Source organism: Ovis canadensis, chromosome 12 (assembly GCF_042477335.2).
Source record: "Ovis canadensis isolate MfBH-ARS-UI-01 breed Bighorn chromosome 12, ARS-UI_OviCan_v2, whole genome shotgun sequence".
NCBI classification, from domain to species: Eukaryota; Metazoa; Chordata; class Mammalia; order Artiodactyla; family Bovidae; genus Ovis; species Ovis canadensis.
The window spans coordinates 60,942,579-61,064,175 of record NC_091256.1 but is presented as its reverse complement, the minus strand read 5'-3'; the positions used below and the strand labels follow the sequence as shown (position 1 = coordinate 61,064,175).

Genomic DNA, 121,597 nt, shown 5'->3' with positions numbered 1-121,597 from the left:
ATAGGTCACCTGGAGGAACAGACCCCAGCCTAGGAGACCCCTGGGCCCCTACCTCCTCCCACATCCTTAGTAAGCCCCCCAGAGCTGGGCCCAGTGGTGTTCCCCTGGAGCCCCTGGAGGGAGGCAGGATAGGCTGTGGTGTGGACAAGGAAGCAGGCTCCACTCCACCCAGGCCAGGTGGGGGGCGGCGGGGCCAGGGTCGCCAGGTGTCGCCTTGGGTCTGAAAGGTCAGGCTGCAGACGGGACGGAAGCAGGGGCCCCGAGGTGTGGGTGACAGACCCCCCTCATGGGGCATGACCGAGGCCCCCACACCCTCTGCCCCGTAGATGCAAATGTCACCTGGGTCTGACTCCCAGAGGTCCCCCTTCCCCCAGCAGGGCTGGACCTTTAGGCACTGCCCTACATGAGGTGAGGTGAGCATGGCCCCTGGGCACTCCTGGCCCCGTGTGCCCAGGGTGGGAGGGGAGGGCAGAAAGGTCAGTGACCAGACACTGCATGTGCCTGTTGCTGGGCTGGGCAGCCCTTCTGTCCTGACCACTGCCTCATGCCCGGACATCCAGTGTGCCACCCAGTACTGTCTTCTCAGGTTTCCTGAGTGGACAGCCACCCACTGTGGCCTGTTGAGGGTCCCAGGGGCGCCCCTGCAAGTGTGGACGCGAGTCAAGAGCAGCCGAAACCTTGTTCACTTGTGATGCCAGATACGCACGCCTTCCTCAAGACCTGCACAGAGCCCAGCAGGGTGGGCAGTGTAATGGGGGTGGCAACTGTCCGTGTCCAGACCACCCCCATCCCCGAAGGGCCTCATCCCCGTGTGGACACCATGCGCTTCGCATCCTGAGCTTGTCCCGAGATGGGTGCGAGGGCCTCTCCTCATCTGTGCCCAGCACCCGGGGCCTCCTGGCTTCACCTGTCCGTGTCCAGACTCCCCCATCCCCGCAGGGCCTCATCCCCACTGTGGACACCGTGCCCTCCGCAGCCTGAACTTGTCCCGAGACGGGTGCGAGGGCCTCTCCTCATCTGCACCCAGCACCTGGGGCCTCCTGGCTCACCGCTCTGATGGTCCACATCTCACCTGAAGTCTCGGCCACAAGGAGGTGTGGGTGGGGTGGAGGTATCCCCAAGGGAGGCTGGGGAGCCCGCTGGAGGGCCGTGTGTGTGTGTGTCTATGTGTGTGTGCATGGGCACATGTGTGCAGTCAGGGTCCTCACACCCAGCGCACTGCTCAGCCTGTCATGAGGGGCCTTGGAGGTGGGCTGAGCACAGCCCCTGGGGCTCCAGGCTCATCACCTTCCGGCACCGCTCTGGCCTTCATCTCTGGATGTGACCTGCCAGCATAAAGGGCCCTGAGCACCCCAGCCCAGAGAAGACAGGGTGGGGACCATCTGACCTCAGAACTCCCCAAGCCCTCGTTGAAGGTCAGAGAGCCTCAGGGAGAGAAGGGCCCCTCTTTGGGGATTCCTGGCAGCCCCCCACCCCTACTTCTGGTCCCCAGGCTCGGGACTGCCACACCAGCCAGGGCCTCTGTAGGGACCCCCTAGGCCCGTCCCCTAGACTGGCCTGTGTGTCCCTGCCCACATTGGTGCTGGTTCCCAGGCCCCTCCCCTGAGGCTTAGGGTGAAGTGAGCCTGGGGCAGGGGTGCTCCTGGGAACCTACTCAGCTCCCCAGCTTCTGTCCCTGCCCTGTGGCCCCCACCCCCAGCTTTCACTTCTCCTCGGTCACAGGCAGCCGGGGCCCCACCCCAGCCCCCTGGGCTCTCAGCTGTGCCTGCCTGTCTCTGACCTGGGGTCCCCACCCCTCCCCTAGGCTGCCAGCCCCAGAGCCTCAGTTTGGCCCGCCCACCCCCGCCCAGCGCCCTGTGGTCAAGGGGCCTGACCGCAGGCTGAGAGCTGGGCCCTTGTCTGTGGAGGCGGGTGCCAGGCGCGCCGTGTGGAAAGAGGAAGCCGCCTGCCCTTTATAGGAACAGCTGGCACAGCCTGTCCTCCCTCCTCTGACCCCTGGCCCTCAGTGTGGCCCCCGGCTTCCACCCCACCCACCCTCCAGCACAGCCCAGCTCTGGCCAGCAGCTCCTCCCTGGCCCACCTGGCCCCAGAACCCAGCCTACCCTTAACCCCCACTATCCGCTCCCTGGTTTCTGGTTGTCTTGTCCCAGGGTCACTCCTTGTTGGCCAGGAAGAGAACGGCTGGAACATGCTACAAGCGGGTCCAGGTCAGATCAGGCTGCTTCACGACGTCCCAAGGCCTCTCTCCATACCATGCTCACCAGGGAGGGGGTGACCCGCTGCAGGGAAGTAGAATCCCGCAGGGAAAAAGCCAGGCTGGTCTGTGCTCTGGCCTGGCCCCCAGGCCAGTCTGGACCCTCAGGAAACGGTGTGGCTGTCAGCGGGATGTGAAACCAGGGCATGGAGGGGATCCTGTGTCCTCCCCACAGAAACCCTTGTGCTCAGGGGACAGCAGCCCTGCACCCTCCTGTGTCTGTCCTGCCCGCTGACGGGCAACCCTGGGAGGGGCGGGGGCAGAACTTTGGGGACCTGGGTGTCTGCTGTTCCCTGCCCCCAAGGGTTGGAGACGTGGGCACTGCAGGCAGCCCCCCACATGGGGCCATCTGTGCCCAGGCCTGTGCCAGGTCTGGGGCCACTGGGCGGGACTCCCAGCTCTGGAGCAGGTGGCCCCACGGCAGGGGGTGGGCAGGCAGGTGGACCTGGCTTATCTTGGAGCATCCTGTGCCAGTCAGGTGTCTGGCTGGGCTGGGGTCGGATCTTCCTGCTCTGCACCCGGCCTGGCAGGCGCCCTGCTGGCAGGAAGCTTGGACCAGGCTCTCGCGTGGGTCACTCCTGCTGCCATGGAGGCCTGTTCCGGAACCCTCCAAGGATAAGGCATCCTGTGCTGGAAGGACTTTGAGGTCACCTTCTCTGTAAGGCCCCATCGAGCATGTGTGTCCAGGGCCACTTGGGTCCAGCAGAGAGGGCAACCAGGTACATGGCTGAGCCCCCGTCATGGTGTGGCTCTGCAGCCCCAGGGAGGCGGGTGGTGTCAGGTCCCCCCACCCTTCACCAGGCACCCAGGCAGGCTGTGGGTGTGGCCGTGGGGCCCACACCCTGGCAGCTGAGTGTCGGGGTGCCTGCCCTTCCCCTCCTTGTCCCCACATCTGCTCCTCAGGTTTCCTCCCCCGATCTTCCTCTCTCACACCAAGTCAGAAGGTGCCAGGTGCCGTGCCAGCTGGAAATCAAGTGTGCATGGACTCAGGGCAGGGCCCACCCCACAAGCCCTCCTAGGCTCCACCCTCTGTCACCCTGGGGCCCCCAGGTCCACAGTGAGGGCTGGGGTGGGGGCCTGCCTGAAAGCCTCCAAAACAAACCTCCCTGTTCTGGCTAGAAGGGTGGGGGTGGGCAGCTGCTGACCCTGGCTGGGCCTGGAGCATGTCTAGGCCAGGTGGGCAGATGTGGCTAGGAGGGCTGGGCTGGGCATCCAGGGCAGTGTCCATAGTATCCCTCCACGGGGCGCCCACCACAGTGGCTGGCAGGGGAACTGCCAGGACAGGTGCCCTGGGAACACAAGGTGTCAGACAAGGGCAGACCCCTACCCTGTCCAGTGAAACCTCTGGGGCTCCCCTGGAGGAGAGGCAGGGCTGGGCCCCCAGAGGCTGGATGGGAGACCCAGGTCCTCAGGCCCAGGACGGGCGCCGCCCCTTGTCTGGAGTTGGTGGTCTCCTGGCCTTGCGGGTAGGCTCTGCTCCAGTGAGTATGCACACTTGCTCACGTTTAAGAACAGGCCTGGTGGCAGGGCCGGGGCTGGAAGGAGAGCACCAGTACCCCTGCTCCATACGCCTGGGGCTGCCCTCGTGGAGGTGGCACCGACAGGCTGAGTGACCCAGAGGTGGGGCTACAGCCCCGTGGGCAGCAGAACCGGGCGGCCAAGCCCTGCTTCTCCTGTTCCCCTCCCCTCTTCTCCCACCGTCCACCCTTGGGCTTCCATCGGGCGCCGAGACTTGCAGGAGTTAGGCAGGGTGGCGCATTCCCATGGGTCCAAACCTCCACCAAGCTCTGCCGACGGCGGGGCCTTGACCTGCGGGACGTGTGGCCCACACCCCAACTTCCTGTTTCTAAGAAAAAACAGTCCCAGAAAAGGCTCTGGTGGTGTGTGGAGGAGGCTCCCTGCCAAGGTCGGGCCGGCGGGGAGGGGAGTTGCTGCGCGCAGAGGGCAGTAGCCGGCGCGCCAGGCAGGTGTCACCGGCCCGTCACCGGGCGCGTCTGCCTGCCCCACGGCCGCTTCCCCGGCGGGAAAACAGCGGCCGCTTGGACACGCCCAGCGCCGGGAGGCCCAGCTGGTCCGGGCTCCTCCGCCCAGTGCGGCCTCCCTGTCAAGACGCGGGGCGCACCCCTACCCTGCTGTGCCCTCGGGCCTGAGGGAGGCGGTGGGCCGGGAGCCCGGGACGGAAGGCAGCGCCGTGGGGCGCCCGGGTCTCCCTCGACCTGGGTTTACCCCAGAACCCGTGAGATCGCGACCCGGCCAGACGCCAGGGTTGCCCCCAGCCCTGGAGTACCACCCCCTCCTCGGAGGCAGACTAGGCCCCGCCCCTGCCCCGCCCCCTCTGGGGGGAGGCGGGAGGGGGCGGAGAAGCCTCGGGAGAGTTATAACTCCGGTTCCAAACATTCCAAATTCCTGCTTCTTCCGGCCTGGCCGGAAGCCGGGCTGGGGAGGGTGCGCAGGCCCGGGTTGGGGGGGCATGGTTGCAGGCCGTTTTGGGGTGAATCTGAGCGCCTTTGCCACCTCCCTTGCGCACGGCTCCAGGTTCCCGGTGCCGAGTCTAGGGCGGCGGGTACAGAGGCCACGCCCTACTGGGCAGAGGCTGGACACACCCCAAGGCTGCAAGGCACCCCAGAAGGCCCCTCCCAAGTCACGCGGGTCTTAAGATGCCCCACAAACGCACCGATGGGGGTGCATAACGTGAACCCGAGATGCACGTATGGGGCACGGCGCCCAGTGAGTCAGGCAGAGTGGGTGTCACCGCCGGAGTGAGTCACCAAGAGGTTGTGCGCCCCCCGTGGGAGGTGCCAGGAGCCTGGGGGGCGGGCTGCGCCCGCCCCAGGAAGGCCACGCCCCAGTTGGGGACTAGGCAGATTCCCCCCACTTCCTTCCGCGAAGCTTCCTTCTGCGATCCAGAGAGGCTGTTGCGGGCCGGGGAGGGGCGCGTGATGCGCCCAAGTCCGCAGCCGAGGGGCTTCCCGGGAAGGGCGGGGGCACCGGGAACGCTGGCGGCCGGGTCCGGAAGGGCCGCGCGGCTGCCGCGCCCCCGCCCCGCGGCCTCAGTTTCCGATGACGCGCCTGCAGAAACCCCGACGCGTCCCCCAGGCTCCGCTGCCCGGTTTCACTTCCCCTCCCCCTGCCCGGCGTGGGGCGCGGGGCTCAGTCCGCCTCGGATTCCAACGGGGGTGGGCACGGGGGCGCTTCCGGCCGTGGGGCGGGGTGGGCGAAGGGGTTACGACGGGGCGGCCCGCCCCCGCCCAGCCCCCGCCCAGCCCCCGCCCAGCCCCCGCCCAGCCCCCGCCCAGCCCCCCGCCCAGCCCCCGCCCAGCCCCCGCCCAGCCCCCGCCCAGCCCCCGCCCAGCCCCCGCCCAGCCCCCGCCCAGCCCCCTCCTCTCCACGCCTGCGCCAGCATCGGGGGTGGGGCCGCGCGGTACCCGGCCGCCCCGAGATCGACCCCCTCCCCCGCGAGGGGCGGGATCAGGTTCGGCCCGGGGTTGGGGCCGCGCTGGCCGCGACAACCCCCACTCCGCAGCCTGGGCGTGCCGTCCGGGGGCCCGGAGGCGGCGCTAGCTGGGGAAGGAGAGGGGCGGGCGGCAGGAAGTGTGCTCTCCCACCGCGTCCTGAGCACAGTGACCCCCTCCCGTCCGAGGCGCGGGGGAGAATTGGGATGGCGAGAGAGAGAGGGGTACCCTGGGGAGGAGGCGCCTCGCAGGCATGTTGCGCTGGAGCGAGCCCTCGTTCAGGGGTAGGGTGGGGGCTCCCCGTTCTCTGAGCGTCTTCCTTGCGGGGGCGGACGGGCGCTGACGTGTCCACGCGTCTGAGTGCAGCTAGGTTTGGTGGGTCCGGCGTGGGGGGGGGTCAGCGCGACCTCCAGCGGCGGAGGTGGGAACTGCAGCTCCCCATCTAGCGCGGGGAGGGGTCCGCATTCGAATCGAGGTTTCAGCTGTTTCGGTGCTGTTTTTCTATGGGGGGGTCGCTTGCCTAGTATGCCAGATTCGAAGGAAAACCCGACCCTTTTAAATCCCTTGAATTCTGGGAGCGCGATCCCACTGGTGTGGAAAAGTGTCCCTGTGCCAACAACCGAGCCCCACTCAGTACAGGCCCTGGGCCCCATTTCTCTGCAGTGTTCCCCATCCTGGTCCCTCATCCAGGCCGGACTTTATCCTAGTCACTGCCAGGCGGCTAAGCCCTTCTTCTGGAGGGGCAACCCCAGCCGCCAGCGTGGGTGGGAGGTGGAATAGGCCTTGAAGGACGCGAAGAAAGAAGGCCACAGTGACCTGTTCCCCCTGCGTTACACTCCCTCCCTGTTTTCTCTAGGCCATTCTCTGTCCCCAAGCTTCTCGGTCATCAGGATGGTAACCCCCTAGTCCACACGGCTTACCTCTCTCTGGCACTGTCCAATGCATGGACCCCTCACCCCACTGGCTTCCTGCCCTTCACCAGCTCACTGCAGCCGGCCAGCTCTCCCCAGCCCTCCAGTGCGCCAGTGGCCAGCAGGTTCTTGCCTAATCAGCATCTGTGTTGGTGCCCAGATGCACCCCAGCCCTGACCCTGGCATCTGCCTGATGGTTGCCCTTCGTGTCTGCACCGTCTTTTCTAGCGCGGTCCTCAAGAGGAGCTCACCAAGGATGAGCCCACAGGATGAGAAACTCCTGGAGGGCCAGGGAGCACTGAGGGGTTGGGGGCTGGGTAGCGCTCCTCCAGGCTGACCCTGGAGGCAGGACTCCCATCCGGTCCACCCTGCTGGGCTCTGCAGCCCCATCCGTGGGAGGGCTTCTCCTGGTGTCGGGGTAGGGGGGAGCAGGAAGAAGGGGATGACACCCCTGCGGGCAGTGACCAGGAGGACGGTGGGAGGACTGGCCTGCTTGCTCAGTCCTGTACATCTGGCGCGCGGTCAGGCTGCCTCCGACTGATGACAGTCCTATTTATAGCCTCCACCAGAGAACGTCCCTGGCTGTGGCAGTGGGCACCCGCCTGCGCCTCGAGACCTCGGGCCTCCCGCCAAGAGGAGCCTGGGCGGGGGCTGCTGTGGCCAGTGCGGGTCACCGCCTGGCTCGCTGCCTGCCCCGGCTGCTCCGCAGGCCTGCTGAGGGGCAGAGGCAGTTTCCAGTCTGAGGAGAGGGCCTGCTGGAGCCACGACCCACCCACCTCCCGAGGTCTCCTGTGCCCGACCCATCCTGGCTCTTCCATCGGAGAGGCCCCAGGCTGTCCTCAGTGGCTGGCTGTGCCCTGTAGGGATGGGACAGGAAGGAAGACGCCTTGGGCAGCTGGCGTGTGCCCCAGTGATCTGGCTGAGATAGGCCCAGAGACCCCTGCTGATGCCCCGAGGACCGAGGTTCCCAGGGTGCCTCGAGTCTGCAGTGAGCTGGCCACACTGCACAGGAGCCAGACTTGGGGGCTGGTCCTCCTGCACTCTCCAGGAAGACATGCTTGGGGTGGCGGGAGGTTGTTGTGGACAGCTGGCCTCGCCACCTGCCTGGCACCAAGACTAGGAAGCCTGTCCAGGATGCAGAGACGGGAGGCCTCCCCCGGCAGCATCCCGGGTGACCCACAGACCAGTAGGAGGGGAGGCCAGGAGGCGCTGCCTGTGCCAGGCTCTGTCCTGTGCTGACTGCTAGGCTGCTGCTGATGGTCTGAGGGGCCGTGCCTGCCAAGGCTCTGCAGGGAAGTGGGCTGGACACAGGGCAGGTGCCCCCACCTTTCTCATCTCTTTGTCTGTGCGTCTCTTATCTGTGGCTCTAGACTTCAGTCGAGGAAGGAAGGTGTTTTCTGTTTCTGGTGGTTCCTGACTCAGGGCTCAGGCTCATGCTTGTCACTCAGTAAATGTCCATTACATGAGTGGACCATCTGGAGCTGATGTTGCCACCCTTTTAGAAGTCAGAGGGCAGGAGGAGGGCCCAGGGGGGACACTGAGGCCCCAGGGGGAAAGGTGCCCTCCTTGGGGTGTGGGGCACGTGGGGACAGCCTCTTGGTACCTCTACACCCACCTCTGTCTGCCTGCACCCCACCCTGGTATGGAGGTGGGTGGGTTGGGGGCCCACCTGGCCTGTGGTAGACCCCAGGAGGCCTGATTCCTCTGAGAAGGTGGCCCTGGGGTCTTCAGGCCAGGGGCAGAAGCAGAGCCATCCAAGGGAGGCAGGCCTGATGGAGTCCAGCCGTCTTGATGCTCTGGCCGTTCATGGTCCAAGCTGGACGCCACCCTCTCAGGACCATCCCTCTCCCTACCCAGCTCCTCCTCCAGCTGACATGATGGTCAGGCCAGCACCTCTGGTCGCTGCTGACTGTCTATTTTTTGGTGGTTTTTTATTTGAGAATTCAGGTTTTGTATAGATTTGTCTGTGGGACACAGTGTTAGGATTGGGGGGTCCTGTCAGGGTAGGGGCAGTACCTCTGTGAACCTCCAGCTCCCCCACACCTTTAACCAAAGTCCAGCGGGTTTCTGAGGCCGTGGCCCCTAAAATACCTGCTGGTCATCAACTCAGGTGCATTGGCCAGGAGCGGTGCCCACGCCTCACCTAGGACTCATGCCAGGGGGTGGGCACAGGGTGGGGCAGGGGAAGTGCCTTCACCCGGGACCAGAACTGCCGCGGCTCCCCCTCCTCCCAGACTCCAAGCCGCCCCTGCTCTCAGGCTTTGGAAAGTATAGAGGTTTCACTGGCCTGCATTTGGAGAGGCTGCCGACTGAAAAGTCAGCTTTGCTCCAAGTCTGCAGGGGCCCCACGTGGGGAGCCCCCACCCTGCGTCCGAGTAGGCCTGTGTCCTAGTGAGACAGTGGCCCTGAGCTTGTGGCCCTGGGCTTGGTGACTGGAAACCATGATGCCAGCTTGGAGTTCAACCCGAGAAGATGCCTCCTGACCCGGGCATGCGGGAAACAGCAGCTGCTTCTGTATCCAGCGTTTTTGTTTTCTAAATTGAAACATCATTTTCATTGTTTTCCTTTTGACAGAAATGTGGTTTCATCTTGATGAGCAGGAAGAGCTGCAGAGAATTCGCTGTCTCGGGCGGGCCAGGTGGACTGCGGTGCCTGGAGGAAGTGGTCTCGGGGCTTTTAGGGGCATGTGGCCCTTTGGCTCCTGGCCCCACCCTTGGGGGTCCTGCGGGGGACCTGGCCCCACGTTCATGCAGCCAAGTGTGGACACTGCAACCCCCCCTACCCTGCACCTCACCTGCACCCCCTTCTGGAGGGGACTCCATCCTGCAGGCCCTCCAGCTACCTCTATGCACTTTGAGCAGGACAGAGACTCCTGGGACCCAGGCACGACGCAGGAGTCAGAGCTGCCTGAGAACAGGTCCCTGTGGGGACCTGTTGTCCCCAGAGGGGACATGATGTCCTCATCGCTGGGACATCATGGCCTATCCTCTCCTAACAGTTGTTCAGAGGCCGAGGCCCGGCTGGACCAGGCTGGCATCGTCAGTTGCTGCTTGAGCTCCTGGAACAGAAAGAGGCTGGCAGGTACGGCTTGCTCCGGGTGCCCGGTAGCACCCCCACTTCTCAGCCTCAGAACTAGGTCAGCCCCCCTTTTCCTGGACCCCCTTCTTCTCCCTGGCTGTCACACAGCTAGCCCTTTGGGGGTTCAGTGCCCCGCTGCCCCACCTGTTCTGGGAGCTGCGGCCCAGCAGAGGCGGAGGTCACCTGGTCCTGCAGGGGGACCAGCTCCACCCCAGCTGCTCCCTACTGCTAGCTGTGACTGTGTTGAGGCAGGTGTGTTGAGGGAAATTGTGTGGGAACCTACTAAGAGACAAGCAGGAATGGTGAAGGGATGGGTGGGTCCAAGGACATGACTGGATTGGTTCCAGTCATCAGACTCATCTGGCCTTTCATGTGAGAACATAATTATCCCACGGTAGCGTAGTAGTGGTTTTAGTCTTCAGTTGAGTCAAATTGTTTGCAACCCCATGGACTACTGTAGCCCTCCAGGCTCTTCTGTGGGACTCTCCAGGCAGGAATACTGGAGTGGGTTGCCATACCCTCCTCCAGCCCTGCCTTCCGCATCCATCCGTCCATAATTACACCCATCCCCACCCACCATCCCTCTATCCGTCTGCCTTCTGCCTGTCCTTCCAGCTGTCCTCTGCCTCCTGCCCTGTCCTGCACACCTCTCTGCCTGTTTGTCTTCAGTGCCTCTGGACACATCACAGAGTGGCTGCTGCACCAGCCGCGTGTTCCGTGTCCACCCTTTGGTTACAGGTACCTTCCGGGCACCTCTTGTAGGCCACACACTTCGCCAGGTGCCGAGCTGTGCTGGTGAACAGAACTGAAGAAGTGCTGGCCTTTGGGAGATTCCTGTGTGAGATGCATGGGGTGCTGGCCCGTAACATGTGCAGTGGGGGAGAGAGATGGGGGCGGGGGGCGGTGTTGCTGGATGTGGGGCAAGGCTTTGGAGCAGGTGACCTAGGAAGGTCTTGTGAGCAGATGAAGAAAAGAAAGTGTTAGCTGCTCAGTTGTGCTCTTTGTGACCTCATGGCTCCATGGGATTCTCCAGGCAAGAATACTGGAGTGGGTTGCCATTTCTTTCTCCAGGGGATCTTCCCGACCCAGGGATGGAACTGGGGTCTCCTGTACTGCAGGCGGGTTCTTCACCGGTCAAGCAGGTGAAGGGCACATGCAGAGGCCATGAGGCAGAGTGTACCTGGCTCAGCTGAAGGGCTTCAGGGAGCAGGGGCCGTGGGGGGCCAGGGCAGTGAGCTGTGGGTGCCAGCTCTGGTTGGGCCTGCGGTCTTGGTCACGATGTGGCCCAGTGGCCCCTTGTGTTGGGGAGGGGTGTTGGGGTGAGATGGATTGTGCTGCTGATGCATCTTGAGCGCCCACAGGGTCGTTGTGGGGAGGGGCAGGGATGTGACCCACAGAGCCAGAGAACAGAGTCGGGTGCTGATGGTTTGGGCTTTGACGACAAAAGGTTGTGGTGTTCTCCATGAAGCAGGAGGAGCTGGTATGGGGCAGGTGAGGTCTGAAGGGCCCTGGACCCCCACCCAAGGGGGCTGCCCCACTATTTCTACTGGCCATGTGTCTGGGAGAGATCAGGAACCTGGAGGAGGGACCGGGCTCTGGGCCCCAAGGCTGAGGCGGGGGGTAGGGGGGAGGTGTGGGGTGGGGCATACCAGGGCCAAGAGTGATATCTGGAGCCCCATGGGGCCTGCTGGGTAGAGAGGAGCCAGGGGCCCTGCTGGGAGTACTCACAGGTCGGGTAGAGCGCTCATGGGGGAGAAGGAGGGCGTCGACCATACATGTGGGAGGGCAGTGGGTGCTGGATGGAGGGTGATGGGCAAGAAGGCCTTTAAGATGGGAGACAGCAGCTGGAGCTTCAGTGGCCAGTCCACCCTGGCCTGGAGGTGACTGCCGGCCAGGACCAGAGGGCTCTGGGTGTCCCTTCCCCCACTCAATGAAGGAAGCAGATGGTCAGGTGAGAGGATGGGGGTGAGCTCATCCTTTCTGGATGCAGGGAGATGGGGGCCTTGGGTCTGCGGCTGGGGTGTGGTCAGCCCCAAGTAGGGGGTTGGCTGCTCCCAGGCTTCCCGGTGTGCTAGGCCTCTATCCCTGACCTGAGGCCTGGCTTATCCGCCGGGGGTGCATTTCGGAGGCCCTCTGTCCCCAACCCCCAGGCCTGGCTTATGCCCCGGGTGCATTTCAGAGGCTGCTATAACATCTGAAAAGTGGTTCCTTCAGACAAGGCCTCTCAGTTCAGTGTGTGACCCAGTCACCAGCCCGTGGCCTCTTGATCTCCCATTTGGGAGTGGTCGTGGCCCCCAGCTCTGGGAAGGCCCCTGAGCCGCCCTCCAGGGCAGGGATGGTGGGAAGCAGGCGCTGGCTGGCCCGGGCTCCCCCCGGGGAAAGCATGGATAGCCGAGACAGTGGAGAAGGGCACTGGTCACACCCGCCCAGCCTTGGGAGGCCCAGATGAGCCGGCCTGGTTCTGGGTGTTCAGGCAGGGGCCGCGCCCTCTGGTTAGCACTCAGAAGTGGTTGTTGAGCCTTTTATTAAAGGCTCAACTAGTGGCGGGAGTCTTGGGCACCCCTCCAGCTCAGGGCTTCTGGGTCTTCACTGGGGACATGGGGCTGTTGGCCTGCCCCCCTTGCCAAGACCCGAAGGTGTTTGAAGGCCATGGACAGCGTGTGGCCCAGGAATGGAGGGGTGGTCACATCGCGAATCATGATGACATACTCGCCTGCAAAAGACGGGCACTTGGACTCAGCTCCTGCCACCCTCAGATCCTCGGCTCCCACCCTCAGGGTCCCCGGCTCAGTGCCTGGTCTAGGGCGGCAGGCCTTTCTCTTCCTGGGGTGCTGGGGGTACAATCTAAGTAAGTGCATTGGGGGTGAGTGAAGCCACCTTCCACCTCAGGACACAGGCCCAGTGATGGCTCCATGTCCTAGGGCAGGAGTGGGGGCCACACCAGGGACGCAGACCAGCTCAAGGACTCCCCTCCCCGCCAGTGGGGCTGTGTGGCTTAGGGCAGGGGTTCTTTCGAAAATACTTTCCTATCTTTTTAGGAGAAAAATAATTAACTTCCTCTAGAATGTTTTTAAAAATAATTAGCCTCTGAAGACATGGCTGTCTGGCTTGTTTTGTGGGAAGGGGCGGCTCTGGGGGTGGGGTGGGGTGGGGGGCCGCCTGATGGGGGACGTGGGGAGAGAAGGAAGTACTTTTCCTCCATAGTCTGTAAACTGTCTGGAGAGCTTCAAAGTTGGAGAAACCATAAAAAAGAAAATAAGAAATAACAGAAAGTGAGGTTGCCGTGGAAACCGTCCTCTCCCGCCCGAGCTGCGGGGGCTGGCACCGGAGCGCGGAAAAAGCTCGCCGGGCTGGCCGGGGCTCCCACCAGGAATGCAGCCGCAGCCGAAGGGGGCGCGGGAGTCCGCTCCCACCGTCAGGGAACATTCCAGCACCCGGGCCTGGAAAACAGGCTGCTTCCCTGGCTGCGCAGCTGCCCTCCGACTCAGGCCAGCCTGGAGGCCCGTGGCTGCCCCGTGTTTCCTGGGGCGGACAAGAAAAGGCCTCTGGGGCTGGCAGGAATTTGCTCAGCCTTGAGTCAGTTCCTTCAGAAGAAATCACGGTTCTGGGGGGCCGGGGGGCCGGGAGGGGGCCCACATTCCGCAGCCGGGGCACCGGGCCTCCCTGGCGGGCCTGGAGGAACGCTGCGCATGGCAACGCAGAGTGTTTCCAAGCAGCCGGTTTCTAGGTGTTCCCGGGAACATGCAGCCACTCCAGCCGCGGCTGAGGGCGCCGACCGGTGGGGGAGCGGCCTCAGAGCCGAGTCCTAGCCCTCAGCTGACCTTGTTCCTGAGGCCGCCCTTCTCCCAGCAGATGGGAAAGGCCTGGCCGGGGGCCCCCTTGCCTGCCTCAGAAACCACCCGAGGCCTGGCCCCAACCGCCACGTGGTCCTGCCATGGGCCCGGCGCCCAGCCTGGCCTGGCCCGGCCTGACCCACGTTACAGAGCCGTCCACCTGGCTTCGCCCCTCACAGCCTGGACATCCAGCCTGTCCCTGCCAGCCTCTCCCAGGTGGTGCACGGGGTCGGGGTGGGAGGGCAACCTCTCCACCACCGCCTCGGCATGTGGGGGTCCTAGGGTTCTGCTGGGGGTGACCTTGGTGCTGACCCTACTGGCTGGTTGGTAGGTGTGTGTGGCTGTTGGGACAGTGAGGACCAGCCCAAAGGAAAGATGGGGGCACTGCCTGGACCCCCGGCCGTGCCCCGCACAGGGCCTTTCCAGCTGCAGTCAGCCAGCAGGGCTTGCCAGCACTCACCGCTGCACAAGGCGTTGGGGGGGCCCACACCTGGAGGCCTACTGGCCTCCTGATCAGGATCCTAGAGACAGGAGCCAGGGTTTTTCGCCGTGGCCGAGGGGACGGGAGGTACCCTGGCCTGGCATATGCAGTCCTTTGAGGGGACCAAGGCTTGGGAAGACCCTCAGCCCGTTGGCACACCCTCCTCCTGCCCAGGCCCTCTTGGAGCTCCTTCGGAGGGCCCGGAGAGCATGGTTGGGGGCAGCTTCATGTGCCTTGGGGCCCACATGGAGCCCCGGAGCTGCCCTTTATGACGATGTGCTCAGGGGTGGACACAAAGGTTCTGCTGGGATGGTGGAGTGACAGCTGGGGATGCTCCACGTGACCGTGTTTGGGAGCTGCCTGCCTACCTGGGAAGGCCTCTGCTGCCGGCTCCGCCTTGGCCGCCCCATCAAGCCTGTGGGGAGAGAGGAGGAAGCTTTGAATGCACAGCCTGGCCCCTGAGTCTGGGCCTCTGGCATCTAGGCCTGAGGATGGTAGCGGCCGCAGGCCAGCCCTCATGTGACCATCCTGTCCTCCTCAACTTCTCTTTGCTCTGCCTGCACCTGGGGGGGTGTCCCTGTGAGGCTTTGGACCCCCTGGGCCCTCAGCCCCTGAACCCCACCATCTAATCCCAGACATGCCCATGGACGGATGGAGGTGGAGACAGACAAACCCGGTCCTGTCCACCCCACGGGCGCTGCACATGCAGAATCCAGGAGCAGCTCTGAGAAGTGGGCACCAGAGCTGCAGGTCTCAAGGACACGCGGCGTCTGTGTGGAGGGGATGTGAGAGCTGTGCTTATTTTCCAGCAAGAAGTGACAAGCGGCAGCCAGGACTCAGCGGGCGTGGGGCCCTGGGGCACTGGCACCCCCAACATGAGGCGGGAGAGGAGAGGCAGCAGGTGAAGACAGGAGGGGCTGGGCCCACACCTCTGAGGCCTGGAGCCCCTCACCTGTGGCCGCAGCTGCTGCAGCTGTTCCCCGTGAGGCCCAGTCTCAGCTTGTCTGTCTCAACAGCTCCAGCTTCTGCTCTGCTGTGTGACAGGCTCACCCTGCCTGCCCGCAGGGGAGGATCACCTGCCCAAGGAGGACCCGGCTGTGTCCCTGGCAAGGACCAGCTGGCATCATCTCCAGGAGAATGCAGATTACCCACACGGGGCCCTGCGCCCAGTTGACTCCTGGCCGCCTCCTCCGTTTCTCCTCCAGGTCAGACCCTCAGGGCCCCCAAGCATCCTCGGGGGACAAGGGAGCCGGTGACGCGTGGATGGCCACCCCGGATCCTCTCTGGGAGGCAGAGTCCGAGGTGTGAATTATCCTGAATTATTTGCCCCAAATTATCCTCCAAAGGGACCTGGGGGAACCAGGCAACGCCCACCCGTCCTCCCTGGCCAGCGGTTTCCTGTTCTCAGAGCCCGGGGGGCCTCCTTGCACAGGCTTGGTGACCCACCAGGTTCTGACCCTGTGCCAAGCTTCGATACCACATACATGGTTTGGGTGATAAAAAATTAAAGACAAAAGATTTCAAAATTATTTCATTTCGAGTAGGGGAAAATGGGCCTTGGCTTGGACCCAGGAGCCACGTTAAAGATTTTGAAGTGCGGGTAAGGAGGGGAGGCAGATAAATAATTCAGCTCTAAGAATAACCAGAGCCTGTCAGGCTGCCAGCTTTAAGAGAAATAAACCGGGTTACAAGAATCCTGAGAGTTTTTACAGAACCCCCAGGGCTTCAAGAAAACAGGCAGAGTCAGGAAGGAGCTGCCGGAGGTGCAGGTTAACTGATGGTTCTCGTGGACCCGCGGGCATAGCTGCAGCCTGGGCGATGTGTGAGGTGGTGGTTCTGTCTGGGCCCAGAAGTGCCAACTGGACCCCCCTGGTGTACACAGCACTGGAATCAGGAGGGCTTGGAGCTGGGACACTTGACGGGCTGCCTCTCAGACTCCACCTGGACCCCAGGTTGGGGGGAAAGCACATGGGGGAGATCCGTAACTCAGGTTTGGGTGGGGTGGGGAGGGATGCGGGAGGGGCTGGGTGTACCCCGGGGTGTACCCCTGGGTGTCCTGCAATCCCCCGCCCTGTGGTTAGAGTCTTTGTGCTCCTGTTTCTTGTGCTTGGGATTCTCCATTGTCTGGTACCTGTGGGTTCATAGTTGTCATCAAATTTGAAAAACTTCTGGCCATTATTTCTTCAAATATTTTTTCCATTTTCTCCTCACCACATCACTTTGGAAGCTCTGATTTTTGTGTCTGTTTGGCTTTTTGAAGTCTCAGGGTTCAGTAAGCAGGATTGGCTTACTGGGTCTGGTCATGTCTTTCTCTCTGGGTTTCACTTTGGATCCACTTGCCCTCTTTACAGCTGTTACCCCTCCCTCGGACATTGCAGTTTCAACCTCCAGACGTTTGATTCCGTCTTTTCGTACCTTCTGTGTCCTGTCCAGTTATCACCTGTCCAGCGTCTTTGTCTACAGATTCTTTCAGCTCTGTCATTCAGGCTCAGTTTTGATTGATGGATTTACTCTCATTATGGGGCCTGCCTTCCTGCATTCCCTGCGTGCCTGGTGATCTTTGAAAAGATGCCAGACACTGGGGTTACCCTCTTGCAGGCTGGATACTTTGTATTCTTGTACATATCCTCAATGCTGTTACACTGCTTAAAAAGTTTGATTCTTGTAAGGTAGGACCCTTGTGAGTATTATGCCGACACTCTATAAATTCAGCCTGGCTGTCAGAATGAGCCCCCACTTTTCACATCTTGCTTGAGTTCTGGGCATGACTCCCTTTGACCCTCTTGGTGGGCCTTTCCTGGCCTCCGGCACAATGGATCCTCTCATGCAGAGCACAGATCTAGGGCTCCCTCCTCTCCAGGGCTCCCGTCCAGCAAACTCTCACTGCCTTGGCTTTCCAGGCCTCCCACTCCGTGTCTCCCCTTGGGGGTACTCCTGAACCTGCCCGAATCCCCTTCCTGCACCGCAGTTGGAGACTCTGGGGATAGCATACTGGGGGCTCCCACTGCAATGGATCCCCGCCCTTCAACATCAAACGTGAAATGTCTCTAGCTCTGTTGTGTATCTTGTCCAGTTAATTACGTGTGTCCTCATGGGAGAGCGAGTCCGGCCCCTTGTGATCCACCTTGGCTGGAAGCAGAAGCCTGAACAGACCAAACCAAGGCTGGTGCCCAGAGAGCCCCAGCTCGTCTCCCAGTGACCGGCCCTGAAGGGTGGGACTCCTTGGTGCAGGGCAGCTTCCAACTCCTGCCCCCTCACCCTGCACCTGCTGTGTGGCCTTGTCCTTCCAGGCCCCCCAGTGGCATCTCGATCTGACAGATGTGTCCCTGTGAGACGATGCTTGTAGTGAAGTCCCTGGTGGCCCCCCATGAGGCCCGGGGGCCTTGCCCTCTGCCAGTCCACTGGCTGTCCCCTGGCCATGCCTCTCCCTTCTGGAGGCCCAGAGAGCATCCTTCTGGAGCTGGCGCTACACAGGACTGCACCGGGGTCACAGAGGCCCCAGGAATCTGCCCTGGGTCCTGTCCATGAAAATGACCACGAGCACGTCTGTCCCCCAGGAGAGCCGTTGCCAAGGCGATGCCCACTGATCCTGGGCACAGTGTGGGTGCCACAGCCAAGCTCCATGTTCTGTGGCTTCTCAGTGCCTTTCCTCATGTCTCAGGTCAGGAGAGCCAATGGGTAGAGGTGAGAAAAGGGCCCTGATGGGATAAGAAGCTTGAGGCTGGCTGGCCAGACTCTGGCGAGTGGGGCACCTACACACACCCCATTCTTTGGCTGGAGCAGCTGAGTGGAAGCAGGACGTGGGGGAGCAGGCAGTGGGGGCCCTGGCCAGGTGCACCGAGGGCAGTGGCGAAGTGGTTCACGTTCTGGGGAGACTGGTTCCCTAGTGGGTCAGGAGTTCCCAGCAGCCCTATCTACCACAGACCCACAGGCCGGGGGCTCAGGGCATGGATTCTGGCCCTGACCCTGTGGCTGTCAGTTTTCCAAGCTTTGAAATGAACACATAGGTAGCGCATGGGGTGTGGATCCCCAGACCAGATCTGGCCATGGCAACCAGTCTATGAGGCTGACTGGCTGGGAGAGGGCGGGGGCCCTTTTCTGCAGCCTGGTCAGGGGACAGCCCTGGGCAGTCTGGGTTGAGTCCAGACTCTGGCAGTGGTGGTGGGGGTGCGGGGGAAGGATCAAACCGGCGCTCATGGGAGCCCAGTCAGGACATGAATCAGGGAAATGGTTGCCCTGAGGGTCTGCAGCTCACGGGGGCCGTGGACCCAGGGCTGCTGTGGCCCCCACTAAGAGCTTGTAAGAAACTTCCAAAATTGGAAGTCAGCTAATTGCAGTATTGCAGCTGACCCTGATTTGGGGCCAAGCTGGAAACTGTCACCACCTCCCGAGGGCCCCTGAGAAACAGGAGCTGCAGGCCACGAGCTCTGAGCCCCGGCTGAGGTACAGGCCTGGTGTCTGGCCCAGCTCCGCTCCCAGGGAGCTCGGCCTCATCTGGAGAGGCTCTTCTGTCCCACGGGGTGCCTGCTGGTGCTCAGCTCTGGGGCCTGGACAGTCTGCAGGGTGCTTTCTGTTTGGGGGTGCCTGCTTGCCTGCTGCAGGGGTCCTTACCCAGGGGAACTGTGGGTTGTACCTGGCAGGAGGTGTGTGAAGGGTTAAGGGCGCTGCCCAGCCTCCAGCTTCTCCATCTGCCGTGGGAGTGATTCTTTCAGGCCTGCGTCAGGCGGGAAACATCCTGCCCTGCTGGGCAGGGGGTGGTCAGGGCGCCAGAGCCGCACAGCCTGGCCAGCTGTTCTCACCCGCCCCCCACACCTGCTCTGGTTTGTTATTCCCGCTCAGACAAGGCTCACTTCTCAGTCTTAGAAAGTCTCTAATGGCGGTGCTAAGAGTCGGACACGACTGAAGCGACTTAGCAGCAGCAGCAGCGATGGCGGTGCAGCGGTAAAGAACCTGCCTGCCCATGCAGGAGACGCGGGTTCGATCCCTAGATCAGGAAGACCCCCTGAAGAAGGAAATGGCAACCCACTCCAGTATTGTTGCTTGAGAAATCCCATGGACAGAGGAGCCTGGCAGGCTACAATCCATGGGTTCGCAAAGAGTCAGACGACTGAGCAACTAAACAACAGAAAGAACTTCCTGTTTCTCTCGAGTTCCATGAACACCCACTTGGGGGCTCTCCTAACTGGGGTGGGGCGGGGCTGGGGAAGAGGGCCTGTGGACTTTGCCCTGGTCCTCATGTGGGGATTCTTAGGCTCATCCGAGATTCCGTTCTAGAGCATTTGCCTGCACACCCCAGGGCTGAGCTCTGGGTAGGACAGAGTGGGCAGTTTGTTGTTCAATCATTAAGTCATGTCCAACTCTTTGTGACCCTATGGGCTGCAGCACGCCAGGTTCCCTGTCCTTCACTATTACCCAGGGTTTGCTCAAACTCATGTCCATTGAGTCGACGATGACATTCAACCTCTGTTGCCCCCTCAACTCCTGCCCTCAATCTTTCCCAGCATCAGGGTCTTTTCCAATAAGTTGGCTCTTTGCATCAGGTGGCTAAAGTACCAGAGCTTCAGCTTCATCATTAGTCCTTTCAATGAATATTCAGGGTTGATTTCCTTTAGGATTGACTGGTTTGATTTCCTTGCTGTTCAAGGGACTCTCAAGTCTTTTTCAGCACCACAGTTCAAAAGCCTCAATTCTTTGGCACTCAACCTTCTTTATGGTCCAACTCTCACATCTGTACATGACTCCTGGAAAAACCATAGTTTTGACTACAGGGACTTTTGTCGGCAAAGTGATGTCTCTGCTTTTTAATACGCTGTGTAGGCTGGTCAGGGTGCCCAGAATTGGCTCCCAGAAGCAGAGGGTGCAAGGAGAGGCCTGGGGGCTGAGGGAGGCAGGCAGCCCCTGGCCTGTGGCCATGGGGGGAGTTGCCTGTTTACTCAGTCACGGGGGGCTGAGGTGGGCCCCATTCCTACCCCATGCCTCGGGGTGCACCTCGCTCATTTCTGCCCGCCAGGCCTCATCAGGCCTGCCCCACTGGGCCCAGCACACCGGGGAGGGGGTGCTGACGCTAAAGACAGGACTCGTGGACCCTGGTGGTCCCAGTGCCCCCAGGGCTATCTGGGGCTTGGCAGGCAGGGGGACGGCAGGCAAGACACAGGCTCAGGGCGAGTAGCCTTTCAGGGGGACGAGAGCCTGTCCTAGGTGCTTGGCGGTCACAACGACCCTGCGTGGAGGTGGGGCTCCTGGGCCTTGGGCATCAACTATCTGTTCAAGTAAAAAATTGTCTCCATCTGTGTTGGCTAATGACTGATTAAATGACTAATCACGGAAGTCTTAATTAAACCCATTTTTCTCTGAGCAAGCGGGGGAGGGGCCCTGTTCCCGGCGTGTGTTAGGCTTTGGCTGGTTCTCTGTGGAGCAGTTACGGGCAAGGTCAGTGCAGTCACTGCGCTGACGGGGCTGCAGGCGTGTCTTCCTGTGGCGGAGCTGGTGTTCAGGATTTCGGGGAGGATGAGGCTGGAGCCACGCGCTGTGCTTTTTGACGAGAGTCCCCTGTGTGGCCAGGCAGGCTTAAGGCCACGGTTCTGAAATGGAGTCGGTCTTGTGCAGCGAGCGGACACAGTCTCACGTCAGTCAGGAACTGCCAGGGCTCTGTGTCATGCTGTGAAATTCCGTAACATGCCAGGAATGTCTCCACAGGAATGCGGCGGGGCCAGCGGCGGGGCCCGGGCTCGCCTCGGGAGCAGCGCCGTGGCGGGCTGCCCACTGGCCTCCCTGGTCCCGGAGCCGCCCTGTGTGCACACCGTCTCTCCCAACCTGGAGCTCAGAGCTGGGCGACCCGGGCGGGCTCCCCTGATCATGCTGAGCCAGCCACTCAGGAACCAGACTTGAGATATGACGAAGCCACGAGTGTGATGGCCAGCACAAGGCCATTCCCAGGGGAGGAGGAGGTCAGGGCGGCCACACCTGTCTGTGAACCCCGGGCTCAGGCCCTCCCGGGTCGTGCACGCGAAAGGCCCCTTCCAGGCCTTGACTCTCTGGGGGTGGGGTCTGTGTGGTGAGGGGTCCCAGTGGGCTGGGGCCTGAGAGCCCCAGGACTTGGCATTACCTGGGCACCCCTTCTCCAAAATTGGGGCACTCACCCCAAGACCAAACATTCTGTCTTTGGAGGGGCAGGAGTCTGGTGGGCCACTGGCTGGGCTCTGGGAAGACCGAGACCCTTAGGCCAAGGGTGCTAGTCTGCCCAGTGGACCCCTTCCTCCACTGTGTTTAGGGAGCACGCTGCTGCTAAGTCGCTTCAGTCACGCATGAAGGTAGTTTAATTAGACCCGAACATTGTGACAAAAGGCTAGAAGTTCGTCCTGAAGGCGCCCCCTTGTCGCATGAAATAAAGACACACTTGGCCCTGAAGTTGGGGGCCCGTGTCTTGCCTAACCTTGTGGGGATGAAGAGACACTGTTTCAACCCTTCTTGTTCTTGGAACCCCTTGATGATGACGATGGGCGAAGCTAACACATGACCATGTGAGATGTCCTGTGGCTCTGGGGGAGTCACCAGGTGAGGACACACGGGGACCCAGGGGGCAGCAGGGCAGGGAAGGCGGTGACTGAATGTGGGGCCATGCAGGCTGTGGGCCGCCGGAGCCTGCTCCGAGGGTTAGGTGGCCCTGGGGCCTCAAGGTTGGCCTGTCCTGGGCCCAGCCTTGCAGTTGGCTGCCTGGGGCCCTTCCTCGGTCACCAGAAGCTGAGGAACAGCTGGCTTGCCCTTGATCTCCCCTTGGGCCACCTGGGGGTTGGGGGGCACCACCTGAATTCAGCAGCTTCTTCCACCCTTCCTGAACCTTGGGATCTGACACTGAGAGGCCAAAACCACAGGCCAGCCTGGAGGCTCCAGGGTCATGGCCAAACTCGGGCCCGTGGATGGAGTATAGACAAACTCAGGCCTGTGGACGGGGCATGGCCAAACTTGGGCCCTGTGGGAGGGATTCTGGGGAAAACGGAAGGGTTTTAAGTGCCAGCTGCTGCATGCTCGCTGACCAGACATGAGGTAGGGCTGTGCCCTACCGGGCACTTCACGCTCCCGTCTCACTCCTTGGAGGTGGTCAGGAGGACTGTCCCTTTGCCCCATCAGGTCATGGGGGAGATCTGTGCAAACATCCTGCCCCCGGTGGGGGTGGGCATTGGTGTGGGCTAAGTTGCTTCAGTCGTGTCCGACTCTTTACGACCCCCATGGACTAAAACCTACCAGGCTCCTCTGTCCATGGGATCCTCCAGGCGAGAATACTGGAGTGGGTTGTCATTTCCTTCTCCAGGGGATCTTCCTGATCCAGGGATCGAACCCATGTCTCCTGCATCTCTGGCACTGCAAACGGATTCTTTACCACTGAGCCACTGGGGAAGTCCCAGCAGGCCCAGATGAAACGAAGTGTCCACAACCTCACAAGGATTCTCAGTGCAAACCAGGTGCTTTTCATTTGCCTGAGCCAGTTGCTGGAAAGGATGGATTTCTTAGAAAACCTAAAGGTGGGCTTTTAGGGTCTAGAGCCAGGTTTGGATGCTGGCGCGAGGCGCTGGTGCCTGACCACACGTGAGGAAGTAGTGGCGGGGATGGTGGATCATGAGGCCCTGGGGGCCTCGGGCAGGCTCCCCACCTCTTTTCTGAGTGGGAGCCTCGGACATACAGACACCCATCGGGGTGGGGGCTCAGGGGCACAGAGCTGGGCCTGGATTCAGGAGGTCTAGAGACCAGTGCCCGCAGGAAGGAAAGGTGCTTATGGCTGCAAAAGCCTGGCCTGGGGCCTCGGAGGCAGGCTAAGGCCAGGTAGGAGGGTTGCCTGACCATGCTGGCTCGTGTCTTTAACCAAGGTAACTCCAGGCCCATGGGGAGCTCTGTACACGGACACCTGTCTGTCCACAGCCAGCATGGCAGGGGTTGGGGGGGTGACCTGGGAGCTTTGGGAGAATATCTCCCCGGGGTTTCTGTATTTGGAGAACAAGCTCAGAGGGGCTCCCTGGGGAGAACGGGCCAGCCTGCCCCTCGGGCCGAGATGAGGGAATGCAGCAGAGCACAGGGACCCTCTGCAATGGTCCTAGCCTGGTGAGGACACTGCATTTCAAGAGCTTGGAGAGCCCTTGGCAGAGCGGACGGCGGGAGGAGGAGCTGGCTGCTCCTGTCTTCTCGGAAGAGGACAACAGTGAAAGGCTCCTTTTTTGCTGAAATCAGACGTTTCCACATCAGCCTCAGCTGCTGAGTTGCCACAGTTACTGAATCCAGCACACGCTTCGCTGTGAGCATATGGGCCTGGGCTGTGTTGTGAGTTAGTCCTGGGGGTGTTTCAGCCTTTGGCCGGCACGCACGTCCCTGAGACCGAAACACTGGGCAATGTGGGGTCTCCGTGTCTCGTAGGAGCCTTTTGTTTTTTGGAGCCTGTGCTTCTCTGAACTTCTGAAATATGAAGTGAGCTTCATGTTTAGTTCACATACCATGACTCAGAATGATGCAGAAGGGTGGCCCCTTCCTCTGGAAATGGCGCATCCCCACTGAGCCTGCGACCCCGTGCCAGCCTCCGAGTGTCCCGGCCAGCCCACGCCCGCTGGCGTCATCACCACCGATGAGCAAGCTAATTGCAGTGTGTTGGTGGATGCAGTGGCTCAAGGCCGCTCGCCCCCTGCCCGTTTGTCCTGCATTTCTCATTTTCCTAGAGTTTTGTGGCCGCGTCTCTGCCTGCCGGCCTCTGCTCTTTTGCATGGCTGTTTCCATGTGTGCCCTAGGCTGGTGGCAAGAGGTGTCCATGGCACCCAGACCATGACTCCCAAAGGCTGACGAGCCTCACGCTGGGGTTGGAGGCCAGACCTTGGGGGGAGGTGGGAGTCTCGGAGGGCCACATCCTCCCCTGGGCCTGGGTCTCTTCTCCAGACGGAAGGTTCCTGTCTTTGGGGTTCCGTGGCTGAATTGCCAGCCCAGGTCTGCTTTGCCTGACCACACCTCACAGGTTACACTCCAGGAGGAGACCTCAGATGGGGGTGCGCTGGTGGCTCCTTGGGGGCTGCCCGGTGCTCAGGGCTTTCAGGTGGGTGAGCATCAGTCCCACCCGAACCTCTGGAGCTGTGGGGCTTGGCGGGGAGGTGGAGGGCAAGAGGCTCCCAGGAATTTCTCTGGAATCCAGCCTTCCTCCTGAGAAGGAACAGCTGAGGGATGTCCCCTCGCCTCCCCCCAGACCCCCACGCAGCCCTGCCTACTTCTTCAGACAGAAACCTGAACTCAGCCTGGGTGAGCTCTGGTCTCCTTGCCTGCAGGCCGGGTGGCTGTGGCCCCAGGTATGTGACGGCCTGCACAGACAGATAGGGAGGCACACAGACAAAGCTCCAGGCCACGGTGCCGGCGTGTGAGGGCCTGCTGCCCGCCCGGGGGCCCTGGCCTCTGTCCATGCCAGAGCGTCTGCAGGCCCCTTGAGAGAGGGGATCCCTGTGACCACTCTGCTCCCCTGGCCTCAGGCCTGCCTGGGCGAATCCCCACATGGACAACAGCAGGACATGGGTGGGCTCCACCCAGCTGTCCGCTCCCAGGCAAGGCCCTCGGTACAGCAAGATCGCCATCCTAGACCAGGCCCCGGGCTCCATGGCGTCCAAGTCATCTCAGGCCCCGGGGATACCGGGCAGGCGGGTGGAGAAGGGCGCCATCCTGAGATGCACACACCTGGGAGGCCTGGCTGTGGCCCAGCTGATGGGGAGGTCAGAGCAACCCCAGCGCTGATGAGTGCTCCTACCTGCTTCTTCCTGGCGGGCCTTGCGCTATGGGCGTTGTTCCCCTGTGGTCCTGGCCTCTGGGCCTGCTGCCCACCTTTTAGAAGCAGCGGGTGGGGGCAGAGTTCAGCTCCCAGCTCCCCCATGCATGGCCTCGGTGTCAGGCTGAGCCTGTCATGGGTGTCCCATCCCTACCTCGTGGAGGCCCTCCAGAAACAGGATGGCGTGGTACCCTGGTGGTGGGGGCCCAAGGCGGACGTTGGAGAACTGGACGCAGCCTCGCTCTGCTCGCCGACGGCTCCTGGGACAGCTGGGCTCTTGTTTCCTGGCTGAGGGGAGAGGATTCCAGAAAAACAAAGGAAAAGGCCCTTTAAGTATCACAAAACAAAAGTCAGAAAGGACATTTCTTGTGGCCTCTCAGAAGTGGGACTTGTGTGGCTGAGGTTGTTGGGCCATGGAAGGCCACATGGGCCCTGGGGGGCCTGGCGCTACTGCCCAGAGTGCCGGCCACAGCCATCTCCAGGGGAGTGGCTGGGCTGGTATAGACACAGGGCCCCATGGGGTGTGGTTTTGGGTCCCCCGCTCTTCGATGCCCCTTTGCGGTCCACCACGAGGCCTGGCAGGTGGTGCTTTGGGGCTGAGGGGGGTCTCCTGTCACAACACCTGTGCCACTGAGGCCCTGGGTGTCCTGGACAGGACAGGACAGGCCCCGGGTCAGAGGCCTTGTGCTCAGCCAGGCAGAGCCTGGGAGGACATGCCTCCTCAATGAGGTCTACCCCATGTGGTGACGTCAGACCTCATCTGTGGCAAGCATAGAGCATGGAAGGGCCCACAGCTACGAGCCCCACAAGGGAGGCTGCCCCCCAAGGTGACCTGAAACCCTCTAGTGCTGGAGAACATCAGAGCGTTGGGTTTAATCTGCCTGTCCTGCGACAGGGACCCCACTGGGACCCCTGCCCACCCTGGCTTCCTCCAGCCCCTCCCCCAGGAGTCCTAAGGTGTGACGGCCACAGGGAGTGCTTCTACCGCTCCCCTTCCCCGTGTCTCTTCTGCCTGCGGGGGACCCTCGGTGTGGTGCTGTGCAGGGCCACCCCACGACCGTCCCAAACAGACGTACATCAGGCTTGCTCTCATATGCGGATGGACTCAGGGCTCTTCTGACCATCCTCTGCCCCAAGGGCCCTGCCCACGTGTACACAAGTGGGGAGGGGCCAAGGGGAGTTGGCTGGACACTCCTGCCAGCCAACTCTGCAGGGTGAACCCTTCATTGACCCCCTCAGTGGGGGTCTGAGTGAGTGGAGGGGTGTTTCTTCATCGGCCCCCTAAGGGGTTCTGGGCGAGTGGAGGGGTCTCTCCTCCATACTCTGGATGGGGCCCTGGGATGCAGGCATTAACATCCCTTCCCTGGAGCCCAGCTTCTGCAGGGAGAGGTGGAGACAGACCCCCAGAAGTATTTCCAAATTACAGGTGGGGAATTATTTCTCTCAGCGGGGTCTTAATCTCATTGTTACAGCACATTATAAAAGCAGAATCTTTGCTCCCCCAAGGACGTCCTCTGTGCACGCCGTTTCCCTGTCAGCTCAGCTGCCCGGGCACTGTGGATGTCCTGGGCAGCGACAGGAACGCGCTGCTGACGGAATCGTTTCCAGCTCTTAACGCACCGCGGCTTCCGTGCGGCTTCGCGTGAGCTAACGTCTCCCACCTCTGGACAGTAAAGACCAGTGCTGTGTCCTCTGCCAAGGTGACCAGCTAGTGGGCCCCAGACAGAGCTGGGCTTGCTGAGGCCATGGTTCCTCCTGGGCAGCAACCAGACCTAGGCCCACAAAGCACCGTATCAGGGTGCTGGGGACTAGGGGCCTGTGTGGAAACAAGCTGGTGTGCAAGTCCATGCACATCCACACTAAGCCTGAGCTGCCGCCCCCTGGCTCTGGGCACCAACGGGGCTGCTGGAAGAGGCCGGCCAGTCCTCCCGACCCTGTAGGCCGCCCGGAGCACGGGTGCTCCTGCGTCCTCCCCACGAGTGAGGAGGGACTGAGGAAGTGGGGCTGGACCGTGGAGTGAGACTCCAGTGCTCTGGGTGCACACATGACTCTGAAACCAAGTGGGCGGATGTGGCGAGGAGGGGATACCGAGACCCTGACAGCGGCTCAGGACGCCTCCGCCTGAGCCACAAGGGTGGGCACCCTGACCCCCAGGACGCCTGCTTACCATTCAGCGACAGAAGAGGAAGGGCTCCAAGACCCTTTTGTTGAGTGACAGAACCTGGCGCTGTCCAGCTGAAACCCCATAGGTAGCTCTACCTGCAGTCCTAGGAGGGAACCTTCTAGATTTGGGGACATGTGGACCTTGGCCTGGGGCTGGGGGCTGGGGTGGTCCCACCAAGGGTTGGGGGGGTCTGCCTTTGGAGTTGGGATCCTGGGCACAGGAGATGGGGGAGGGGTGTCCATCCGCACAGACACGCACTGCCCATGCTGGACGCCTGGCTACTCCTTGACACCTCCGCTCACCAGTCTCATACCTCTCAGGGGAACCCCCCAGCTGCCCACTGCCCTCCCTGGTGATTGCCACCCCACCGAGCCTTTCAGTTCCAGGCTCTGGATGTTCAGTCCACCCCTCATGCTCCGGCACATGGATCCATCTCTGCCTGTACCTCGAGCATGAGCTGGTCCTATCCTCACTCATGGCTGAGCTGTGCTGAGCCCTCTGGCCCTTGGTGCTGCTGGCCTCCGCCCCTGCCTCCCCATCAGGTCCTTGCTATGGGTGTGATGACCCCTCCCGACCCTGTCTGCCCTGTGTCCAACCTGGTCCCGAGAGTTTGAACCACCCATAGGAGAGGTGGGTGCCCCACGGGAGGGAGGACCCCACTTCTGACAACAGACTTGGCCACAGAGACCCCGCCAGGCCCCTGGTTGCCCACTGCCTTCCCTGGTGGGGACAGGCTAGCCGTTCTCCTGGCCGAGTGTGTGTGGGCCAAGTGGCCACTTCAAGTGTACCCGAGTCCTGAGGATGCTGCAGGAGAGGGAGACAGCCCCTACCCCTCATGTCCTGAAAGGGTCATCACTCCTGGGCGAGGGTCCTGCCTGGGCCTCCGAGGCCCTTGGGGCAGCTCCTGGTGCGTTTCAGTAGCCTCCCCAGCCAGGTGGCCTCGCAAGCAGGTTCGCGACTCCAGCTCTCTGGAGTGACTTCCGAACCTTTCTGTCGATTTTAATTACATCAATTAAGGCTTTATCAGCAAAATAAAGGTCACTGTGCTGCCTCCAGGGAGCAGGAGGCCGAGCTGGCCAGGGAGAGCGGGCAGCTTGACCTCTCCGGGAGGGAAATGCCAATTAATTATCTTTTTACAGCTGACTCAATTAGACTCCCTAATCACCTGTGTAGGACACAGGAGGCACAGAGACCTCGGGAATAAGCGCCGCTACTGTGGGCCCAGTGTCTCTGGGATAGCTGGCTCCAGGCAGGACGTTTGCTCTCTCACAAGACTTGTGCCCCTAGGAGGTTATCAGCCTGAAGAGGACCAGCTGGCCCATCTGTTGGTGACCAGACACACCAAGCCAGTCTCAGGGTAGACTCCATCAGCAAGGGGCTGGCTGGTTACAGAGACGGACATGCAGGTAGCTGGCAGCTGGCAGCCGGAAAGCAGGGAGGTCCATGCAGGAAGGACACCTGGGGCCCAGGGTCTTGATGGCCAAGGGCAGGGGAGGCAGCCTGAGGGCTGGGGGGGTCTCTCTGCCGTTCTCCAGCTGCCCAGGACCTGGGCGACAGCTCCCTCTGAGTTGTGTGCCAGCCTTCTGGGCCCCGTTTGTCCCTGGGCACACACAACTCTGCTGGGGCCTGGGGTCTGGCCTGGAGGGTCTGTCTTCAGCCGGTCAGCTGCCTCCCCACCTGGCACAGGTGTGCACACACGCACATGCGCACACACAAGTCCCGACTCTCACACTCCCTTGCCCAAGAGGCCTCCAGCCTCAGGGCCACTACCCTGTGACCCTCTCCATGGGCTGCCTGATGGCAACCTGTGGATGTGGTCGAGGGTGCCGACCTCACCCCCGAACAACGGAGCTGCCCCTACAGACCAGGCCTCGGTCCAGTCAGTGGTGTTTGCCTGGGAGGGCTTCCTAACGTCTGTCAAAAACCTCTTGAGTGACCCTTCCCCACAGGGCTCCTCCTCAGCCCTGTCGTGGCTCCTGGGGGGAAGGGGAGGTGGAGGAAAGAGAAAGTGCCACCCCCCCACAGTCACTGGAAGCTGTCCAGGCTCTTCCACGTACATTCAGTGAACCAGCCGAAGGGAGCAACCTGGATGTCTGGGTGAGCTCCCCCAACATCCGTCCTGGCGGCCACATCCTGCAGAGCCATCTGGGCTTCACTTCCCATGCAGTAGGCCCGAGGGCTGGGGCTCCCCCTGCAGTGGACCCATGCTCCTGTCCAGGGAGACGACAGGACAGAAATACTGGAGTCAGGGATGAGCAGCTCCGAGCCGCTGACATCTGACAGGTCAGTCTGTCCTGTTGGCTGATGGGGTGAGCGGTGTGGCTGGGAAAGTCGAGTGCACCCTGAGCCCCCCAGGTGATCAGAGCAGGGACCCTTAGCCCCTCTCAGTCCTGCCCTCCTGACCTTGGAGCCAGGAGTCAATTCTGGTGCCCATGAACCACTTGATACCAGATGGTTCAGGAGGGGAGGAGGTAAGAAAGGCCACGGGTCTTGGTTGTTTGAGGCCACAACTGCCTCAAAACCCTGCAGGTGGGTCCATGTGGCAGGGACCAGAGTGGATGGGCTACTGTGCCCCAAGCATGGCTGACATCCACCCAGAGTCCTGCTTTCTGACCCACCTGGCACCCCCTGGACAACACATCCTCTCTAAGGTTATGCTGTGAGCATCCTTCACCAAGTGGGGATTGTTTCTGTACAGAGAACAAAGCCAGAGCCTCATCCATTTCCTCCTGGCTCCTCCCCATCTCCCAGGGTCCCCGTCTACCTGGGCCTTTCTCCAGCTTCTCTTTGCTCACCTCTGCTGGCTCCTCCAACCCCAAACACGCTCCTCCCTAGACCTCCTTCCACACCTTGTTTGGATGCTGATACCCTGAGGAGTGAAGCCTGCTTCTCCTGGACAGTCCCTCCTGGCTCTATGGCCTCAGTTCTTAGGTGTCCTTAGGACCAGCTCTGCCTGCTGCATTGTCCTCACCACCCTGACTACCACCATCATCCCATCACCATCATCACCGTCTTCATCAACACCATCATCATCCTCATCACTACCACTTCACCATCTTCATCACCATCACCACCATCATATCACCTCCATCACCAGCATCATCATCACTGTCATCACCACCACAACTGTTCTCACCTCCACGGTAGGGTCACTCTGCACTCTCCAGGGGCCAGGTCCTTTGCTAAGCTCTTCCCAGGTGGTTTACACACATGGAACCCTCACCTCAGCCTAGAAGAGCCGCCATTGTCTCCTTGTTTAGAGAGGAGGAAACTGAGGACAGCCAGCTCTGGTCAAGGTGCCTGCTGCTCGGCTGGTGCCGCCATGGAGGCAGGTGCCCAGTTTGTCTTTGAAGAGCCCCAGGCTGGGCCTGCAGTTCCCTCAGGAGCCCCTGGAAGGGCGCCCGCCTCCATCCTGGTTGTGCTTGTCCAGGCTGCCTGCACCTGGGATGGAGACATGGGCCTAAGATCAGCCCTAGAAATAAATTCTCCGTGTGGGAAACACAGAGCCTTATCTGTAACTGGGCCCTCTTCCCAGCTGGGGGACTCAGCTTATTTTTTTAATATGAGATTTTCAAACTCAAGAATTTCCAGGCCAGCCAGAGGACTGTAACCTGGCCTGGCCTGGCCTGGCCTGGGAAGGGTGGGCATGTGGAACCTCCAGTTCCCCTGGTGGGTGGCTGCAGATCATACACAGCCTTGATATACTCCTTTCCCAATTTTGAACCAGTCTGTTCCATGTCTGGTTATAACTGTTGCTTCTTGACCCACATACAGGTTTCTCAGGAAACAGGTAAGGTGGTCTGGTACTCCCATCTCTTTAAGAATTTTCCACAGTTTGCTGTGATCCACACAATCAAAGGCTTTAATGTAGTCAATGAAGCAGATGTTTTGCTGGAACTCCCTTGCTTTCTCCATAATCCAGTGAATGTTGGCAATTTGATCTCTGGTTCCTCTGCCTTTTCTTAATCTAGGTTGCACATCTGGGAATTCTTGGTTCATGTACTGTTGAAGCCTGGCTTGAAGGATTTTGAACATAACCTTGTTAGCGTGTGGAATGAGTGCAATTGTATGGTAGTTTGAACATTCTTTGGCATTGCCCTTCTTTGGGATTGGAATGAAAACCGACCTTTTCCAGTCTTGTGGCCACTGCTGAGTTTTCCAAATTTGCTGGCCTATCAAGTGCAGCACTGTAGCAGCTCCTGGAGGTGCCCACTAGCCCACAGGTTCCCATCCATCCCCCAGCCCTTGGCCAGAGACTGGAAAGCAGCCAATGGCCCCGGGTGTTCCCTGTGAGTCCACTTTGTCTCGTGCAGGTGGCTCGCTAAGCAGTAGCCTCGTCCTGGGTGGAGGAGTAGACCCTCCTGGGTGGACCCCAGGAGTGGCCCAAGGACGCTTGCCCAAGGTCTCTCCTATAGAGATGTGTCCTTTTACATGCTGGGAACTTGCTGTTTCCGAAGCTACCACTTTAATGACAACCGTCCTTGAGGTCTCAGATGGCCCTGTTCAGAGGCCTCAGGGGCCATGAAGCAGCCTGAAGCAGGACAAGTGGCAACTGCTTTCCACCATGAGGGTCACTGCAGGGACCAGCCAGCAGGCAGGGGAGGCTGGATGGCTGCGGGGGAGGCCTGGGGTCTCCAGGGGCAGAAGCTTGTCTTTTGGAGTGATTGAGTCAGCCTCGGACTGGGCGGGGCTTGTACTTCTTCACAAGAGGGAACTCGCGTGCTTCTGTTCTTCCAGAAGAGTGGAGGGGTGTTTGTCGCTCTCTCTAGGAGACCATCAGGCCAGGAGCTTGTGGCTGGCATGTGGGGCCTGGTCATGCTATCTCTGCCTCCAGCCCCCTCCTGCACAGGGCAGGGTTGGCACAAGACCCGAGCTCCGAGGAAGGGAGGAACGGAGTCAGCAAACTGCCTTTAAAGAGAAAAAGTGGGGCTTCCCTGGCAGCCCAGCAGTTAAGAATCTGCCTTCCAATGCAGGGAACACAGGTTTGATCCTTCGTCAGGGAACTAAGATTTACATGCCATGGGACAAGCAAGCATGTGGGCCACGACTACTGACCCCACACTCTAAAACCTATACACCACAACTGGAGAGACAGTTGTGTTCCACAGGAAAGATCTAGCACAGCCAAAAACAGGTGCTGATTCCGAGGCTTCAAGAAAAGGCTTATAGGGGCTCCAGCTACCAGGTGCCTGGGAGCAGCTGGCGGTGGGGGGATGTTGGGGGGGTGGGGGGTTTTGGGGGGTGAGGGGGTTGGGGGCAGGACCCAAGGAGGCCACAAGACTCACCCTCTTCCCCGCACTGCTCTGGGAACCGTGCCCTGACTGAGGGGCGAGAGTACAGTCACATGCACACATAAGAGCGTGCACACACTCACACACACACGAGACTGTCACAGGGAAAACTCTCCCCAGTGCGAGGCCCCCAGACTCCAATGCACACACACACATACGTGTGTACAGAGATGTGTGCACACACCCCCCCACAAGTGCAGCCCCTCACCAGGCCCAGGCCCCTCCTCCTAGTCACCCAGTCTTGACTCTGCCCCCATCCCTGGGGCCCAGCTCAGGCCTGCCCTGCTGCCCCTGAGACCACAGTAACCCCCCAAGTAGACCCCTTCCTCCATCCCGGGTGCCTTTGGCATGCGCTTCCTGACAGAGGCTGGCTCCTGGCCTCTCGTGGGGAGCCCTGGACAAGTTAGGGCACCCACCTTGCCTCCCACCCTCCATAGTCTCCTGGTTGAAGCTGCTACTGGACCCCAGGGGCCACACTGTGTACCACGAGCCCCTGTGCCTCCCCTCCAGGCCGTGGACCCATTGACCAGCTGCGGCATCTCATTCAATCAGTGCAGGAGCCTGACCCAGCGCGGCGTTATGGGTGTTCCCTGTGGACAGGGGCCTACAGGCAGCATTTTGGCCAACGGAGGAAGGGGTTCGGTGACTTAGTAGGGTAATGGGGGGGGGCAGAAACTGTTCCTATGGGAACCCCTGGGGTGAGGGTGCAGACAGGCGGGGGCTCTGACCACAGAAGATGGGCAGCCCCACGGGGGCACCCAGGTGGGAGGCAGAAGGGGTGATGGAGGGGGAGGCCACCCCATCTGATCCTGGAAGCTGCCAGCAGCCACTGGCTAGTTAGTTGGCTTCCTGGCCAGAATCTGAACGTGAGGGAGACCAGGAAGCAAATAAGTGACCACCCTGGCTGGTCTGGTGGTTCTAAGTGGTCTGGGCCCCCATGACTCCCAAGGTCATGAAGAGAGCCCACTGGACGATCCCAGCAGTGGGGTCCTTGTCTCAGAGGCTGTGACCTGGGGCTGAGATGGGGGCCAGGCGCCATGTTGCCAGGAGGCTTGTTCAGGTCACCTACGGTTCAGTCCTTTCTAAGGACACAGGGGCACCCAGGGTGAGCATCCACATGGGTGCGCAGGTTTGTGGCCATACCAGACCTTGGCTGCACAGGGAGCCTGGGTGCACACTCACCTCCCTTTTTCTCTCCACCTCGTGCGGCCCACTGGACAGATGCCAGAGACCCACCATCAGGGGCCAAAGGGCATAGGGTGTCCAAGGCAGCACCAGAGTCCTTCTGCTGCCCATGCCCACGCCCACGGGGCTGCAAAACACATGGAGGGCTTGGTGCCCCGCAGCTCCTGGCTGGCCCCAGACCAGGCATCAAGTTGTGGGAAGGAGGAGCCGGAGGGGGCTCCCATTGGATGCTGGAGGTCAGGCCCCCACTTCCCTGCAGACAGACCCCTCTTCCTCCCTGGGCTTCCAGACCGCAGGATTGCCGCAGGGCCAGAAGGCTGTGTCCAGGAGAGCTGCCAGGGAGGGCACCCTCTGAGGCCCTGGCTCCCAGAAGCTGTGGTCTCGGGGGCCTGCAGCCCCTACCCCTCTGATGTGGGTTCCAGGCAGGCAGCTCCCTCCCATCTGAGTTCACTTCCCTTGTCCTCCACAGCATTGGCCCTGGAAGCAGCGCGGAATCTTTTTATATTTCCCTGGGACGTTCCTTCTAGCTGGGACAATTCCTAGACAAGAAATTTATAGCACAAATTTTCCTTTAAAAATACGGATCTTTCATGCTAATTCTGCCATAATTAACCATAGACAATTAATATTAAAATGCGTTATCACCCCAAGAGGCAATGAAATTTCCAGAAGATTTCTGCTATGCATTCCGTCACTTTTATTGGCAAGACTGGATTAGTGGCAAAGGGCACCTTGGTTTTTAAAATCGTCTCACAGATCCCCTCTGATGGACACTCAAAACCATGTTCAACAGTGAAAATGAGGGCCACTCAGATCAACTGGAAACATTTCCTGGTAGGGTTTTGTGCATTCAAAAAACCAACAACAACAAAAAAAAAACAAAAAAAACAAAACAGCAATCTGAGGTCCTCCCTCCCTGCTTTGGCGTTCTTTAGGTTCCCAAATCCAATTTACAGGGGATTGTCTGAGCCACCCGGGCTCTGCTAGCCTCACAATGTCCCTCTAGCAATTAGCAGCACCTGCATTAGGATTCAATGGACTTAAATTACTGGGGGGTGAGGCAGACACCCCACTGACAACAATTAACACAAAAGGGCTGCACCATTTAAAGCTGTGGGTGGGAATTACAAAAGGTTAAGAGACTAAATATAAAAAAATTTTTTTGAATATAAAATCAATGTGCTTTGTTACAAAAATCTGGGTGCTATAATTTAACCAAATTAGGGTTTAGAATATCTGGCAATAGTCCACGTCTATGACATCGTCTTTTATTCTCAACAGAAAGCAACTTGTCTATTCAAAAGTTAAAAACAATTAAACAACTGAAATATTTCATGTCAACAAAATAATAAAACACAGTTTTGAATTACGTACTACTGACATTAGGCCTTTGGAAAGGGAAAGCATTTTCTCTCCTCGTTTCACTTATTTGTATAATTGGAAGCCAAGTTCTCAGAGGTTCGTTTTCCTAATTGCCTGCGGATGCGGGAGTAGAGTGCTGACCCGCCATCTGTGAGAACCTGGCCCCGCTGGGGCTGGAGCAGGTGAGGGCTGAGCCCCCAGGGCAGGAGGCCTGCGGGAGGCTGGAGTCGGGGGTGAGACCCTGAGTGGGGGTGCTTCCCAGTGGCCCCTCCTTTGTAAACAGGCCCCGCACACCCACAGTTCTGATCCACTGACCAGGAGGCTACATTTTCTTCTGCCCAGAGAAGTTTGGGGTGCAGGGTGGGAGCACAGGGGTGCCGAGCCCCTGTAGCTGCACCTGCCGGCTGGGGTCTGTGCTCATGCACGTCTGGGCTGTCAGAACAAGTTGAAACAGGAAAGCTGCTTTTAAATGTAAGACGATGCGGGTTCCGTTCTAACTTGTGGTCAGCCTCAGCTTCGAGGCTTCTGCTCAGGGCTGTCTTTCCTCCCTCCTTTCCTGGGGCAGCCGACCTCTGGGAGACCCCTAACCACTCCAGGGTCTGAACCTGACCTTGTGCTCCAGGGTGGGAAGGGAGGTGGGCAGGAGGCCATAGCAGCTCCCCCCACCTGCTCACTGAATGCAGGGCTTCCTCTAGAAGCAGGGTAGCAGGTGCCCCTGCCAGGGTCAGCTGGACACGCCCAAGGGGCCTCGGCTCAGGGCAGGGCCCGGGGTTGCTGGCTCCTGATCCCCAGCATTCAGCCCTGGCTGGCCTGCCCCACTGAGTAGGCCCAGGGGCCCCTTGTCAGCTCCCGAGGCTGCGACATCCCCATGGCACAACCACACCATCTCCCTCGGTACCTGCTACTGCTAAGTCACTTGAGTTGTGTCCGACTCTGTGTGACCATAGACGGGAGCCCACGAGGCTCCCCCGTCCCTGGGATTCTCCAGGCAAGAACACTGGAGTGGGTTGCCATTTCCTTTTCCAATGCATGAAAGTGAAAAGTGAAAGGGAATTCGCTCAGTCGTGTCTGACTCTTTGCGACCCCATGGACCGCAGCCTACCAGGCTCCTCTGTCCATGGGATTTTCCAGGCAAGAGTACTGGAGTGGGGTGTTAACGGGTTTGGTAAAATGGGCTGGTGGTGAAGATGCTGATTCTGTTAGACCAGCAGGTACTGATGGAGAAGGCGATGGCACCCCAGCCTACAGTTCTGTCATGGGGCTGGAGGGTAAGGTTGGGGACAGGCAGGGGTCACAAATGGGCCTGCTTTCTACAAGGAGATGTGGGAGGAGGTGGGGGGTACTTGCACGGAGGTGGCAGGAGGCCCAGGTCCTTGCCCACAGGCTGTGTCCTGTCCAGCTCTGTGCCCTCCAGGGCCTGGTGGTACAGCAAGATGATGGGGCTTCTGATTTGGGCTTCAAACCACTTGGCAGATGACGAGAAATATCCAGCCTCCGCTTCTTCTCTGGTAGTAGAACCTGGTCCAAGCTGGCAAACTGCTTCTTGTCTCCGCATGGCCTAGTGGGGTCCTGTGACCAAGTTCTGGCCAGTGAGGTGTAAGCAGCAGTGGGAATAACCCCAGGAAGCTTTTTAGAAGGGAAGGGCTTCTGACTCCTCATGCTTCCCTCTTCCTGCTAGCTGGAATACGGCAGTGATGGCTGGCACTTGTGCAACCCTCAAGGGCCATGAGGTGGTGCACAGAGTAGCAGAATAGGAAACAGAGGCAGGAGTCCTTGGTCACTGAGAGACAGGTGACCACAATGAGGCTGCCGATGAGCACAAGGGGCCGGGTGACTAGGCTTTGGTGAGAGCTGCCCCATATCAGGCTGTGCTGGTCACAACAGGCAATCAGTAGTGCTTACAACTCTGGGGGGGAAGCTGGATATTTCACTGGACTCTTCTGGTTGGGGGGGTGGTCCCTGTAAGTCGCTTCAGTAGGAACAGTCACCTCAGAGGTTCTATTGGCTCAAGTTTCTTCTAGGACTTGTGCTGGGTTATCTTTGATCTGAAACCCACTGGGCTGTTCTTGAGACCACTTTGTGCAGGGATCCTGGCTGCGACCAGCAACCTGAAGAGACATTCTCCAGGCTGGGCCCATGGCAATGCCCCCGGCCTGAGACTCAGCAGGGGCCGCCCTCCGTGCTATGTCCTGCCCGTCAGACCTCACCCAGGGGAGCACACAGGCAGAGACAGCCACCTGAGACCCCTGGGGCCCTCAACAGGCTGGAGAAAGGGCTCGGGTCCCTAGTGAAGGTCTGGGTCTAAGAACCAAGCAAGAAAGGGTCATGGCTGTGCTGGGGTGAGTGTGAGGGGGAAAGGGCTGTTTTCCTGGTTCTGAGATACAGACATTCACCTGATGTGGAAACGACTCCTGGTTTGTGCTGCTCTTATGGTGGAGCTGTCCCAGAACACTGCGCTCTCTGGTTTCCTTCAGGACGAGGGAGGGATAAAGAAAACTTAAAAGTTAAAGATATCTATCCTCACATAGCTGGGCTTCCCAGGTGGTGCGATGGTAAAGAATCCACCTGCAATATGGGAGACCCAGGAGATGTGGGTTTGATCCCTGAGTGAGGAAGGTACCCTGGAGGAGGGAATGGCTGCCCACTCCAGTATTTTTGCCTGGGAATTCCTGTGGATGGAGGAGCCTGGCGGGCTATATCGTCCATGTGTTCGGACACGACTGAGACTGAGCCCATATACACACATCCCTGTATAGTCACAAAAGGAGGCTTTATCAGAACTAGGGAAGGCTTGGCCACTCCTCTGGCCATTTCAGGGCTTTGCTCCACCCACCAGGGCCCTAGGTCCGACTGTGTGTCCCCCAGACCCCCTGAACCCTGGGCCCTCCTTCCTGCTGACCATGTACATGACTCACAAGTTTTAACTGTCGTTGTTGTCGTTGTTCAGTTGCTCAGTTGTGTCTCTTTGTGACTCCATGGACTACAGCACACCAGGCTTCCCTGTCCTTCACCATCTCCCAGAGCTTGCTCAAACTCATATCCATTGAGTCAGTGATGCCAACCAACCATCTCATCCTCTGTCATTCCCTTCTCCTCTTGCCTTCAATCTTTCCCAGCATCAGGGTCTTTTCTAATGAGTCGGCTCTTCGCATCAGGTGGCCAGCGTGTTGGAGCTTCAGCTTCAGCTTCAGCATCAGTCCTTCCAGTGAACATTCAGGATGGGTGTTCTGTTACTCTCTTAGAGTTTCTCTCACTGGAGGCTGACTGCTCACCTCCTTGCAGCAGAGTTGGAGTGTGCACCACAGGACAGACAGATGCAGAGTGTTCACCACCCTGGGCTGACCCAGGCTCCCTAGCAACAGGCCCGAGGGGCTGGGGTATGGGGGGGTGGTGGGTGTCATCGTGGGGGGTGGAGACTTTCACCTGGAAGGGTCCCACATGAACCCACTCCCATGAGGGGCAGACTGAGTCCTAAGAGGGGCAGAAACAGGAGGAGTGTCCTCCATGCCCTCTAGATGGGGGCCTGCTCCCTCCTCAGGGCACTGTCCGGGGCCAGACCTGGTGGTAGGGCAGAGGGCGCGGGCGGGCTCAGTCCATCGTCCTGCAGGCAGATGCTGAGAGCACCTCATTTTGTAGAAGCGGAGCTGAGCCCCAGGGAGGTTCAGGCGGAAAGGGACGGAGTCGCTCCTGCTGAGCACCCAGGGCCTGTGACTCAGCCGCAAGCGCCGAAGGGGCTGGAGCTGAGTGGGTGCGGACCCCTTGGCTTCCCCACAAGCAGTTTTCTATGGTTTGACACCCACACGCTGGGTCCAGTCCAGGGGCCTGCACATGGTCACTGACGCGGGGCTCACACTTGGGCTGGCAGAGGGCCTGCTGCCCAGTGAGCACCTTTATGTAGAAACACCAGCACATTCTCGGATGACGGCAATGACAACGACAATGCAGCTAAATTTGCTTCCGTAAACAGAAGGGGACGCAGAGACAGGGTCCTGGGCCAGGTCGCCAAGGGTCCCCTGAACCAGCCAGCCCTGCCCACCCTGGCAGGGAGGGACCCAGGCCTTGGTCTGGACACTGCTCGATCTGACTCGGGCCCTGGACGCGGCCAGTCTATGCCCCTACCCACCCGGGGCGTCACCAAGGCGAAGGAGAATGTGAGGCCCTAAATTGAAGAGTATGCATCTGCCCTGTGAGGACCCCAGCTCCAATTACCCAGAGGCCCTCCCAGAAGGGTCGAGAACCTGGGGTACCAGGCGGGACCCCCACAGCTGGGACACTGCCCTCCCTTAACTAAAACACACCCTCTCCCGACTAAGAGTCCCAGGTTTGTGAGAGGATTCGATCCTCAGCTCTAACTACAGAGGTTAAAAACAGACGGCCTCACTCTGCGTTCACGGCCACAAGGGACATGCTTGTGGAGTGCACAGGACAGCAGTGCGGCAGCCTGGACCACTCACCTCCCACCCCTCCCCTTCCGGGGCTCTGGATCTGCATTGTGAGCTCGTCCAGCAGCCTAGACACAGGTCGGCCGCCCCTAGCCCGCCTTCAAACCCCCGGCCACAGTGACTGCCCTCGGAACTGTCTGGCCCAGGCCTGAGTGTGTCCTCCTGGGACATCCCAGGTCTCCCAGGTCCACTGTTCTCAGGGGTCAACTTCATTTTCTTCTACCCAGGTTTGGGGGACACTGCTGTCAGCTGTGCCTCCCTGAGCTCATGGTGCCCACCGTAGACCCGTCAGTTAGCCCCACTCACCAGGCAGGCCACTGGGGTCCCCCTCAGGCAGCAGTGAGAGGGCACTGGCACTTTCCAGGGCAGCTCTGGGCTGTGGGCCCTCGGACTCCAGGCTGGACAGAGGGTAGGAGATGCACTGGAATCCACTGTGGAGGGAAGGACAGCATCACGCAGCTGCAAAGATATGGAGTCCAGGGAGGAGAAAGGGCTGGGGTGGCTCCTCAGAGGCCAGGGGGTAGGAAGGAGGGAAGGGACAGTGTCTCACTTGGCCTCCCTGCCTCGCTGTCCTGGCCCAGGACCCCTTCCTTGCTCTGCCACCACTGTCAGAAGGGGCCTCGGTTTCCCCTTCGCCAGATCAGAGTGTGGTGACCCCGCACGTCTTGGTGTGAGGCGTGGGCCGGGACAGTTCCAGCCAACCCTCCGCAGAGTAAAGGAGGGACCGCTCCTGCCGTGCCTGCCCAGGTGCTGTCCAGGGCCACCCTTACTCACAAAGGGGTCTGGATGGGCGTCTGCCTGAGGCCGTCGTCCACTCTGAAAAAGCTGACCTCCGAGTAGGCTGGGAGCTGCACGTACCGGACGCCAGCGGAGATCTCCAACTCCCGGCCATCCTCACCTTCCAGAAGGAGAGAGAGGCTGCTGAGGGCTGTGAGGGCGGAGCAGCAGGACCTGGACCCCTGTCTCCCTGGGCCTTTGTGAGGACCAGGGCACCGGATGGGGCTGCAACCATGCTCACCTTGCCCTACCCTTGCATTCCTGGACCCTCAGCTCCACTCCACCCTCAGCCAAGCTGCCCACGGCCCAGAGAAAAAGGACGTTTGCATAGAGACATGAAGGCGGGCTTCTCGGGGAAAGCAGCGCAGAGAGGCAACCCCACGTGGCAGTGGAAGATGAGCCGAGATCTTTGACGTGGCAACAAAACCATGATGCAGGAGAGCCAAGAGAACTTATCACTAGCAGACGTACATGACAAGAAACATTAAAAGTTAAGTCCTTTGGGCAGAAGGGAAATGGTAGCAATGGAAACCTGTGTCTACAGGAAGCAGTGAGAGCCAGAAATGGCATCTAGAGACAGATGAAACTTCCTTTTCTGTTTGTCAGCTACTCCCCAAAAGATAAACAACTGTTGAAACAAAAATGGCCTACGTGTTATAAAGCTTATTAGACACATGAATGTAAAATTTACTGAAACAAGAGCATAAAGATTGTATTGTAGACAGGAAGCATAGACTGTAAAGCCTTATACTATCCATGAAGGAGCATGATACCACTTGGAGTTAGACTGATAATGTAAAGATGTATATTTACATCTTTAAGTAAACCTTAAAGTATCCTCTAAAACAACACAGAAAAGAGTTACAATTGATGATCCAGAAGAGGAGATAAAATGGAATTAAAAAAAAAACCTCAATTAATTCAAAAAAGAAAGGGATAGAATATAAGGGGAAAAAACCATCAGGGCAAATAAGGAAGAAATTGTAAAATGGTGAGTTTGAACCTACTGTATTAAAAATTATATTAAATGTGAATGGTGTAAACCATTTAGTTAAAAGAGAGATGGATAAAAAAGCAAGACCTAGGTATATGCTGCCTTCAAAATAATATATTTAAACTATAAGGACGTGACTAGGTTAAAGGTAAAAGCACGGATGAGGATGCTGCTGCTGCTGCTGCTGCTGCTGCTGCTGCTGCTGCTGCTGCTGCTGCTGCTGCTGAAGTCGCTTCAGTCATGTCCAACTCTTTGCAACCCCATGGACGGCAGCCCACCAGGCTCCTCCGTCCATGGGATTTGCCAGGCAAGAGTACTGGAGTGGGGTGCCATTGCCTTCTCCCCCGATACCAGTTAAAAGAAAACTGAGTGACTGCATTAATATCAATGAAAGTAGGTGTCAGAGCATAGACTATTAGCAGGCATAAAGAAGACAATGATATGGTCAATTAATTAAATGACATAAAAAATACTAAATGTTTTTGCCCCTAATAACACAGTTTCAAAATACATGAAGCTAAAATTGATAGAAATGAAAGCAGAAATAAATAGAAACACAAGCATAATCAGAGATTTCAATATACCACTGTCAATGACTCAGGGAACAAACAGACATAAAATCAGTAAGGATATAGCAAACTCACCAAAAATATCAACACTTGATTGACGTTTACAGAATATCCTATCCAATTCCACTCAAGAACAGAATCTACACTCTTCTCAAAGTGCACTCCAAACATTTCCCCAAAACAGACCATATTTTGAGCCGTAATACAAGTCTCAAAAATTTAAGCGAATTTAAGATACAAGGTATGACTCTAACCACATAGAATTAGGTTAGAATCAGTAACAGAAAGATCTCTGGAAAATCTTCAAATATTTGGAAGTGAAACAACACACTTCTAAATAACTCTTGGGTCTAAAAGGAAATCAAAAGGGAAATGAGAAAGTATTTCAAATTGAATGAAAATGAAAGCATACCACATCAAAATTTGCAGGATGCAGTTAAAGTAGTACTAAGGGGGAAATTTATAGCAACAAACTTCTATATCAGAAAAGAAAAGTATGAAATAACCTTGGAAACAATTCCACCTTAACAAGTGAAAAAAGAAAATTAAATTCAACCCAAACTAAACGGAGGCAAGGAAGTAATAAGATCGAAATAGGAATTAATGAAATAAAAAGCAGACAGTAGAGAAATGAATGAAACCAAAGTAGGCTGTTTATCAGTGATACTGACAACATCTCACTACACTATTCAGGAAAAGAAAAAAGAGAGAAGACACCCGTAATCCATATTAGGAACAAGAGAGGTGATATCAGTTCATTAAGCAGGGAGCAAGGGAATGTCATGAACATTCAAGAAATCGGACAACTTAGAAGACACAAAACACCAAGCTCACTCGAGAACAAACAGATAACCTAAATAGGCTTATATGCAAGGGAAATGGGATTAGTAGTTAAAAATCTTCCCCCAGAGAAATCTCCAGGCCCAGGTGGGCTTCGTATTAAATTCTACAAATATTTAAGAAACAGTATTAATTCGACACAAACTCCCAGGAAATTAAAGAGGAGGGAATTTCCCCAACTTACGTTATGAGGTTGGCAATATCCTGATACCAAAACCAGACAAAGACAACACAATGAAAAAAAAAATCAAGACCAATTTCCTTATGAACAGACATGCAAATATTTGAAACAAAATGTAGCAAACTGAACGCCCAGGTAATTCAAGGGGGGAAGAGAGGAAAGGATAGTCTTTTAACAAATGAAGCTGGGACAACTGGACATCCACTTGCAAAAGAGGATGAAGCTGGACCCCTGCCTCACACCATACACAAAGGTTAACTCCAAATAGACATTAGGCTAAATGTAAGAGCTAAAAATATAAAATTCTTAGAAGAAAACGGAGGAATAAAACTTCATGACTCGGTTAGGCAGTCTTCTTAGATATGACACCAAAAGTACAAGCAACAAGGGAAATAAAAATAAACTGAACTTCACCAAAATTTAAACTTTTGTGTTCAAAGGAAACAGTCAAGAAACTGCATGACAACCCACAAAACAGGAAAAAAAAATCTGCAAATCAGATATCTGATACGGCGCTTGTATCCAGAATTCTGGAATTCTGGATTACTCAGAATAAAAAGACAAGTTGCCCAGAGTTTTAATGGGCAAAGGATCTGAATGGATTTTTATCCAGAGAAGATCTACAGATGGCCAGCAAGTGCATAAAAAGATGCTGCACACATCATTACTTGTTAGGGAAACACAAGTCAAAACCACAGTGAGACACCAGGAAAACTACAAGCAGAAAAACAGAGTAACTGGTGCTGGTGAGGAGGTGGAACAGCTGAAGCCCTCAGCCATTGCTGGTAGGAATGAAAAGGAAGAAAAGCAAATCGTATTTATTTGTAGATGACATGATCCTTTGTACAGAAAATCCTAAGAAATCCTCAGAAAAAGTTAGAACAAACAAGCTCAGCAAGGTTACAAAACATTCATAAATCAGCTGTAGTCTTGAGATTTCTGAAGTGAAGATAACAAAACAATTCCATTTGTAATAACACAAAAGGAAATAACAAATGTATCAATAAACTATAACTGAATAATGATGCATTTTGTTGTTGCTCAGCTGCTAAGTTGTATCTGACTCTGAAACTGCATGGACTGTGGCATGCTAGGCTTCCCTTTCACCATCTCCTGGGTTTGCTCAAACTTGTTTTTTGCTGACTACAGAGCTTCTCCACCTTCAGCTGCAAAGAACATAACCAATCTGATTTTGGTATTTACCATCTGGTGATATCCATGTGTAGAGCTGTCTCTTATGTTGGTGGAAAAGACTGCTATGACCAGTGTGTTTTCTTGACAAAATTGTTAGCCTTTGCCCTGATTCATTTTGTACTCCAAGGCCAAACCTGCCTGCTACTCTAGGTATCTCTTGACTTCCTACTTTTGCATTCCAGTCCCCTATGATGAAAAGGACATCTTTTTCTTGGTGTTAGTTCTAGAAGGTCTTGTAGGTCATCACAGAACCGTTCAACTTCAGCTTCTTCAGCATTAGTGGTTGGAGCATAGACTTGGATTACTGAGATGTTGAATGGTTTGCCTTGGAAATGAACCAAGACCATTCTGTTGTTTTGGGGGTTGTGTCCACTGCATTTCAGACTCTTTTGTTGACTATGAGTGCACTCCATTTCTTCCAAGGGATTCTTGCTCACAGTAGTAGTAGATATAACGGTCATCTGAATTAAATTCCCACCCATTTTAGTTCATGGATTCCTAAGATGTTGACCACTTGATTTACCACTCCAATTTACCTTGATTGATGGACAAACAATCCAGGTTCCTATGCAAATTATTAATCATTTATTAGTAAGTTTAACAAAAAAGCGAGACTTGCACACTGAAAAATACTAACATTGATGAGCCTGAAGATAAATAGATGAAGGGATGTTTCAAGGTCAATCAGAAGAGTCAGCTTCTCTCAGCTTGTTCAACTCATCCCTGACAGAATCCCAAAGAAGGCAGGCTTGTTTTTTTCCCTTTTTTGGGGCAAAAATTGACAATTTCATACAGCTATTCATACAGAAATACGAAGGTCCCAGGATAGCCAAAACAATTCTGAAACAGAAGTAAAGGCTGGAGGAATCTCCAATTTCAAAGCACGTGCTGTGTGCTCACTCAGATGCTCAGGCGTGTCTGACTCTGAGACCTTATGGACTGTGGCTCACCAGGCTTCTCTGTCCATGGGATTTCCCAGGCTAGAATACTGGAGTGGGTAGCCATTCCCTTCTCCAGGGGATCTTCCTGACCCAGGGATCGATCTTGTGTCTCCTGAATCGGCAGGCAGATTTTTTTTAACTGCTGAGCCTCTGGGAAAGCCCTTCAAAGCTAACTGGAAGGCTATGGTATAAGGACAGACATATTGATCGATGGAGTGGAACTGACATCCATCCATGTGTAAACCTTTACGCTTACAGTCAAGTCACTTCTGACCAAGGTGCTCAGGCAATTCTGTGGGGAAAGGACAGTCTTTTCAACACATGGCACTGGGATAGCTGGAATCCTCGTGAGAAAAGATGAATTTAGACTTTTATCTGATCCATGAAAATTAACTTGAGCCAAAGTTGTAAAAGAAAAGAGAAGAAAAATCTCTGTAAACTTGGGTTAAGAATCCTCAGATGCATGACTAAGACCGTAGTCGATAAAAGAAGAAATTGACAAACTGGGCTTCATCAGAATTTTCAAACTTTGGTGACTTCTCCGGCAGTACAGTGGTTAGGACTCTGCACTTCCACTCTAAGGGGCATGGGTTTGATCCCTGGTTGGGGAACTAAGTAAGATCCCACAGACTGTATGGCAAAAACAAAAAAAAAGAACTTTAAAAACTTTGAACATTAAAAGACAACATTAACCAAAGAAGAAGAGGGCGGCAGAGGATGAGATGGTTGGATGGCATCACCGACTCAATGGACGTGAATTTGAGCAAACTCCGGGAGATAGTGGAGGACGGGGGAGCCTGGTGTGCTGCAGTCCATGGGGTCACAAAGAGTGGGACACGACTGAGCAACTCAACAACAACAACAACAAGGTCACACTGAAAGAAAATATCTGCAAAGATACATGTGACAAAGGACTCATATCCAGAACACATATAGAACTTGTATACAAGTAAAAAGACGAACCACTTAATTTTTAAAAAAACTGGGTGAAATACATGAATAAACATTTCTCTGTGAAGATGTACAAATGGCCAATATGCACATGAAGAGCCGCTCAACATCATTAGTTTTGGGTTAACACAGATCAAAACTGTGAGGAGGTGCCTCTGGACACCCTGAGGATGGCCGCTCCCTGGTGAGGATGTGGAGAAATCAGAATCTCATATGTTGCTGACGGGATTGTAAAATGGTACCGCCACTTCAGAAAACCATTTGGCTGTCTCCTTAGACATGCAAACGCCAACCTGCCACATGACCCAGCAAGTCCACTTATGAATGTGTGCCTGAGAGAAATGAAACATGTTTACACCAGGCCCTGCACACAAATGTCCACCGCAGCCAAGCACCCAGGACAGGACCGGCCCCTGGGGACACAGGATCAGAGGTGTGCAGCCCATGGAGGGGGGCGAGCAGGGCTGCATGGGTGGGCTGAGGGGCAGAGCGTGGCCACAGGCAGGATCCCATCCATGAGCAGCTTCTGGGAATGGACATTGGTGGTGCCCAGGGTGGAGGGTAGGCATGGGGCGGGAGCCAGGGGTCTCTCTGGGCAGAAGGAAATGCTCTAAAGCAGAATGGGTGTGGTGATGGTGGACCAACTCTGCAAGTTTACTACGAATCGTTGGCTCACCGAATATAGATGAGTTTTATGGTATGTAAGTGACACTGTGATGAAGCTGTTAAAATAAACCAATTGTGACTAAATATACTTGATTTATGCTACACACCAAGTTTCCTCACAGAGCTGCAGAGCCGAGGTGAACCAGTAGTGATTATCCCTGGTGGTCCTGCCCTGTCCCTCTGCCCTCTGGGGTCCGCTCTGCTCATGGGGTGAGAAGCTTGGTGGTCCCTTTGCTCGGCCGCAGGGCTGACCAAGCGTCTAATCACAGCCTGTCCACCTTGGTTACCCCAGGAAGAGCAAGAGAAGCCCTCCTCTTGGCAGGCTGAAGGGCTGGCCCTGCCCTCTTGCAACCTCCCCATCCGGTGACTCTGAGTGAGCACCAGGGAGGGCTGCCCATGTGCACACACACATGCATACACACGTGCATATGCTCACACACATGTGCACACGTGCTCACACACAGAGCACACAGAGTCCACGTGCTCACATACCTGCACGTGGAGGCACACAGAGAGCCCAGGCACTCACACACACAAAGCCCACATGCTCACACACACACACGGAGGCATGCATGGAGCCCATGTACTCATACACACACGGGCATGCACAGAGCCCATGCGCTCACATGGAGGCACGCATGGAGCCCTCGTGCTCACATGCACACGCAGGCCTCATATGGCTGGCTGCTTCCCGCCAGCTGGAGGCTCGCACCCTGCCACCCTTTCTGCCAGGGCCCCAGCAGCAAGAACTCAAAAACGGGGGCAGCTTGGCAGAGCTCCGATGCTAGGAGACACCTGCGGCATCTCGTCTCCCAAGCCGACAGCTGCTCGTCTTTCTGAAGAGCTCACTGTCTTCCTAGAGACACTTACTTGTGGCCACTTCCCCATTGTCCTGCTGCAGCTGAATGGTCAACGTGAGGGAAGACCCTTGGACTATGTCCATCACCTCTGGACCCAAAATTGCGATCCTCGTGGCTTGTGCTGCAGAGAACAGAGCACACGTGTGTGTGTGGGGGGGGGCGGGGTGGGGACTCCTGGTCTGCATCAGCACCCCACTTGCCCTAAGCAGGTGCTCAGCCCCATCCCTAGGGCACCCGGGTGAGGGGGGTGTGGATGGCTCGGCCGTCAGGGCTGGGGTTTGTCATGGATGCCATGAATCCTATCCTGAGGGTCAGCTCTGAACCCACCTGATGGCGTTGGGGAAGGGCAGGGCAGAAGGGACCGCTGAGTGCAGGTGACCACCCAGCAGTGTCCGGTGCTCACGGCCTCCTGCCCACCGTTCTGACCGGGCTCTGCCTTCATTGTGTCTGAGTCCATGACCTGACATGTGCTGGACAAGGCTGCAACCACCTGCCTGGAAGCCGGCCTGGCCAGAGGCGTGCCTGCAGCTCCGAGTCAGCAGCTGCACTCATGGATCTGGTACCAAGGTTCTGATCAGGGACTTCAGTTCCTGGCCAGACTGACCCCTAGAGTGGTGCCCTAGCTCTGGAGGCTAACAGAAGGTCCTCACACATGCCCAGGGGGCAATTCAGGGTGAGGGGAGGCCCCAGCAGAGAACCTGGCAGGCCACAGGCCACCTGAGGTCACATGCAGTGCAGAGAGCACAGGGTAGGGGCAGGATGGAGACCAGGTAGGGGGCCAGGCAGCCAGAGCCCTGAGGCTGGGAGAGTCCAAGACTGGCAGACCCTGTGACTGGGAGGCCTGCTCGCAGGACCATGTGGCTCCAGAGTCCAGGGGCCTCTGTGCATCTTGAGCCCAGTGAGACCACACAGAGCATGAATTTCTCAAAAGGGGATTGTAGATCCCTCTTCATCCCAGCCCCCTGGTCCATCCCTCCCATGAAGCTGTCCAGTGCCAACCAGGAGGGGACATGGCCTGACCCAGATGTGACCCCTGGGAGGACCCTGTGAGGCCAGCAGCAAAGCCAGGGCACCTACCCATGGGGTGACCGTTGATCCATATCCCTCGGTAGATGACCCCGGAGCAGTGGGCCATGCTGCCCTGTCCACTGAACACGCCACTGTGCCACTGTCCCTGTGGAGAGAACCGTGGGCTCAGGCGGGCTGGGCCCTGGGGACACTTTGCCCTCCAGGTTTCAGGGGCCCCCGGAGACACAGGCTGAGGGGGACCCAATTTGCTCCTCACAGTGCACTCCCCTGTGAATTGGGAGTTTAGGGACAATGGCCTGAATGCAAAATGCAAACAAAATATGGCTCCAAATACTTTACAGCACAAAACGCTTTTAGTCCAAAGACACTGCATTTGTGCAGAGGATCACGGGAGGCCTGTGGTGTGGTGGAGCCAAGCGCTCTGGCTGATTCCTTGATGATGAAAGGGCCAATTAAAAGCTCAGCGTGAACCCGCACAGCCCACCTGGGCAATGCCAGCTCATGCACACCGCAGCCCTGCTGCCCCCTTAACAAGCCTGCTTTGTAACCAATATACACGACAGAGTGGAAGAAGGATGGAAAATAGCAGGAAGATTATTTTCATGGAAAGTCGAGATCTTAATGGTGTTTTACTGACTATGAATTGCTTCTGTTAGAAGAAGGCATGTTTGGTGCAGAAGCTGACTAGGCTCCCACTTTCGTGGTCTGCCCTCTGAGGCCACCCAGCAGCTGGGCCCTGCAGCAGGCACTCTTGGCCCTAGGGAGGGACTAGTAGGTGGGAATGGCCCCTGAAGGCTGCAGCCCAAAAGAGCTCAGATGCCCCCAGACCTGGGGGAGGAGGTTCCAAGGCTGTTTTGAACACGCGGCCACTGCAATCTCACTGTGAGTTGATGGGAAGGGCACGGCCATGGCTCGCCCTCCAGCCGGGGCATCGGACAACTGTGGCACCCAGTAGGTCAGCCCATGGCTTCAGGAGCCAGGTAGCCAGCTGGGTGGAAGGTGGGCAGAGGCCTGGCTCTCCTGGAGCTGAGGGGCAGCCTCGTCCCTTCAGCCTCCACACCCAGAGGGCAAAGCCAGCCAGATAGTGACTGGGGTCTTCCGAAGACTGCTGTGGGCCACGTTCCCAGAAAGCTCAGGGCCGGCTTGATGACCTGACAGTCATTGTATTGCATCCCTTAAGACGCAGCTCACATCTGCAGGCAGCCGGCCAGGCTAAAGTGGGGATGATGCCTCAGGTATCATAGCAGGTGGGTACCTGCTGCCAACCAGGCTAGGGGTGGGGAGCCCCAGAGTTGCCTGCTGACCATCCCTGGAAATGGCATGGCCTCTGAGCAGCATCTGCTGGGCTTGACGCCTGCTCCTAGGAAGGACTCCTGTGCACACACGTGCATGCACGCAGGCTTCTGTATCGTGCGTCTGCGTGCATCATTGCATCATGCCATGTGCTGGCAGGTGTGTGCCTGAGCTGGGCTGCTGTCCCCTAGTTGGGGTGGGGATAGCCCTGGGACTGCAGGGTGGCCCCCCAGGTATGTGGGGCAGGTTAATGTGGGCACCAGACCTTTCCCCTGCTCGAGCCCCAGCAGTCTGTTGGCTGGGGTTGGCAGTGACACTCGTGGGCGAAAAAGTCACTGGGACACTCTGCTTCCCTTGCTCAGGACACCGTCCCCAGACCTGACAAATCACCAGCTCACACTTGGGAAGCAGGACTCCTAGCTGGTCAGACACAGACCTCTGACAAGCCAAAGTGAACTTGTTGCCCTCGCCCCACCCCCTCAGCCCTTCTGCTTTGATGTCCACGCCCTCTTCTGCGGCTCCGCGCTGGGGAACAGAAGCCACACTGGCTCAGGCCCCAGGCTTGGGCATCAGCAGATGGTCTAAAGGGATGCAGTCTGGTCTACGGCCCCGGGAAGGGTGGCCGCCTTCATAGACAAAGCCCTCCTGTGGGGCCGCACTGCCCTTCGCCTCATTTCCATGGCAGGGGCTGCGCTCACTTTGCGCCGGGGTGAGTGCTGACTGCCTGGGTGGCCGTGGGCCTCATCCTCATCCCGCGCAGTGTTGCTGGGGTCACCTCCCCTCCCCCCACCCTGCTGGGCTGGATGCCAGGCCCCCAGAGCCGGGCCACGTGCAGAGGATGTCCAGGGGCAGGTGGGAGGCTGGGAGTCCAGTTGCAGAAAGCTGGAGGAAGGGAGCTCAGTGTGCATGGCCCTTCCCTCATGTGACCGCCCAGGCCTCCCCTCCGAGGGTCTGCATCATGTGACCCCAAATCTTACTGCCATGGGAGGCCAAGTTCTGTGCCCGTTGGCTCCTCCCTTCCCTCCCCATCGTGGCCATGGCCTGTCTGTCCGGTCAGGACACGAGCTTCCTGGTGGCAGGGATCACACTTCCCTCAGAGGCCTCCTGAGGCAACCAGGTCAGGGATGCGCGCATGCTGACACTCTGACAGTGCTATGAGCCCAGGGCCACTCAACTACTCAACTACGGGGCTGGGGGGGTGGGGGGCGGGGCCTGAGATGAGATGTGGGTTTTCACAAGTATGAAGGCAGAACCTTGGGCTCAGCCAGAAGCAGATGCAGACAAATCCAGCACGCAGCACCTTGGAGGGCGGCCGGGGGCACACAGACTGCCAAGCGGACAGGCTGTGAACCTGCCCATCAGATCAGGAGCCCCGCACTGGGTGTCAGCAGGATCAGCTCCCTGTGAGGTCTCTGTCCAGTGCTTGCTATCTACTTGTCACCAGGGTCCTTCCCAACCCTTGACCAGCCATTTAATCACGCTCCTGGAATGTGGGCCCCTCTCCTTTCCCACCAGCTTAGGCTTCGACAAAGAACTCGCTACAGATAGACCCCAGCAATGAAACTAATGCAACAGTGTAAAATTTAATTACTGTTATCAATCACGCCTTTGAAAATTCTGCCCCTTCTCAGTCAGCCGACATGCTCCCAGGCAGGAACAAACGTGGGTTGACCCGTCTCACAGAGGCGGCCAGTTCCCCCTGCCCCCGGTCCAGGTGAGGACCCATGCGTGCTAGCGAGGGGCAGGGAGGAAGTGAGGATGACAGGGCCATACAGGGCTCTTCCATGACAGACATAGAGCCAGAGGGGCATGGGGCCCCCGTTAGGACACAGGACGGGACAGGGGACACAGAAGGAGATGGTCGCCAGGGTAAGTGAGCCACACCTTGTGGCAGATGGTTGCTGGGGGGCCCAGGGCCTCTCAACTGCAGGATGGGGATGTACATGTTCATAACTCCTTCCCTGGCCTTTCACTTGAGGAGCTGAATCCCCTTCTCCTCCTGCCTTCAATCTTTCCCAGCATCAGGGTCTTTTCAAATAAGTCAGTTCTTCGTATTAGGTGGCCAAAGTATTGGGAGTTTCAGCTTAAGCATCAGTCCTTACACTGAATATTCAGGACTGATTTCCTTTAGGATGGACTGGTTTGATCTTCTTGCAGTCCAAGGGACTTCTCCAACACCACAGTTCAAGCAAGGAGAGATAAGAAAGCCTTCCATTTTCTAGTTAACCGACACTATTTTTCCTTCCTGGGGAAAGTGCTGGTGGTTTTCCTAGAATTGCTTTTGTGGCTGTGTTGTCCTCTCTTGCATTGTCGGCACTCTCAGGCACACTCTGAATCTCTGCCCTGGTCAGAAGGCCACCCTCCTGGGTCTCTTCTTCACCTCCAGGTCTCTCCAGGGCACTGGGGTCTTGACAACACACCAGCAGGGCCAGGGCCCAGCTCTGCAATACTTGCCTCAATGGCATGAGCAGTCTGGAGGGGGCGGCCCCCACTGTCACCAAACTCACTCCTGGAGTAGGTGGGGGCTTTCCTGAGGCCTTGGCTCCCAGACCAGGCAGGGGCATGGCCCGAGTCACCTGCCTGAGCCTGTGGCTGCAGGGGCTGGGGCCTCCAGATTTCGAGGTGACATGCTGGGGCCACAGTGACCACACAGGCCAGTGTTGGTGGCCCTGCCACCACCGTCAGTCTCAGCAGACACAAGGCCCCTCACTTTCCTAAGGCATCACCTTTGGCCACCATGATCCTGGTCAAAGTTCCTAGGGTTTCAAAGTATGACAAGTTCTGCTGCTGCAAAGACAAGCTGCCTCTGTGGGTCCGTCTGTGTCTACCCTCCTCACCCTGGCAGGCAGGGTGGTGCGGGTTCCACTCTGGCAGCCCAGGCCCCTCCGCTGGCGATGCTACAACTGGCTGATACCTCTCATGGTGCTCCTGGGGTCAGGGCCTCCATTCCTAGACTGACCTCTGGCTGGGCACTCAGGACCCTGGCATGCCTGCGGATGCACAGGTGAGAAGCAGGTGAGGATGCGCACAACGCCACCACCTGCTCTGTGCAATGAGCAGGTGCACTGACCAGCAGGCCTCCCCCAGGAAAGCCAACAAGAGAAACGCAGCCAACGCGCACGGAGGTGCCCCGGGGACAGACGGAAGCTGGTGGAACCATGTGCTACTGTTGCACAGGTAGGAATGATCCATGTGCACTGCACCCAAGGCCGGACAGCAAGCCTAGATCCCCTCTGCCTGGCATGCGCTCACCCTCCGTGGCCAACGATTGTTCCCTGCGCTCCACAGAGGTGGCCCCAAGGACGCCTCTCCCCCAGGGGCTGCCTGGTGCTCCTGGGGGTCACCAGCCCATGCCACATCCTCAGAAGAAGTGATGAGCTTGCTGCTGCTGGGCATGTGTGTCCCCACCTCCCTCGGCAGGAGAGCAGCACAGAGTCTGGCTCATGCCAGACACACCCTTAGGCCCCAGGATGGACCAGATGACCTGGCTGCTGCAAACTATGGCCACCCAGCCTGACTGCCTGCCTGGCCCCACTGCAAGGCAGTGGGAGTCAGTTTGGGTTTGGGATTCATTGTTCTCACTTTATAACAGATTTACTGCTTCGATTTTCAGGGATAAGATTTTTCTAGAACTAATTTTTTAAAAGTTTCCCCGAGAAGCTCGGCCTCAGGAGGCCCTGGGGAGAAGGCAGCGGGGGCCCTTGTGCAGTGACGCCAGGGCTCTGGCCGCCCTTCTCCTAGGCCTTCCTGCTCTCCACAATGGATATTTTCCCATTGGATGGGCTGGGCTGCTGGAAGAGGCAGGGGCAGGGAATTTGGCAGGGGGTGGGTTGCGGCTCTGACACAAAAACACCCACAGAAGACAAACCGTCTGTCTTCTGGGAAATCAAATCACTGCAGGAGAGATAAAGAGCAGTACACTGGTGGGGGGGGCGGGGGGGGCGGGGGGCGGGGCTGTGGTGAGGGGAGCCCAGAATGGCTTTCTGGAGCAATGGAATGCTGCGGAGGGTGCAGTCCGAGGAGGCCTGGGCCTCACTTTGGGGCAAAGACTGTGAGGTTAGAAGTCAAAAGGTAGAGGAACCCCCACCCACCACATGAGGCATCTCATACATCCCTAGATAATGAGCACGTGCTTCAAGCAGGGAACGGCTGTACCTAGGGCCGGCCTCAGGATGTACCCCAGAGAGGCGAGCGCAGGGAGTCCCCCAGGAGGGTTCGGCAGAGGCCAGACAGGCAAGCAGAGGCCATGGCTACAGTGGACGAGGCTCACCTCCTGATCACTGTATTGGTAGGGCTGACGGCCGGCACCCAGGTTGTTTAGAAAACAGAAAACACAAGCATCGAGAGGATGTGGGGGAATTGGAACACTGGTGCTGCCCGTGGGGATGGAAAATGGTGTGAGTCTCAAAGTTACAAAAAGAATTACCATGTGACCCAGCAAGTGCACTGTTCTCAGGGGAGTCGGGAACAGGACAGGCTCACAGCAGCGTCACTCACAGGAAGATGCCAAGGTGGGGACAGGCTGCATGTCCATCAGTGTGCGCCAGCTCCCTGTGGCCAGTCCACCTCTGCCGGGTGACCCCCACGCCCAGAGGTCAGACCAGCAGGCAGCCCTACAGCTCAGAGGTGGGCACTGAGACCCGGAGCCCACGTCTATGCGGGCCTGTCCTCCCACCAGCCCTGACCCCGCAACCGTGAGTGAGCGGGCCTGGCCTGTGTCCACGGTGTCAGGAAGCCGTTTGGCAAAGGCGGCCTGAGGGCCTGGGTGTCTGCCCCGGTGGGGGCTGTGACCATGGTCGGGGGTGGAGGGCAGGTGGCACTTCCTGACCATTCAGGCGCTCAGGGCCCGGGCGGAGGGCAGGTCACCGGAGCACGAGGCCCTGAGGCTGGGCACTGCTAAGCAATGGGAACACAGGTGAAGAGTTCAAATCCTGGAGAAGGACTCTTGTTCTCCTGTAAAGCGCCCAGGGGTGGAGGGGTGGGGATGGGGCTGCCGCCTCCTGGTGCTCTACCTTTTCCATCTGACATCCAGCCCAGAGCCCAGCTCCACACCAGGGCAGCCCTTGTGGGGACAGCGGCCGGCAGGGCTGGGCTGCCCCCTGGTGGAGGGCGGTGGGGTGGGCAGCTGAGCTGAGACCTGCAAGGGAGGCATAGAGGGGGAAACCAGGATAGCCCTGGAGGCACCCGCAGAGCCTCTGGGGGCAGGGCCGGTGGGGTGGAGGTGGGGGCGAAGTTTTATGGGGCTCTCTGGAAGAAGGTGGGGTCTCTGCCACCCCCTGGTTGGGAGACCTCCTCGTCTCTGAGTCGGGTGGTGAGAGTCAGCGAGGCCCTCATGACAGCGCAGGGCGCTGTGGTCCCTTGGTCGCCAGCCCAAGAGGTGTGGACACCATGGGGGTTCTCCTGGGTCCCCCTGTGTTTCTTCCACAGCAGCTCTGCAGAATTCAGGCTGTGGCTGCCCAGGGGGAGCCCTAAAGGGCTCCGTGAGGATGGACAGACATCCCCCTGGAGAGAAGAGACAAAGCTGTGGCTGGGTCACAGCGGCCTCTACAAACAGGCTCCAGTGCAGACTGTCAACCGCTGCAGCCCAGGCCTCAGCCGGCAGCTGTGTGGACACAACATCCCGGGAGCAGCCAGCCGCTGGACCAGGGCCTCGGAGGTGGTGGTTCTTGAGCAGAGCATTATTTTACCAGCACGTCAGGGAGCACGCTGCAGGGAGATTTGTGGCCAGGGTAGGACTCCATGATCCCTGCCAGGCCACTCCATCTCAGGAAGGGCCCCAGTCAGTTACCAGTTTACCACCTCTCAACCCCAAATCCACCCCTCGCCCAGCTCTGTGCTTTGGGAGCCAGACCCTGAAACGTGTCCCATCGCCAGCTGGGGCCATCCTAGGCAGGCACTGCAGGGACGCTGGGGGAAGGGGGCTCCCTAGGGCTCCAGCGTGCCCTCTCCTGACCCCTCAGGCTCAGGGGTTTGTGCTTGGTGAGCTCCTCTGCATCCCAGGTTTCCTGCACACACGCCTGGTGTCCCGGGCAGCTCCCCAGCCCGGTGGAGTGTGGCTGCAGCCTGCCTGCGTCTCCAGAGGCGCTGGGCTTTCCCTTGTCTCCTGGGACTTCCTTTCCAAACTATGCTCTAACTTGCACATGAGAAAATTGGCAAAGATGTGAATTCAACTCACAACCTAATCCTGCAACCCACATGATCAAATTCTATTTGAGCCCCAAGACTATGAGACAGGAGGGCCTCTTGGGGCTGCGGTGGAGCTGAACGCAGACCTGAGCTCACATCATTTCCCTGCGAGTGTCCAGGACACCAGGGGCCTCACGGCCATGGCCACGCGTTCACAGCCGTCCTGTCACAGCCAAGAATGATGGCAGCTTGGTCACTCCTGAAGCTGCAGCCACGAGTCACTCATGTCTCCCAGGTGCTCAGGCTAGTGGTTGGCCCCAAGGATGCAGCCAAGCCAGTCCCAAAACATCACCTTTGGGGGCACCTCCTGGGCCAGTTTCACATTTGCCTTTTCCATATTCTTGCTTCCACCCCTTGCAGTATCTTCTTCCCTTTCACTCATTAACATTTTCAATTGCTGGTGTGGCTCCTGTCTCCTGGTTCAGGTTCAGGCATCACTGTCATCTGTCCAATGTCCGGGCCATCAATGTGGGGACATCCTCACTTCCGCTCTTGTCAAACAGTCTGATGTCTTTACCTCCAAACCACTCCAAGTTTGGTTCCACACCCTACACTGGTCGCCATCACCTCTTTTCATGAGTGAGAAACAGAGGGACCTTTCAAACACCGGGATCAGGCCACCAACTTCTTCCAGCACTTTCCATGATGCTTAGAATAAAACTCCAACCCCTTGTGGCTCCAAGGCCTATACGTAAGACTGCCCCGACCTCCTGCCTTGTTGCCCCCACCCCACTCAGGCCATGAAGGCTTCCTCCTGCCCGGTAGCCCAGTCTCGCCCTGTTCTGCCCACAGGGCCCTTCCATGCTGTCTGCGTGCGCAGCCTCTCCAATCCTTCAGGCCGGGCTCACATGACATGCTCTGACCCTGGGCATCTCTGCAGAGCCAGTGGGGCTCCTCTACCGGGTGGGCTGCTGGGCTGTCCCTGCCAGCCAACCACTAGACAGGACACACATCCTGGGCGCCAACATCCTGGCTCCCGGACAGACACATGGGCTGGCGCCAAGGAAGCACAAGGATGATGGAGTCTGGGGACAAAGAAGGTCTTCCCACGTGCCCGCCCCTCTTGGCCTCATGGCACCTAAACCCCATCGACCTGAGAGCGGCAGCTGCCATGATGTGGGGAGGGGGTACAGAGCCCTGTTTGTGAGGAGGGGGAGGGCCTTGCTTGCTTCCCCACATCGTTGGCTCACTGGGACCCCCGGGCATGTCCCCTCAAAAAGGCGTCACCAGTGTTCCCACAGGCGACAGTGTTGGTCACAGGGTACATCAGGAACCAAACGGATGAAGAGGTGTGAGTGGCCGGAACTTAAGTTCCCTGAACCTCAGCCTTCTCATCAGCAAAACGGGAACAGGGGCCGTCCCTACCCCGTGGGGTCAGAAGGACAACACCTGGCTGTACCTGGGGGTGCCCAGGGCAGAGGACACTGGCTGGTGGGCCCCCAGTACCTCATAGGTGGAGCCATCCACGAGCCGTAGCATCCCATGGCCCTGGCGCTGGTCTTGGACCCAGTTGCCCTCGTACTCATCTCCATTCCTGGGGGCAAGTGCAGAGGCTGCTCTCAGGCCGGGAAGGCCAGGTGGCTGCACTGACGCAGACCAGCTCCCCGGCTGGGCCCCAGCGCATGTCCCCAGGACTGAGGCAAAAATAGGCCCAGAACAGATGGCGTGAGCCACGGCCTTGCCAGGATCTGGCGGATGGGCAGGCAGCCTGGGTGCCCGGCAGGGTGCAGTGACAGGCGGCCCTGCTTGCTGGGTCCCAGGTGTGAAGACTGGGGAGGATGACGGGGAAGGAAGCCCAAGGAGGAAGGGACCCTGCAAATCCCAGGGCAGGATTTTGCATGAAAACTGCCCAGAATTTGGAAGATGTCCAGCCACAGGCCTGAAGGAGAAACCTGGGTGGGGGGTGCGCTCTCATCCCCACTCTACGTTCCCCCAACCTCCACCTTCCTACCAGATATTTTATTCTTGGGATGGAGAAGGAAGGTGGAGATTGATATTTTTTCTACTAAGCACACATAGAACCAAGTTCAATAACAGAGAGAAATTACAGAATCCCATCCAGGCACACAGACCCTCCTTTCAGGGCTAAGCGCTCGAGGTGGGATGGCCCGCTGGCCAGTGAACTCACCGGAAGACCATCCGCCCTTGGCCGTGCCGCTTGTTGTCGTGAAACGACCCCCAGTACACTTGTCCATCTGCATCCACCAGACACCCGTGTCCTGGAGAAGGCCAGAGCAGAGGTCACCTTGTGCCTCCCTTAGGAGAGGGAATTGTCTGGAGGAAAGCTAGCGCTGGCACCCCCGGGGACCGAGCTGCATGGGGTCCCTTGGCCCCAAGATCTGATCTGGAACAGCTGGGCAGCCGCACGCAGCAGGAGCAGCTCTGGGTTCAGTTCTCAAGGTCCCAAGTGAGGGTGGGGGTGCCATTCAAGGGCCACAGTCCCCCAGAATAGAGGCTGAAATGCTGCTGTCCCGCTCGGGTGGTGCTGCGGGGTAGTCAAGGCCAGCTTGCAGGAGTGAGTTCATGCTGCGGACACGTGGCCATCCTGGGCCTCTACCATCTACTCAAAGGACCCAGAGACCAGAGAAATTGCCAGTGTAGGCATGGTGTCTCCAGAATCTGGACACTCAGGGAGGGGAGCGCATCCACACTCCACGGGGAGGCCTTGGAGGGGGTGGGGACTTTTGCAGGGGGTGGGCTACTGGGGGCGTAGCCGCTCCCCTCACTCCCCGGGGCCTCACTCGCACTGGCCCCCCACCAATGTGGCCTCCTGACCAGCACTGATCCCCTCCATGGTGGCCTCCTGACTGGCACTGTTCCCCTCCATGTGGCCTCCTGACTGGCTCAGCCTGGCAGGATGTGGAGACGACAACTGAGTGGAGGATCAGGAGGGGCCATCAGCCTCTCACCCCAGGAGCCCCACAGGCCTGCTCAAGGGCTGCGACACTCCATGAGGCCAGAAGACCTGCCCAGCTGAGGCCAGACCAGCCCAGGATTGAGCGCAAGGACAGAACGGGGACCTGAGTCACCAGGTCTGGGTGGCTTGCTGTAAACCCCTTACTTTGAACTTCAGTGGACAGGGGAGCATGCTGGTGCCCAGGCCGTTAGGCCCTGAGTCAGAATCCCAGCAGGGTTATGGCCAAGGCCCCACAGTGTCTGCCCCACAGCCCATACCCTGCACCTTCCTGCGGACACCCGACCTTCTCTCAGGCCGCGGAAGAGCTCCCCTTCGTAATGTCCGCCGGCTTGGTACTTCATGATGCCGTGTCCCTGGGGCTCTCCGAGAACAAACTGTCCAGTGTAGGTGTTCCCTGGATGGGAGGCAGAAAGCCGTGACTAGGGTTAGAGCCACTTCCTGAGCGCCTCAGGGTAATGATTACCCAGTTCTCACCTGACTCCTGGGCAGCTGTGGTCACAGAACAGGGTATATGTTTATCTCACAGCTCACGCTGGTGGATGAGGGAGATGGGACAGAGTGGGTATGGTCCCATCACCTACAATCCTCTCCCGCTCTCTTAGGGACCTTCTTGGGGAGTTGGGGGGGGGCGTGCTCTGTATGCCTGGAGCAGAGGCTCCTCCAGGCCAGAGTCTGTGGAGTGAGACTCCTTTCCACCAAAAATCCACTTAACGCTTGCCTGTGAGGGTCTGAGGTCCTGCAGGCAGCACTGGGGCCATCCCACCCCAAGCTGGCACGAGGCCACTACGAGACACCTTTGGGGAGCCAGGGGTCCTCAGGTTTAGACATAGTGTCTTCTGCATCCAGAAAGGAGGGGCAGCTCACAGCAGGGTAGGTTCAGGAAGAAGGGCTGGCAAGCTGACCTGTCAGTGTCCAGTGCCGACAGCCCTCTCCTGTGATCTCTCCATCCACAAAGTCACCTTCGTAGTAACTCCCATCTTTAAACAGCAGCTTCCCCCGACCTGGTGAAAGACATCGTGATGTTAGGCTGTGGCTAGGAGTGACTGCTGGGGCCATGCGCGGCTGGGCTTGTTTCTCAGGGAGAAGAGCAGGTCACAAGGTCTTTGTATTTGGTTCTGTCCGGGCCATCAAAAGCTCAGGGACCCTGCCCCTAGATCTCCTCAGAGAGCACGTGATGGCCATCTTGCCTCTGTCAGCGCAGGTGCAGAGGGAAGGTGGGGGTGGGGGAAGAGAGAAAGGGCGAGAGAGAGAAAAGCACGAGGTGACACTGAAAAATACATTTTGAAAAGAAGGAACCACTTTGTCCAGGTCAGGAAGAGACTCACAGATTTCAGCACAAAAGGGAGAAACACCCATGTGGCAAAAACACTCCCATAAAAGTCAAAAGGTTCCAAATACACTGGCAGCTGACTGATACACAAATAGTTCATGAGAAAATACTGAAAGATCAATCCTCTGGCAGAAAAATCTGCAGAGGCTTTGAGCAGACAGAACCCCAAATAGGCATCCAACTGTGACAGTAAGCTTTGGAAAGTCCAGGTCTGCCTCTAGGGTGGACGCCAGGGGACTCTCGCTTTCTACTTGCTCTCCTTGCTATTTAGAGTCTTTTTTTTTTTTCAAATGGTCAGCCTCTTCATCTTCAAGGAAAAAATACAGTTTTCATCAGCACCAAGGTGGCTATCTGGGTCCCCCATTCTGCAGATGGCCCCTCATGCGCACGAGTGAGGGCCCGATGTGGCAGGCACTCACGTGGCCCCAGCTCCTCTGGGACATGTGCTGTCAGTGGAATGGCTACAGCAAGAGGCCACAGCCTGTCCTTACCGTGTTTCTTGCCTCCTCTCCATTCTCCTTCATATCGAAAGAAAGAATTCGGATAAACGTAGATCCCATAACCTGAAGGTTGAAAGGACACCCAGGTGAGCACCAGGTACAGATGACGTGGCTGACGACCAGCATGCACAAGGTGGGGGCCATCCCGGGGCTTCTCTAGGTGTCTGTCGTTTCACCTCTTAGTGAGCCTCACCCCCACTGCTCCCCAAAGGCTGTTTGGGTCACAACTCTCCCTGTTAATCCGTTTATACAGCAGACAAGCTGAGCGCCCAACCCATGCAGAGACGCCCGCCCCGCCACCCTGGGTCACCAAGGGTCGACTCAGTTCCTCCCGACTGGGTCTCCAGGCCCCAGCCGGTTTTGCTACTCGGGGCCCGGGACCCGCCCATACCGTGGGCACCCAGACACCTGAGTTGGGGACGACCAAGCTCCCAGGGGTGCGAGCTAGGTTCGCAGTGAAGGTGCGGGGATGCTCAGCGAGTGCCCGGACCTGTCCGTCTCCCTCCCTTCCCAACGGAGGCCCGGTAGGGTAGTCGGCTGTTACCGTCCCGCGGTGGCCTCCCTGAAGGCTCCCGGCGCGGCATGCAGGAGGTCGCGCGTCCCTCACTGGCGAACGCCATCTTGCCGCTAGAGGTTTCCCTTAGCAACTGCATAGTTCTTCTCTACTGGCTCGTTGGTTGTGAGCGGGCGTGGCCTCTAGTCAGTCCCTGGGCGTTACCAAGTTCTGGAGCTGAACTGTCTGGGCCCGGAGCCAGAGGACGAGAATGCGCTTGCGCAGCATGGCGAATTTCCGCCGCTTACGTCTCTTCCGCCGACGTGACAACCCAGCCAACGGGTTGGGCGCTCGCACAGGAAGCGGAAATGGTTGGAGGCTCTCGGCCCCGCCCCGGCGGCCATCTTGGAAGCCCGGGAGGCGGTGCCGCGCAGGACTGAGCGGAAGTGCTCGGTTACCCCTTCCCGGACCGAGCGAAACGCCGGCGCGGCAGCCCCCCGCGTCCTTCTTCCCGCGGCCCTCGGGAGACCGCGCTCGGCCGCAGTGGACCGCGAGGTGCTGGCGGGCGGGGCGGGGCTGGGGTCGGGCGGGTGCCGTGGTCCTGAGGGGCGCGCGTGAGACTGGGGCAGGGCCGGACCCCCGGGGTCGCCGCGGTGACCGGCCCCAGTTCCCTGGTAGCGCGTCCTGGGAGGGGTCGGCTGCTTGCCCGGGGCCGTGGGACCTCGGTGTCCTCGCCGATCCAGGGCAGCCTGCGGGACTTGGGTAGGAAGCGCCGCGGTGGACTTGGATCGCTCGGGGTCGAGACCTGGCCCTTCTGCACACCGAAGATCCCGAGCGCTCGGGCTGACCGGCTCGACGGCGCCCCGCGTGCTGTCCTACAGCTGCCTCCGGAAACCTGCCCCAGGCACATGGGCCTGGGAGCGTCCCGGGGCGCCTGCTACTCGGTCGGGTTGGTCTCATTCCCGGAGATGTGTAAGGTGGAGCTCTCCTCGTAGGTGAATATAGGGCCCCCAGGTCTTGGTGGTGCAGGTGTGGTCGAGACGGGAAGGTGGTCATGCCCAGGAAAAGGAGCCGGCCGTGAGCCCTGGCCGAGCACTCCGGTGGGTGAGGTCTGGAAGGGCTTTTCAGAGAAGAGAACATCATCGCAGGATGAAAGTGTGGGAAATTACCAGGCTCGGGACTCAGGAGAAAGGGGGCAGGAGATGAGGGGAGACATAGAGGGAACCAAACGGTGCCAGGCAGGACTGTCCTCTGTGTGGGATGCGTCTGTGTGGGGACAGCTCCACAGACAGGTGCAGTGATGACTCTGGTACTCTGCACACAAACCCCCATAAGTGATACTCCTGGTCTCTGTTTCGAACTGTCTGATCTTGTTTTTTGTCTTTGTTTCCTTTGTGGCTGAGCCTGAGGCAGTGACATCCGACAGAGAACTTAACCCACTGCTAGCTCTGTGCCTGGCCTCCTGGATAACGGGGCCGGCAGTGGAGGGACAAGGCTCCTCTTCCGGGAGCTTGCATTCTAGTAGGAGGAAGGAGAAATGAGGCAAAAAGCAGTCTTGAAGTTATTGTCCCACAAAATAGAACAGGGTGATGTGATCTGAGGGACAGGTGCCAGTTGGACAGTCATGGAGGGCCTCTTTGAGGAGGTGGTCTTGGAACTGCAGGGGACTGCAGACAGCGCAGCTGTGTGAGGGCCACCCTGATTGGAAACAAGTCCGAACAAGGCCATCTTGCTGCCTTCCTCCCCGGGGCTGCTCCTGGTTAGAACCAGGCCCCGCTCTGGTTCTAACAAGGCTGGCTGCTGACTCCCCACCAAAGGCCTGGGGAGCGGGGTGCTGAGATGCTGTGGCCCTGTTTCACAGAGTGGGGAGGGCCACAGTGGCCTGTGAGTCACGCCATAGACAGGCCATTTGATCCAAAGTTCACCTTCTAAATGTTGATAGGAGTTCAGCCAAGGTGTGGAGTTATGTTAATGTATATGTGTTATGTCAGGTGATGGGAAGTTGGTCAGCATGTCGTGGGAAGATCTTTCACACGTTCAGTTAAGAGAACAAAACAGAAGCGGTTGTCTCTGTGTAGGGCATACTTTAGAGGAATAGCAGGTGTTTCTCTAATACCTCAATTCAAGTAAAAGCATTTAAATGGTAGACACTTTGGTCATAAAAAAGTAAAATAGGGAAACATTTGTATGGAATTGTAGGATAAATGATGTTACTGATATAGCTTTCTTTTGGCCTGACTTTGGTCTAAATAGGGTGGCTGGCCTTCTCTAATTTAGCCCTTTTGAAAATAGGAAATTTTCCCCAGTTGAACGTAGAGGCAAACTTCCCCAAAAGACAGGGCTAGGAGCTACAGTTCACCTGTTCAGTTCACCGTGGCTCCCAGGAAAGCAAAGGGCATTTCTGAGTCTCCTTGGCACTCTGCCCCTCCACTCCGGGGCCCCAGGAAATGGTGTTACAGAATCAGCAGACGTTCTAGCACAGATGTGCTGGTGCTTGTGGGACTGCTCAGATTATCTTCATATCAAAGTTGTACTGTTGACCCTTGAACAACATGGGTTTGGACTACATGGGTTCACTCTCATGTGGATTTTTTTCATGAGAACAGTACCGCAGTACTGCGCGATCTGCAATTGGTTGAACTGCGGGTCCAGAGACTGACTCTAAAGTTATACTTGGATCATTGACTGCTGGGGTTGACGCCCCTGCGTTTGTTCAAGGAGCCACTGCAATTGGTACTGTGTTCCATCTGGGATCTCGGATCACGTTGTGAGCTTGCTAACTAGCGGCTGCATGCAAGGAGGATGTGCAGATCCAGGCTCCAGCCTGGCCGTGAAGAGGCTGAGCGAGGGGGTGACTCAGACTGTTGGAAGCCTCAGGTGTCTGCCCAAATGGGAAGGGCTGTGCCACCTTCCAGATGAGGACCATACCGCTCAGGGGTGGTGGACTCCATGTTGGAGTCCACTTCTGGTCCCCAGCCCTGCCATGGTGTCACATGGGGGGAGGAAGCCGCTGGTGGTAGGGAGGCAGTGAGAGCTTGTCCCCAGCATCGTCACCAGCTTTGGACTGGCACGGCCTTCCGCCCTCTGCGTCCTTTTTGTTCTGTGGTTTAGGCGGGGGCCATGCTGGGCTGCAGGAGCCAAGGCCAGAGCTGCTCTTGACTTTGAGCAAGTGGCCTGACTGTCTGAGGCTGACGCGCTGCTGTGGCATAGGGGTGACGGTGCCCACCCTTCTCTTGGCAATTTGGGCTCTCATGTGCTGAGTCCTCACGGAGTCATGCGGCCAGATGAAGCAGTCAGGAGCAGATAGGGTTACCTCCACGCACAGATAAGGAACTGGGGTGCAGACAGATGGCTACTGGGAATCCTGGCCATGGAGTGGGGACCTGGTCTGAACAGGGCCTGGCACCGTGGGGAGCAGCCTGGACAGAGACCAGGTGGGGCCTAGAAAAGAGGGGCCACTTGGGAGCCTATGGAGCGGCAGGAGGAGATGCTGGCAGTGGGCGAGTCTGGAGAGCCCTGGGGAGGTGGGCCTAGCCGCCTGTGCTGCAGACTGGCCCCAGGGAAGTGGACACAAATGTGTCCACAGGACTTTGCAGCCAGCGGGGCGGCCCTGGGACTGGTGGGAGGAGTGTGAGCAGGTGACAGGAGCGGAAATGAAAGTCCACCGGTGCTGCTTTGCATGTCACGTGGCCTCCTGGCTCTCCACCAGAGCATGTCGCTGGCTCCTTTCTCTTTCCTGGATGACTCGTGGTAAAGGCACAGGCCGGAAGCCTCCTCTATGTGAAATAGTGAATACTGGAAAAACCTGCTCGATGGTGTTGATGGAAATAGGGCAAAGTGATTAGGTCCTTGAATGCTGTTTATTTAATATAAAACTGTTTTGTGTCTTTCTTGCTTACAGAATGTCTGAAGGTGACAGTGTGGGAGATTCTGTCCATGGGAAGCCGTCTGTGGTATACAGATTTTTCACACGACTTGGACAGGTTGGTTTTGGGTTGCAGAGCTGTATACACCTTTAAGGAGAAGGCAGTGGCACGCCGTTCCAGTACTCTTGCCTGGAAAATCTCATGGACGGAGGAACCTAGAAGGCTGCAGTCCATGGGGTCACTAGGAGTCTGACACGACTGAGCGACTTCACTTTCACTTTTCACTTTCATGCATTGGAGAAGGAGATGGCAACCCACTCCAGTGTTCTTGCCTGGAGAATCCCAGGGACGGGGGAGCCTGGTGAGCTGCCGTCTATGGGGTCGCAAAGAGTCGGACAGGACTGAAGCGACTTAGCAGCAGCATACACATTTAAATGAGACTTGACCCTGGGGCATTTCCCCATGGAGTGTAAGTGTCCTAGCAGCCCCCCTGGGGTGCACACTCACACTCAGAAGCATCTTGTCTTGTTACTGTGAGGATGCTAGGTCTTCTGTGGTTCAGGCCACATGCTTGTCTTCTGCGTTTTTTCAACAACTTTTAAAATGTGAAAAGCCTTGATTCTTAGCATACACGTTGCCCTGCCTCTGCCCTCACTGTCACCTTCCTTAGCCACCCACGTCCATCCTTGTCCATGTCTCCTCAACCCCTGCCCCCAGGTCTGCACTCCATGGCAGGACCACCCCTCAGGCCACAGCAAGGCCTGTGAGCGTCTGTCTTGGAGGAAGAAGTCTGACTTGGTAGAGGATCGTACAGACTGACGTAGGACTCAGAACTAAAACTGTTGACTTTTAAAAGAAAAAAAATAGCATCTGGAAAACTTGATAATTATTGAAGCCAAGTCATGGGCCTCTGTGGGCTCACATTCTCTCTTATGAATGACTAAAATTTTTCATAATTAGAACTTAAAAATGGGAATTAACTTCAAATTAAAATGAGAATACAGACGTGTATATTAAATACTTACACAGATGTACACACGTACATAGACATGTGTGCACATGTGTGAATCTAGGAATTTGGCCATTTGCTCTGCAGCTGTGTTTGTTCCCCGCCCCCTGCCCTGCCACTGCTGGGCGGGCGGGACCAGCTCCAGGGTAAGCGGCTACGGGACGGGACCTGCGCTGAGTCCCAGGTGCAGAGTGGTAACATTCCTCTGTCTCTGCTCTCCTCTCTGTCTCCCCACGGTGGCCCCTCAGGCCGATGCTGTGGGACCATCAGCTGTGAAAGAGAGATCCATAATATCTTTGGTTAAAGAACGAATGCGTCTCCAGAACTGTTGCAAGTAACTTTTGGATTAGTTGTAGTTACCGCTCGGCGTGAAGGTCAGCAGCAGGTGTGCTGTGCAGCGGGAACCGCAGGGCGGCCGTAACACAGTCTGTGTCCCTCCTAGATCTACCAGTCCTGGCTGGACAAGTCTACGCCGCACACGGCCGTGAGATGGGTGGTGACACTGGGCCTGAGCTTCATCTACATGATCCGCGTTTACCTGCTGCAGGTTGGTGGCGCAGGACCTGGCCTGGTGTGCAGGTGGGAGGGTTGTTTCTCCTTCTGTCTCTGGGGTAGAAGTGTCCTGGTCTGCTCAGGGGACCTCCTGGTGCCCCTTGGCTGGGCCTCCTGGGGATGGGGACAAAATCACCTGGACTGGCCACCTCATTCCCTGGGTGCGTGAGACAGGTTGGCATCTGAGGAGGACCAGGTGAGGTGACTGAGGGCTCTCCCAGGGGCCAGGCGTCCTCCCTGAACCCTGCTGACTGCCTGGCTCCCAGGTGGGAGCCCCTGTGGACCCTGAGACCAGGGAGGCTCACGCCTCGTCTGGAGTTTTTTTCCCTGGGCACGACAGCTGTTTCCTCCATGAGAGCAGACCCATCCTCCTGGGTGTCTCCCAGGTTAAGAAGGGTGGGTGTGAGGACAGGTACTTCACCCATTGGACACTGCCCTACGTCCAGCCCTGGGGGAAACGCTCCCCTCAGCCGAGTGTAGAGACTCATCTTCGGTGGTGGTGCTTGTGTCTGTGTTTCTGAGAGGAAGCCTAACCCTGCTCAGTGCAAAGGTGGCAGGCCTGGAGCAGCTCTGTAGCAGGCATGGTTTGTGTTGGCAGTCTACAGTTAACGTTGTTTGCTATGATTGGGTCTAGGTGTTCTTAAGAAATTGGACCTTGGTCCAGTCTTCATGGAAAGAGTGACCTCGAAACCTTGAACTGGGGGATTTGGGCAGGATGGGGGTACATTCTGTACAGGCTAGTTTCCCAGGTTAGACTCACCAAGTCCATGCCTGATCTGACCTCCCTCCAGCCTCAGCCCTGCCACCAGGAGCTGGGTAAACACTCAACTGTTAATTTTTCACGTCTAGGATTTTGTTGTCTCACTTGAACATTTTTAAGGTATCAGGACATCAAATGCCAGCGTGACAGATCTCAGCTGGTTTGTTTGAAAATGTTTGGGCTTTTAGAATTGGTCATGCAGTGCAGTTCTGGTTCTCATTGGATAAACTCACTCCTTTAAGAATGAGCTGAGGATTTTCCTGGCAGTCCAGTGGTTAGGACCTCCAATGTAGGGCCCAGGTTCGATCCTTGGTCGGGAACTAAGATGCTACGTGCCATGTGGCCAAGAAGCCCAGTGGCAGACGTACGCCCTCCTCTGTGTCTCCTGAGGAAGGTTTTTCTCCATAATACTCTGTGACTCGGTGGTTTCCTGATTTTCTGGTTCTGGATTTCTTCTGGGCAGAGGCTGTGAGCAGTCCTCGCATGGTGTGTGTGGTGCCAGACACCTGCTGCAGGGAGCTGAACTCTCAGGTCTTGGGCTGGTTCGGGGCCCGTGTCCACATTGGGGGCTGCTGGCAAGGACGGACCTGTGACCTGGGTGTGCACGGACCTGTGACCTGGGTGTGCAGCTTGGGTGTGTGGCTTTGTGAAGCACCCCATTTCTGCTCTCTTCCGGGGCTCTGCTGGCTTTAGGTTTTGGGTGCATTTGACTGGACGCTGGCTTGTCCACGCTCAGGACCCACAGTACAGCCTGAGACTCACTGTCACTGTGGACGCTCACTGCTCTTCTGTCACTTGTTCTGAGCTTGTATCCACGTGGGTTCAGTCGAGACAAGGACTGGGTTCGGAGTGGCTTCACTGACCATGTCCCTTCTCTTCTAGGGTTGGTACATCGTGACCTATGCCTTGGGAATCTACCACCTGAATCTCTTCATAGCTTTCCTTTCTCCAAAAGTGGACCCTTCGTTAATGGAAGATTCAGGTACAGTGGAGCGTGCCTCCTTCACTGTTTGGGGCAAGTTGTGATTTTATGTGCTTCACAGAACTGCTGTTTTCTCCAGAAACATTTGAAATCTCAACTTTGGAGACTGTTCTTTAGGTGTTTAAAATGTACTTGGAACTTCTGTGATCCTGGCAAGTTTGTAGAAGGACTTGATAAACCCTGTCACAGTCACAGGAGGTGGGCGCTTCTTCCTTTCTGTGTTTGGCAGACGAGGAAACTGAACCTTGGGGCTGTGTATCCTGTGCAGGGGTGGGATGGAGGGGTAGGGTGGGGTGAGCTGGGGCCTGCCTCCTAGGCAGCTGGTCTAGCCAAGGTCCCTTCTCGCAAAAGCAGGCATCCATACTGGCTGGCGTGGCTCACTGAGGCCACTGGCCCCTTGATGTCCCAGGACAGTGGGTTGAAGAGTTCTTGGCTCTGGCTGCTCCTGGCATACCTGGGCCAGATGGAGGCCTCAGTGCATGCCTGCCAGCCAGCTGGGGATAAGGCGGTGCATGACCAGATGCTCAGGCCTTCCTTTGGGCCGACGCTGCCATGTTGGTAACACCCATTGCAGCTCCTGTGGAGCCCGTGGGATCCTGCTCGTTGTGGCAGAGACACTGTCCAGACTGCAGATCATGACTAGAACTATGTGTTTTCTCTGTGAAGTATCTGATGAAAATATCAAAGGAAACAACCCTTTCATTTACTGTTGCCATTTGGGGAATTAGAAAGCAAGAGGCCTATGTGTAGGCCTCAGTTTCTCCATGTGTCACTGGGGAGGGCACCTTCCTAGGTCGGGTGGGGTGGGGTGGGATTCCCGGCTCGTGGCGGAGGGCAGCTGTCCCGAGCCCAGTGCCCCCCTCGAGCCAATGCGGCTCCCGCCCCTGCCTGCTCGTGGCTGTGTGTGCTCGTCTCTTCCCTTCCTTTCAGGTCTCAGGTCGTCCGGTTGATGGGTTCCTGGAAATCGGCATGGGGGTGAATTTTTTACACGATCTCTGGAAGTGGTCTTAACGAGAAATTCTCATACAAATCTAAAGCTGTGAATCAGTTTCTAAATCAGCCGAAATCCTCATTTTGTGTTTGGTTAAAGTCTGGGTTTCACGTGTCAGGGCTGTTGGTTCAAAGCCCTAGGGGAGCTTAGAACTGTAGGAAGGACGGGACTGCCCGCCTCACCCTGCTGACTCTGACCTTTCAGATGACGGCCCCTCATTACCCACCAAACAGAACGAGGAGTTCCGACCCTTCATCAGGAGGCTCCCAGAGTTTAAGTTCTGGTGAGTCCCTCTTCCCCTGTGTCCCTGCCCCCGTGTTCGTCTCGCCCCACCCATGTACCACCATGCGTGCTCCTCCCCGTGTGTTCCCCCTTTTTCTTGCACATGCTCCTCACGTGCTTGTCCCTCTGTGCTCCCCCTTGTCCCATGCTCTTCCCTGCATGCTCCTCCCCGCCGTGCTTGTTTCCACACGTGGCTCTGAGCTGGGCAGGTGTTTTGGTTCTGGTGAGCTGGCAGCCTAGACTCCTCAGAGAAATGCCAGCTCTAGTATGTTTCCCTGTCTTGGATGTTGTCTCACCCAGAGTGTGAGATATGCCTGCTGGGCATGGGGAGTCCTAGGGGCCTCCAGGGCCCACCCTGCTCTGGGTTGCAAAGTAACATCACTGTGCCTTGAAGCCACAAAAAGAGGGCTGCTTCAGGGTGGAGGGTCCTGGGTAGGTGACTGACTCGGCTTCTGGGGGTACACTGCTCTGCACTGAGGGGACTAGCTCCCTCCCCGCTTGGTTCTTGGATGATCTGGGCACAGGGCAGGTGTTGGTGTGAAGAGGGGTTGACTTGTCTGTAGGCCTCCTGGAGGTGGTCCCGTGTGTGTGATGTAATGATGAGTGTGAGAGGGGGGTGGAGATGACCCCGCTGGCTGGGGACGTGGGAGGGTCTGTGAGTGTGTCTGTCCTGTCCTGTGTCATTGGCCTCTTCACCCCACCCTCCTGGTGCAGGTGCAGCCCCAGTTGGGTGTGAAGTGCTGGGCCCAGGCTGCTAGGGGAGGGGTGGGCAGCGGGCGAGGCTGGGCCCTGTCTGTCCTCTGGGGTAGCCTTTGCTTGCTAGAAAGGGAGAGCCAGACGGACTTGAAGTAGGGCTGCGACCCTGGAGTGTTTGGCCCTGGGCTGGAGGGCGGGTGGCCCTGAGGTCTAGTTGCACCTGTTTTGCGGGATGCTGCTTGGCCATTGGGGGACAGCCTGCCGGGCATGTGGAACTTGGGCTGGAGGCTTGGGACTGGGTTTCTAGACGTGACCCTGCAGCACATGGCATCTCTGTCCAGCCACCAGCCTGAGCGGCACCAGCAGTCCCACTGCTCATTTTACGCTTTGTGTCTGTGTCCCATGCAGTACATGGCACATGCCACACGTAGCTTCCCCCGACCCTCCGGGGTTGCCTCCTGCACTGACCACTGGCCTCCTCTCCTTCCGCAGGCACGCGGCGACCAAGGGCATCTTGGTGGCCATGGTGTGCACCTTCTTTGAGGCCTTCAACGTCCCGGTGTTCTGGCCCATCCTGGTGATGTACTTCATCATGCTGTTCTGTATCACCATGAAGAGGCAGATAAAGGTAAAGCTCAGGTGCTGCTGTGCCGCGAGACAGCACGTCTGGTGTGAGGAGCTCTGAGCCAGGCTTTGGTCCGAGACACCGGGGCTGTGCAGACCCTGCTCTCTGTGCAGTCTGGTGGGTGTGTGCGCTTGCCACCGGCATGAGCCACAGCCGCTGTGTCTGGTCCATGTACAGGGCCGGGCCCTCAGCACAGCCTCAGGTCATACCCTCAGGTGTGGCGCATCATCCAGGGGACAGTGAGGGCCCAGGATGCATCATGTGATGCCCACATCAGCCTAAGCTGTCCTTGGTGACAGGGCGGCTCCGCTTTGTCCTCTTTTCCCCCAACCCCGGGTTCCCAGCTTGGTAGCTCTAGTTCGTTCTGCCCACAGAGTGGGGGTTACAAAACCCGTCCTCTACTCCTGGGGTTTCCAGCAGCTCAGCTGGCTCAGCCAGGCGGTAGGGGGACAGGGGTGTCCGAGGAGCCCTGGCTTCCTGCCTGCATGCAGCAAAGACGGGACTCAGAGCTGGAGGGGAGTTGGGCCATGGGGAGGCCATGCTGAGATACGTCTGTCTGTCTGTCCCAGCACATGATCAAGTACCGGTACATCCCATTCACGCACGGCAAGAGGACATACAAGGGGAAAGAGGATGCGGGCAAGACATTCGCCAGCTAGACGGCCGCCTGCTGCCTCACAGCGCCTTCTCTTCTCACATACAGTAGTTGAGTACAAGGGAGTTATTTTCTTTCTAAAAAGAAGCTTCGATTATTTGTAACTGAAGTATCAGGTTTTTGAAGAAACTGGCATTTAAACCGAATCGCATTGATTTATTTTCCAGCCGGTCAGGTGTGCAGACGCTGGACTTGTAGTGGAACGCAGGCTGGGGGACAGCCGGGCGGTCTGGGGAGGGTGGGCGGCCGGCTGGCGGCGGAATCAGGCCCACGGAGGGATGTAGGACGCCCGGCTGCTGCCTCTGAGGACGCCCACCGCCTGCGTGGAGGATGCGCGCCCACCGGAGCAGCCGCTCCCTTAGCTGTGGGTTCCAATGCCAGTTTCCCAGTTCATCTCACGGGAGATGTGTCGAGTTGGCCTCTACCATGATGACTCAAAACTTTATTCTTAACGACCATGATTGCTTTTGAGGGCCTGGAATTACAAATATATATTTTAATTGTTTGAGATTATTTTGACACCTTTCTTTGATACGTCAAGAGTTGTTTTAAGTGTGTTCTCGGCAGCAGCCCCTTTCAGAGACATCTGGCTGGAGGGCCAGTGCCGTGGGCTTTAACACACGGCTTCTCACTTTCTACGGGGAAACAACTTTAACCTGCATGTCAGCTTTTTTGATGTGATAAAAACCAATACTCGTAAACATTTTACTAAGTGACTTTTTAATTCCAATTTTATTAAAGACAATGTCCCCGCTCTCGTGTAGTCTCTATCTAACCCACCACAGCTCCTGCACCACGAGGGCCCGCGGGGCGCCCAGCCACCCTGGGAGGCCGTCACACTGCCACGCCGCTGACTCCCGGCTCCAAGCACCATTTCCATCTGTCTCAGTTTCGGACCTCAAGTGTTCCCCTTGTGGCTTTCTTTTGCCAGTTTTTGCAAATCTGAACTAAGCAGCTCTTGCTTTTAAGAGGCCACATGAAGATCTTTGTGTACCTGACCTGAATTTTAAGCTTCATGCATAAATGATGTTGAGATCAGTACCTGTTGCCAGGCCGTGGCGCCTGCAGCGCCTGTGCTCTCGACTGTTTCATACTGTTGTCCCGGTAAGCGCACTGATGTGAGACGACGGGAAGTTGCAGCCACTCGTTGACCGTGTGAGGACGGGGTTTAGGACCCACGGAGCCTCCTCCTGTGCTCCTGCCTGCCTGGAGCGGGGCCCGTGGTCACAGCCCATCTCTGGGGCTGACCTCCACCTCTTCAGGAGGGCCTGGGCCACCAAGTCACGTGGAGAAGAGGCCCTTCCACATGGGTGTGTGCACCCCTCACAGCATCAGCACACCAGCACTCCTGTGGAATTGGTGCTGTAAGGATGCCTATGCCAAAATCCAGTCTGCAGGATTTGAGCAGATCTAAAAATCTGAAGATAACCAAAGTGGCAGGAAGCAGGCTGGCCACAGTGGTGAGTGGTGATGGCAAGCTGGCTGGCCCGCTAGGTGCTCCACGCGGGAGGAGACCCCTCCTGTGGTAAGGCCGGAACATACACTGCCGTGTTCTAGAATGGGAAGCAGACTTGACCATTCACTAGAAGGCATGTGCCAGAGGTGTTAGGGTTGATGACAACTTCTGGCTTTCTGGGAACAGTTGTGCTCCTGCCCTCCAAAGCCAGCTCCAGTGACAAGGGTGAGGTCCGTGGGTCTTCTGGGCTGCAGGACTATCATGCTGGGAAGGTAAACTGCTGGTGCTTGGCTCCAGGTCAGTCAGGCCCCACCCTATGAGTGAGTGGTTTGGGGAAAGGAGGGGCGTTCTGAGGGTGGACTGGCTGCCCAGCAGGTCCCCACCCAGCCTGCCCTGCAGGCCTGCATTAGCCAGGTCCAAGTCCAGGTCCGGTGCCCATCCTCGTGGCAGCTGGCATGGTATCACTCGTGACAGAAGTCTTGAGATTTTCTCGATGTCTGTGCAGAAGTCGATGAGAATAAGACTGCTCTTCCAGCAAGGGGTCAGCGGTAGTGCCGCAGGTAGACCAGCTTCTGGGGGAGGAACTTCTCCCTGCAGAGGGGACACTCCGTCTGGGGACGGGGGGGGGAACAGTCACAGGCCACCCAGCACAGCATCTCCAATAAAACGGATGTACCCGTGTCTCTTAGAGAAAGCATTTTGAGAGACCCTGCAGGCAGTCGGGGCGCATGACAGGGACAGTGACCAGTGAGGAGATGTGGGATGGGGAGAGTGCTTGGCCATTGAAAGACCATGGCCACCCGGAGTCTCTCAGGAGTTCTGGGGTGTGAACCTGTGTCCTGTCCCCACCCCTCGGGACTGGGTCCCTCCTGTGAGGGCACATGCCCCACATGGGCCGTGTGGGAGGCAGTGCCTGTGCTCCTGGGGCTTCTGCAGGGCGGCCTGGACCCCAGGAGGAGGCTGTAGCACCCCTGCCCCTGGGGCCCTGTGGGCTGAGGAACCAGGCAGGCTGGGCCTCAGGCCCCCAGGAGAGATGGGGAGGTACACGGGGGCCCAGGGGCTGCCCCTCCCTGGAACCGTTACAGGCCTACGAGCTAAGTCCCCTGCTCTGGCCCCCTGGCTTGCTGGACCCCACACTCCAAGGTCTCAAGGCTGAGCTCTGGCCCCAGGACTCTAGGGCCTTTCTTTTTGGGTTGGAGCTTCGCCAGCTTCCACCAGTGCAGTGCCCTGACTCCAGATGTTGCCCCGGGTCCAGCCTACCTGGAGGCTTCTAGAAGCACGCCCCTCCCCCAAATGACAGGCGGTTTTGGGGACAGGAATGCTCCAGATGCCCACCTTGGTGTCGCCCCAGTGGGTGATACACTCCCAGCAGAACAGGTGACCACAGGGCGTGGCCGTCGAATGCCTGCGTTCCTCCAAGCACAGCGTGCACAGTGGGTTTCTGGAAACTGCTCTTTCCTCCGCATGGCTCCTGGTGGGAGTGGGTAGATGGGACAACTGAGCTGGAGTCCCGCCGGGCACCTGCGGAGCCAGCCCCTGCCCTGCGCCCCTGCCCTATCCCACACACCTGCGGTGGGACAGGCCGCGCTGTAGCCTCCACTCCCTCCGGGCGCGCTGCCTCTGCTGGAAGCCGTAGAGCTGCAGGCCCACAGCCAGCGCCAGGTGCAGCAGGGACACCAGCCCCAGCAGCTGGTAGCTGGCACGAACCCGAGGGTCCTCTGCGAGTGGGCGGCGGACACGGAGCTGTCAGGGACCCGGGGGATAGTCACATGGTCAGAGGGCGTGAGGCACTGAGCAGCCCAAGGGCCCGGCCTTCAGGTGGGATTAAGCCAAGCCTGCCTCTGGCTGCGGGAGCGGGCAGGAGTGCCTGGTGGGCCCAGCACTGAGCAAGGAGGATGGCGATGGAGCCTGCAGGTCACTGGTTGCAAGCAAGGCATCGTAGGAAGGGGACTGCTAGGCACTCAAGCCTCACGGAAAAGGAACCAGCAAAGAGGCCTGAGCGGGGGAGCCCTGCGGACGGCAGGGGAGCCCTGCATGGCAGATCCACTACTCATCCCCATTCGGAAACAGAAGCTCCTGCTTGTATCAAGGCCCTGGGCTGCCCAGGTGACTCTCTGCAGGCTGGGACTCCCAGCCACATCCTCCAATGGAAAGCTGCTTGCCCTCCACTGCTGTCTCCTTTCCTAGCTGGGAGCAGGGACTGTCAGGTTAGCCAGACCAGCCGGAGCCCAAGAGGTGGGGCCCTGGTGTCTGCGGAGCAAGAGACCCTGTGGCTGCCCCGAGGCCCTGAGTGGGTTGCAGCAGCTCGACAGACACCTGACACAACAGGTAGTGCAGATGCAGTGAGCACTGAAGCTGGGAGGAGGAGGCGCAGAGGCGCTGGACACCCCTGCCAAGGGAGGCCCGGGGGTGGGGGAGAGCCTGGAGACCTTGGGGAGGTGGGGCCCAAGGGGAGGCCTTCTGGATGAACTCTGAAGCCAGGGCATCAGCTGAGACCCAGCAGGGTTGGAGTCCCTGTGATGGGCGGAGACCACCAGGTCTGGAGACCATCAGACCTCCCCAGGTGGGAGGCTAGCAGGGATGCTGGTGGCAACAGGGTCCATGTGGTTGTTATTGGGTCATCCTCAGGGGGATGGCCCCAAACCTGACCCTCTGTAAGGATGGCCTGGATGGGGTGGGCATAGGGCCCAGGAGCCCGGGTATACAGCAACGTGGCCACAGGTGCTGGCAGTGGAAAAAAGGCTCACCCCACCCTCATCAGGGTATTTGGAAACCAAACTTCCTCCGGTCTTTTAGTAAAACAGGACCCGACAAGACCCATGCTTCCAGTGGGGATTTCAGCTCCGGCCCTGTGACTGCTTGCGGGCATAGTCACCGAAGAACAGCCTCCACAGACAAGCCAGACCTGTTACTTACGTAGGTGATGCCCGTGAACCTCTTGGCCAGGTGGTAGAAGACACCGTGGATGTAGAACCAGGCCACGTGGAGACGCTGGAGGCACCCGAGGCCCTGCCTGAGCACTGACATGGCCCGCAGGAGCACCCCCTGCTGCTGTTCTGTCAGGCCGGCCATGCGCCGGTGCACCCAGCGCCTCACCCCTGACTGGCTGCTGGGGGCCAGGCTGCCCCGCAAGGGCCAAGCGCCGTCGCCGGCAGCCTGCAGCTCGTGCTCCAGGTGGAGCAGGGCCTTATCCAGCAGGTAGGGCAGGACGGTGTGCAGCGCAACCAGGACCCCGCGTCGCAGCTTTGAGGGCACGTGGCGCTGTGATGGGCCCACCTGCACGATGCTGACGTATTCCTCCCCAAGGGTCTGGTAGCCTGCAGGGAGAGGGGCCTCAGTGATCTCTACCGGGCCCCCACCTCCCCTCCGAAGGATGATCCTCACAGCCCACACCCTGTGGCAGGGCACAGTGCTGGGACCCCTCGGGCCACAGGTTCAGCTGCAGAGAAACAGTCCCAGACAGATGTGACAGGGAACCTCAGGGCTTCCAGAGGCCTGGCCTGGACTCAGGGCCTGGGCCCCACCTAGGGAGGGGTCTGGGTCCCTTCCTTCACAGAGGCTGCATGCGGGCCAGTTGAGGGACACTGTGAAGCACCTCCAGAAAGCTCCCTCTGCAGGCAGTCCTTTCCTGTCCTCGGGGCCCCTCGGGAGGTTGCACTGTGGCCGCTACCTGCTAGTGTGGTGAGGCTGAAGTAGGCGAGATCTGACACCAGCTCTACCTCTCTCCTCCACTCCAGCCACTTCTTCGCACCTGAGAGGAGAAACTGTATGCGTTATTCCTGAGGGGCTGGGGGCCGTGGGGCATGAGGGTCAGAACAATCCTCGCTCCTGCTGCCCAGGCTCAGCCCTGTAGCCCCTGACTTGCTCCCCACACTCTGCTCACGCTCCCTGGACTCTCATGCTGTTCACTCTTTCCATTGACACCTGCCTCGCCTGGGCCCTGAGTGTCCTGAGAACCTACCCACCTGCAGCCATGCCCCCTCCAGGATCCACCTAGGCAACTGCTCTAGAACCTAGAGAACCACAAGGACAGGCAGTGTAACACAGTGACCGGGAGCTCAAGCCAAGACCACTGACCAGCATCAAACCGGAGCTCCCACACTGCTGGCTGTGAGCTCAGGTGAGTTATATCTCTGTGATCCCCATTTTTCTGTCTCTGAGGAGGGTAATGGCAACAGGTCCTCCAGGCAGGCATGTGTTAACAAAACGAGTTAATGTTCTGAAGCACGGAGAGCAGTGTCTGGCATGGAGTAAGTGAACCTGTTAGCAAAATTAATACACGGGCCATTTGTTTTGATCCTGTCGTGTTCCTCTCTTGCTCAAGGCCGGCCCATGGCCACCCGACCCCAGTGTACAGTCCAGCTTCCCTTCAGCTGCTCCGAAGGAGCCCGCTGTCGGCTGGAATCTACCCCACCCTCTTGCCCCTACACTGTACTCCAACGCCCCTGCTCCACGGTAGCCTCGTGTCAGCAGAGCCGTGAATTCTTCTGCGCCTTGTGCCTGGCCTCCACCCTCGCCCTCTGCAGCAGGGGTCAAAGACCGGAGCATCCGCTCCTTCCTTCAGCTCAGGTCTCGCGGGGCGCGCAGGGTTAGGCCGAGCCTGCAGAGGGCTGACCGGCGGGCCTGGGGCTCGTTTTCCCGCCTCGCGCCCCCACGGCCCGTACAGCCCCCAAGACCCCCGCAGCGGCCCTCACCTGCCAGGTTGTGCAGGGCGCCGCCCGCCGCGCTCCGCAGCCCGCCGCGGTAGTAGTCGTCCTTCTGCGCCGCGCGGACCACCTCCGGCGGGCTGGCGGCCGCGGAAGCCATGGTCAAGGGTCGCAGGGCCGCGGGGATCTTGGGGACCGGGGGACAGGGAGGCGACGCAGGCACCCAGATAGCCACGCCCACGAGGCGGCGCCAGATGACAACTGGGCTCGGCGTGCGGCGCAGACCTTGCGCGTCACTGAGGGCGGGGCCTGGGGCGGGGCGGGGTTGACAGCGGCGCGGTCCGAGCGGCGCGAACCTGGCCCAGGGTGCAGACGCAGGGCTGGAGGGGGCGGGTGAAGGGGGCGGGTGAAGGGGGCGGGTGAAGGGGGCGGGTGAAGGGGGCGGGTGAAGGGGGCGGGTGAAGGGGGTAGGGTGAAGGGGGCGGGTGAAGGGGGCGGGTGAAGGGGGCGGGTGAAGGGGGCGGGTGAAGGGGGCGGGTGAGCCGGGGACTGTTGAGCGACACAGTGTGGGAAGTGACCGCGGGGACGGCCCCCAGAAACTGGGAGAGGAGTCAGAGCCACAGCAGGTGCTGACTACCCTTGGTGGGGCACTTGGCCGCCCCCGGGGCCGGAAGTAAGGTGGGCTGTGGTCTCCCCGCTCCCTGCAGTTCTCTCTGAGGGGCGCTATCGCCCCTGAGTTCTAATACTTGCGACCCGCCTGTGGGCCCAGGAAAGGAGCTCCGGGGCCCGGGAGAGGGCAGGGAGCGCGGATTCTTGAACCTCGGTGTTTATACTAGCGGCTGCCCCACACGTGCAGACCCCCGACTCCTCTCAGCTTCTCTCAGAGCAGGGACCAAAGAGGGCCGCAGGGGTGAGGGGTGGGGGGTGGGGAGACTGGGAGGCCACGCACCAGAGGGGATCCCGATGCCCAGGCACAGGCTACAGCTGGGCTTGAGCTGCAGTTCAGGGCCCAGCGAGGGGCCTGGGGAGAGGGCAGTGAGAGGAGGCAGTTGGGGTGCCCTAAGGGCTCTGGGTCTGGAGCAGGTTGTGTGTGTGTGTGTGTGCTTGCTCAGTCTGTCCAACTCTTTGCCACCCCATGGACTGTCACCCGCCAGGCTCCTCTGTCCATGGAATACTCCAGACAAGAATGCTGGAGTGGGTTGTCATTTCCTCCTCCAGGGGATCTTCGCCACCGAGGGATCAAACCAGTCTCCTGTGTCTCCTGCATTAGCAGGCAGGTTCTTTACCACTGAGTCACTTGAGAAGTGAGCAGGCCATCAGTTCAATGACTCGGTTGTGTCCGACTCTTTTTGTCCCCATGGACTGCAGCATCAAAGTGTCTGTATGTGTGCCTCAGTTGTATGTGTGCCTCAGTGGAGGGGGTTGTAGGGGCGCGCCACAAGGACCAGAGGGCCTTGTCCTTTCGGACCTAAGGGGTAGGAGAGAAAGGAGGCAGGTGACCCGAGGGGGTAGGGGAACCACCAGGGCCCTGACTTTGGCTGGGAGGGTGTGGGCTGAGATGGGTTGCAGCTCCTGCCTCACTTTTGCTCCCACATGAATGTTGGTATGTGCCCAGGCAGCACAGCTCAGCTGCACGGAGCCAGCCTGGGGACAGACTCAGGTCTCGTCGGGCTCCACCAGGTGCAGGCAGGCCCCACCTAGAGGGAGGAGACAGGACCTGGGTGGTCCCACAGTCCCTCCTGCTACTGAAGCCCCAGTGACCCTTGGAGTGGTGCCCTTGTCTGTGTACCCTGGTCACAGAGGCCACCCACTGCTTTGGTTTGTAGTCCGGGGTGGACCCTCAGGCAGAGGCCAGGTGGAGACACAAGCCTCACTAGTTTCTGGCCAACTCTCGTCAGACAGGCTGGCCCCAGAGACGCCCTGGCCTGTGGGTTTGCACAGACAGTGTCCACCAGCACCAAGGTTGATTTGAAGAGGTTTTGTCCCCTTCCTCAGGGTTACCACCTGGCTCTGTCAGAACCTTGAGGGGCAGGCCTAACCTGTGTCACCTCCCCCACCGGCTGGTTCCACCTCCCTGCCCCGCACTGCATGTCCAGGTCTTCCTACCAGCACTGCCACACTGGGCAGGGCAAGGCCAGAAACTGTTACTGTGTGACTGTTCTCAGGGAAGTGGGGCCTGGGATCCAGCTGGGTCCAGGCCACCCCCGGTGTCTTCACCTGCCATGGAGCTGGTTAGTTGGGGTCCGAGGGCCCTAACTGTGACTTGGGTTTTTTGGGAGCAGGGTCAGAGCCCAGAATGGCCAGCAGGTGGCGCCATCAGCCCACTTGCTCCGCCAGGGTAGCAGTAGAATTGTAGAGGACTGGGTAGTGAGTCTCACCTAAAGAGTGAATCTGGATCAAAACCAAAGAAGGAGTGAGGCTAGCAGGGTGCAGAGATGGCCACATGGCTAAGGAGAGGGATGAGACAGTTTCAGAAGGAAGTCGGGGTGGACGGGAAGTCCCAGCCTGGTCAAGAGTCAGCTGTCCTTGTCCCCTGGTGGCCAGGCAGGTTGGAGCCCCAGGCGTGCGATGGTCTCCTGCTGGAGGCCTCACCATGTGACTTCTGACCAACTCTGGCTCCTGGGACAGGAAGGGGAAGACCCGCAAGGACTTGGCCACTGGGAGCAGGCACATATCTGACTGGGTGTAGACCCCGCATGGGGCCTAGACGTCCTCTACTTCATTTGGCTCCCTTTCTGCAGAAGCAGCTGAGCCAGGGACCTGCTGTGACCTCAGCTGTGTAACCTCATCTACGGGAACTCACCTGCTCCCTCTGACACCCCTGGGCCTCAGTTTTCTGGTCTGCGGAATGGGGATGCAGATATAAGGAACTGATGCTTATAAAGTGCCTATTTTGTGTGTATCAGCAGCTCCAGGCTTGGGCAGGGCTGGGTCTGAGTCAGTGGGAGCGGGGTCCTCACCTCGCCACTGAATTCAGTCACTTCCTCACACTGTCAGATCGGTCCCTCCTTCAGGACACTTGCTATGGCCCCTCATTGAGCTCAGCATGGGGGGCAGCCCTATGCACACTCTCTTGGTTCCCCTGCTCATCTCCCAACCTCCCCCAGCCCCACCCAGCAGCCCAGTGGTGAGGCTGGCCAGCTGGTCTGTGTCCCTCTGCTGAGAGACCAGCTTCACTGGACATACCTTCTTGCTTGGGCAGCTGCTGTGCCCTCGAGCCCAGCTCAGGAATACCTGTCCAGAGAAGGAAGGAGGGGCATAGTGGGTCAGCTTGCAGCACTGGACTGTTGCCAAGGTGGTCTTGCTGTGTGACCCCCTCCTCCCGAATCTCCAGGGCATGGGGTCTTCCAAGCATGGCAGGATACCTGGCTGGGTGCACCGCTGCCCTGGGACTGGGGGTGGTCTGCTCCCAGCAGAGCCTTTCCTGGAACCCTGGATCCCCTGGCATATCCTATAATGGGGAGCAGGTGCTTCTCATCGCCTGAGGATGGCTGAGGAGCCAGTGAGGCTGAGATGCTAACCTGGGGGTGGTGTGGGGAGACGCAGATGGCTGGGGACCTTGGGTCAGCTTTGCTGTCAGGCCTGGGTCCTTGACTGAGCAGGCTCTTTGTGGCACGTGGAGCAGAGGTGCGCACTGCTGCCCCTAGTGGGGCAGTGGGAATAGAGTCGGTGGGCTGCTGCAGTTCCGGCCCCAGGTGTGGTGCTGGACTGGCCCAATTCCCCCTTTCCCTATAGCCAGAGGGACTGGCCGTTAGGGTGCAGCTCTCCCTGGGGACAAACCCGGAGAACAGGTTCCTCTAGCCAGCGGTGCTGCTGGGCTGGGAGTACACCTTACCCGCCAGGCAGCTGCCTTCTGTGGGTGGCCCCCCAGAACTGAGTTGGGACTCCCACCAGCCCCTGGGGCAAAAGCCTCCCCAACTCCCCCCACCCCCCGTCACAGGACCCAGAGCAGTGCCTGGCCAGGGGCTTGTTGGGAGAGGGGACGGGACAGGGGCTGCCTAGGGCTTGAGCTGGCCTGGGAAGTAATGTTGAGAGATTTCAGGGCACAGGCGCTGGCCAGGGACTCTGCCAGTGGCCAAGGCCAGTATGATTCCTTACTCAATGGGGTGCTTGGACTTGGGGGCCCTGGGCCTCTGTCAGGCTTCAAGGGAGAATGGGACAGGAATTTGCAGCTTGAGGGGCCAAGGTGGGAAGTGGTACCATCCTTGTGGCAGAACTGCGACTGAGCTCAGAGAGGCCATGCCTAGTCCAAGGCAAGTGCAAGGTGAATCCCGTCTGTCTGGTCCCACATCTGGATCCTGGTGATTTTGCCTGATGCTGGGGAGAAGGTGGAGATGTGAGTGCAGCCATCATTCTAGGGCTGAGCTGGTTGATAACTAGGGCCTGGACACTAAGGGCCCAAGGAAAGGTGATCTTGGAGGACTTCCTGGAGGAGAAGGTTTTGTACTGGCATGTGAGAGAGGGGCTCCACCCAGACCAGAGGCCATTTTTCCAGCCTCCCAGGGGGAAAAGGGAGGTAAGACAAGCCAGGACCCTGCAAGGCAGGGTACCCTCCACAAGATGGAGGATCCGTGGGCACCAGGCAAGGCCAGGGAGGCCTAAAGAGGGTGGCCTGAGAAAGGCCCCTGGCTGGGCACAGGTCAGCCACACACACTCCTGTGACTCCAGCCCAGAGAGTGGCATCCACTAGGGGTGCCGCATGTGGACAGGCTCAGGGAGGTCAGTCCTGTCCTGGGAGCTCATCTGCTAGAGGCTCCCTGGAGAAGTCCCCCCCACCCCATGTCACTGTCTCCATCACAGTGTCCTCCTAATGGGGCAGACACTGGGGCTGCCACCTTTGTGCTGTAGATGTGAGCTCAGCAGGTCCTCACCAGCCTCAGCCTCAGGATCCTCACCTGCCAAATGGGGGATAGGAAGTCTTACCCACTGGCCCTGGGAGCCCCCAGGCTCCACGTGTGTATAGTGCGGGCAGCATGGGGCAGCCCGAGATTTGAGGCTCACTGTGGTTCCCCTTGTGAGCGGCCTGGGGCTGAGTGGCTCAGGGTTTGAAGGGAGGTGGGCCACCAGGTGGTGGGCCACTCAGGGTTTGTAGGCTTCTCAGAAGCAGAAGTGCTTTGTCTGTGACTCCAGTGATGGTGCTGAGAGGGCAAGTCCAGAGGATGTCTCATGTCTGGCTCCCTTGTCTGTTCCCAGTGGGTTCCTGGTGGGCAGCAGTGCTTGGGGGGTCTGTGTGGACCAGGCAGCGAGGCCAGGGCGAGTGGATGCAGCTGGATGCGCAGTGGGCACGGTCCCCAGCTCGTGCTCGTCGGAAAGTGAGGCCATGGCCACTTTCCCCTGCTGGCCGGAGCTCTGGAGGGAACTGCGCTGGTTTGGACCTCCAGGTCCACTTGGTTCTGAATTTAGGTTTGGGGCATGGGCTGTCCTGACTCACAGTGGCTAGTAGCTGCCAATGACTAGCTCTTCTCACGGCCCCTCTGCAGCCTCGAGGCTGTGCTGACACCCCCAAGGAGGGATGTTTACTCGAAGTAGAAGACCTGAGGCTACTGAAGGCCCGCAGCCTCCTCACCTGGGATGTGAGGGTCGGGAAGCAACCAGGGCCTGGGGACTGCAAGCGAGCTGCAGGGGCTCCCTAGGCAGGAACATAGGAGTGCGGTCCCGTGGCTTCTCTTGTGAGCACCCGGCGAGGCATTGTGTGGACAGAGTGGCTCCCATCTGTTGAAGGCCAGGGTTCAGGAGCTGAGTCCCTTGCAGGAGGCTCTGGGTGCCCTGTGCATCCACAGGCTCCCTGATGTGGCCTGTCTGGGGGCTGTAAAATGACAGTTTACAGTGGAACCTGCCAAGACCTGTCCCCGAGACCAGGCTGAGGGGAACCCCACGAGGCGTCTTTAGTGTTCTGCCCCCGTGCAAGTCTTCCCTTGCATTTGTGAGCTGTGGCCACATCCTCACTGCCCAGGACCACCCAGTGCCCTCCTGAGACTGACTGGCGCGCAGCTGACCAGTCGTGTTCATCCTACCTGGTATCCCCAGGGTGCTCTCTGGTGGTGTTCAGTGCCCATCTTTGGTTTTAGTTATTTTTCAGAATGCATAGTGTGTTTTGTTGCAGTCACCTTAAAAGCTTTTTAAACACAATTTTAAAGATTATACTCCATTTACAATTATTATAAAATATTGGCTGTATTCCGCGTTATACAGTATATCCTTGTAGACTGTCTTACCTGAATAACTTGTACCTCCCAGTCCTCTGTCCCCATATGATCCCTCCTCCCCACTGGAAACCACGAGTTTGTTCTCTACATGGTTAGTATAATCTCCACGTCCACCCATGTTGCTGCAAATGGCATTATTTCATTCCTTTTATGGCTGAGTAATACTCCACTGTATATATGTAACATGCGTGCATGCATGCTCAGTCGCTTTAGTCGTGTCTGACACTTTGCAATCCTGTGGACTGTAGCCTGCCAGGCTCCCCTGTCCATGGGATTCTCCAGGCAAGAATACTGGAGTGGGTAGCCATGCCCTCCTCCAGGGAATCTTCCTGACCCAGGAGTCTCACTCATGTCTCCTGCATCTCCTGCACGGCAGGCAGACTCTTTACTGCTGAGCCACCAAGGAAGCCCCTATACGTTCCACATCTTCTTTATCCATTCATCTGTTGATGGACATGATGGACACAGATTGCTTCCACTTTTTGTGTTGTAATTACTTTTAAAATTTATTTTTAATAAATAATTGCTTTACAATGTTTTATTGGTCTCTGTTGTACGACAACATGAATCAGCTTTAAGTTTACATTTATCCTCTCTTGAGCGTCCCTCCCACCCCCTGTGATTACTTTTGATATCTATATTAGGGGCGCAGAGGTTTTTGGTCTCTGTATCCCTTTCCACTCTGAACAATTGTTGGGGACCCTGAAGAGGCAGAGCTGGCAAGAGCTGGTTGTGAGATCTTCAGTAATTCTGTGAGCTGGTTGGTAAACATAGCCATTATTAAAATCAAATTATGAAAATGAATAACCAACAAGGTCCTAATGTACATCACAGGGAACTCTGCTCAGTGTTTTGTGGCAGCATGGATGGGAGGGGAGTCTGGGGGGAGAATGGATCCTGGGGGCAAATGTGTTTGTATGGCTGAGTCCCTTTGCTGTCCACCTGAAACTTTATAGTCAGAGCTATGGTTTTTCCAGTAGTCATGTACGGATGTGAGAGTTGGACCGTAAGGAAGGCTGAGTGCTGAAGAATTGATGCTTTTGAATTGTGGTGCTGGAGAAGTCTCTTGAGAGTCCTTTGGACAGCAAGGAGATCAACCCAGTCAATCCTAAAGGAAATTAACCCTGAATATTCACTGGGAGGACTGACGCTGAAGCTGAAGCTCTAATTCTTTGGCCACCTGATGTGAAGATCTAACTCACTGGAAAAGACCCTGATGCTGGGAAAGACTGGAGGCAGGAGGAGACAGGGATGACAGAGGACGAGATGGTTGGATGACATCACTGACTCAATGGACAGGAGTTTGAGCAAACCCTAGGAGATGGTGAAGGACAGGGAAGCCTGGCATGCTGCAGTTCATGGGGTCTCAAAGAGTAGGACACGACTTAGCGACTGAACAACCACAACAATATGTATGCCTCAGTCCCTTCACTGTCCACCTGAAATTTTCACAACGTTGTTAACTGGCTATACTCCAATACAAAATAAAATGTTAAAAATGAAAAAAAAATCAAATTATGCAAACCATATAAGTTATATAAAAACACAAGCAATCAACACTCAAAATTTAGCACTTCCTAATTATTCACTTCTTACTATAGATAGGATCTGTGTCTGTTCCATCTAAGGACTGGCAATCCCAGGGGATGGAATGTGCCCGTTTCTTCCCGACTCCTTGCTCCTGAATCTCATGGTTGAAATTGGTCAAGGCGGGTGCACTTAGAGCGCAGACATCAGCGAGCATGACCCGCAGGGCTTTCCTCCCTAGAGAGCTGGTGGTCAGACTTGACCTGCACACCCCAGGTTACGCGCTCCTGACAGTTTCCACAAAGACGGTAAAAGTGATCGTTTAAAACAATAGCTATGGGGGACTTCTCGGGTGGTCCAGTGGTTAAGAATCTGCCTTGCAATGCACAGGGATGTGGATTCAATCCCTGGTCGGGGAACTAGGATCCCTCATGCTGTGGGGGCAGCTAAGCCTATGCACTGTGATTGGAGAAGCCCCTACACACTGCATGGAAGACCCAGCACAGCAAAAAAAAAAAAAAGTTATGGATGGAGTCTTACTAAAAATAACAATCAACACATTGCATGTTAATATAAATAACATTTTATGAAAATAACTATGTTTTTCCAAACAAAAAATTTCAGCAAGAAGAGTGACATTTTTTACATTGTTGCAAATCTCCGTAATGTTTGGGTAGAGAAGAGAAGACAGCTCCATCTGCTCTACTGGTGGTAAAGAATTCGAAGAAATCTTCTAATTCAGGTGTGTGTGTGCTAGTTCAGTTCAGTTCAGTTGCTCAGTCATGTCCAACTCTTTGGGGCCCCAAGGACTGTAGCCCGCCAGGCTCCTCTGTCCATGGGATTTCCCCAGACAGGAATACTAGAGTGAGTAGCCGTTTCCTGCTCCAAGGGATCTTCCCGACCCAGGGATTGAACCCATGTCTCCTGCGTTGGCAGGCAGATTCTTTACCAACTGTCCTGCCTGGGAAGCCCAGGTAACAGTGGGTATTCTTCAATGAGTTGCCAAAACGGAACCAATGAGAGCTTCTTGAAGAAGTTGAGATGTGAAAGCTGCAACCAAGAGGAACTTCTCTGGTTGTCCAGTGTTTAAGAAGCCGCCTGCCAATGCAGGGGACATGGGTTTGATCCCTGGTCAGAGAACTAAGATCCCACGTGCGGCAGGGCAACTAAGCCACAACACAGGATCCCTCGTGTCACAGCCAAGACCTGAGCAGCCAAACAGATAAATATATTTTTAAAAGTTGCAGCTGTGTTAGGGGCCACTGGGGGTTCTGTTCCACCAGCACCCACTGGTCTGGTTTTCGCTTGCAAGGGATCTTCACCGTGGTTTTGGACTATCCTGTTTTGGTCATTTGGGAAATACTCATTTGCTGGATTTTCCAAGTGTTAACATGTTTCATTAGATCATATTAACACCACCAATCTCATGAGAAAAAGCTGTTACTGATGGGAAGCTGTCAGACCCACAGTGGTGGGTACGAGTTCTCCCCAAAAGCTGATGTTCACTTAAGCTCTGACTTTTAGCGTTGGCGGCAGCTCTTGTCATTTCATTTCTTTTCCTCTGAAGTGGCGGACTCACTCCGTTTGTTTTTGACAGCAGCTGGTAGATGTCTGCACACCCATAGGGCAGGGCCAGCTGTTCTTCCAGGTAAAACACGGTGTCTGTGGGCTGCACCCGTGGCCGCTTCAGGGGCGGCAGCTTTGTGTGCACTTAGGAGCCCTTTGTTGTTGTCTCGAACAGAAAACTAGAAAGATGCGAACCCAGAGCTGAGGTTTCACGGGATGTGTCCTTCTTACTGCTCTGTTTAGGACATGCTCAGGGAAACAGCCTTTGCTTTGTTCAATCTTGAGCACCTGGTGATGCAGGGCATGAGGACGTGGCCCCGCAGCCTTGATCTGTGCAGAGCGAGCGCTAACCCCCGCCCTCATTGGTGCACACATCTGCGTGGGGAAGGAGAAGGAATCATGAGAACAGTTCTGACCTTGAGGGCCCCTGAAAGGTTCTGGGCACCTTGGGGTTCCGTGGGCCGCACTTTGGGAAGCAGTGCTCAGGGGCATGGCCTTGGTTGGCTGCCCCTCTGATCTCCGCTCCTTCGTTTGCCTCTGTGCTCACTCACCATGCATGTCTCTCCCATGAGAGGTCTATCTTTTTCCTTCTGATGTGTTGTTCCAAGTGTGTAACCTCCAGTACCCCTGCCCCAGTTCCTTGGGGCCAGGAGGGGTTTTCTCTGTGGCAGAGTGGCTGGGTCCCAGGCTACACACGTGGGCCCTGGCTGAGTGATCCTTGCTTGTACCCAGGACTTGCCCTCAACTGAAGCCCTTCCCTCCTGTCCCCGGGCGTGGGTCCTGCTCCATGAAGCCCCTGGACCCAGACATGTGGGTATGTCACCTGGTCACTCCTGCGTAGCCTGGGGGTCAGGGCACAGGCCCAGATAGGCTAGAGGGTGGCCAGCAAAGCCCACGTGTACAGATGGCAATGCCCACACCCAGACCAGCAGACTCCCCTACCTACAGTGGCCAATGCCAAGCCTTGGGGCTGGGCTGAAGTGGCTGCCAAGTAGCCATTCCTGGTGCGTTGACAGTGGCACCCACCCTCCCTCCCTGTCCTGGCTGGCCTCTGAGGGGCAGGGGTCCAGTGGGCCTCGTGGCCCTGTCCCCAGCCACTCAGGCTGATTCTTAATGACGTCATGCTGACTGCACACCCGTGGGCAGCGGCCAGTTCCCAGCCTGATGCTGGCAACTGAGCTGGGGTCTGGGCAGAGGCTGGAGGCCTGAGTTGGGAGGTGCCCACTCCTTAGCTCGGGGTCAGCCTGTGAGGGGAGGAAAGGCCGAGCTGGGGACCCTCCCCATAGGGGGCTGGGGTGGCTGGAATGAGAGGCACCACCAGGGCCCTGGCATGGCTCAGGAACAGGGCCGTCAGCGAAGGCTCAAGGCGCCGGTGCTGACCTCACAGTCCTCCGCGGCCTCGCCTTGGCGCGCAGTGGGTGCTGCTGCCTAATTAGGTTCTGCTGTGCCAGCCCGAGCCCCACGCCCGGCCCCGTTCCGGCAGACGTGTCCAGGCATGGCTCCTGGGCTCCTGCTGCGGCAGGAAGCGCAGGCCTGCTTGGATCCCCGGCAGCAGCCGGCACAGCAGCCGGAGCAGCGCCTACCTCTCGGGCTGTGTGGCCAAGGGGCTGTGGGGGTCCAGTTGCCCCGGAGAAGCTACCTGCAGGTGAGCTGGGGGCCTGGGCCGTGTCAGGGGGGGCCCAGGATGGGAGGTAGGCCTGTGGAGGGCAAGGGTGGGCCCAGCCCGGCTGGGGAGGACGAGGCCTCTGGGCTGGATGGAGGGCTGCATGGCATTGCCCCTGTGTTTGTGGGACGAGCAGGACCCCGGGGAACTCCTGGGGGAGCGGGGAGGGGATAAGCAAGGCTGGGGTGGGGGACCCTGGTGGTTGAGTCTGGGGAGTGGCAGCCTATTCTGGGGGGACGGGTTGCTGCTGCTGATTTGACATGGGGGTGAGGCAAGAGGAGAGCCTGGGTGGGGTGAAGCCTGCTGGAGTGGAGGAGGGGCCCTTCTTCCGGGGGAGCCGGAGAAGGGACACAAAGCAGGGCTGCTCTGAGGGGCCCTTGGGGGGTGCTGCCCCCACCCCCAGCTGTTTTTTTCCTCCTTGGGCAGAGTGTGGCTCCCAGGGTCTGAGAGCCTAGGTGTCCTGATGGCCCTCCCAGGGCCGGGCCTCAGAAGCTCTGTCCTGTGCACATCAGGAGGGCTCCAGAGCCCAGTGGCCAAGGCCCCCATCCCGGCCTCTGTGGTCTCTCTGTGCCCCCAGGGAGGAGGCTCCGAGGAGGGAGTGGGCACTGAGGAAGCCTATGGAAGGACACGGGCGGGCGAGTGAGGAGCTGGGTAGATGCGGGGGAGGTGGGGGGAGCAGCAGAGGGGCCTGAACAAAGGCCCAGGTGCGACAGAGCCTCTGTGGAGGCTGCAAGGAGGCTGGGCGGGGCCTGGGCCCAGCCAGCCCAGGGGCAGGGGGCAGCCTGAGAGGCCAGCATGGCCTCGAGCCACTGCCCAGACTGAGTGGTGGCTGGGAGGGCCCGAGACCACAGACCTGGGGCGACAGCGCAGTGGGCCCTGAGGGCTGGAGCAAGGGCAGAGGGGCCCGGCTGGGCCGTGGGCTCCCCCTGTGGTCTGTGGGCCCCTGCATGGCCAGGGCATCCAGCACTATCTACAGAAGAGGCTGGCTGGTTTCTGTAAAAACATCCCCTGTTTTGCCTTTGAAATTTATCGAGCTGTGGGACAAGTCCCAGCAGAGAGATGCAGCCACACTCGGGTGATGAGGCCACTGATATGGTCCCGGCCTCTGGCTGCGCCTGTGTGTGTACGTACGCGCTCAGTCGTGTTCGGCTCTGTGCGGCCCCGTGGACTGTAGCCCGCCAGGCTCCTCTGTCCCTGGGATTTTCCAGGCAAGAATCCTGGAGTGAGTTGCTATTTCCTTCTTCAGGGGATCTTCACCACCCAGGGATCAAACCCACGTCTCCTGCATCTCCTGCACTGGCAGGTGGATTCTTTACCACTGTGCCCCCTGGGAAGCCCTTGGCTGTACCGGCTCCTCTCCCAAAGCCTTGATACTCCGGTGGGGCAGGGGTGGGGGTTGTGGGGTCGCCCTCCTGCCTGACTCCCACCAGGCTGCCCTGCACCCTGCCCTGGAGAGGGAGTGGAGCTGGACTGCTGTGCAGACTCCATCTGGGCAGACTCCATCGGGCAGAGGGACCTCAGTGCAGCCCCTCCCTGCCTCCTGCAGGTGGCCGGCCTCAGCTAGTAAGCCAGGCCAGCCCCGCCTCTCACCTGCTGCCCCACCTCCGAGAGCCAAGGTCTTTCTGCGATGGCGCCCTCGCCCGAGGACCCGGGCCCTGATCTGGAGAGCAGACGGTCTTTCCTGAGCACCAACATCGTGCCTGTGGGTGAGTGCGGTCTCCAACCAGACAGTGGCGTGGTTCTGGGCTCACCTGGCAGGTGTGATGTCCTGGTCCCACCCGAGGAAAGGGTCAGGCCTCCTCCGCTGGAATGGTGGGGGGTGCTGTGGGCTGCCAGGAGTGGGACCTCTTCTGGGCAGGGGAAGCAGCACAAGCCGACTGCTTAGGAAGCCAGCTTGGGGGCTGCCAGCTCTCTCTCTGGCTCCGTCCAGCTCGGTCGGACCCCTGAGACCCCTGCGCTGGTTTGGGGGGTCCTCAGCTGGTTTGGGCCTCCTATGACCACGTGCCGTGCCTCTAGTTCTGGCCCTTGGTGTGCATTTCCTGTGGCCTGCGTCCTGTGGCCTGTTGGCTGGGACACTTGTGGCCTTGGAAGTGGGTTGTGTGGGTTGAAGAGCCCACTGTCTTCTCGATTTAAAAAACCACGGGAGTTTAGTGTCCAGACTGGAAAGTACACAGACCCCATGGGCGTAGCTGGGCACGGTCATGCAGCGGGAACTGCGGGCTCCAGCTGCCCCCACACTCTGGCTCTCCAGTCTTCTCACGTCCGTCACCCAGCATCTGTCTGTTGTGTCTCGACTTCCAACTGTCGGAGCCACGCAGGTGTGTGGGTAGACCTGGCCAGGTGTGAGTCCTTGCCTGAGGGGAAGGTGGGCGCCCAGCGGTGCCCTGCTCCTCCCTGGACCGCCCAGGCTCCACATCCCGCCAGACAGACCGTGTCTGCAGTGCTCTGTGTGCCAGACTTATAGGGAGGTGGGGGGCTTGTCCCCTCCCTGCCCAGGGCGGTTGGCTGCTGTCTGCCCCGAGGTCCAGCATGCTGGGCTGAGTTGAGGTTGCCACAGTGTGTGTGCCCCTCCCTGCTCTGGGCCTGCCAGCCCCGAGCCAGGAGCTGCAGGATGCGGGGGTGCTGAGCCCACCGGGGAGGGGTGTGGGTGGGCCACGGGAGCAGTATTCGGGGGCTTGGCACACTGCACCTCGGCAGTGTTTCCTTCTCAGGTATGTGGTTGGCCTGGTGCCCAGGGGCGGTCTCTCACCCACCCAGAGGGAGAGACCTTGGGGTGCAGATTTCTGGCTGGTTGGCTGGGCCCTCTGCTGTGCAGCATGTCTGTCTCTGCCTGTTGTTGGGGGGCGGGGGGCTCTTCCTGGCACTTCCTTGGCAGACACAGCAGTTCAGGGGACCCTGACTCTCCTGGGATGTCCTGGGTGGGGGTCTGCATGGTGCCTGGCATGATGACGGATTTGTGTCTTAGTGCGGCGTGCCTGCATGTGTGTGGGTGTGCGTGTGTGTGCTTCTGCAGACGAGGGCCTGCTCCTCTTGGGGGCCCATGCCCCCAGCAGAGCGCATGGAACTGAGAGTGTGTGCACACCTGTGGGCGTTACACTCCCTGTCCCCCACTTCTGGGCCCCGAGGGAGCCGCCCACCTCATTCCTCCACATTCCCTGGATGCGCCCAGACAAGCCTTCTCCGCCTGAGGGGGTGTCTGCTTGGAGGCACACGGTCCCCTGCCTGGGCTCAGGGCCTGCCTTTCACCTCAGTCTGGGATGGACACCCAAGTAAGGGGTGCTTGGACAGGGGAGCGGAGGGGAGGGGAGGCCTCTGGGCCCCTGGCAATTCTGGCTGTTGGGAGGGGCTGTGATGTTGAGGAAAGGGGACCTCACCCTCAGACTGATGCCCCTCCCCCTGCTCCCAGCCCCCAACTCCATGCTCTCCTGTCTCCCCCACGCCTGGCTCGCTGATGCTGACGTCAGGCTAGACCCTGTGCTGGGTGTGGGGCTGAGGGCAGGGCTGGCAGGGTTGGGCAGGGGCCTGATCTGGCCTGGAAGTCCTTCCAGAAGGTCCTGAGGCAACCCTGGTGAGCACGGGACAGTAGGAGGCCCGTGGTCTGGGTGATAGGCTCAGAACTGGCGAAGCAGGCCAGTGTGTCCTGGAGGCTGTCTGGGACGGTCAGGAGGCTCCTTCTTGCCCTGGACTGAAGCACGTCTGGGCTCCTGTGGGCCACAGTGGCTGAGTTCTGTCCCCAAATGGGAACCAGTGGAGTGGGCGAAACAGAGGCACCCCAGAAGTGGGGGCTTGGGGGCTGCTCTGGAGTCCTGGTTGCTCGGGCTGTGGGGCCAGTGACCCACCTGGAGCCCATTCGGTGCCACCCACGCTGGACTTGTGTCCATGGTGTCCATAGTGGGGGCTCCAGCCCGGGCAGTGCATGTGGCTGGTGTGGCTCACTTTCTGTGGCTCTCATCTCGGCCTAGGGCTCTTGGCCCAGAGCAGACCACACATACCAGCTCCTACTGGGCCTGGGCGGGTGGACAGGGTGGGGCCAGGCCCCACCCCCACAGCGTGTTCTCCTACCCAGGTTCTCCTGCATTTAGAGTTACTTAATCCCATGCACAGGGAGGCCTGGCGTGCTGCGATTCATGGGGTCACAAAGAGTCGGACATGACTGAGCGACTGAACTGAACTGAATCCCATGCAACAGGCGGGAGAGTGCAAATGAGCTGCCCTGAGGTTATGGATCTGGGGATGCTGTGGGAGGGGCTTGAGGCGTGGGTCTGGCTCCGCACCACCATGGGGCTTGCACTGCTGGGGCAGTGGAGTGACTCCTTGCTGGCCTGGGGCCAGAGGGTCTGTGGGGGCTGTAGCCTCTGGGCCGTGAGGCTGGGGGTGGGGACTGGAGTGAGTCTACAGGGCAGGAGTGTGAACTCCTGGGGCTTCCAAGTGTGTTCAGACTGCTGCTTACCTGGGAGTTGGTCCCCCTGTGCTGGCCTTGCTGTGTCTCTTTCCTGATGAGGGCGGGGCCTGCTGGAGATGGTCTGGAGACACAGAGAACACCCTCCCTGACCCTCTGCGTGCAGCTCCAGCTGCTGCAGGTCACTGCCTGTGCCTCTCTGTCCCTCACTCTCCTGCTCCCTCCTGTCGAGCCCCGCCCTGGGAGCCTAGACCTGCGGCTCCCTTCTAACCTTTGCATCTTCTTCCAGAGCATAACTTTTCCTGGCTGCCTCCCTCTGGTGGATGCGGTGCCTTGGTCATCATCAAGTGCCTAGCTAGCCTGTGATTGCTGGCAGTTATGCAGGCATCTCAGTCTGCACCTCTCCTTGTTTCCTTGGAGGCGCTGTGTGCTTGGCATCCAAGCTCTTGAAGCTCCTGCCTTCAGCTTCCTGGGCAGCCTGGGCGTCTGGTGCACTTGCTCCAGCCTCCCCAGCCGCCTTTCCTTGCTTGGTGTGGGGCCATGGGCTCTTTTGGAGGAGGCAGGACTCATGGACTCACCTTCAGGACGATCTGCATCTGGGCAAAGTGACTGTGGCTCCCTGGACAATAGCAGCTTTGGGCTCCTTCATTCTCTGGACACCCTGGGGGCCTCTGGGCAGGACCATGCTCCCCTCATGAAGAGTCCTTATCCTCAGGAATCCAGAATGCAGCCTGGTTTAGAGAAGCAAAGCCAAACCCTGCCTGTGAGTAGATGAAGTAGACATTATAAAGTCCAAGTACTATGAGCTCATCTGCTTCCCTCAGGTGCTCATTTGTGGCCTATTAACTCTTGGTTTACACACAGCTTCTAACAGGTGGCCCAGAGGGTGAGCAGGCCAACTGGACTCCCCAGTCTTGACTGCAGGGTTTCCTAGCCAGGTGGACGGGGGACAGAACCTTTCTGATCATGTCCTCTGATCCTGCAGGCCCCTCTTCCTGGTGCCATGTGCACTGATGCTTCTTGTCTTCATGAATCCTGGGCTGGTTGTGTGGATGAAGCCATGAGTTGTTTTGGTCCTGGGCATCCACCCAGGCCCTAGGTGTAGAGGAATACCCCAGCCTCCACAACTGGGGTGGCATGGGGGTCCCCCATGCTCAGAGCTTCTGCACAGGGGAGATTTATTCCCTGCAGCTCCCAACTACCCACGCACCAGAAATCTAGCACATGTCAGAGCTGGGCCAGGCCCTGGGGCAGAGACCTGGCTGTGATGGCGGGTGGGGAGGCAGACAGCCCCAAACTATCCTGCCGGGTCTACAGAGGGGTGGGCACCCCAGGGCAGCTTGGAAAGGGGGCCGGACCACTGAACTCTGATCAGGAGAAGGGAAGGGGCTGTGGCAGGTAGAAGCAGGGGATGGAGCGGCTGGTCCAGTGTGGGGCCAGTGGACAGTCGGGGGCTGCAGCTAGGACCCTGGGAACTGCTTCCTGTGGGAGGAAACCTGGTCTTAGGGGTTTCCAGAGTGAGGCCAGGGGAGCAGGGGGCCTCATGCCCTGAACACAGGACACAGGACACCTCTGAGTTGACCAGTGCTGGTGGCTCACTCTCCAAGCACTGTGCCCAACCATCCTGGCCAGAGGAAGCCAGCCAGGCCAGTAGCAAGCTCAGCAGAAGTTGTTTGGGTTTCTCTGAGGCCAGAGGGTGTATGAATGTGTTTTGAGATGAGGGGTGTTAGGGGTGGCAGGTTGGGAGCTCTCTGCAGGGACTGGTGAGGGGGCTGGTCCAATCTCTCTAGAGTCTGGTTAGATGAGGAGGGGTGGGGCAGGAAGGACACCCTTCAGGTGGGTGTGGGGGTGAGCGGCATGAAGTCCTGCTTGGCCCCTCCCAGGACCTACTCCAGAGCCCAGTGCTCAGGGCCTCTGTCCTCCCACAGGGCTGGGCAGCCTTATGGGCAGGGGACAGCTAGCTCTCAGCGTGTGCGGGCACAGGACTCCAGACCCGAGCTGGTGGGAGAGGGAGAATGTAGTCCAGACCTGGCCCCTGGATGACAGCTTCGGGGTCTCCTTTCCATCCAGCTGGCCATGAAGGGGGCACCTGGGCAGCAGCAGGGTGCCACTCTGCCCAGTTCAGACCCCCTGCTCTCTGAGCATGGTTGCCCACCCCAGAGACTTGAGGTCCACTCTCCACTCCCACCAGGAGTCTCTCCACTCCCACCAGGAGTCACCCCACTCAAGATGCCCAGGACCCCCTCCTGGCCGGGTGCACCATGGACGTCCCAAGGCCAGTCAGATGGCTCTGCCTGAATCTCAGACTTGTCAGCGTGAGAATTTGATGTCAGCTCAGTTTGAGAGGACAGCACTGCCCTCCATGGTCCAGGAGCCCAAGTCTTGCTCCTCAACGTCTCGAGTCCCCACACTTTTCTCCATGCCCATGGCCTTGCCCATCTGAGCCACCTGGGTGTCCACATCTGCCTAACAAGGCCTGCAGCCAGACCTCCTGTTGCACAGCCTCCCATCTCCCCTCTCCTGGCCCCTCCCCACTAACCACCTGTCTTACTTATCTTCTGGACCTGACCTGAGAACACCTCCTCAGTTTTGTCTCTAAGACCCTCTGTGATCTGGCCCCTGTATCCCTTTCCTATCTCGCACCCCCAAGCCCTTCTCCCTCTGCTCAGCCCCTCCCCTCTAAGGATCCCTCCTGCTGTGGTCCCTCCAGGAAGCTGCCTAGTGTCAGCTGTGACAGTTTTCATTAACCAGGATGCAAAGCGAGTTGGTTAGCTCACGCTGGTCAGTGGGCAGAGTACTCCAGGGCAGGGGTCTTGGGATGGGGGCCCACTGAATCCCCAGTCATCTCAATGGGTACCCTGGGGACTCACAAAGAGTGTCTGTCAGTGGTTACAGGACAGAAGGAACAAACAAGTGAGGGAATGAATGAATGGGCTGGCTGCTGCATGGGAGCCATATTTGGTTCATAAGAGTGGTGGGTGGAATAGGCCAGGGGCTTGGGCCTGGGGTAAGAAGAGGGGCAGGCCCCAGTGTCTCCTGGTCCAGAGACCCCCCCTGGGGTGGCCCTGGGGAGGGTCTCTCTGCTAGGACCACCCTTCTGTGCTCTGGCCACCCTTTCTCTCTGTCCCTCCCCACTGTCTAAGGCACACTCCCCTCCCCCACCCATCTCCCTCCTTGTCACCCAGGTCCTTCCCTGCCGCTCCTGAGCCAGTGACCCCCAGCTAGGTGAGAAGGCAGTGGTGGGCACTGAGGGTAGGTGGGGGTGCCTTCAGGGAAGATGGGGAGGGTGCTGTGCTTCTCCACCCTGTCCTGTTCCCCACCCGGGGCCAGGAGAGGGAACCTCCAGCCACTCCTGGCTTGGGCAGGTCAAGGACTCTGCCCTCCCCTCCCCATCCCAGCCCAGCCCCATCCATACCTCCTCCCTGGCCTGAGGACCTTCACGTCCATGCTGCCGTGAGCTGCCGCCAACGACTGTATTCTCCCCAGCTGACCCCAGCTCCTGCTCTGGAAGCAGCCCTCTGCCCCACCCCTGCCTGCCCACCAGCCTCCCACCCTTCCTGTCCACAGGCAGCTCCCTTGCAGGCCCCCCGGTGTGGGGGTTGCTCATGTGCTCTACCTCCTTCATCCAGATGCGGACTGTGCTGCCCGACCCAGGGGTTCAGGCTGGCCTGGCCTTGTGGATGGCCACATTATACATGGCTTGGACCAGGCTCCCTGAGTCCTGACCCAGCTCAGGCGCCCTCCCTGTCCTGCCAGGCCCAGATGGAAGTGCCCACCCTTGCCAATGAAAAAAGCACTTTGGGGGCCAAATACCTGGTCTCTGGTGGGGGAGGCCTGGGGCAGGTGCCTTTCTCTTCCTGTACCTCAGCTCCCTCTCCAAGGAAAAGCAGGGTCAAGAATTGATGGTTCCTAAGGGCTGGCAGAGCCTATAGAGACCTCCAGTCCATCAGAGATCCCTCCAGTCAGCACCATCTTGGAGCAGCAAAGTTCCTGGCGGGTCTGGGGGCAGCTCACCCACTCCCCTTCTGGTGGCCATGGAGATGGCTGGTTACCACCCAGGCCAGTGCTGGCCAGGCCAGGGCTGCCCCCTGCACTGTGTGTAGAGGCGGGAGATGGGTGAGCTGGCTCTGATCCTGCACGTTGTCTTGAGTTCTGATGGAGAACGAGATGTCTTAAGACCAGATGCTGGTGAAAACTGAAACACTTTCTAAATTTAGCGGGTGAGAATTGCACATTCACCCAATTACGCTTATTGATCTGGTGCGCGCCTATGGCGTGTGCTGTGCCTCTCACTGCATCTATGTGTGTGTCTTTGGGCCTCTGCCCTCAGGAGTGACCTTGGGCTCTCGCCTGGACCACCTGCTGCTCCCAGAGCCAGGCAATGCTGTCCATGGGGATGGTTTCCAGGTGCCTGGAGCAGTGGGTCAGTCTGGAGAGCAGATGTGCCTGAGGCCACCTGCAGCCAGAGAGGCTGGTATGTTTGGGGAAGCAGTGGGCACAGGGTGCCCCGCCTGCAGGGCCCTCCCTGTGACATCTCAAGGGAAGTTCTGTGTGGAAGTCCCAGAGGGAGTGAGCCTGGAGGATGAGGGAACCAGGGAAGGCTTCCTGCAGGAGGGGTCTCACTCCAGTCCTTGGGCACCAGGTAAGAGGGGTGGAGGCCAGTGGGTGGGCCCCCTGGGCACCAGGCTGAGTGGTCTGTGTTGAGTGACAGGAGGGCTTGGAGCCGGAGCAGGCCGCTCAGGCCCGTGTGGGAGAAGCAGGGGTAGGGTGCCTTGGAGGGAGGCCCTGAGGCCAGAGGGGTTGATGGGGAGGCCTGTGTAGCAGCCAGCCAGGGACACATGGGTAAGGAAGGGTGGCCGGGGGGGTCTCAGTGGGGGCACAGGTGGGTGAGCAGGGAGCAGGCTGTCCATCCTGGCTGCTGAGGCTGCCCCCAGAGGATCTGGAGGGCATGTCCACACAGACAGCACATGCCAAGTGCAGTAGGAGTGTCCGCACAGACCCCGCGCACTGTGTGCGGCCCTGCATCCACACACAGACAGCCCATGCTTTGTGCAGCCTCCTTGTTTGGAGGCCCTGAGTCCCAGAGCTTCTGTGGTCCTCTTTGGGGATTCTTGGATTCTCTGGCTCAGGATGGAAACTTCTTTCAAGACTTCCAATTTACATTTAAGTCTTGGCTTCCTGTGGGAGCAAGCCTAGTTTCCCTGTCTCATCGTTACCCTTGGTTTCTGCATGTCTGGGCGTCTGAGTGTCTCCATGTCTCTCTATCCCTGGGCCCTGGGCTCTCAGTTGTGTCCCCTGGGCACGGAGGGTGCATCCCTGTGGGGGGTGGGGGCATGCCCTGACTGCTGCCTCTGTAGCTCTGGATGCATCTCTCTGACAGTTGCGGCAGTGTTGGGGTGGGGGGGTCTTTGTCTCCAGTTTGCAGCCCAGTGGGAGAGCCTGATGGCCTGGGAGAGCCTGAGCAGAGGCTGCCAGAGCTAGGACAGCCTTGGCTAGACAAGCATCCCCAAGCACTTGCCTGGTTTCAGCTCCTAGTGCAGGCGTGCAGGGGGAGGCGGGAGCAGGAGTTCAGCCCTTGTCCAGTGCACCGGGAAAGCAGAGACCCTCGGGAGATAGGCTGGCCCTGGCTGGTGCCAGCATGCTATTTCTCGGGAGTCAGCAAGGCCCTGCCTGGGAGGGATCTTGAGGCCCACCTCATGGTCTGTGGCACATCATGGCACCTACCATGCAGTCTGGGGAAAGTTGGGCCTCTCCAGGCTGCAGCAGTCTAAAAAGAACCTTAGAGACCAAGGGGTCTTATATTCAGGGAAACTGAGGCCCAGAGAGGGGAGGCGTTGAGCTGAGGTTACATCTGCACGGGTCTGTGGGGAGCTGGGACCCGAGTGTGCATCTTGATCCTGTCATTACTAGACCAGAGCCGGCAGGCGGGATCCCGGCCTCTCTGGACACAGGTGCCTGAATGGACCTGTTCTCTGACTGGCCTGTCCCTGCTTCCTCCACTGCAGTAGAAAGGGGCAGTGAGGGGCTCTCAAGAAGCCTGATCTGGCTGAGAGGTCCCACGAAGGAGAGACCAGGGTCCAGAGCCTGTGTGTCACTGCTTAGAGGGCCCCCAAGGACCTGGAACAAGGAGTGTGCTGGGGCAGCTGCTAGGGAGTGTTGTCCTTTGTGGCGGGCAGGCAGTGGGCAGTTCCCACTGCTGCCCCTGGTGTCCAGGCTGTCTCTCGACTGCGGGGCGGAAGAGGGGAGTGTCCCAGTTTCCAAGACAGCGGCAGCTAAGCGCCCCTCCTCTGACTCAGGGCCCTCGGCCCCCTGATGTGAGCTGAGGGTTGGGGGGTGCCTGGTGTCCTGCCCAGGAACCTCTCTGGGGCTGGGCCGCCACCCCTCCCCCACCAGCTCCAGGCACTCCTGCAGGTTTCTGCACGTGCCACCTTACGCCTTGGGTGAGGGGTGGCACAGGTCCCTGCTTCAAGCACCAGGGTGGCGGTGGATGGGAGTGTGGTGGGAGGGCAACGCCTGGCACACACCCGTCTCCCGGCCGAGCTGCCGGCTGGCTCCACAAGTGTGCTGCCTCGGGATGGAGAAGCGGTTCTCGGCCCCGCCCCCTTCCCGGTCCCACGGCCCGGGCCTACCCGAGGCCCGGAGCGGGGGCGTGGGGGCGGGGCGGGGAGGCTGCCGGCGCATCTTTGCAGTGTATTATACTTTGGCCGGGCCAGCGCGGGGCCGGCCGGTTGGCCACACTATGCGCCCGGCGCCCCGCGCTCTGCGCTCCGGCTCCACCGCCCGCTCCCGCAGCTCTGCGCTGGCCGCGAGCCCGCGCCCCCGGCCCCCTCCCCGCGCGGGGCGGGCAGGGGGTGTGGTGCGGGAGGCACGAGTGACAGCGCTCTCCGCGCGCGGCGCCTCCACGGGGCGCAGTGTCAGCGCGCCGAGCCCGCCGCGCGCACAGCCCGCCGCGGGCTTCCGAGTCGGCGGGGCGATGCAGCCCGAGCCTGAGCCCCAGCCCTAGCCCGAGCCCCGGGCCGGCCGCTAACAGCGCCCCAGCCCGGACTGCCGCGGCCCCCCGCCGCCGCCGCCGCTTCGGAGACAATGGACGCGGGAGCCGCCCCACGGAAGCACAGTAGGTGCCGCGCCGCTCCTGTTGCTGCGCCCGGGGCTCTGTGAACGCGCGGGGGCGCCGCTGCCCTGGGCGGCGGGTCCGGGCCCTAGCGGGGAGGGGGCGCGAGCGGCTCCCCTCGTGCTGGCCTCCGCCGCCGCCTGGTGGGTCGAGCTGCTTCTGAGGTCCAGACCTCGGCCCTGATCTTGGAGGGGTCGGGCCGGGGTATGGGTGTAGGACGGTACGGGAGAGGTCCTGGGCTCTCTTTGAGGCTGCAGATGCGGGCTGAGGGATCCGGGGGCCGCCCCCTGCAAACTTTCCTGCCCTGGTTGGGGATGGATGTCTGAGCTGAGACTGCGCCCCCAGAGCCCTGGTCCAGAGGCCACGTTCTCTAGCTGGGTGTGGACGGCACAACAGGGGCCCTGCCTTTTGGGTGCTGGGTGGACATTGCGCAGAGAGGGGGCTGGCATGTCTCCTGGGGATGCAGGTGCCGCTTCTGGCCTCGGGCCAGCCTCTCCCAGTGCTGGCAGGCAGGGGTATGTGCGGTGGGCACTGCTGTGGCTGGCAGGACCAGCCAGGCTCAGGGAAAGCTCTGCTCAGGTGGTCTGCTGATAGGGGTGGGAGAAGCAGGCCTTCCTGGGGCCCAGGGCCTTCGAGTGGAGCTAGGGGGCCAGCGTCATTTTGGGGATGTGGACACGTCTGTGGCTGGCAGAGGGAGGAAGCCCAGGAAGCAGAAGGCCTCCCCACCCCTCTCTTCCACCCTGTCCTGCTCAGGGACTCTTGAGCTGCACAGAGTGACTGCAGACCCCCTGCCCAGGCTGGCCTTTCCCCATGGCCTTCTCCACCCCTGGAAATGTGCCAGCTCTGTGTCCTCTCTGTTCCTTTGTGCCTGGCCCCCGAGAGGTGACACCGGGGCACCTGGGGCCCGAAGGTTGCACTCACGGCAGCATTTGTGATCAGCCAGGGTCCTCTGAGCCCCTAGCCCAGTCAGAGAGCTGCAGCCCCAGAGGAGGTTCACAGAGGTCAGAGGTCATCATTTCCTCTCCTGGGTGGTGAGAACAGGAGCCAGCTGGCCTGTCTCCCCTAGGATTCTACGGTAAGCAGCCCCCCGTTCCCATCATATTCCCTCTGCATGTAACCCCTAGCCGCATCCTCCGTGTGGCCCTGCGGGGAGGATCAGGGGTTCCAGAAAGTGCGGAGAGGCAGGTGGAGTGTGCGCCCTTGGACAGTGTCTGAAGGGTCCCCACGGCCCCCTTTCCCAAGGCCCAACAGCTCTGTGCCCCTGCCCTGGCCTGTGCCTGCCCAGAGGCTGTGACCCTGTGCCCGTGGTGGCAGAGGGCTCATCCTTTCTCAGCCCAGGCAGTGTGTGCTGTGCCTGGGGTGCCCTGGCTGGAGGTGAGGGGTCTGCTGGCCTTGACCTCTTGTATGAGGTGAGTCCAGGGAGTGCAGTGAGCCCAAGGCTGGTCTGGGGTCCCCGGGGTTGGGCCTGTCACCCAGCCACCGGCAGAGCTGATGCGGCTGCTGTCAGGGAGCTTCTGGGGGCACTGGGAGGACGACCAGCAGGCTGCCAGCGACCCCTCCTGGGGGTGGCCAGGCAGGGACTCCCTCAGCTGGCACTTGGGGCAGGTCTGTGGGATCCCTTAGGTGCCAGAGAGGCCAGTGAGTAGGAGAGATGCCTGCAGACCCTCTAGGAGGTTCCTCGAGGCCCTCACTCCGTGCAGCTGAGAGCTCAGCTTACATAATCCCCCACCCTGCACACAGGTTGCCGTAAGCGGCAACAGCCAGGTTTGACAATACAAGTTGTAATTGGATTTTAATTTTTAATGTCTGCAGTAGATGAGCTGTGGGCCAATTTGTATATATTCTGCTACCTTGCACTTATTTGGACTACTTCATTAGCTGGTAACTGCCCTGCCGGCTACTCCCTTGAAGGAAGGGAGTCTGGGCCCGGGACCCATGGGTGGCCTACCACCTGCTCTCCTCCTGTCACTGCTGGGTCGACTGTCCCCTACTCTGTCCTGCACCCATGTCCACTGTAGCCCCCAGGCCCCACACGCTGGGAGCTGCTGGGAAAGGACAGCCCTCAGGGGCTCGGGGCACATACCCACTGAACCTGCAGATTTCTTGCGGCCCAGCAGGACTTTTGACCCCAAGGGCCACTGGACAGACAGGGTCTTGGGCCTTCTAGGGCTCTGCCTGCCCCTCCCAACTGCCAGACCCATCCTGGGAGCCAAGGTTGGGGTGGGAGTCAGGACTCCACTGCCCAGTCTCCCAGGTGCTGGGGGTGGGCACGCCCTGGCGTATCCCTGAGCCTCCAGACAGACCCTGGCCCTGGGCGGCAGCAGGACCTACACGCCATCGACTCCACCCCCTGCTGCAGCTCTAGGGGTCCCGGGAGGCAGGACGGCCTTCTCCCTGCACTGCCCGCCCTCTGGATTATTCTTAGGTCTGTTGTATAACAGGCCCGCATCCACGGAACAGGGAGGGAGGGCTCCTGGGAGATGTCTCCAGCGCAGCCGCCAGCCAGCCAGTTTGTCCCTTTGCAGCCCAGCACAAAGGGACAAAGGAGGCCGCCTGGCTACCCAACTCAGCCTGACCCGGGGAAAGGGCCCCGGCCCGAGGGCATGTGCTCCCTGGGGCTCATCTGGCCTGGGTCTATGGTAGCTTCCAGCCCCTGCAGCTGTGTGTGTATGTGTGTGTATCCCTCTGGGGCAGAGTGGTCTGGGGGTCCACTCTGCTCCCAGTCTGCCCCCCAAGGCTCTTCTTCCTGCTTCTTCCCCACTCTGTGCTCCCAGCAGCCTCTGGGATTGATCGCAGGGTCTCCACCCCCGCAGATCAGAGCAGACTTCACGCCTCTTTTCGCAGCTCTTGCTCCGCATCAGACGGGTTCGGCCCGGGGCTCCAGGAGGCTCAGGCTGAATGGCAAACAAGCCCATCCAGGTGGCCCTGAAAATGTGTGGGGAAGGCCCTGAAAGGCTCCCCTAGCCTTCATCCTGTGGGGTCAGCAACCACTTCACTGCCTCCATCCCTGTGGGGCCTGCGGAGATGTGCATGGGCCCTGGCTCTTGTACAGGGTTTCGCTCCCAGATCCCGGGGAAAAGGGTGAATGGCTGGCACATTGGGGGAACCCACCACGGGTCTGTCCCACCAGTAAATGGGACCAAGCAGCTGAATGGGTGTGGGGAGCACAGAGATAAGTGAGCCAGACAGGAAAGCTGTGATGGAAGAAGGCGGGGACCACCTATGGGTGGGTCGAGGGGTGGGCTATGACTATGACCCCTGGCTTCATTTATGAATGAGACCTCAACCCCAGGAGGGCAGGGAGGGCGGTGGTAGGGGCAGTCTCTGAAATGTCCCTGCCCTCTCACGCAGGGAGGGAGAGCCTGGGGGAAACTCTGACTTGAGCGAGGCACCGGTTCTCCTGCCTGGCCTCCCCTGGTCCCCAAGCTGCCTCTGTCCTCTGAGTCCTTCTTTAAAGGGGCTCCCTGCCAGGGTGGGAGGCTCCTGGACCTAAGGCTGCTGTGGTCCTTGTCCTGGTGGCTCCCAGACAGTCAGACCCTGGCAGAGGCCTCAAGAATGTGTCTTATTTCCTGAACCCATGAGCCCAGAGGGTAGCATGAGTGCCCTGGGGCTTCTGGAACAAATGACCACAGACTGGGGGGGCTTCAAATTACTGGTGTTATTCTCACACGTCCTGGAGGTGGGAAGTCTGAGGTCAAGGTGTCAGCAGGAGCTCGCTCCCTCTGAAGCCTGCATCCTCAGCCTCAGCCTCTGTCCTCACTCGGCCCAGTCCTCTGTGTGTCCTGTTCTCCTTCTTATAAGGGCACTTGTTGGATTTAGGCTCCCTTGGGTAATCCAGGATGGCCTTGTCTCAAGATCCTTAATTTGATTACATCTGCAAAGACTTTTTCCAAATAAGATCTGGGATGTAGATACATCTTTTGGGGCCACCATTCAGCACCCCACATCGGTCGTGTTGTCTGTCTACTGCACCCACTGGGGGACACCTGTCAGCCAGGGCCTGGATCTCACCTCTCTGGGCCCCCCAGGCTGAGGACGGGGCTGGTGCGGGGTTCTCTGACATATGAGCAGGGCTGCCCAGCTGTGGAGCCCTGCCTGGCTGCCTCCTGGTTTCTGACACCCCCCTCCCCCCGCCCCGTCTCTCCTTGGCTGAGACTGACTCCAGAGGCTCCTGGGGGGAGGTGTGGAGGGGGCCCTGGAGGTCCTGGCCTCCTGGGGGTTTGGAGACTGGGTGGGTCCTGGGCAGGGGCTTCATCCTCTTAGTGAATGGCTGCTCCCAGATCCCACCAGCCACTGGTCACAACACTCCCTGTGGGGAATCTCCCAAATGCCCCCGCATCAGAGCCTGACCCCTGCAGCCAGCGGTTTGGGGGCTCTAGTGCTTCAGTCAGCTGCTCTGACCAGGACCTTCTGGCCCTGGTGTGGCCCCTTGCAGCCCCAGTACTGTGTGTAGCAGGCCTTAGGTGTTAGCTGAGAGGATGGAAAACACAGACTCAAGAGAGGTATGGGCTACTACATACGTGTTGTAAACAGAATACCAGGTCAGGGATGGGTGGAGATCAGGTCTCCAGGTAGCTCTGCTTCCTAGGAGCATTGTCTGCTCTGGGCTTGCCCTCCCAGGATGGCTGGCATGAGGGGTGGGAGGGCCCCACCCCAGAGTGGGAAGGCCTGAGTCAGCTCCAGTTCTCCAGCCCCTCTGTGGCCTCGGGCAGGGACTCAACCTCAGTGTCTTCACCTGTGAAATGGGGAAGTAATAGCCTGCAGTGCAGTAAAGGAGAGGCTGTTTGTGTGTGTAGCTTTCTGCCCCACCCGAGCTGGGACCCCCTTGCCACCGCCTCCCATTCGGCTCTTGCCTGAAGAACTGCCCCCCTCGGCCTCTGCTGCTTCTGAGCGCCTAGGGCTGAGCGATGGCTGCTGGTAGCCTGCAGGTCTTGGAACTTGGGTGAGCGTGGCCACTTCTCTGTACCCAGAGCTCAGCAGAGCCCAGCCTCCACCAGGGCCCCTAAGGGAGTATACAACAGCTTCCCAGCAGTGACCGGCATCCTGAGGCTGGTCTGAGGGGCTTGTCCCCTTCCCGTGCCGGAGCTGAGGGCCTGACTCTCCATCTGGAGTGAAGCCGGGGCCTTCTGCCCCTCCCGCCTCCCAGGAGACCTTCCGTGTCCTCCAGGCTCCCTTCCTTCCTGGGTGGCCTTTCAGCATAGGGTGTTGCTCTGGGCCAGTCACCAAATGGCCCACGTTTCTGGGAGCTCCCAATCGTCTTCCCGAGCAGTGAGGACAAGGGCCTCCCGGGAGGCCTGGTGCAGCCTTCAGAAAATGGAAAGGGGTGAATCTACAGCCTGGTCCTGAGCCCCACCATCTCCCAGCATTCCTGAACCTGCAGCTCCCCGGGCTGTGGGTTCCTGGGCCGGATGCTGGTTCCCCAAGCTCAGCGTCCTCACCTGTCACAAGGGATGTGGGTGATGGCAGGGTGAGTGAGTTAACCTGTAGCCAAGGTGAGGAGCCTGCCAGAAGGTGGTGATTGCTCCACTCGAGCTGGGACTTCCTTGCTCTCCCCAGGGGACATGGGTTCCTGTCACTCGGCCCCTGGAAGCAGGACCCAGGGTGCCAGGCAGCGGTTGGCAGACAGGGCCTGGTGGTCCAGGATGGAGGCCTCTGTTGGCCTCCACATCGCCAAGGGGCCACGGGCTCCTGACCCCCCAGGTCCCACCATCTCTGGATGGAGACGTAGTGGTGGGCCTGCCTCAGCTCCTCTGGGGGTCTGGAGGCCAGAGCTGTGTGTGCTCAGAGGGGCCACCCCCACCCCAGATATTTGAGGGGATGCCCATGGGATGCAGCCTTCCGCAACAGGCCAGAAACTGTCACCAAGAATATGGCTTATGAAGATGGCTTTGGGGGCAGTGCTGGCCATATACTCCTGGTCCCCAGAAGCTCCCTGCCCCCTGCCTGGTAGCTTCTTTTCAGCCCCAGGAACTGGCTCTGTGGGCCAAAGCTCACCCCTGGAGCCGTAACCCTCACCGTTCCTCAGGAGAAGGGCCATGGGCAGCCCTGTAGGTTGGCGGTGTGGGACCCTTACCCAGTGCAAGGGCCGCCTGGAGAGGGTCCCCTGCACTCGGAGCAGAGAGCTCCCCTGTAACTGTTGATTGAGCCATCAGTGGATGGCCTCTGCCTCCTGTGTCCTTGGGCTCTGGGCCCCCAGCCTGGCCCCTGCCCCCCACCGGGGCTGCCAGGAGGGGATGATTCAGGCTGAGCTGGGGGAGGCGCTGGCACCCGGCACTCCCTGTGCCAGTGTCTGTTCATGCAGAAAACATGTTCCGAGCCTGGGATCTTGTCACCCTCCAGAAATGCCAAACCTGGGCAGTGGGGGCTGTGTTCCCCGCAGCCTGGAGGGCAGGCTGAGTGGGGCCCCTCTGGGAGGGGGCACCCCCGGGGACCCCGTGGGGCTATGTCAGTCACTGTCTCACCCCCAGGCACTGTGTCCACCGGGTTTGCAAAAGGAGAGGTGAGCCCAGGCGACAGCTGGGCCTGGGTGCTGGATGGAGCCTTCAGGGAGCAAACGGAGCAGTGCTGGACTGGGGTCCCCAGGACCCACCCTGCGTGCAGGAGAGCAGCCTGGTGGGAGGATGTAATCTCAGTTTAGAGACAGCGCTGGACCTGGAGTGATCCCTGGGGAGAGGGCCGGCCCAAGTGGGATGTGAGGCTGCCCCAGCCTCATGTCGCCTCCCCCCACCTTGCCCTCCCCTCCTGCCTGGAGAGGCACCTAAATAATTCCTGTGTGGGGAGGCTTGGCCAGGGCTGTCCAGTCAGGTCCAGAGGCCTTGTCCCTCCTTCTAGGTCTTGTGAAACCCCCTTATGTGTATTTTTTTCTAGGCCTAGAGGCCTTGGTCCTGTTATTGCCCCATTTAAAACTTGAGGACAGAGAGGCTGGGTGGGGTGACCTGCCAGAGTTCCGGGGCAGCAGGTGGAGGCGTAGGTGAGACCCTGGCGGCTGGTTGATTAGGACAGTCTGTGCCCACAGTAGGGACTCACTGGGTGCTGGTTCCTCTTCCTTTCATGGAAGGGGTCGCAGGGCCCAGTCATGCTGGCTGTGGTGCGGGCGTTGGGACCACTGCTCCTGGCACAAACAGGACCCTCCACCTTCGGTGCTGCCCTCTGGCTTTCCCCCCACCAGGAGGAGAGCTGTGCCCCAGGATCCAGTCCTGCTGCCCTGCTGGGGTTCTCATTCCTGTGCACCCTGCCCCCTGGGGTGCTGGCATCCCATTCCTGCCGACCCTGCAGTGGGCCCTGCCTAGGTGTGTGTGCCCCCCTCCCCCAGCTGGGGTGGGCTGCTGCAGCTGCCAGCGTCCCCAGGACTGTGGCCCACACTGGGCCAGGGGTGGCTGGGAAAGCCCTTTCTGCATTCCTCAGGTGGGGAGGGGTAGCAAAGGGAGCCCCCAGCCCCCGGTGAGCCCAAGGCTTGGAGTCCTCTGCAGCCAGCACCACCTGAGCCTTGCTGGGGGTGGGGGAGGCAGTGAGCATGGGATCTGGGCTGCTGGGTTCCGCTCCCCCAGGGGTGCAGGAGGGGATGGTTGGGAGCCCACCCCAGGTCCAGGCACCTCAGTAGCACGCGGCTCCCGCAGGCTGTCTGCTGCAGAGCAGACCCCGTGATCACAGAGCGTTTCTGAGCAACCGCTTTCCAGGCCAGGCCGTGGCCCACTTCTCAGCTGCAGCCGGATTGGCGCAGCGGAATTCCAGAGCAGCAGGTGGCCATCCTCCCGGCCCTCGGGCAGCAGCAGGGGCTGGGCTCCAGCGAACCTCTGCTTACCTAGATGGGCTTGGGGGTCGGGGGTGGGAAGGGGCTCTGCTTCCCCAGAGCAAAGCCAGCCTGTGCCGTTCTGGGCAAAGCTGTGTCCCGAGGGACTGAGCAAATGGACGTCACCGTGGCCTATCCCTATTGCCATCACCCTTCCAGCCTGCATGGGCTGTGGCCTGCGTGGCTGCCCCCCCTCCCCCAGGATGGCTCAATGAGGGGTCATTCCATGGAGGCACCGAGTGTCCAAGTCCCGGCCCCTCATTCTGCTGGAGCTGGATTGGCAATGCCTTGGGTGGGCCTGGCCCCTTTACTGGGAGCAGGTGGCTTGATGGCTGACCTAACCTTTCTGGAAATCTTGTGGTTGTGATCCTGGGATGTGGGGACCGTGAGGGCCCTTGGAGCACCCCTCACGGATGAGGCCCCAAGTGTGGGGAGGGGAGGATTTGGGCACCAGTGAGGTGGGAGGGATTAGGGGCAGGAGAAGAAGGGGACGACAGAGGATGAGATGGCTGGATGGCATCACTGACTCGATGGCCATGAGTCTGAGTGAACTCCGGGAGTTGGTGATGGACAGGGAGGCCTGGAGTGCTGCGATTCATGGGGTCGCAAAGAGTCGGACACGACTGAGCGACTGAACTGAGCTGAGCTTCTCCTGACATGCAGGGCGGGGGCTCTGGGTTGGCTTCTGCAGTGTCTGGGCCCTGCTGGCCTCTCAGTAGCTGAAGAGCTGCTAGACTGGGTTTCTCAGGTGCAGCCCTGGGGCTGGGGGTGCACGGAGCCGGCCAGGCCCAGGACCTTCCAGTGTGGAAGTCGAGGCCAGTGGGCATCTGGGATTGGGCACCAGAGGCCGAGTTGGCATCTCCTCCACCTGCCTCAGGCAGACATGCGCCCGGCCTGGGAGAGGCCCACTGCCCCCCAGCAGAGTCAAGGAAAGCCCCCTGAAAGGCCCACCTGTACCTCCCTCAGCTGTGGTGGGCATCAGCTGCCCCTTGGGATGGCGGGGGTGGTGGCAAAGGAGAGCAGGCAGGGGCTGAGGGCCCAAGGTGGGGCTGGGCTGGGTTGGGGAAGGTGGAGGTCCAGGCAGCCACGCCTTCCAGCAGAGGTGAGCTCGCCCAGGGTGCTGCCCCCCTCACTGGCCTCCCTGCTGGGGTAGGTAGCATCATCCCACGAGGTCTCAGGGGCAGGGCTGGGAAAGGCTGGGGGTCAGAGCCGCGATCAGGAGACGTTTGGGTGCTCTGTCCACCCCTCTGCCCGTGCTGCTGCCCGGGGGCTCCTGTCAGCCCCTGGGGGGAGGACAGGGTCCCCCTCCTGCCTGTGCCCCCATCTTCACCCCTTACCTGTCACGGGCAGGACAGGCATCCTCGAAGCAGGTTTGTGTGTGTTTGCATGTGTGTGTTTAGAGTATTTTTAAAGCGACTCTGCAGCTGTGCTCAGCTCGGCTACATTCTCCGGTGGGTGCTTGGCACGTGGCACATTGTGGGGTTATTTTGGGCTTGGCATTATTGGGAGTTATATTCTGTGTCTGTAAGGAAACAGCATCAACACAGGCTGAGTTGGGGGGTACTTGATGCGTCTTAGGAAGCGGAGCCCAGAGTGAGATGGGGCCCTCAGGGGCTATAATAGGGGCAGGGCAGGTGTCTCCCTGGGGCTGCCCACTACCTCTGGCCCATGGGTTCTGATGGCCCTGCCCGGCGAGTCCTTCCCTGGTCCCCCTCCCAGGGGCTGCTCTGCAGAGACCTGCCGGCTTGAGCTGGATAGCTGAGGAGCCGGACAGGACAGGCTCTGGCTGGTGCCCGGTTCTGGGGGACTTTTCTCAGAGCAGGCAGATGGATAGGGAACGACAGAGGACCAGGGAGGGTCAGTATGGCCAGAGGGGGACATTAGGCACAGGGAGGCCACCAACCCATACCCCTCTGGTCTGTAGCCACAGTCAGGGTCAGCCAGCCGCCTGACCAGATGATACATCACATCACAGTGCCAGACCCCTATTAGCCTTTGACCTCCTCCACCTGCTGCCCAGGACAGAACAGGAGGTGGGTGGGGGGTGCTTGGCTGCCCCTCCTAGAAAGACGCTCAAAGAGCCACAGCTGGTTTCTAAGACACAAACCCCCTAGTCATGCATCAAGGCCCACCCAGCCCCACAAGCCCAGCAAGCCCATCACACACCCCACCTCTGGGGTCCCTGCTCCCACCCCATCATGGCCCCATGCTGCATCTGTGGCCCCTGCCCGCAGGAGCTGGGGGCGTCCCATTGCGGGGGGAAACATGGCTGTGTGCTCAGTCCTGACCTCGTGTTCTCTATCATGTGCTCTCCTGTCTCCTCAAAAAGACCTAAATTGCCCCCTTGCACTCAGCTGAGCCTGAAAAAGCCCTGGGAGGTGACTCAGCCATCACCACTGGGCCCCACTCCTGGTGACACATGAGGTCACTGGGGCTGCTTGGCCCATCTGAAACCTGCAGGCTCGTCAGGTGGGGGCCCAGGCAGCCCCCCAGCAGTTGGCCTCCCGTGGAGCCCAGACTGCATTTGTGAGTGTCCCTTGGCCCTGCAGGGCGGGAGGGAAGATGGAAGGTCAGGGCGCTGGTCCATGTGGAGGATCGGGCTGGAAGCTGCCACCACCTCCGGCGCCTTCCCCTCACCTGGGCTTGTCCAGGGGTCTGGGTGGGAGGAGGGCCCTGGCTTGTAGCCCACCTAGTCCTCAGAGGACAACCCGTCCCATCCTTTCCTGGGCTCGGGGAGGGCTGTGCTCGGTGGGCGGAGAATGGGTCCCAGGGCCATATCAGCTCCCAGGTGGGAAAAGACCGTGGGGTTTGCCCTGTGACTGGGGCACCACAGGGTGGTCAGGTCCTTTGTCCAGCCTGGGTCCCTGGCTGCCGTCCCCTTTCCTAAGGAGCCATCTCCAGGCTATGGCAGTGGCTTTTGGTCCTGCCCGGATGGTTATCACAGTGGTCAGTCCTTACCCAGGTGGTCTGGGGATAGGACACTCACAGATCTCTCAGGACGGGCCAGGTGGGGCCACCCTCTGAAGCCATCCTGGACCGACGGACTGGTGGCTCCATCCTAGGCAAACAGAAGTGCGGTCTGGTCCTGAGGGGCTGTTCTGGGTCAGCCAGCCTGCAGTCAGTCAGCCGGTTGCCCGCTCGGCGGTCGGGGGCAGGTGCAGCCGCGGGGTGGGGGCTGTGAGGGACCTGGGGTTTGGGGGGCCTTGTGCCTTGGCAGCTCTGAGGGCTGTGATATGGGGTTCCTGACCCCTTTGCCCTCATTTCCAGCTGCCAACAGTGGGTCACTCAGAAGTATGAGGCTCAGCTGCTCCCTGGGGAACCATGGTCTGCTGAAGTGGGGGATGCTCCCTTCTTGAGTCTACTGGGTGACTTCCCACCCCTGAGGGGCACCAAGAGATTGCAGGTGGTCAGTGAGGACTCCCTGGAGGAGGCAGCTTTCCTTGGAGCAACTAGCCAGAGGCTGACCAGTGTTCCTTCTGTGTCAAGGTGGCACCTGCAGGGGTGGGAGGGTGGGGCTGTTTCCATCCCCACTGAGAGGTGCTGGGGGCTGCTCCCTGCCTCTGCTTGAACACCCTCAGTGACTCACTTGCCGGATAGGCCAACCCTCTTGCTTTTCTTTTTTTGTGCCTTAAGAGAAAACAAACATTTGCATGTGTAGCACTTGATGGCTGCGGGGGCCCACACAATTGCAGGGGTCCTGGGGTGCACAGGGCAGGGGGGCAGCAGGAGGCCAAGGTCATGGCGCCTGGGCTCCCAGTGCTATGTCTGTCCAGGGCTTGATGCCCTGGGCTGTGGGTGGAAATGCATGTGGAGGGAACCTGGGTGGCAATCATCACGTGGCAGGGGGGTGACCTGTCACCACCCCAGGTTGTCGTCCCCGGGAGCCTGAAAGCAAAGAAGAGGTGACTACCCAGGGTCGAGGCTCAGGGAAGCTGAGCAGGAAGCTAATGGACACAGGGGCCCAGACTGCCTGTTCTGTGGGCATCGTCCTCTGCACAGAGTAGTGAGAGGGACCCCTCCACATCCCACCAGGCCCTGAACCCTTGGCTGCCTGGTGGGACCCCTGGTCCATTTGGATCTTGGTGTCTCTGTCTGAACGTGGGGGAAAGTATGATTTCCAGGTGCCCTGGTCCTGACTTGTGTGTTCATACCTCCCCCAGCTGGGTGTTCACACCTTTACCAGCTGTGTGTTCACACTTTACCTGGCCTGTGTGTTCATACCTCCTCCAGCTGTGTGGCCTCACCTCTGCCCAGCTATGTGTTCATACCTCCCCAGACCTGTGTGTTCACACCTCCCCCAGCTGTGTGTTCACACCTCCCCAGCTGTGTGTTCACACCTCCCCAGCTGTGTGTTCACACCTTCCCCAGCTATGTGTCCCCACCTCCCCCGACCTGTGTGTTCACAGCTCCCCTGACCTGTGTGTCCCCACCTCCCCCCAGCTGTGTGTTCACACCTCCTCCCAGCTGTGTTTTCACACCCCCACTCATCTCTTGAGCTGTGTTCACACCCCCTTCCTGAACTGTGTTCACTCTCCCAGCTGTGGTCACACTTGCTCCTAGACACCCTGCACCTGTCTTGCTGAGGGCATTGCCCACCTCTCTGAAGGAGGAGGGTAATGATTAGGGCCTCACTAACTCCAGTGTGGGGCAGGGGTGTGGAGGGACAGTGGGTCTGGCACTGGCTGAGGCCTCCGCAGACTTGTGCTCTCAAAAACTGGTACCCCCGCCATAGACCTGTCTTTATGGAACAGTCCCGATTTCATTCCCTGTGTCTGCCTCCTGTGTCCCTGGAGTCTTGCTGGGTTTGAACACTTGTGTGGATGCAAGCATCATCCCATTGGTGGAAAGCTGATTGTTGGCAGTGTCATGGTGCTAGTGGCTACCTCCTTGCTCTGCGGCCCCCTCTCCCAGTGACTGGGTTGGCCCTTGGCCACTGGTCAGGATTTGGTGACACCCAGGGTGTCCTTGCCCGCATGCCGACCATGGCTTCGTAGGACCTGGCTTCTCTTTGTAAAGGGTCAGTCCTGAAGTCCCCTTGTGGTCTGTGTCCAGACCGAGTTCAGCATGTGTTGTGGGAAAACTGGGAATCTGGCCTGTGTCTCAAGCTTGCAGGGTGCTCTCCATGTGCCTGGAGCCCCTGGGGCTAAACCGTGAGCCCTTCCCTCCTGGCCCTATCCCAGTGGCCTCATCATCCCCCTACAAGTCATCAGGACAGACTCTACCCTCATCGTAAATCCTTTCTAATTTGCTTATTCAGCTTTGTGGTTGGAGACGCATGTGCTAATGCCCAGGATTTTTAAATGGCTTCCATTCTACCAATGAACACCCAGCAAGTGGCGGTCTGGATATAGCAATGGAGTAAATTTAGAAATAATTTGTACATGAAATTGCACCTCCGGGGAGACTGGGGCAGGCAGCGTTTAAAGGACGGTTTCAGGCCAGCACCAGTGACAGGACTGTCTGTTCGTCCTTGGCGGGAGCAGGGCGGAAGCTGATGGCCAAGGAGGGGTCCAGTAACCCCTCCCACTCACCCCCTCTGGCTCCTCTGTGCCCTGAGCTGAGTCCTGGGCCCAGAACTCATCTCACTGTGGTGAATGTGGTCCAGCTGAAATCTCTGCTTCTGTTCTGGCCTCCTTGTGCCCTCAGACCCCTCTCTGCCTGTCTGGGCCCAGCCTGAAGAGCGGCTCCCCACCCCTGTCAGAGGCGCTCCCCCACGCAGTGCAGTGACCTGTCCTCTCCCAGGGTTTGCAAAAGCTGATGGCTGCAGGGGTCCCCTACTCTGCATACCCAACCCAGGGCTCCTGCAAAGGACCTGGGACTGCTGGCCACTCCTCCACCTTCCCTGAACTGCAGGCTCCCTGAGGGTGTGGGCTGCTTCCACTTCACTCATCACTCCCTCCCCAGCCCCAAGCTCAGTGCCTGGCACACAGCAGGTGCTTAATAAACATTGGCTGTTGGCTGGGGTGGGGGTTGGTGTGTGGCAGTGGAACAGGCTGGGGGACGGGCGAGGAAGGACAGCCCAGGGACACGGGTGACCAAATGTGGCCGGAGCATGGGAATGCATGCCACCTGTGCCCCTCTGGCCCAGGAGGATGTCCAAGGCTTGTGGGCCTGGTGGCCAAAGGCTGGGCTTGGCATGCATGTGCTTCTAATTTCAAAGATGTGTGTAGTTTTAGTCAATGCAAGTGGCCAAGTGGCTTTCCGTCCCCGTGCCCAGGGGCACACTGGTGCCAAGATGGTGCACAGCCTGGCGAGGCTGAAGGTCCTGGGGGCTGGCTCAGCCTGCTACAGGGTCAATGGTAGGCCGCTTCTGGGGTGTTGGGGGTTGCCTTGGGTGGGCTGGGCCAGTGGCTCTGCAGCCACATTTAGCTTGGAAACTAGCCCACTGTCTTGGTGCCTGGCAGCCATGGCTCTGCCCAGCTCTGCATGAGGGCGCAGAATCTAGGTCAGGTTGGTGCAGGGCGGCAGCGCCGGGTGGTGAGGGCAGTGCTGTTCCCGCGGGCTGTGTCTGGGGGCCGCAGCAGCCTGGGGCTGGGCCCTGGCCCAGTGACCTCGCCAGGCCCCTCTGGTGATCTGGGCACAAGGCTGTCCAGGGGAAGGGTGGGGGGAGGTGAGTGGATGTGTGTCATAGCTGCGGTGCCCGTGCCTGAGTGGGGACTGGGTCCCTGGGCAGCTGGGGGCCTGCATGTGAGGGTGTGGCCTTGGCCATTCAGGCAGAACCTTCTGGGAACTCCTCCTTCCTCCCCACTGTCTGTTTCCTCCTCTCTCTGCCAGCCTATTTTTCCTGCCTCCTCCCCTGAAGTCCTAGGGATCTGGCCACATTGGGGCCTTGGCCCTCATCCTGCCCAGTGACCCTTGAGGAGGCTGTGGCGACGAGAACCTCCCTGGTCAGTGGGACTCCACTGCTGCCCCCTGAATCCACCGACCTCAAACCCAGCTCCTCCTTGCTGTGTGTGACTCTTTGTCCCTCTCCTGCCTGGGGGCTGAGCGACGGACGATGTTTTTTCCGAAGGGTCGCCTGGCTCTGCCAGGCTTGGGGCCCCAAAAGGCAGGTTCATGCCCTTGTAGGGGGCTGGTGTGGGGGTGTGAGGGGTGGTGGGGATGCCAGGCCCAGAGCAGCACCCTTCCCACCCAGGACGTCTGCATCAGGGTCTCCTAGGCTGTTCACCCTGTACTCCACGATTCTGTCCAGTTCTTGGTTCCTTGGATCCCACTTTCTCAGTCGTCTTCCCAGATGCTCTCTGGAGCTTGGCCTGAGCTGGCCACACACCTCACTGCTACCTCACACCCTGCCCCCATCTCCTCCTATGGCCTGTGGTCATTCGGGCAGCTTGGTCACTCCGGGCAGCTTGGTCAGGCTGGTTGCCCTTAGTCCTCCCCAGCCAGGCCAAGTGCTCCTCTGTGACCGCGACCTCAGGCCCAAGCCCTGGGCTCAGCTCATCACAGGGGTGATCCCACTAGGGGATCAGGGCCTGAGGGAGCAGGAAATCTTCTTGGGGGGCATCTTGGAGCCCAGACAGAGGGGCTGACCCCTGCCTGGCCTCCCTGTGCCACTTGCTTCTGCCTCCCCAGCTACTTCTCAAGGCAGGATGTTGCTCAGCCTGTACTGGTGTGTTGAGTGCGAATCTAAGATGGTGGGGTGCATCAGGTCACCCATGAAGGCCTCCCGGGCTTCTCAGTCCCTTAACATAAGCCGTAATGTTTACAGAACTCTCAAACCCACCAAGAAAGTGATGATAAATTGGCTTCATTGTTGAATAATTAATAAAACTTCCCCAGTGCCGCTGCTGGGCTGTGTCACTCCCAGCGGTGGGGCTGTCAGTGCTGCCTTGTTACCCAAGGGGCCGCCTTTCCATCTTTAAACAGGCGCTCGACTCCTCGCAGAGGTGATTAAGACATGAGTGTGCGCGCTGGGCCTTGGGGCCCACACTGGAGGCAGCAGCAGGGACCAGTGTGGCTGTTGGGGTGACCCATCTGGAACGGGTGCTGCCTGGGGTCAGGGCCTGGGTCCTGGTCTCTGCTCTGCTTCTGCCTGGCCGTGAACCCTGGGCGAGACCCCTCTGCTTGGTTTTCCTTGTGGAAAAGAAGAGAGGTTGGACCTGGTGCCTTGAGGGCCCTGCTAACTGGGACATTCCGAAGCAGCCTTGGAGAAGCAGAATCAGGGACCCACCAGGGCATCTCTGCTATGCGCCAGGCCCCTGGTGCCCGTGGGCCCTCGGCAGAGCCTCACAGGCAACCGGGCTGTGGCCGCACGCTGGTGTCCTGCAGAGGGTCCTGGGGCACATCTCCCTGGAAGTTCATGTAGCAGTTGGAAGCTGGAACCTTGAAGTGCCCCATGAAGGTTTCTGAGGGTTTCTTACTCCACCAGTGGGAAGGCGATTCCTCAAGGCTGTCTGCTCCTGAGGGCCGACCAGCTCTGTGGCCGCTGCGGCCCAGGCTGCCCAGCTGTCCTACGGCCCAGGCACTGCTCAGGGCTGGGCTCCTCTCATGGTGGCCGCCAAGAGGGGTGTTGCACTTGGGTCTGTGGCACAAGATGGCCTGGTTGCAGCTGCGACCCCACCTGATGCCCACTGCTCCTCCCTGCCCTCCAGACCTTCATCCGTGGCCTCAGCTGGGGCTCCAGGCTGGCCACCCCCTCAGAACTGCTGGAACTTCCTCAGTTACTGATGGGGAAGCTGAGGCCGGAGGGTCAGGTACAGGCTGCCACAGGCTGTGCTTGGGGGCGCCCACCATCCTCAGGGCACACACACGTGCATTCACATAGGCCCTTGGGGGTCCCCCGAGCCCGTAGAGACCCTGTCCTGGTCATGGCCCCGGTCTCCAGCCTTGTTCAGGGACAGGGCTGCCTGATGCATTTTTGGGGATCAGAGGTGTAGGGCCTCTTCTGGCAGGACCCCAGGACAGAGGCTGTGCCGTCCCCTTTAAGTAAACCGTGAAACTCTTAAGTGGGAGGTGGGTTTCAGGCTGTGGAAGGGCACTGGTGGGCCACGGGAGCTGGGGACCAGGTTCTGCCCTCTGAGACCCTGCGTGGCCCCACCCCTCTCCGAGTCTCTGTCCAGTCTTTAGAGCCCCCCACCCCCAGCAGAGACAGAGCTAGGTGAAGACACTCTAGTGTCAGGGGTGACGGCAGTACACACACACGACGCCGAGCATGGCGTCAGCAGGAGGCGACCCCTGGTGTGTGTCGCAGGGGGATCAGGGCTGGCTCAGGTCTGGTCAGGGAGCCTGAGGTGGGGAGGATGGGCTTGGCAGGGTCCTGAGGTGGCCCTGGCTATCAGGGGCTGATAGTGAGTGGCTGCCCTCGTCCAGAGCCTGGTCCTAGGGGCACACGTGCAGTGTTTCCAGTTCGGGTAGGGAAACCACGGTGACACATGAGGTCTGCCCAACTTGCAGGCCTGCCTGGAAACCAAGGGCTCTGGGTCCAAGGCGCAGGCTGGCGCCCATGTCTTAGGGCACAGTCTCCTGGCTCCTCCCAGCAGTGCTTGGGAACCGAAGTTTGGACCCAGCTGGAGCTCACGGCCAGATCCAGCCTCAGACTGGCCCCTGCCGGACACAGCGTTTTAGAGCTGGGACGCGGCCCTGCCCCAGAGAGTGGGGTAAAGAGGTCACAGTGCTGGGCTTGGTCCTCCTCAACTGTTCTGACCTGTGGGGCCAAATGCGCCGCCCAGCTCTGGGTGTCCAGGTCTGGGCTCCGTCCCCAGGGCTTGGGAAGCCCCTTTTTCCTTGTAACCCCAGGCCTGAGCAAGGCCCTTGGTCCCCCAGTTAACCCAAAGCAGGTTGAGGCAGCCGGGCCTGATCCCAAAGCAGGAGTGTCACACATTGGAGGGGGCCAGGGGAGAGGGCAGTGTGGCCAGCCTGGAGGACATAATTGAGGCTCACAGGCACAAGACACCCACCCCAGAGAGGGGGCTCAGGCAGGGGCCCTGTGCCCACTCCCCATCACCTGACTGTCCTCCTGTTTGCTTCTTCAAACAAGAAGGAAATCAAACTCCTGAACTGGGGACTGGTGGCCCTTCTTCCACGTGTAGCCCCACCCACACTAGCCAGGCCACATCACATGCTCCCAAAGGCAGAATTTTGCTTAAATGCCCAGAAAGGAGATTTAGGAGATCAGAATCTTAAGCAAATTAACATGTGCAGCAGGCAGCTTTTAATCACCGCCTTTAATCGCAGGCCCCAGTAACGGAAATCATCTCGCTGGGCTGAGCTCAGTGGGCGGGGCTGGCAACACCAATGGATTATTCATTAGAACCTGAACTTGAGTTTCATCTGGCTACTCCACAGGGGAGGGCTAAGGGGCCTTTGGTCCACTCCAGGGAGATGTGCTGGGCTTTCCGAGCCCCTCCCCCAGGGCCCTGTGGTTCGCCGACACCCCTGCCCCCTCGTCCCCCACCCGGCGCGTTCTCCATCTCAGGTCCGCCTTTGGTTTAGCCTGTCGTCTCCTCTTCCTGTTCCCTACTTCCTGCCCCGGTTTCTCCCCTTCTGAGAGTTTGGGGCTGCTGGCCCATCCCCAGTGGGGACTGGACTTACCAAGCCCAGGTGTGGCTGCTGGACTGTCCCTCCTCGCTTTGCTCCCTGCCCTCTCAGGGGGCTGGGCGGGTGACCCTGGGCCCTCCCTGGGTAGGGTCCAGGGGGCGGTGGTGACAGCCCAGGTGGCTTCATCCCCCATCCGTACTTAAGGGCCTCGCCTGGCAGGAAGCCATCAGCCCCTGGGGAGGCAGTGGCTCAGAGAGCCCCGAGGAGCCCCCAGTCCTCTGCTCAGGCCCTATGCCTGCCTGGCCCCAGGCCGGGCTCTCTCATCCCTGTAAACCTCCCCAGGATGCCCCTAGGCTGTGGGTCAGCCTTGCCAGATGGGGCTTTGGGCAGAAGCAGCAGCTTTCAAAGCAGCACCCTAGGGAGAGAAACCACTTGTGTTGATCTGGGAAATGTTGTTTCCCTGCGATGGTGCTACAGCAGGTCGAACTGGAGCACTGCCGGAGAGGCAGGCTTTGCTGGGGGTCGGGGCTGAGGTGGGGGCGCTGCTCCACACTTGTCCTTCTGACTGTGCCCCTGCTTGGCTCCTGGCAGGGCCTGCCCCAGGCAGCATGCTAGGAGGCTATTCTCTGGTACCCCACAGCCCCACCACCTCCCAGACCACACAGACTTCGGTAGGCAGGGGAGGGGACAGGAGGGATTTGGATGCTAAGAGACTGGGCTGTCACCAGGGGCTCCTGGACCCCCGCTGTTGTCATCTTGCACAACCCCCACCAGGACAACCAGTGAAATGTCACCCCTGAAGTGCTGAACCTTCATGGGGGCCCCTTGTGGGGTGGGGTGACTTGTCCTGGATCTGGCCCACCTACCTGGGAGGGGGCTGTGCAGTGATGTGGGGGATGCCAGCTGGGACCACATTTGGCTCCTGGGGGAATTGCATACAGCTGCCCCTTCTGGTAGGAGGGCTGGCCCGGAGGATGGGAGTGAGGTCAGGGACAGCCAGGGGTGGTGCCCGAGCCTCTGCTGGAGAAGTGCCTCCCTCACGCCCACCCCACCCCCCATCCCTGCCCGGGGTGCTCTGTCCCACCCTCTGTGGTTCCCAGCCTGGCCGTGGCAGTGGCAGTGAAGGGTTAAGGCGGGCGGGGCTCCCGCGGGAGGGGCGGTCCCGGCAGCAGCGGCAGCTCTGGCAGCACTCAGCTCGTTGGGCATGGGCGCGCGAGGGGCGCCCGGTTCTGACGGACTCACGGGGCCAGCACGCTGCCTGGGGACCCCTCAAGCTGTTCTGGTAGCGGTGGGGGTGGCGCCTGCGGGCCATGGAAGCACCTGGGGACCCCGGCGGGCTCAGCCTGGACCAAGGTAAGGGGTCAGGAGGGTTGGAGGAAGGCTGCAGTCAGCTCCTCGGGGAGCCTAGGACCGGGTGCTGAGATGCCCATTGGTGACCCTCTAACCCCACGTGGGCAATGTTTGACTCCCATCCACCCCCCTACTCCGATCAAAGATCTCTGGGGTGACCCCATTCGCATCAGCACCCGCATATCCCTCCCTCTGCTTGCCCCTTGACCCACGTCGTCCCTTCTTGTGCTGGCATTCCACTCCCATGGGCAGTGGGGAAAGGTGCCTGGCAGAGCCAACACAGTCCCCAGCCACCGGCCTGCCTCCAGTGGGCAGAAGCCTTGGTGGGGGAGCAAGTCTGGGGTGTCCTGACCTGAAGGACCCTGGGGCTGAGCCTGTTCACCCCTGCCCCCATCCAGGGTGGTGGGGGCAGCCCCAAACCTCTGTCAGCACCATGGACAGGGCAACGGTAGCCTCTGCCTGAGGGACCTGCCCATGGTTACTAAACTCTGGCACCTATATGGGCGATTTCCTGCTCAAATATGTCATGCTGTGTTGACCTGGGGGCCTGGGCACTGCCCCGGGCAGACAGCACAGGTCAGCAGGGGTGGCAGGAGTCCTCTGAGGCTGCCCAGAGCTGCCTTGCACAAGGAACTTGAGTGTAGAGGGGCCAAGTGCTAGGTGTTGGGGTCTATCCTGCAGGGATGGGATGGAAAGAACTTCTCCAAAGAGGGTCTCTGTGTGTCCCCAGTGCAGCACTTGGTCTGGACCAGGGGTAGGAGAGGCAGGGAGGGAAGGGGGCCAGCCCCACGGCTGCAGCAGGAGTGACTGGCCAGACAACACAAGAAGTGGGGTTCCAAGTTAAGGGCTGGGATTCCAAGGACGGCAGGAGCAGCCTTCTGGTGACTTGTCTGGATCCGGTTGTTCTAGACCCAGTTTGTTCTGCCCTCTGATTGGCATGGGCATGAGGGAAGGCTGGGGGTGGCGGGAGCCTTGGAGAGCCTGTGTAGAAGGCAGGGGCTTTATTGCCAGCAGACTGAGTGTGGGTCCCTGGTGGTGCCTCTGATGAGCTGTGTGACCTCAAGCAAGGCACTGGCCCTCTCTGAGCCTCTTGTGGAAGAGAAGGACAGCATGGGATTGCCCTCATAGGGTGGCCTTGAGAAGAGTGTGCCTGGCCTGTGTGGCTACTCCAGGATTGCCTGTCCCCTCTCCTGCCCCTCCCCCCACAGCTGAGTTACCTTTTATGAATGGAGGACAGTGTGGCTGATGGTACAGATGGAATGGCAGTACAGTTCCCAGCCTGGCTGCCTGCTCATGCCACCCTGGGAGCACCCACTCCCTGACTACAGCCCCCAGGGCAGGGCAGGGCTTCCATGGCTGGGTGGTCCCTGGGGAGGTCTTGACCTAGCATGTTCCCACCAGTCTGACCTGCGGGGAGCTCTGGCCTGGCCCAGCCTCCATCAGAGCCTCTGGGTGCAGGGTGCCCACCTGCAGACCGTGTGGACGTGGCTGCTGCCATGTGGCCCCAGGACCTCAAGGTCGAGGCAGCCCCAACATGGCCAGGGTCTGCCACCAGCGAGGGAAGAGCCTGGTCCTGGGAGAGGAGTGGGCTGTCAGCAGAGGACCCACTGAGAGCCCACCCTCTGTGCCCCATCCTCTGGGCAGAGGGCTCGGCCAGCTCAAGTAGGGGGCACGCAGCGTGGCCCTTCTCTGCCCTTCTCTCCCTCCTAGGGAGAGAACAGCCTCAAACGTGCAGCCGAGGACAGAGCAGATGGCTGGAGTCTTGGGTCCAGCTTCCATCTGCACAGCTAATGAGCGGATGGCGTTGGTTTGGGGCTCCTGGAAAGTCAGTGGCTCAGCCCTCTCTGGGAAGTGCTCGTCTCCTGGGGTGGGGGCGGGCGGTTGAGGGACTTGAGGCCCCTCCTGTGCCGAGCCCAGGCCGGCTCCACATCACTGAGGGGTGTGGTGGGAGGGGCGTTGAGGAGGGGGATGAGTAATCGGAAACGTCTGTTTCTACCCGGGACTTCACTTTCTGCTCCGCTGCGTGGGCTCCCACC

The 121,597-nt window shown here is 59.0% G+C and overlaps 3 protein-coding genes and 1 long non-coding RNA gene across 5 annotated transcripts; 2 read left to right on the top strand and 2 right to left on the bottom strand.

The window, feature by feature from the left end:
• The first annotated feature begins 5,898 nt into the window (after nucleotides 1–5,898).
• On the top strand, nucleotides 5,899–10,686 carry LOC138416126 (uncharacterized). The gene is made up of 3 exons (XR_011247551.1): nucleotides 5,899–5,990; nucleotides 9,192–9,698; nucleotides 10,434–10,686. It is a non-coding gene; the product is annotated as an uncharacterized lncRNA (long non-coding RNA).
• A 1,516-nt stretch (nucleotides 10,687–12,202) lies between these two features.
• MORN1 (MORN repeat containing 1) lies at nucleotides 12,203–61,162 on the bottom strand. The gene is made up of 14 exons (XM_069544878.1): nucleotides 61,006–61,162; nucleotides 60,453–60,524; nucleotides 59,534–59,632; nucleotides 58,915–59,025; nucleotides 57,843–57,933; nucleotides 57,161–57,248; nucleotides 48,284–48,380; nucleotides 47,217–47,327; nucleotides 40,008–40,131; nucleotides 39,540–39,664; nucleotides 24,944–25,077; nucleotides 24,772–24,845; nucleotides 14,378–14,424; nucleotides 12,203–12,408 (listed from the first exon to the last, which is right to left on the bottom strand). Exons 1-14 carry the CDS (start codon nucleotides 61,112–61,114, stop codon nucleotides 12,233–12,235), a joined length of 1,458 nt encoding a protein of 485 aa, XP_069400979.1. The 5' UTR covers nucleotides 61,115–61,162; the 3' UTR covers nucleotides 12,203–12,232.
• Nucleotides 61,163–61,329: 167 nt separating this feature from the next.
• On the top strand, nucleotides 61,330–72,126 carry RER1 (retention in endoplasmic reticulum sorting receptor 1). The gene is made up of 7 exons (XM_069544881.1): nucleotides 61,330–61,509; nucleotides 64,856–64,937; nucleotides 66,272–66,376; nucleotides 68,024–68,123; nucleotides 69,319–69,397; nucleotides 70,585–70,720; nucleotides 71,287–72,126. The coding sequence occupies exons 2-7, from the start codon at nucleotides 64,857–64,859 to the stop codon at nucleotides 71,374–71,376; spliced, it is 591 nt and encodes a 196-aa protein (XP_069400982.1). The 5' UTR covers nucleotides 61,330–61,509; nucleotide 64,856; the 3' UTR covers nucleotides 71,377–72,126.
• Nucleotides 72,076–77,747, bottom strand: PEX10 (peroxisomal biogenesis factor 10). Of its 2 annotated transcripts, none has more exons than XM_069544879.1 (6): nucleotides 77,523–77,747; nucleotides 76,499–76,579; nucleotides 75,745–76,145; nucleotides 74,396–74,571; nucleotides 74,164–74,299; nucleotides 72,076–73,439 (listed from the first exon to the last, which is right to left on the bottom strand). In XM_069544879.1, exons 1-6 carry the CDS (start codon nucleotides 77,632–77,634, stop codon nucleotides 73,371–73,373), a joined length of 975 nt encoding a protein of 324 aa, XP_069400980.1. In that variant the 5' UTR covers nucleotides 77,635–77,747; the 3' UTR covers nucleotides 72,076–73,370. The 2 variants fall into 2 exon arrangements, with proteins under 2 accessions (XP_069400980.1, XP_069400981.1); XM_069544880.1 differs by having other exon boundaries at nucleotides 76,499–76,592; nucleotides 77,523–77,709.
• Nucleotides 77,748–121,597: the final 43,850 nt, after the last annotated feature.

Coding starts and splice junctions, on each gene's coding strand:
- PEX10 (XM_069544879.1), bottom strand. CDS start 77,634: ATGGCTTCCGCGGCCGCCAGCCCGCCGGAGGTGGTCCGCGCGGCGCAG. Junction 76,580..77,522: donor CGCCCTGCACAACCTGGCAG/GTGAGGGCCGCT, acceptor TTCTCCTCTCAG/GTGCGAAGAAGTGGCTGGAG. Junction 74,572..75,744: donor GGTTCACGGGCATCACCTAC/GTAAGTAACAGG, acceptor GGTCCCTGACAG/CTCCGTGTCCGCCGCCCACT.
- RER1 (XM_069544881.1), top strand. CDS start 64,857: ATGTCTGAAGGTGACAGTGTGGGAGATTCTGTCCATGGGAAGCCGTCT. Junction 68,124..69,318: donor TTCGTTAATGGAAGATTCAG/GTACAGTGGAGC, acceptor CTGACCTTTCAG/ATGACGGCCCCTCATTACCC. Junction 69,398..70,584: donor CTCCCAGAGTTTAAGTTCTG/GTGAGTCCCTCT, acceptor CTCCTTCCGCAG/GCACGCGGCGACCAAGGGCA.
- MORN1 (XM_069544878.1), bottom strand. CDS start 61,114: ATGCAGTTGCTAAGGGAAACCTCTAGCGGCAAGATGGCGTTCGCCAGT. Junction 60,525..61,005: donor AGGGAGGCCACCGCGGGACG/GTAACAGCCGAC, acceptor TTCAACCTTCAG/GTTATGGGATCTACGTTTAT. Junction 25,078..39,539: donor GGACCCCAGTGGCCTGCCTG/GTGAGTGGGGCT, acceptor CTCTCCCCTCAG/CCAGGAAACAAGAGCCCAGC.